At 33.7% G+C, this 112,480-nt stretch overlaps 8 protein-coding genes, 1 long non-coding RNA gene and 1 pseudogene across 13 annotated transcripts; 5 read left to right on the top strand and 5 right to left on the bottom strand.

The window, feature by feature from the left end:
• Window positions 1-2,621: 2,621 nt before the first annotated feature.
• LOC145587364 (beta-amylase-like) lies at window positions 2,622-7,439 on the top strand. Of its 2 annotated transcripts, XM_081644094.1 has the most exons (8): window positions 2,622-2,849; window positions 4,047-4,103; window positions 4,927-5,325; window positions 5,428-5,592; window positions 5,739-6,002; window positions 6,167-6,376; window positions 6,585-6,824; window positions 6,916-7,438. In XM_081644094.1, the coding sequence occupies exons 1-8, from the start codon at window positions 2,646-2,648 to the stop codon at window positions 7,123-7,125; spliced, it is 1,749 nt and encodes a 582-aa protein (XP_081500220.1). In that variant the 5' UTR covers window positions 2,622-2,645; the 3' UTR covers window positions 7,126-7,438. The 2 variants fall into 2 exon arrangements, with proteins under 2 accessions (XP_081500220.1, XP_081500221.1); XM_081644095.1 differs by lacking the exon at window positions 6,167-6,376 and having other exon boundaries at window positions 6,916-7,439.
• Window positions 7,440-8,054: 615 nt separating this feature from the next.
• Window positions 8,055-10,303, bottom strand: LOC145590213 (protein DETOXIFICATION 41-like). The gene is made up of 8 exons (XM_081646962.1): window positions 9,983-10,303; window positions 9,367-9,911; window positions 9,199-9,285; window positions 9,051-9,107; window positions 8,685-8,923; window positions 8,428-8,546; window positions 8,263-8,349; window positions 8,055-8,132 (listed from the first exon to the last, which is right to left on the bottom strand). The coding sequence occupies exons 1-8, from the start codon at window positions 10,301-10,303 to the stop codon at window positions 8,055-8,057; spliced, it is 1,533 nt and encodes a 510-aa protein (XP_081503088.1).
• Window positions 10,304-11,422: 1,119 nt separating this feature from the next.
• LOC145589363 (general transcription and DNA repair factor IIH subunit TFB1-1-like) lies at window positions 11,423-27,531 on the top strand. Its single transcript, XM_081645900.1, has 20 exons — window positions 11,423-11,739; window positions 11,835-11,913; window positions 13,676-13,734; window positions 14,295-14,367; window positions 15,981-16,089; window positions 16,251-16,326; window positions 16,491-16,589; window positions 17,866-17,910; window positions 19,014-19,070; window positions 19,173-19,328; window positions 19,424-19,489; window positions 19,700-19,829; window positions 19,952-20,008; window positions 20,101-20,228; window positions 20,305-20,496; window positions 20,600-20,713; window positions 22,943-23,020; window positions 23,662-23,709; window positions 26,122-26,190; window positions 26,836-27,531. The coding sequence occupies exons 1-20, from the start codon at window positions 11,653-11,655 to the stop codon at window positions 26,914-26,916; spliced, it is 1,803 nt and encodes a 600-aa protein (XP_081502026.1). The 5' UTR covers window positions 11,423-11,652; the 3' UTR covers window positions 26,917-27,531.
• Window positions 27,532-28,237: 706 nt separating this feature from the next.
• On the bottom strand, window positions 28,238-29,071 carry LOC145589365 (uncharacterized). Its single transcript, XR_014101662.1, has 2 exons — window positions 28,896-29,071; window positions 28,238-28,439 (listed from the first exon to the last, which is right to left on the bottom strand). It is a non-coding gene; the product is annotated as an uncharacterized LOC145589365 (long non-coding RNA).
• Window positions 29,072-30,611: 1,540 nt separating this feature from the next.
• Window positions 30,612-38,104, top strand: LOC145587365 (protein NPG1-like; annotated as a pseudogene). The gene is made up of 6 exons (XR_014101254.1): window positions 30,612-30,744; window positions 31,045-31,292; window positions 32,324-32,573; window positions 32,721-33,912; window positions 34,713-34,860; window positions 37,259-38,104. The product of XR_014101254.1 is annotated as a protein NPG1-like (transcript).
• A 15,264-nt stretch (window positions 38,105-53,368) lies between these two features.
• Window positions 53,369-59,750, bottom strand: LOC145587366 (polyamine oxidase 2-like). The gene is made up of 10 exons (XM_081644096.1): window positions 59,195-59,750; window positions 57,137-57,252; window positions 56,445-56,533; window positions 56,220-56,333; window positions 55,448-55,535; window positions 55,252-55,337; window positions 55,068-55,170; window positions 54,466-54,563; window positions 53,946-54,375; window positions 53,369-53,805 (listed from the first exon to the last, which is right to left on the bottom strand). Exons 1-10 carry the CDS (start codon window positions 59,232-59,234, stop codon window positions 53,500-53,502), a joined length of 1,470 nt encoding a protein of 489 aa, XP_081500222.1. The 5' UTR covers window positions 59,235-59,750; the 3' UTR covers window positions 53,369-53,499.
• A 9,835-nt stretch (window positions 59,751-69,585) lies between these two features.
• Window positions 69,586-73,149, bottom strand: LOC145590215 (uncharacterized). The gene is made up of 2 exons (XM_081646963.1): window positions 71,689-73,149; window positions 69,586-71,622 (listed from the first exon to the last, which is right to left on the bottom strand). Exons 1-2 carry the CDS (start codon window positions 73,147-73,149, stop codon window positions 69,586-69,588), a joined length of 3,498 nt encoding a protein of 1,165 aa, XP_081503089.1.
• Window positions 73,150-83,123: 9,974 nt separating this feature from the next.
• On the top strand, window positions 83,124-88,003 carry LOC145587367 (bifunctional bis(5'-adenosyl)-triphosphatase/adenylylsulfatase FHIT-like). Of its 3 annotated transcripts, XM_081644097.1 has the most exons (6): window positions 83,124-83,343; window positions 85,354-85,522; window positions 85,659-85,769; window positions 87,093-87,239; window positions 87,523-87,621; window positions 87,717-88,003. In XM_081644097.1, exons 2-6 carry the CDS (start codon window positions 85,370-85,372, stop codon window positions 87,831-87,833), a joined length of 627 nt encoding a protein of 208 aa, XP_081500223.1. In that variant the 5' UTR covers window positions 83,124-83,343; window positions 85,354-85,369; the 3' UTR covers window positions 87,834-88,003. The 3 variants fall into 3 exon arrangements, with proteins under 3 accessions (XP_081500223.1, XP_081500224.1, XP_081500225.1); XM_081644098.1 differs by lacking the exon at window positions 85,354-85,522 and having other exon boundaries at window positions 83,135-83,343; XM_081644099.1 differs by lacking the exons at window positions 83,124-83,343; window positions 85,354-85,522 and adding an exon at window positions 85,550-85,568.
• A 3,583-nt stretch (window positions 88,004-91,586) lies between these two features.
• On the top strand, window positions 91,587-94,889 carry LOC145589366 (putative oxidoreductase At1g06690, chloroplastic). Its single transcript, XM_081645901.1, has 10 exons — window positions 91,587-91,970; window positions 92,546-92,637; window positions 92,745-92,785; window positions 92,952-93,116; window positions 93,197-93,219; window positions 93,332-93,403; window positions 93,607-93,774; window positions 93,943-94,025; window positions 94,103-94,165; window positions 94,531-94,889. Exons 1-10 carry the CDS (start codon window positions 91,706-91,708, stop codon window positions 94,714-94,716), a joined length of 1,158 nt encoding a protein of 385 aa, XP_081502027.1. The 5' UTR covers window positions 91,587-91,705; the 3' UTR covers window positions 94,717-94,889.
• Window positions 94,890-97,126: 2,237 nt separating this feature from the next.
• Window positions 97,127-105,671, bottom strand: LOC145590216 (UDP-glycosyltransferase TURAN-like). The gene is made up of 16 exons (XM_081646964.1): window positions 105,548-105,671; window positions 105,311-105,418; window positions 105,007-105,040; window positions 104,165-104,220; window positions 103,946-104,086; window positions 102,346-102,494; window positions 102,158-102,247; window positions 102,002-102,068; window positions 101,857-101,920; window positions 101,671-101,785; window positions 99,289-99,455; window positions 99,090-99,200; window positions 98,910-98,971; window positions 98,718-98,770; window positions 98,039-98,114; window positions 97,127-97,315 (listed from the first exon to the last, which is right to left on the bottom strand). Exons 2-16 carry the CDS (start codon window positions 105,401-105,403, stop codon window positions 97,127-97,129), a joined length of 1,467 nt encoding a protein of 488 aa, XP_081503090.1. The 5' UTR covers window positions 105,404-105,418; window positions 105,548-105,671.
• Window positions 105,672-112,480: the final 6,809 nt, after the last annotated feature.

Below are 112,480 nucleotides of genomic sequence, written 5' to 3' on the forward strand. Positions count from 1 at the left end.
TCGATCCATGAGGACCATATCATTTTTTACATGATGTGAAAGTTGAACAAAACATTACTTTGTAGGTATAATTGATTGCAAGTCTTCGGTATCATTCCTATATATAATGACTATAAAGACACAAGTTTAACCGATTAATAAAGGTTTTGGAGCTAATTAATCCTTGCATTTCAGAACATCCAACTCACAAATTGTAGAGATTTAACTACAAAAACTTGAAAAAGTAACTAACATAAGTGAGTGGATGTAAGGAAAGGTCAAGTAAAATACACAATAAGGGGAACACTAATTGAAACTTCTTAATGATTGTTTCAAAAAAAAAAAAAAAAAAAACTTCTTAATGATTTGAAACTGAACCTTTTTTTTTTTTTTTTTTTTTTTGACGGGAAGAAAAAAGGTCATAAATGAAAGGTAACTTAACTGAACTTATTAGACTTTATTAAAATTTTATTTTAATTGTAATCTGAACATGAGTGACACTTAAATATCAAACCTCTTATATGAAATTATAAAAAATAAATTTGTGAAAATAAGGTGAACAAAACATCACCTAAATACTGAATAAAATGAGGGAGAATTAGCAAGTAGTGTGTAGTAAGATAATAGTTAATTAGATTAGTCCCGTGCGATGCACGAATTTCTTTGATATATAGAGTATATATTTTATGTATTTTTACCTTGTATCAGAAAAATTATAGAGACATAATCATTAGTTGTAAATGCCAATTTTATAAAATTAAATTTGAAGTAGAACAAACCGAATATGAAAATTAGAGCATATACAAAAAAGTTAGATTTGTACTATACGATTTTAATTAAGCAAATATGATTTTAGACTTGAAATATATAAAGGAAAATAGAAAAAATAAATATGTACAACAAAGTATTTTGTTCCATGAAGCATAGGGGAAAGATGCATTAGATATCAATAGTTGGTGATAGAAGAAAAATAAATAAATTAAAGAATATAGATAAATTGAGAGGAGGAGAAATTAAATTTGAAATTTAAATCCAAAGAAAATATATTGACATCAAGTTTTATTTTGGTGGGAAAAATTTTCTTATAAAGCTGCCACGTGAACAATATGATTTCAGCGGTTTCTACTTTAGTAATATTTATAGAAGTGATATATGTAAAACTTGAAATTATGTAAAAAGTGAGTTAAGATTTTTGAAATATCCTAAGATTTTTTTTTTTTAGACGAACTTTATGAAACACTTGATATGAAAAAGTTAAAATACTTAAAGAAAGTATTGCGTGAATTTGGACTCAAGATGAGATGATTTTAAATTTATAGGCATTTCATATAAGTGTAAGAACATTTTGACTTTTGAAATATTAGATATAAGTTTTAGGATATTTCATGTAAATTTTTTAAAAATTTCATATTTCGCATAAGTTATAGGACACATTAGTTTTGAAATTTTATGTATTGATTGAGTGAACTTATACGGTGGTAAGGCCAGGACTCACCCAATACGGCCAATACTACTCTTGACAAGGAGTATTAGGACTTTAAACTTCAACCTTCGCAGTTTATTTGGTTTACTATTTACATGCCAGGTTCTTGAGAAAGTTATTAGATATAAGTTTTAGGATATTTCATGTAAATTTTTTAAAAATTTCATATTTCGCATAAGTTATAGGACACATTAGTTTTGAAATTTTATGTATTGATTGAGTGAACTTATACGGTGGTAAAGCCAGGACTCACCCAATACGGCCAATACTACTCTTGACAAGGAGTATTAGGACTTTAAACTTCAACCTTCGCAGTTTATTTGGTTTACTATTTACATGTCAGGTTCTTGAGAAAGTTAAGAAAACTCCCACCATGAAGTGTTCTCACTTGGCAAGTTCGAACCTCGATCCTAAATCAAATATCAAAGATACCCACCATGAAGTGTCCTCACTTGGCAAGTTTGAACCTCGAACCTAATTAAAATATCAAAGATATAAGAAAAGAGTCTTATCAAGTGAGTCAAACCCTATTTGTTACTCCCTCCTTTTTTAAATACTTACTCCATTTCTTTATGCACAGAGTTTTACGAGAAATTGAAAAAAGTAATAAAATATGAAGGTAGTGGGGTAGATGAAAGAATAAAAATTGTTAAAAGCAAAAGTAGTTGAGAAATTGGAGGAGAGCGAATATGAAATTAATATGATTTATGTTGGGTCCAGTAATTGAGAAAAATGAATTAAATATTGTAAAACCTTTCCAAATAAGAAAATGAAACAAGTATTTAAAAACGACTGGAAATAAAAAGTGAAGCAAAATATTTAAAAACGAAAGGAGTATAGATTTCTTGCGATTATCCTTTCACACAACTTCAAAGTAGTACACTAATAATACATGAATACATGATACATTATCCTAGTCTTTTCAATTTTCATATATTTAATGAAATACAAACAAGATGCTTCAATTCCAACCACCCATACCTTAGCACAAAAAATCAATCAATTGGCGTGGCATATGGACGTATCGTTAATTGAATGTCACCAACTCACCATACAACTGTTGATAGGAATATCATTATTCATTTAAAGTTTTATAGCCCAATCATAATTGTATCACCTAACTTTTTTTTTTTTTTTTTTAAAAAAAAAAAAAAAAAAAAACCTAAATTTAATTAAATTAAAAATGAATTATTATGCACGTGCTGAAACTCGAACACTTCACGCTAATCTTGGCTCCATGGGTAGTATAAATAAGAAGCACATCTTGAAGAAGAAACCTCAACCTTCCAAGCTACAATTGTGCTCTATTTTATGCTCAAAGCTTGATTGGCAAAACAAAGTTCAAGCAAAAAACACAATCATGGATACGCCGAGTTTTGAGAACCAGGTATTTATTATATATATACATACTCTCGCTCTTCATATTATATTATCTGTCTATTTAGCTGACTTGTTTTATACTTGTATAATATATCAAACATATTTGTCAATTTAAGATAATTTCTCCCAATAATACTCAATAGTTTTAAATTTGAATGTCTGTCGATTTTGTGGTAAATAATGAATCTTTTAGCTTTGAGGTTAGAAGTTCAATCTCCATTAGTGATATTTCGAGGAAAGGGATCCCCTTATTCTTCTCCCTCGCTACTCAAAATGGTAACTAGCTTGAGTAAGTGGGTTAAAAAAATGGGTACTTTATAAGTACTCATGCATGTTGGTGAATTTACCACTGGACTATCTGGATTAGAAAATGCATTCATATTTGGACGTGCAACTCAAATAATAAGGATGAGGACATGCATATTCAATCTGACAATTTTAGTTTATTATTTTATATACAAAGTATATTCTTTTGTATATAAAGAGCCACAAATCAAATGATAATAATGATGTAAATGAGATTTAATCTCCTACAATCACTCCATATAACACTTAACCAACTACTATATATGCTCACTTTGCTCTATGTTAAGTTGACATCTACTATTTCCTTAAAAAAGCAAAAAAAAAAAAAAAAAAAAAGGTTGACATCTACTATCTTTAATTTCGAGAAAAAAAAAAGTTTACTACTACAATACTACACAGTCTACCATGCAAAGTGCAATTCACTTGTGAGAAAAAAAATCAAATTGTAAAAGAAACTATCAGGCTTATTGATCAAAACAATTTGCTTGTATTACCACCAAATACATTAGTGATGTCCTTTATTATAGAACATCATGCTATATACTTCTCTCGTTTCTTTTTTTAAGTAGTTGATCCATATTCATTTTTACCACGACTATTCACCCACTTTACTTTCTGACCATCATTTGATGATTATTTATAATAAAATCATAGTTATATTATGTTAAATCTTATTATTATAACCGTCTCAACATACATAATTATAATCATATGACACAATTAAAGTGCGACAATATATAGACATGTCAAGTAGACAAAATGGACAACTGGAAAAAAACAAATTAAACTTAGGAATTCTAATTTAGATTATCTTGTTAGTATATTTTATTTAATTTGCACTTGCATGTCATACTATATAATGTTTTTAACCTTGTTTTGTTGCACTTCTAACGTGCAGAAGCTGGGTTTTAACAAGATGCTCTTGAACTACGTTCCTGTCTATGTGATGCTACCAGTAAGTCCTAATATACCATCCAAGTTATTTTCAGTAAATGCATCTTTCGTTATACTGTAAATTTATAGTACCAATATCAGATTATTGTTATAGGCATGTAAAATGACACTCCTACATAGCAACTTACAATTAAGTATAATAAGACTGCGGATTGAGATATTGATAGTATAGGGACTGGCCTGGCGGACTGCAGTCTAGATGGCCGCGGTAGTTTTAAAAGTCTACAGTCCTAAAAACTGTGGTCATGCAATATATTGCAAAATACTGCAGTCTAGATGGCCGCGGTAGTTTTAAAAGACTACAGCCTTGAAAACTGTGGTAAAATACTGCAGTCTAGATGGCCGCGGTAGTTTTAAAAGACTACAGTCCTGAAAACTTTGGTCGTGCAATAAAATACTGCAATCTAGATAGCCGCGCTAGTTTTAAAAGGCTACAGTCTTGGAAACTATGGTAAAATACTACAGTCTAAATAGTCGCGCTAGTATTAAAAGACTACAGTCTTGGAAACTGTGGTAAAATACTGCAGTCTAGATAGCCGCGCTAGTTTTAAAAGACTACAGTCTTGAAAATTATGGTAAAATACTGCAGTCTAGATGGCCGTGGTAGTTTTAAAAGACTACGGTCCTGAAAACTGTGGTCGTGCAATATATTGCAAAAAGACCACAGTCCACAGGTATACTAAACCGCGGTCTTAATGATCAAATATGGTTCTAACTGCGCATCATGACTGAAAGAACTAACCGCCATCTTTAGGCATTTTTTTGTGTTAACTTTTTTACAACGTGATCTCTTACATCCCCTTGTTTTTTTACATTGTGTATAGTTGGGAGTGGTATCTCGTCGAAATTCATTCAAAGACGAAGAAGGTACTAGAAAGCAACTTAAGAAACTAAAAGAAGCCGGTGTAGATGGAATAATGGTGGACGTGTGGTGGGGAATAATAGAAGGCCAAGGTCCAAAGCAGTACGATTGGAGGGCTTATCGACGTTTGTTCCAAGTGGTGCAGGAATATGGCTTGAAAATCCAAGCTATTATGTCTTTCCATCAATGTGGAGGCAATGTAGGGGATGTTGTCACTATCCCCCTCCCTGAGTGGGTTCTCAACATTGGTAGATCCAACAACGATGTCTTTTACACCAATCTTGATGGTACTAGGAACGTCGAGTACCTTTCCCTTGGTGTCGATAATGAACCTCTTTTTGAAGGCCGAACACCCATCCAGGTAACATGTGTACATACAGAATTTGTTCTGTTTTTGTGTTTTTACATGATCAAGTAATAATGTGCTAGTACTGATGAAAATCATGTATGTATGTATGTACAGATGTACAGCGATTTCATGAAGAGTTTTAGAGAGAATATGTCGGACTTCTTTGAGGCCGGAACCATTGTGGACATCGAAGTAGGTGCAGGTCCAGCAGGGGAGCTACGATACCCTTCTTATCCCGAGTCTCAAGGATGGGTTTTTCCAGGAATCGGAGAATTTCAGGTAAATACATATGGAGTTCTTCAGTATGAAGTATGTTTATATGTACTCCCTTCAATTCGTCTCTAAAATGTGCCCATCTATGTTCAGATTCGGATTTTGTTTGATCAGACTTGTATTCTGACATGCCCTTTGTGTGTTTTTTACAGTGTTATGACAAATATATGGCAGCAGATTTCAAGAAGGCAGCAAAAGAAGCAGGACATCCTGAATGGGAGCTGCCAACTGATGCCGGAACATACAATGACAGACCTGAAGAAACAGGATTTTTCAGAAGGAATGGAACTTACAAATCTGATAAAGGAGTCTTCTTCTTGACTTGGTACTCCACCAAGTTAATTTACCACGGTGATCAGATCTTGGAAGAAGCTAACAAAGCATTCCGTGGTTGCACACTCAAGTTAGCGATTAAGGTGAGTACGTTACAAGTTTGGGAGTGTGATCTAAGTACATATGGTCTTCAAATCGTTCATTTAACTGACATACATATTTCATTTAATGATACTTGACACAAACTTTGACATGGATTTGATGTAATCTTGTACTAATTACGCTGTATTAATTAATTGGTATGAAGGTATCAGGGATTCATTGGTGGTTCAACTATCATTGTCACGCAGCTGAGCTTACTGCAGGGTACTATAACTTGTATAGTAGAGATGGCTATCGGCCAATTGCAAGGATGCTTACTAGGCATAACGCCATCTTGAATTTTACATGTCTTGAAATGAGGGACACTGAACAGCCTTCTGAAGCCTACAGTGGTCCTCAAGCACTTGTTCAACAGGTTAGGAAATCATCATAGCTTCAAAAAAAAAACATAACTAAGAACACACCAGAAGATGACACATGTTACAACAAACAATCTGGTCTTGGAGTGACTTGTTATACGTCTTAGGCATTACCTAATATAAAGAACGAAAATTAAACGAGTTAGAGCACCATTCACATGTTCTGAGAATAAATATTGACCTATAAAAGTGATTAATTTGCAGGTATTAAGTGATGGATGGAAAGAGAACGTCAAAGTTGCAGGTGAAAATGCACTTCCAAGATATGACAGCACAGCTTACAATCAAATCCTGTTAAATGCTCGCCCGAATGGTGTTAACAGCAATGGAGCACCAGCACTGAAGATGTTTGGGTTTACTTATCTTCGTCTGTCTAGCGATCTACTGGAAGATAACAACTTCAATCTGTTTAAGAAGTTTGTCAAGCGAATGCATGCTAACCAAGTAAGCACAATTAATTTTTTTCGGATACTGTCAATATAGGACAGTTTTCATGATGAGAGTTTTCTAAATTATATCTTCACTTTTGTTGCAGAATTACTGTCCAGACATAGAGAAGTATGGAAACTCCATTGAACCATTAGGACCATCAAAGCCGAAGATTCCTGTTGATGTTCTTCTAGACGCGACTAGACCAACAGAACCATTCCAATTTGATAAGAAGACTGATATGAGTGTTGATGGTTCACTTTATGCCTTTGGTGCCAAACTGAAAAACTTGATTTCTTGCCTATTCAAAAAATAAGTACAACTCAAGCCTACGTGAAAGTGAGCCAACACTCGCTATGTTACATTGTAACTGAGAGAAAAAAAAAATGTTTCTAAGTCTCAGATTAAGGAACTACTTAGTTCTTCTATGTCGCGTATTATCCATGTATCTGGTAAAATAAATAAGAAGAAGCTGTATCTGGTTTTTGCAGAAGGCTTATTTTCATGTATTAGCTGCTTAATAAATGAGAAGCTGTATTGAGAGTTTGTACAACGAACGTCGCTTTTCATGTACCTCTATGTATTAAACCCATCGTATAAAAGATATGGAAAAAATCGAATATCATGCATGCTGTAACACTAGTAGGTTAAGTACTATACTTGTGCTACTATGTAATCTGTATTTGTATACTCATTATTGCTGCAAAGGTCTCAATCATACAGATTTGACCTTGATTACGATATTATTTTGATGTTTTGTAGTAAAAAAAGGCAACTCGTGTCAATATCATGTTTCCTACTGTACAACAAAGGATGCAACATCAGGTTAATGTTGATGTGGATATCCTAGCAGAATATATTCTTCTTTGTGCGGACATAATTTATGTTCACATCTACAGACTTAGATAAAGGTTAAATCTTCTTGTATACACCAACCTCGATCGACAATGAAGCTATTAGTGATGCTGGATTAGAAATCATTACTAATGAGACAATGAAGCTACTGCTCAACTGGAATTAATCATATAAACGGTAAATGATATTGAAAATTGCCTTTGATATTTGGTTATATTGTTGATAGAGTAAAGTTGTCCGAAAATAAAAGTGTTGAAATTTTGTGAAATAGTCACTTTCACTCCATAAAGCCACTCAGTTGATTAGTTGAATATGGCATGAGAATGTGTGGACAAACAAACTAGACAAAACTGCTTATTTATTGTTCCGCGAAAGCCAAAATTGTGCTAATTATGTAGTGTTCTCCAAGATTAGAGCTGTCGTCTCTTCATTTGCTGAGTTCCGTAAACGTTCAATCGCCTTCTCAACCTATTTAATTATGCAAAAAGACTAGTTGTCATGATGTCAATGACAAATACACACTAAGATCAACTTATGATATATAATCACAAGAAATTAAATTTCAGAAATGTTTACTTGTTCTACATGTATATTGTACCTCAGTGTTCCAGTTGGTTCGAGCAGTCAGAATTATCAATGTTACAGTTTGTAACAGAACACCAATGATCATCCCCCACCATATCCCCTGAAATTTACGGAGTAGATTGTTTTAATGTAACTAATAGTCCTACAAAATGGGGGACAACGACAGATTGATACTTACTGCAACTCCTAAGCTCGTCTTGAAGCCCAGCACACAGCCAATTGGCAGACCGATAATGTAATATGTTGTTAGATTCACGTATGCCACAAGAGCTTGCCATCCACTCCCAATTGCCACCCCTGAAAAATATTTTCAAACACAAAGAAGTTAACAACTTAATAAAATTAATGTTACTTGTATTCTACATGCTTTGGACATCTTCAGGTAAGAAATTTGCTTTGGGGTGGAAATGGTTTATTTCATATGTTTTTCTTTACCAGAGAGGATAGGCTGAATGCCATTCAAGAGAACCGAGATGGCGAGCAAAGGAGTTAAGTCAGATACAGCTGCTATAACCTCAGAGTCAGTGGTAAAAGCCTTGCTTAATGCAACTTTGAATATCAACACAACAGCACTGAACACTATACTGATTAGTATACTAGTCCCATTCACTACCAGCACCGAGAATTTTGCTACTGATGGATGTGCTGCTCCTAGCTCGTTACTCACTCTTACACTGTATGATCATACAACCATATAGTAGTCAGACAAAAACATAAAAATAATACTAGTATAACAGTTTTCCTAAATTTTACTGAAAAGGTGTAAGAATAGATTTCGGCTAGACTAGTTCAGCTGATTACCTGGCTGCTGCAGCTAGTCCTAACATAAACTGCATGTCCCAGTTCAAGTAAGACATGCTGGAATACAGAGGAATATTAGGACATAAAACGAAAACCAGATGAAAATTTAATACTCAAGAATGTAATGTATATGTTATCAACTAAATACCATATAGAAATCGAGTCTAGTGATATTGTGGGATTAGATAAGAGCCCTGATATAAGCACCAATCCTTGGTTGTACCAAATCTCTAAGCTGTATGTCAGAAATCCAGCGACGAGTTAGACTAAAACTAAGCAAAAAAATCAAACATTTTGCAAGCAGATAATCACTTACCATAACATGACAGCAGAAGCAACTGTGAGCTTAAAGTAAGGCCAGATTCCTGTGAAAGCCTTGAAAGAGAGTCCAGTCCAACTCTCCTTACACTTTGGACTGAAAATTATGTAAAGCGCATTCACAATGACTAAAATCCACCAGGAGATACTCAGAGTAAGAGCAGCCCCAAGAAGTCCATAGTCCCAAACTTCGACAACCAACCAAGTGAAGAGTATATGCAATGAGAACACTCCAACTGACATGTATGCTAAAGGGTTGACAATATTTTGAGCTTGAAGGAACCTCTGCATCGGACAGCTTATAGCAAATGCATATAACTGGAGGATTATACCGCGAGCAAAAATCTGTCCTTGCTCCGCTATACTCTCTGATTGACCTATGGCTTTGAGGACAGAACCTGAGAACCAGTACAAGAAGGTCAAGAGTATGGCTGCTCCTAGATGAAGTATGATCGCCTTTTGGCATATGATCCCCATGGACGAGTATTTCTTTGCACCATAGGCTTGTCCACACACTGTTTGTACTGCACTGGCCATTCCCAACTGCGAAACATAGAATCAAAATTAGGAAAAGTTGTCTCAAACTAAAATTATTGATGCAGCATGATACATACCATGATTCCGTAAGCAAGGCCTTGGATCCCAACAGTAGCAACCGAGGCACCAGCAAGCTCTAAGGCACCCAAATGACCCGTAAACATGAGTGTGACAAACGTAAGCATGTAGTTAAAGATAGACACTACAATGGAAGCTCCAGAGAGGATCCACAAAAGCCTAGACTCCCAAGCAATGAGGCGAGTCCACCACCTCGCGGCCACTGGCTTGTGGGCCAAGAACTCCTCGATTACATCAGAAGACAGGTCCGGGATTCGTGAATGGGAGTCTAAACCAAGCAGCAACGTCTGGTACTCCTCACCTCTTGTTGATGAGCCCATGAAATGTAACTGATCACTATGAAGTGTGAAGTGATCAGTCAATGTTTGGTGGTGTACTAATATTTGTTTTACTTGTTTTTATCAAATTTAAAGAAGTGTGCATGAATTCTTATAAATAATGTCAAAAGGTGAAAATGTATCTTAGATCATTAGATGTAATAATGTGCGCAACTACCATTCTACGCATTTTCTTAACAAAGGGATACACCAACTACTGTTCTTCATCTTCCAAGTTAGTTATGCATTTTTCTTACCTTCGTTTCCTCATGCACTTTAATTTTATGAATGTAAAAGTTTTGTGGGCGGTACCTAAGACTTGGACAACTAGGATCATTCTCGTCTACATCATTGCGCTCTCTACACCCAAAAAAGTATAATCATAACCTGTATGCTTGTTATTCATTGGACTTACAAGTGTGAAGTAGTTCAAAAATCTATATTGGATTATGATTTATTCTTATGTTTTCCCTTCACAAATAACTAAAAATCAACCTAATTTTCACAAAAACATACACCGTTATAGTTAACTCACACTTTAAAGGGAACTAGAGAGGTACACCATTTCACGCTACACTTGTGCACTAAGAGGCATAGATTGAACACATATCTTCTTTCTAGCAAGATGACATAGGCATCGAAGAGGGTTACTTATGTCGATCACCTCCCAAAGCTAGCTTACGTGTCATTATAAGTAGGTAGCAAACAAAATCATCTAATCATGTTTAAATTCTTCCTAAAACAAATCATTTCTAATACATTAATACGAGTACTCGTAATTGACATTAAAAGATTACGTCGGTTTTTCTCTTAAAGAACCATTTTAAAATTTTCCCAAACGAGGAGTTCCATCCTATGAAAAATAACCAAAAATCTCCGATTATTTCTAGCCTTTTTGCAAGGAGGGAGGCCCAGTTAATTTTCGAGATTAACATTTCAAGTTAATTTTCTTTCACAACTTTATGTATTTGTTTTCGTGCCACTTTATTATTTCACTTTTATTATTTAAAAAATAAAAGTAAAATAATAGTAAAATAATGTATTGTGTCAAAGATTAACCTGAATTCTCCCTCTTGGAAACGCTAGCTTAAAACAACTGCTAAAATAAAACAACTGCTAAAATACACACACTCTCTTAAGAGGACTGTATTTTACACATGAAACTACTCAATTTAGAATAGATTACAGATATTCATGATTTCTGACCGAATTTTCCACCCAAATTCTCCATTTTCATTGTATTTTAATTCAAAATTTGATTTTTTTGATTTGATAAAACTATACATTACCCAATTGAAATTCGAAGGGTTTCAAACTAATTGAAATTTTTTTTTGATCGAATTGAATCAAAGATGGGGTCTGGTGGTGAGATGTTGGTGAAGCGTGCAAAGTATAAAGTTTCTCCGAAGGCCCCCGGAAACCCTGGTGTATTGAAGATGGTATTCAAATTCATAATTTTTCTGGGTTTTTTCCCAATTTAAGTTTTGTAATCGGTTGATTTTTGAATGTATAATGTTTTTGTTTCTTGCTGTAGACTATGGATGAATTTGTTTTTGCCCCCAATGATCCCACTTCTGGAACGAAGCTTCGAGTTCGTTTCAATTCCATTAAAGGTACTATAATTGGTTTTTGTTTGATTGAGTAATGAGTGGATGATTTATTGGTAGTTTTGTGATAGTATTCCTTTCATTATGTTATTGATTACGTCTAGAGTTAGGTGTACCAATGGTATTCTTGATGCTCAATTGGGGGATTGAGAATTGGGTTTTGGTTCTTATGAGTTGTAGTAATTAAATGAGAAGCAATATTGAGGTTAGTAGGGCTAATCTGTTAATCGCGCAAACTGAGTAGGGTGCAATGAAGATGAGGGTTTTTGATATGTACTATATTGCAGCTGATTTTTTGTTTGTCCTGATAGAGTGTGCAAGAAATGGCTGGCTGTATTTGGTGTCGTGAGGTTGTGGGAGATTGCGATGTGTATCAATTTATGTGATGTTTCATGGGTTAATGATTGAGTTCTTGATAACTTGAATTCTAGGGTTGCATTAGAGAGAGATCTGTAGATTTTCATTCTCAAAGGCCATGGGAGTTAGAATTGTTGGAATTGCTATGAAATCATGAAGGAATTATGGTTCATTAGTCAGGGACATAGATTGATTCAAATAGATATGAAAAAAAAATAAATAAAAAAAATTGTATTGAGGATACCCCCAATTCATTTTTACTGAATATTCATGTGATTTTTACATAACCCCATCAATTTCCATTGTTGGTTTGTGAGGGAGGCTGGAAATAGCACTTGATTTCTGCATTCCTTATATGTGGTCATCAAGTTAACAATCTGAATTATTTCAAGGTGGTGCTAAGTAAAGTGATTTGATTAGTAAGGAAGTCATAAAAGCACATTTAGTGAATCATGCTTTCAAGACAAGTTTTGGCTATATTTGTGCTTGTAACTAAGACCATTAGAGCTTGTTGAACTTTATTTTGGGCATATTTTTTTTGTAAGGGCTAAGAGAACCTATTTCCTAGTATTCCTATATATGCAACACTAAAAGCTCAATAGCTAATAGTAAGTGATCTTTCAACACATGGTTCCAACTGTCAAAGATATTAAAGCACAAAGCGTCAAACCCCTTCAATATTAAAAAGGCGATGAAATCTTTCAGACGTTCCTTTTTATCATTAAGGTAATATCTATAGTAACTATTAAGTCTTAATTTATGACCTCTCGATTTACCAGAAATACATGCTTGAATGTAGATACAGGTTAAAGAAGATGATTGTGGGTCTCTGGGGCGTCTGCTAAGATGGTGCTACTAGGGTCATCACTGACCCCTAGAGCAGCCAAATTAGCAGCATTTCTCAATCGTTCAAGGTTCCAAGCACCTCCAACCACTAATGAAGCTGTTCTTTTGCACATTTAAACATTTTCAAACCCACCTTTGCCTAGGAAATATTTCTTAAGGCCCATTAGCTATTCAAATTCACTCGGTGGAGCCCTTTTAGGGTCAGCATCCAAGAGCTATATACCAACTAATTTGGAGAAGATCTATTATCTATTTTATTAGCTAACCTGTTATCTATTTCTGAGCTCCTGTATCCTGGTTCTTTCATATGTTTGATGGTAAAGCATGTAAATAGACAGCACTACTGGATGGCTATTATCTGATACTGGTAATGTCATATTTGGCTCATGGCCTTGTGGGTTGGGAGGTTGGAACTTGATTTCATATTATCTTTTGGTCGACGTAAGAGATTGTAATAGTTATTTCAACGTGGTTCTAGCAATCAATCATCTTATATCTTTGATGACTTATGCTTTGTAAGGATCTCTCTTTGATTGACTAATTGTTTTCCTTCCTGTTTATTCAGCTCACAGAGTCACCAAAGAAGGATCAAGTAAACAGGCACTACTTAATTTGCTGAAGAAGGTTCTGTTTTTTCCATGTATTGTCTAAAGTAATTCGATCGGTGTTCTTGCTTCTTAGTGGGTGTTTGGTTTGTAGAGTGGTGTAGGGTTGGAATCAGGAATGAAACTCAGGTAGTATGGGTTTGGAATTCAATTCTTAATACCATGTTTTTGGTTCAATTCTAGAATTGATTTGATACTTGAAAGTGTTGGTATGAGCCAACCCCACACCCACACCCACACACACCCTAGATTTCTAAATCTCAAACCTTGGGGGTTTATAGTATGGGTTTAAAAGACTTAAAATCATCAATCAAACACTTGATATAGGCTTAAACCATTCTAAACCCCTACCTCACACCTAGAGTTTGTGAACCAAACACCTCCTTAATCTGAGTTTGAATTCAGTTATTACTACTCAATAATTAGCTAATACAATTAGCTTAAACTAGTAGTCATGCCTTCTTTCTATCAGCATAAAAATGGCTCTGTTGTTCTTGTAACTCAGAAACTTTATCGTTTGATGTACTCTTGGTAACTGAAAGTTGTTTATTTGATTCTTGTTGTTATCTTTGATTCTAGGGTGAAGGATCAGAAGGGTATATATTTGAATTTGAGAACTTCAGCGATAGAGATATGTGTCGGGATTTTGTGAGTAAGTTATAATTGAACTATGACATTAATTATATATTTTTTGGTGTCTGACATTATCTTTTGAGGAATTTTGCTGAAAATTGGTCTATAGCACCACTTAGGTTTGTTATTGCTTTGTGAATTCAACTATGTCATGCATGATTGGTGCAACATTGCAAAGAGTGACTTTCTGACTTATAAATCAGATGTGATGCAAGATCGATTTTTACATGTATTTGAATTTCTGCTATGTTATTATCTGGAACCTAGCTAATAGTCGCTAGTTGGTGTGCACATATCTATCTGCAAAGCAGCACAAGTGACAAATTAGGTTATGTTGTCTTTTCCCCGTTATTGAGCTATACTAATATTCAGGACAGTTTGCTGCTAGGTAGGACTTTGCTAGGTCTTCTGTTAATTAGATACTCTCAGATATCTTGTGCATACTAAATTGATGAAATACTGGTGTTAAACATAGTGCATTTTTCTCTTAGCTATCTTTGCTTAGTCTATGTTGATGTCCTGATGTTAGTGGGAGTAAAAGATTTTTATGAGAATATCTATGCTTGACACGGGTATAGGATATGGAGTTTAGTGGAAGGATTTGTTGTTTGGTCATTTGAGCCAATTTGATATCAATCATGTATGATAAAAAAGGAAGGCAGAGTTCTTGTTTCAGAATTGCATGGATCCAGAGGACCGAAGAAGCTGTTATGAGAATTTTATTTTATTATTATATATATATATATATATATATATATATATGTATATATATATATATTTTTTTTTTTTCTGATTATGCTCTTGTCACTGTGTTCCAGCCATTTGAAGTCTATATAATTGTGGGGTTTTTGCTATACCTGTATTCTAATTTTTAATTGTAGTCATGCTATGGATTGTAGAATGATTTTTTGCCTGATCAGTAGATTTTTTTATGTGATTTTGTTATAGATTATCTAGTTTTTCCAAAGTTATGGTTTATTATATAAATGTAACATATTCATACTAAGCCAATCAATGTCAACTTCATTAATTCCACCACTTCTTATGAGACATGGGTTTACACCCTGGTTGATAATTAGCTGGTAACAGGCCGACATATCTAGTTTGACTAGTTGGTCGCATTAGTTGCTTTAACTAGCTCTTTAAATAATCTATTTTACCAAACACCATAGACCAAAATAGCTTATTGCAGGAAATTACTAAAACAACTCTTACAAAAAGTTGGTTGAGCAGCCTTTTCAAATTAGATTATTGAACTCCAAAAACTCTTTAAAATTATCTATTTTTCAAACTCTAAAAGTAGCTGATTTGTGGTTAAATCATCTAATTGTTCTTAAAAAGCTAGAATCTCATCTATAATCACTTTACCAAACAAGGCCTTTGTATAACTATTACCCTGTTAAGATTGCCTTTTTATTTAGGGTGATTTCAATTTTTCTGCCAGAACTTTTTAGAGCATAATCAACTAGTGCAACATTATAATCAAATCAAGTTCCCAAGACCTAAATATTAATGATGTTGCTTGTAATTCTTCACTTTGTGACATGAAATTCCTATCCCTTTTTTTTAAATGTAGGGGTATGGTTAAAGTTTTTGGTCCTGATGATATTTAGCATGACACCTTGTGAACAGCCAAGGCCCTTGAGAAGCACCCAGATGTTCCCAAAAAGGATTCTGAAGGACCTGCTCAATTAAGTTCAGAAGAAATGGAGCGACGAATAAAACTTTTGCAAGAAGACAGGTAACTGACCAACAGTGTTTAAGGATTTCCATTTGTACTGATCGGAGCCTTGCAGGCCCGTTGGTTCAGGAAATTACCATGACAAGAGCAATGGAACCTCATTTTCTTATGTTTTGTTTCCACAAGGCTTATTGAATATGGATATTGGTTATTCTTTGCAGTGAGCTTATGAAACTTCATAAACAGTTGGTAATTGGTAAAATTTTGACAGAGGATGAGTTCTGGGCAACTAGAAAGGTAACTCTACAGAATTTGTCATTTTGACTATGTTCACCAGTTATTCTTGATATCACTAATAGCTAGTACTTTTTTTATATCTTCACTCTCTTAGTAAACATGATTATTTGGTAAAATCAAAAGTAATAACTTTTCTTTTTTCTCTTGTTGATGATACTCTGCAGAAATTGTTAGATGGTGGAAATAAAAGATCATCTTCGACCCAGCGAGTGGGATTTAAAAGTGCTATGATATCAGACATCAAGCCACTAACTGATGGTCGGGTACTGTATGAAATCTCTTTCTGAACTCACTCCCTAAAATAAGCTGTTGAATGTGTTGGATTTGTTGAATTGGTACAGAGAGTGTATGTGCACGCTATTTTGGGGGAGGGCGGGGGACTCTTTGCAACCTCTGTATTCACAAAGACAGCGAACCACATATCATTGATTTGAGGTTATGGACTCTATGCTGGGCTTTTCTAGAAGTACCTATATTTTTTTTTTCTCTGGTTTAGTAGGGTTTTGTGTGAGATATTCTCTTTAATTCTCATGTTTGAGCTTTCTCATGATCCTTTTTAGAAGATCTTAGCTGTATTCAGCTGAACTCATTTAATTTTCAAGTGGAGCTTTGGATGAATTTTGATCAAACTGAGTTCTTGTAGCTCATGACTAGGCCAACCACATCTTTACCCATAGAGATGATTTCTGAGCATCACAATCTATCTTTCTATCTCAATAGAAAAATCAATCATTCTTCACGGTTTCATTGTCTACAATATATTGCCATATTGGAGTTGCTGGAGACACATTGTTGTCCTTTTTTGAGTGAAGCAGATGTTCATTGTATTCCTAGTGCATCTTTTATGTGGCAGAGAACTTGAGTTTGGGAATTGAATGTTCGAGAATCATTTCTTTCCATGTTCAGGCAAATAATTATCATAAAAAATTGTACTTCTGGATGTCAAGAAATATGTTCTTAAACTTTTTTTTTACTGTAGAGAACTTCATAGGTGTTTATATCATGTGTATTTTAGACGGTCTTCTGTCGTGATGATGAAGGTGCAATTCCCTGCTCATTTTCTTATTTCTAAAGCCAAACTTAACTAGAATAGTTTGTAAGTATGGCACCATCCTGTTCCGAGATGCTAAATTACGGAAAGGCTTATACTTCAGAATTGGTCTTGATTACTATATGGTGACACCTGATCATGCTTTATGAGATGACTAGATTCTATTGCTGTGATTGTGGAATGAAAGTTGTTTAAACTAGTGAAGTAAATTATTACCTTGTTATCTGTCCATAATGCAGAAAGTATGATGCCAAAATTTTCTGAAATTCTATAAAACCTACAGAGTAGCTGCCTTCTTAATCTACTAGATCTGGGTTTTGCGAATAAAAGATTGTAAGTGGGAAGTTATAAAAAGTGCTTAGTGTTATAATACCTTTTACTGCTCATGCATGATGCATTGACTAGTTCTTCTGTTATCTTTTTTGTTGCTTGTTAAGACTATGGTTTTCAACAATGTATTAATTCTCTCTTCTTTTTTTGCCTCTCAGACAAATAAAGTTACCTTTAACTTGACACCAGAAATTATTCATCAGGTATTACCTCATTCGTCTTATTCTTTGCTTGATTCCACTTTGGAATACAAATTTCCAAGATTTCTGTACATTGGACTTTCCTGGCTTATTTTATTTCATATAAATGCAGTGAGATCTTTTCTTTTTTTGTTTTTTTTTTGTCGATATTCATTTTCCTTCTATCACGCAAGATTTACAATGGTACTTGAGTTTCTTGAAACCGTCCTAGAAGAAAACAAGAAATAAAAAAAGATAACCAGTTAAATTGCACATAGACGCTTATTAGGTTGATTACTCCAATTTATCTTGGTAGTTTAAGGCTAGTGTCTAGTAAAGGGTCCATATCTGTACTTTGTTCTTACCCCCTTCTAATTATTTAAAGTTCCCTTGAGCGAAATAATTATGTCGCTAAACAAACAATAGTACACTAGACAAAATCATTTATCGCTTCTAAAACTATAACCGAATATGACAATTTCTCAATAAAAAATAATCACCAAATCATTTTGAAGTTTGAACTATTATTTAATGAAAAGATTTTTTTTTATTTATGTAAAAATATCTTCTTTAAACTGAACAACTAATATAATCATTTTTTTATGCATAATATAATCATATTTGGTTCAAGTTTTGAATTAATTATGGATATTTTAAATACTAAATGTGCTAATTTATTCCCAAAAAAGACATTTTTTTTCCAAATAATTTTCCATGGCTTCATGATTAAGAAAAAATGATTTAGGGCAAGCCAACCTGAGATTGGACTTACTAGAATTAGGATTGGTTTCAATTAAATCAACCTTAGGCCAGGCTTTGACTGAGTTGAGCTCGAGAGAGGGGGGGGGGGGGGGGGGGTGTCAGGTTTCCACTGTTACAATATTAATGTCTATATAGGATTGGCGTTTGTCATATCTGTAACAATTTTGGCATATTTTGACCTTACCCCCTTCTGTATCTGTTGGAGGCGAGTTTATAATTATATAGTACTAGTCCAGCGAGCATCTCTTTTTCAACTGTTTTTCTTCTCATGACTGTTGTATAACCTTCATCTTTATTAGCTGTAACTTTTTTTCTTGGTGGATTTTTCTGTTAAGGTAATGAATATCTATTGTTAAATTTGTCAGATTTTTGCTGAGAAGCCAGCAGTTCATCAGGCTTTTCTGACTTATGTGCCAAAAAGGGTAGGTTTTCTTATTTTCCCGAAACTTTTTGTGCACTTTTTATTAGCTCTTTTCAATGTATAAATAAATTGAATTTGTACAATTTATTGTCCTAAATATCAGATGTCCGAGAAAGACTTTTGGACCAAATACTGCAGAGCAGAATATCTTCACAGCACCAAGAATGCCATAGCTGCTGCAGCAGAAGCTGCTGAAGATGAGCAGCTTGCTGTTTTTCTAAAGCAGGATTATATACTAGCAAGTGAAGCTCGTAGAAAGGTGGTCTTGAAAGGATGTATACTCTTTTGTTCGCTCCTTTATGCTTCCATAAATAAGCTCTGTTTCAACGTTAATTGTGGCAATGAAATGTGCAGATAAGAAAGGTTGATCCAACATTAGACATGGAAGCTGATCAAGGGGATGATTACACCCACCTTCCGGTATATTGAGTATTATTGTACACCTTAGTAGTTCTGCTCTTGTTCTTTAAGGCTTTAAGCTTCACATATATCCTAATTTGGACCCATTGCCTACATTTCCTGAATTCTGTATTTTTATGGAAGCACCTTAAGGCATCTTTCTTATTGTGCCACAAAATAAAGTTGTTTATACTAGAATTTCCTTACCCTTTTTCTCTTTTTATTAAATAGGATCATGGAAATCCTCGAGATGGAAATAAAGAAGTTGCAGAGTCCCAGACACATTATGACCAATACAAGAGGAACTTGTCACAAGATCTCAATCGACACGCTGCTGTTGTTCTTGAGGGAAGAGCTCTAGGTTAGTGGTTTCCAAATTTCTAAGATCTGACCAGCTAACTGTGAAAATCTACAGAACTCTAATTTTTCTCTAAAATTGAGGTGTATAACCTTTTTCCCGTTGTATTGTTGAACTTATGCTAGATGTGGTGATTGGGGACACTCGAATTGTAGCGGAGGCACTTGCTCGGATGAAAAAAGGTTATTGAGCTTTTCATCTTCCAATTTCAATGTATAAACTGTCCATTATATTCTTCTTCCCCTCAATCTGAGCTGGAAATGGATGTTTGCAGTAGAACTGGCCAATGATACATCCGAAATGAACGATAACCAAGAGCGACTGAATAGAGTTTGTAGAATGACAGAAATTGAGGATCTGCAAGCACCTCGTGAACCCCCTGTGGCTCCGCTTTGCATCAAGGTTTGCTTATTTGCATCATCTCCAACATCAGATGTATATATAAACTGAATCTCCATCATCTCTTATATTGTTTCAGGACCCTAGAGATTATTTCTATTCACAACAAGCCAATGCACTAAATTCCCTGGGAGACACTGCTGTTGGAGCTAGACATGTGAATTGCCACATTAACACGCAGGAAGCTTATACTTGTTTGAGGGAATCCATGTCTGATATCAAGTCTGTGGGACTTCAGACATCAATCATTAAAGCTGAAGTTGCTTTTAAGGTGCGTGTATTTACAGTAATTTTTCCTCATTGTTTCATCTGCTTTTGAAGGGATAGTTTTTCTGTTCACGTACGAACTTTGATGTGTTATTGCTCTTGCTCAGGTTTTAGCCAGTTTGACCCATAGTATATCTAGTACAAAGTATAATCTTGGGGGAAATAATCGGGAAACTGTTCTGGATAGATTGCCCAGCAAGACGAAGGAAGATTTGTTAAATGTAAGCAAATATCCTATTAATAATCTTTTGCTTGTTTATTGGTAAATTGCATGAGTTTTAGGCTATCAATCATGATGTATCTGCATTGTTCAATTCTCTTGTGATGTTATTATTAAACATCTTTAGTGCTGAATGACTTCTACCTTATACAAATTCAGAGATTCATATTGCTTTTTTTTTTAGGGAATTAATGGGGTTTCTAGGTTGAGAAAATTAGAACATTTCCAACTTAGTGCTCTGTGGAGATATGAATGTAAAGTCTTAATAGGAATCATTGGCAGTCAATGATTGTCTGGGAGACCCTAGATAGCAGGTCCCAAAAGGTTTATCCTCTACCTTCACTACTCATTTATATCCCCTTTTTTTATTTATATAAATTAAATCTATCTGTTTGGATTATTATTATTATTGGGCCCTCTATAGCTTTGTAGACCATTTACTAAGTTTCATATCTATGTTATGCTAAAAATGGTTGACCTTTGCAGGATTGTGTCATAAAACACCTTTTAAGGCATCAATTTTGTAAGTATACTTTACAAAAAATTTTGGGAAACACCTTAGTAAGATAAATCAAAATGTCTAGCTGCTCCTCATACCCAAATTTCAATGAGAGTCGGTATTCTGGCTAGTGGACCATCAGCTGTGTGACTCTCTTTTTCCCGCATCCTCTCTCTTCTTTCATTTTGCCTTCATTTTCTTGTTTCTTATCCACCAATCAAACACATTTATGCCGCCAAGTTTTGTCTTGGTTGCAAGGAAAGATAGGACACCAGAAGGGGACCGATATGGATATGTACTATTAAATGTGCAAGGAATCAATATTTGGGGGAAGGGCATGTTAGTCACAGTCTAGGGGAAAAAGCCAGAGGTTTGTTAGGAGGAGTTTTCTAGAAATAGGCCTCATTAGGAGGAATAAGCATGTGTTGAATATTGAGTGGGTTTGTCATTGGGATAGAGTGAGCCTCTCGAAAGCTCATATCAGGAGAGAATCCACCTCTCGAAAGTGGAATTACCATTTGGATTACTGTAATTCTCATCTTAATACTATAATCAACATTTTCTTCTTATTTTCCACCATTGTTAGTGCCTATGTTGCACGGATTCGTCAAATGGCTGCCGTCTCCCGTACCAGATACGTTTCGGGGACGGGTACGGCTGGGAAACATCCCCAACGCGTCCCCTTCGAAAGTGGTACAGCAAGCCAATTTGGGGACGGCTAGCCTCTTGCTTGGATACGTATCAGGGACGGCTTGGCCCATTTTTTGGCGTTTCCTTTGAAGCTCAACCCTTTTTTTTTAAAAAAAAAACCCAAATTAGTGAATTGCAAACCTAATTTTCGATTTCCCCAATTTTCACAAACCCTAACTATTGTGAACGGCAATACCCTAGGAGGTGCGACCTGATTTAGTCGTCTGCGGTGACCAGAGACCACCTGTGACCATCTCGACACCGGCGACCGGCGAGGCTTCGACCTGTAACTGTTTCTTTTCTTCTCTCTGTTCTGCTTCTAGTTCTCGTTTGTTCTCTTTCTTCGAGCTTGTTGTTTTCTTTTTTTTTCTTATTTTTATTTTTTTACTTGAAGATGGCAGACTGGCAGTCCAGTAGGTGTATAGAGAGCACTTTCTGCTTTTTTTTTTTTCCATTTTAAATGGTACTTTTTTTTTTTTTGAATGAAATTTTAAATGGTACTTACTAGTTACTATATTTATTATTTAATTTTTTTTTTATGAATTATTTTAAATTTTTCTTCACAGTTACGGATTTATATATATATTTTTTGCCGTACCCGTATTTTAAAATTTTGATTTTTCCGTATCCCGTTTCCGTGCCCGTACCCGTTTTTGTCCCCGTATCCGTTTCCGTGCAACATAGGTTAGTGCTGTAAGCCATGTCAGTTCCTAGCAAAATGTTAACTGTATATGGGTTTTTGCTTGGAGGAGAGTTAAGTCATGTGATTGTGATATACATCTATACTATGAGTAGTCATAAGAAATTAAGTGGGTAATGAGCTTGGTGGGTTGCTTTATTTGATAACATTTTTTAATGGTCAGGTAAAGCAAATATTCTAACTTGGCTGATTTCAATCAAAAAAGATAATTTGCATGTCAATCTTCATGTATCATTTATTGTAATTATAGTCATGGTCATTATGTGTTTATGTGGCATGTTTGGGTCTGGATTTTTTTTTTATTGGTGTTTATGCTACTAATTGCATCACATTCTTTTCAGCATTGGACATCCATTCAGGAGCTGCTAAAGCACTTCTGGTCATCATATCCAATTACAACGGAACATCTTTCTGTAAAGGTATACTATCTTGCAATTACTGATTTATGACTATTACCTACTTGAAACTCTTTTAACAATTTCTGAAGAACTCAAAGTCTAATTTATGTTAATGGAGATCATCTCTGCTTTTTCTTACTGGATTACTATGTCTGGCTGCCCTTAGCTTGCAGACACTTGTGGTGTATGAATTGCTTATAATACTGAGAGGATCAAGACATAATTGCACTTAGCAGTTGATACAATGTTGCACATGTTTGCAGCTTGTCATGTGTCATATAAGAATTGCTCTATTTCTAGATCCAGACCAAAATTATTGGTTTTAACCAGAAAAGATATTTTCAGAACTAAGGGAGCTTATCTTATTCTATTTTCTCTTACTACTGGATAAGGTGCTTTCTTTTCCTAGTCCTAGTTTGACATATATGCGAATTTTCCTCGTTGTATGGGCTTTTAATTGGTTATGAACAAGGCAGGATAGAACTTGATCTCTTGAAATCCAGGAATGGAACTGACAAACTGGAATTTGACAAGGATCATTGTTGTTGTATATGTACAGTTTTAAACTGAAATAATGAGTCCCTGTATGAGATTGGATTGGTGTTAAAAAGTGTCATTTTATTATGGTAAAGCTGAGATTGCTTCTCTTGTTTCTATTACAGGTTGATAGATTGAAAGACGCGATGGCTCAGATATATCCAAAGCTACAGGTGACAAATCCTTCTCACCTTTTGCTTTCTACCATCGCTTCTGATTTCCTGTTTACATTCAAACCACCTTTCTAGAGCTATAGTTATTTATGAACCAGATCAGGCTCAAAGTTTACGAGTTAGAGTTTAATGCTTATTATAGAACTCTGTATAAGTTTTATTAATGCTTTCAAAATAAATTGAGCTGAATTGAATAATGATTTCTATTGTTCATCAATACGATAATACTATCGTATTGTTAGATGACCTATGGTAATGCTAAGCTGAAGCGATGGAGACACAGTTTAGAGTCTTGATGATTTAAGGCTAGGTTAGGTCAGGGTAATACTAAGTACATGTAGTGTCATCTTTGTATTGGTGGGGTGAGGGTGAGGGTGGGGGGAGAACTGAGGTAAAGAGCTACCTCATTTGTGATGTTCTAAGTTCCTTGGATCGATTTCACACAAGTCTGGTTGACTCAAATGGAGAGTACCAACTGAATAATTGTGCGATAATGACACACCACTATGATTTAAGAGGAAAATTTAACAGGACAACCAACAATTAGACTGAGGCATTATTAGTTTGTTATACAAGTCAGATGTTGAACATTTAAGGAGCATTCTAAGAAGGGTGTAGCAGAGATGCATATGTTGAGATGGATGTGTGGGGGACACCTTTTGGGATAAAAATGAGGACTTTTGATGTTCGGAGGAAAGTTGATAAGAATATTATAAGGGAGAATAGACTACATGTCTACATTGGTTTGGGGATGTAAGATGTCATGTTGGAGGGTTGGGATGATTGGAGATTTCTAAGGAAGCAGAGGGAAACCAAAAATGACTTTGTGGGGGGGGGGGGGGATTAGAAAAGATATGAAGAAAGTGTATTCCCAAGAGCATGTAGAACTGCATAAAACTGAATGGAGGAAGAAGATCTATGTCAATGACCACATGAGAAGATGAGATAGATTCTTGGTTCATAGAGTGGACCCCATCCTTTTGGGAATAAAGCTTTGGTGTTGGTTTTTTTTTTTCCCCTTTTTTTTTCTTTTGGGGGGGGGGGGGGGGGGGGGAAACTGTTGATGCTAAAAATCCACATAGCTTAGACACCGTCAATGGCAGAATCTAAGTGAAGCAGAAGGTGTTATAATCTGGAAAATACAGGTTAAAAATATTGAAGATTTTATGAGGCTTGATTCTCTCTCAATCATTAATCTAAAAGCTAAAGAAATATTCAGCAGTCACCTGCCTTTACGCTCTCTTATTTGCTCTGCTGCCTCTACATATGATGCTTACCCTATGAGTATCTATCTTATTAATGCTACTACGGTACTATGTAAAGTGCCCCTGCCCCTTGTATTGATGCTTAGAAGCTGATGATTTTTCCTTATTATAACGACTGGTTTGTTGATTGGTTAGAAAAATGAGATTTTAGATTTTTTTTTTTATTTTTTTTTATCATTTCAATATACAGACAACAAATAAAGTACTCGTTTACATTTTGCTACTAAACAATAACATTTATGTATCTTTTGCTTACTAACAGGGTTTTTTTATTTTTTTTATTTTTTATTACTACACCAAACTAGTTATCCTTGTACTCTTAAGAGGGATATACAATTAGAATTTGGATGATTCTGATGTACACAACCTAAACCCATAGTTTCTGAAATGCCTGTGACTCCATGAGAAAATTTTTTGTATAAGAGAATAGTAGAATCGAGTAATCAAACAAATACATTAATAGGAAATATTTGAATCATTGTATATGTACCTAGCTAAGTTATGGTAAAAGTACCTAGCTAACTTGTAATACGAAATATAACTTATTAATATTAACCCTGTGTCCAATTATAACAAAATATGAGCCACAGACTCCAAATATTGGAAACATTGGTGGAAGGGGTAATAAACTTGAGATATAGTAGATATAATGTCTGCATTTTCAGTTGATTGAATTGGTACTGAGCTGTGGTTTTATGAAAAACTATATGGTGGTTGATTGAGCTATGGGCAATGTCATCTTGACATATGATCTTCTGTTGCCGTGAACCTTCATTTTAGTGCTTGAGGTCTCTTCCAATGGTGGTTACATAGTTGATGCATATCCCCATTATTGCTTACTACTTTGCAACAATAAAGTAAAGAGCGGCTCTGCTGTTTTGATTCAGGCCCTCATAACTAAAAAAATTGAAAGTTTTCAAGACTATTCTGCCCCCAGTGGAATTTGTCTGGATAGATTTGGACTCTTTCAGCCCAGTTGGAAATGAACTGAATTTCTTTTTTAATTGATGATGGGACCCCGTTGCCTGTTTGGGAAGACTGCTAGATTGAGCTATTATTTGCATGTGAATTGATCCCTGACTTTCGTTATTTAATTTCAAGCAAATAGTGGATTTAATTTTTACATAGCTTTTGCCGCTATTTGCAGCAAATTAAGGAGTCTGTGCCGTCGGACCTCAGACATCAAATCTCACTTCTGGTTCAGCCAATGGTCCAGGTTAGTTCAATTTGCTTGTCATACTCTTATTATTAGATGACATTGTTTCTGAGGACTGAGGAGAGACACATGCACACACATAATTTAGTCCAATTTGCTTGTCATACTCCTGTTATTGCATGATATAGTTTCTGTGGAGACACACACATGCCCGCACACACAGCATTCTAAGGAGGGAAACATGTCGCATGCAAACTATATTGCACATTATGATGCAGAATGGCAATGAATGGTTTAAGGCCAGATAGATCCATTTTGAAGTTCTGTAAATGATTATCCCTTTCTAAAACTATGTTCACATACTTCTATGCAAAGGAAACTTATACCTATTGTTTGGAGAAGTTGATAAAGGCTACAGTGAAACGATTGGCACCAAAGTACCAAACCATTGCCCATCAGGCTAGCACTGAGAATTCCTGAAATTTTACAGATTAATACTCTACATCCCATTAATACTTTACATCCAACAACCTGAACACATGCTGTACTACTCGTGGTCTTCTGATGATTACTATGTTTATATGATGTAAATCATATTCTATTATATGTTGAATATACTTTTTAAAAAAAGCTGGATGGAGAATTCTTGAATCTGAATAATTCTTGTAATTTGTTTTTTGATGGTGTCAACTTATTTGCATGCAGGCTTTGGATGCTGCTTTTGCACATTATGATGCAAACTTGCAAAAGAGGAGGGCAAAGAGTGGATTAAATGGTACCATCTAAAGATGTATTCCTTCATTCCTTGTTGCCATGGAAATTAAGTTCCAATTTACTGCATTCTTTTTACTGTAATCTCAATTTACATGTAACAATTTTGTCACAATGATTATATGCTGTAGATATGCGTTCAATCATTCCTGAAACTACAATTTTGGCTTGTGAGATAGTAGTTTCATAAGGTCCTAGAAAGAATTTTGTGTGAAGTATCATTAAATGTTTTTTTGGGTTGGGACTGTTGAAGAGTTAACATTGTTGAAGCGGAAAAAGTCACTGGGAGCTAACCTATGCTATAATTGTATTGGTTATGACCAAAAGTTTTATTGCTGCTGGTGTAATCATGTGAAGCTCAGGTGAAATTTTTCAAATGTACTGCTAAATGGAAGAAAAACTTCCAATATACAGAGTATTTTTCGACAGTTCATGTAGGATTGGCGTAGCTATTTCAAAAACTGCTCCGCTGTTTGGAGATTGTTAATCAAATCACCAATTCACCCTCCACGATGTCTGCAACAATCTGACGACAATGATACAGAGCTTGCAAAGCCTTCTCTTCCAACCTCCATCCCCTATCCCTTCTCTTTTCTTTGTAATCACCATTCATGAATCCCCATTATAATATCTATTTGTTATAGTTTTCACGTGTATTTAAGGTATTGATAGTTAGATTTACGTATTGATAAGGGTGATAAGTGAAATAATTTAAGTAAAAAAAAATAACGGAGAAAGTATGAATTTGTAGCATAATCGTGCAATTAAAGTAGTATTCACTATGAATTAGTTTTAATCAATCAGCAATTGTTATGATGTATGTTTTCATCACTTTTGAAATTTTCATTTCCTAATCTAAATTTTAGCCCATTTGTTTGAACATGCCAAAAGACTAAGGGGCCGTTTGGTTCCCACGGGATAATTGGAATGGAATGAACAAAGAGAATGAAATGAAAATACCTTATTTTTGCTTTGTTGTTTGTTTTAAAAACAAAGAGAAACAATCCCACCACCACAACCACCACATATTTCATTAATTCCACCTTTTCCAGCCAAGAAACCGATCGTCGCCCTTCGCCAGCCCTCCCCCACCCCTCGCTAGGGATGGCAATGGGTCGGATCTGGACCGGGTCTGGATGGACCCGGATCCAGATCCGTTTTTCAACCTTGGATCCAGATCCGCCCCGGATCCGTCGGGTCCATAAAATGAGGACCCAGATCCAGATCCGACGGATCCAACGGATCCGGGTCCAAATCCGGGTCCGAAACGGGTCTTGCACGTTTTGCCTAATGTTTTCAAACAAATGTAATAAAAACGCATTTCAACCAAGTTCAATGCATAAATTAGAGTTATACAACTAAAAATACAGTGTAACACACATATAGTCTTTGAAAAAAAAAATCCTAACATAAAAAAAAGTACGATGTTACAAATGACCAAACAAACAAAAAAAATAACAATGATGTATCCGATTTGAGCATCCAATATCCATATTCCGAAAGGACTAATCTTCATCACTAATAATATCATCAACATCCTAAAACAAAGAAACAAAACAAAAGAAAGAAAAGAATTAATAATTGGCAAAAACTAAACTCACAGTTGGACCTTACAAATAAATCAAACAAATACACAAATATTACATAAATTACACATATTGCAAGCATAAATACATACAAATATACAATTAAACAAACAAGATGGTAGCAAAAACATGTACAAATAACAAGTAAAAATAATCCCACGAATTTGCAGCAAACCCACCAAAAATACCCATCAAATCAAATGCACCCACCAAATCCACGAAATAAACCCACGAAATCAAATAAACCCACAAAATTGCTAAAACTAAACCCATCAAATCAAGTGCATGCAAACTTGAACAGAAACATCAAAGATAATATGAACTACTACCTTAATTTATTTGTTCATAAAAAGTAAACAAAAAAAAAAAAAAACTAAAAGAGAAGGGAGTACGGGTTGTACGACTTACAGATCTGGACGAGGTCTTTGATGCCGTTTTGTTTGCCGGCGATATGACTGGGAGTCCGGTGGTCGGTGGACATTATAGAGTAGGCTGAGTAGTGGTAGTGGATAATGGAAACTAGAGAGAGAAAGTTAGGGTTTGTAAATAGTTTTGATTTTTGTTTCTGAATTGATATGGGCCGAAAGTTGTGAGACTTGTGAGTTTTGTATTAAAATTTTTATTATTTTTAAAAAAATTAAAATTTTAAAACGGATCCACGGATCCGGGTCCGGGTCTGGAAGTTAGACCCGGACCCAGATCCGTTTTTTCAAGCAGGACCCGGATCCGACCCGGATCCGTCGGGTCCAAAATTTGAGGACTCAGATCCGTGAAAAACGGATCTGGATCCACGGATCCGGGTCGGGTCCAGATCCACTGCCATCCCTACCCCTCGCTGGCCCCACCACGGCTCATCCCTCCCTCGAAAAACCTCCCTTAGGCAAGAAAAACCCTAAAACTCCGCTCCCTCCCCGTTAAACCGCCAAACGACCCTCTCACCACCCTCGTAACCCTAGCGCCTAGAGTTTCGAGGGTGGTGGGAGGGTCGTCTGGCGGTTTTACGAGGAGGGAGGGGAGTTTTTAGGGTTTTGCGGGGGGGGGGGGGGCTGGGTGAAGTTTTACGAGGGAGGGGAAGGCAGTGGAGGTGCAACGAATAGCCGGCGGCGGTGCGGCAAACCGTTGGGGGTAGAGTAGCGGTGCGGTGGCTGATTTTTCGGTGGTGAGTGTAGTAAGAGGGTGGTGGTATGGTGGTGAGATAGTGGCCAAGGAATGGGAATGGAAAAGTCTAGGGGGTGGGTGGGGAATGAACTTAGAGGGATTTGGGGGAATGAAGAGGGTAAAGGGAATGGGAAAAATGGCCTAACAAACAACAACAACAAAGGGAATGAGGGCGGTTGATTCCCATTCCCTTTGATGATTAACCCCAACCAAACAATCCCTAATTGGACTAAGGATTTAGTTTAGTTACTGTAATAGAGGAGACGACTTTGCCTTTGCTAGCTTTGATCTTTAACCAATTGATTCAATTCCCCAAATTAAAGTTATTATACATAAAGTTAGTACGCTTGCCCATCTTGTTGCGAGGTGGGACACGCGTAATTGTTCGTAACTTGTATGTTTTAACTCTTTCTCGCAAGGTCTCTTAGATTTAGTGGAGGTTGACATGAAATAATATTCCTTCTAAGGTTTCCCCTAAAAAAAAAGAAGGTGAAACCATCTTTCCGGTCTAGATTTTCATCTTCCAATCTTCGCTTGCTGTTGCAAGGCTCACTGACTTCACTTGTTGCAGTGAAAAACTTGTTCGGTATAGTCTAATTGTTGATTACTCCATCTGTTCCATAATAACTTAACCACTCCTTAACATAAGTCGAGATTTAGTAGTACTTTAGTAGTGATCAGATTTAGTAGTACTTTAGTAGTGATCATAATAAAGTATTGGGCTCCATCCCAAGAGATATTTAAAGTGGGGTCCACCACTTTTTAGTACCAATATATAGCCTTGATAAAATGAAAGGCACGGACTTTCTTAATTACAGTCTTACAGAGATACAGAATCCAACCCAATTAATTAATTATTTTTTCAGAAATTAATTAATCCAACTTAATTAATTATTAATTAAAATTAATAATAAAATAAAGATGATTGTAATGAAGTGCATGTTGTTATTATTAGACAGAATTACAAACCCAATTTCTCCCATCTCGCCACCTTCAACGGTACCCCCACTTTCTTCCCATTTCCAGGAGAGAGAAAATTTCACCAATTTCTCTGAAACAATCACATTTTACACTATTATTTTGGCGGAATCGAATTTTAGTAAGTAAATTAATCACATTCTTTGATTTTCATCAATTTTTATTTTTTGTGATTTTGCCGAATTTTCTGATTTTAATTTTGCTACATTTTTCAATTGATCATATGTAATTGATAAAAATGAGAATTCAACTGTTAATCAAAACAGTGCCATTGTTATCATTGATTAGTTGAATTTCTACCTTAGCTTTGTTCTATATTGATGATCTGAATTTTGATCAACATTGCATTGAAATGATGTTAATTTTAGAGATATTGTTATGTATGATGTTTTAATTTTTGTGGGTTGGAATTTTGATTTAGATTGAATTGAATTGGAGGAAGAAAGAAGAAGAAAATTGGGTGGTTTTTAGGGCAGGGAATTGGAAGAAATACATATGCCAGGCAGCCAATCGGCAGTTTCGAGCGATCATGAAGAAGAAACGTGGGAAAGAGAATTCCGTGCAAATGGGAATTCCATGAAAACGGCGGAGCTTGAAGCTAAGCTTGATGAGGGTAACATTCAAGAAGCCGAATCGTCGTTACGTGAGGGTTTATCTCTCAATTTTGAAGTACATTTCCTTCCTTTTAATCATATATATATATATGATTTTGTACACTTAAAGATTTATTAAGTTAAGTGTTTTTTACATGGCATGTATACCTGCATTCTTGGTATAATGAAGGTGGATGTTGATTTGCTTGGAGGAATTGTTTGATCATATTGATTTGGAGATCATGTTATCAGCATAAATTGCATTCGAGTATCGATTTGTGTTTGTGAAGTTCAATTATTGCCTCCCTTTGGTAGGTCCTTTGTGTATCAACTTTTCCATCCCTGATTTTAGGGTGCAATTATATTCCACCTTTGTAACATGAATGTGAGATCTTGTAGGTTTAGTAACATGCAATTGAGAGCCTTTTTAATCAGAATTAGTGTGCTTGCTTATTTGTAAACAGAAATCGAGTGTCAATTTATGTGTGTGTGTGTGTGTGTGTGTGTGTAAAGCTTCCACAGGTGTATACTTCAGTTTGTGCATCCAGTTAAATCTCTTATTCTGACATAAGTGGCTCTCCCATAGGATAAAGGACTTGAATTACTGAACTCTCTGCTCCGTTCCTCTTTCTTAGAGAGACGGATTTCATTTTGTCCAATGAGGGAAATTAGAATCTTGTTTAGGCTGATTTAATTTATATTGAAAAACTCTTGTGTTTCCAATATAATGGTTGTTGAATTGGTAAGCCCATTGAGCTATTTTATTTAATTATAAAATAATGAAGTACTGGTTGCCAATGTTTTTTGGCATCAGTTTGTGTTTCAGGGAATGTTTTCAACTCTTGTTGATTGAAGTTCTTATCTTCATTTAGCTGGTCTGCTCCACTTATTAAGGACTAGTATATTCTTATTGGCCTAGGATGATTGTACCTTTGATATTCCTTTCTTATAAAATGTCTCTGTTGCAGTTTCTTTGTGATATAACTATTTATTGCCAATATTTGAGCTCTTAATACAGTGATGTAAGTTAGCATCAAATTAGCTTCCCTGCCATGTACACAAATGTGCATGTTATGGCTCGTTACTGATTGAATGACTTCTTTACAGGAAGCCAGGGCCCTTTTGGGAAGGTTGGAGTACCAGAGAGGTAATGTAGAAAGTGCGCTTCGTGTATTTGAAGGTATTGATCTTCAGTCTGCGATTCAGCGGTTTCAGCCATCACTTAGTGATAAGCCATCTAAAAAGGGTCGCCCTCGCACTGAATCTGTGCATAATGTCCCACAACATGCTGCTGGCCTAGTTCTTGAAGCCATATATCTGAAGGCCAAATCCCTTCAGAAGCTTGGGAGGTTAACTGGTATGGACCATTGTTGACAAGATTACATTCACTCATTATCTCATTTTACTCCATCTGGCATTTCATTTCTTTTGATTCCTTCTACAATTTTTCTTTTGCTCTGTAAAGAATACAATCAACAAAATTTTGTTGTTGACCGTTTTACAGAGGCTGCTGGTGAATGCAAGAGCGTTCTGGATACAGTGGAAAAGATATTCCAGCACGGTATACCTGATTTGCAAGTGGATGGACGGTTGCAAGAGACAGTTAGTCAAGCTGTGGAACTTCTTCCTGAACTCTGGAAACAAGCTGGATCTCATGATGAAGCCATTGCTGCATATAGGCGTGCCCTCCTTAGTCAGTGGAACCTTGATAATGACTGCTGTGCAAGGATTCAGAAAAAATTTGCAGTATTTCTGCTGTATAGTGGTGTAGATGCTGCAGCACCCAGTTTGTCAGTACAGATTGATGGATCTTATATTCCTAGGAACAATTTAGAGGAGGCAATTTTACTATTGATGATCCTAATACGGAAATGTGCCCTTGGCAAGACCAAATGGGATCCATCAGTCATGGAGCACCTTACGTTTGCATTATCTCTTTGCAGTCAAAATTCTGTCTTGGCAAGGCAACTTGAAGAGGTAATGCCTGGAACTTTTAATCGTATTGACCGCTGGGTTGCCTTGGCTCTTTGTCACAGTGGAGCAGGGGAAAATAAAGAAGCCTTAAATTTATTAAGGAAATCTTTACATGATAATGAGAGACCAGATGACCTTATGGCTTTGTTATTAGCAGCTAAGATTTGCAGTGAGGACCCGTTTCTGGCTGCTGAGGGTGTGGGATTTGCACAGAGAGCAATTACTAGTGCATCAGATGATCAAGAGCATTTTAAAGGTGTAGCTTTACGCATGCTAGGACATTGTTTGGGGAGGCAAGCTAAAGTATCCTCATCTGACTATGAAAGGTCTAGTTTGCAGTGCGAAGCTTTAAAATCATTGGAGGAGGCCCGTAGTTTTGATTCCAGCAACCCAGATCTTCTTTTAGAGTTGGCAATTCAATATGCAGAGTATCGCAATGTTAATGCTGCATTGAGATATGCAAAGCAGTTTATGTGTTGAAAGGTTGGCGGTTGCTTGCTTTGATCCTTTCTTCTCAAAAGAGATATTCCGAAGCTCAAGTGGTTATTGATGCCGCTTTAGACGAGACTGCAAAATGGGAGCAAGGACCACTTCTTAGAATGAAAGCAAAGCTCAAGATCTTTCAGTCGTTACCAATGGATGCAATAGAAACTTATCGTTACCTGCTGGCACTTGTTCAAGCCCAAAGGAAATCTTTTGGTCCTATCAAAGCCAATTATCAGGTTAGGATAATTCCCTGACATTTTATTCATAATACCTGATTGTCTACTAATGTTATCTGAAAAAATATCATTTTATCAATTTAGCCTTGCTGCATGTTAAAGATGATTTTGGAAATCTATAGTTTTCCTTAAAATTTTAACTTATACAGAGTATCCATTAGTCAGAATTGAATACTCATTGCTCTTTCTGCCTTATCTTTTCTCACAATTCTTGTTATGACTTCATAATGCATGCATTATGCATTATGCATTGATAGGCTTTGAAGTTTAGGAAGGCTCAAAATTGTTCTGATATGGGGTTACCTTTTATTTTGATCCAAAATGGTCTCATGACATGATGTCACCGCCTCCCAGGGAAAACGAATTTTCAAGTGGGTTACTTTTCGAAGATTGTAATTTAGCATTGTATAAAATTATCTACAAAGTTCTAAAGCTTTACTGGATGAACTTCTTACATATGTTATTACTAATGTTAAATTTAAGGTATTTGAACTCTAGTGAAATAAGAACGATGGGGAAAAAAAAAAAAAAAAAGGAGAAGAAGAAGAAGGAAATTGTACTGGATTTGACCCAGGAGTTTCACAACTCTGAACTCTTTCAGAAACAGAGGTAGCATAAATAACCTTATATCTAGTTAGAATGCCTACTTGCTGAAACACAATTCCATATTTAAGATAGAAATTCTAATATTCCTTTTATGTATAATGTTTTTTAGGGATTAAGAGTTGGTGTATTTCTTTCTCTCAAAATATAAATTTATTTATATAGCACTGCAAAGTGATCCTCTTACATTTTTATAGGCTGGTGATGATAAAGTCAATGAGTTTGAAGTTTGGCTTGGTCTTGCAAATTTATACTCAAGCCTTTCTCACTGGAAGGATGTCGAGGCCTGCTTGGAGAAAGCTCAGTCTCTGAGGCAATATTCTGCTGAAACATTACACACAGAAGGCAAGTTGTGATCTGTTTTCTCTGATTGGATGATGATTGAAATGAACTAACTTATTTTTTGAAAAAATGTTTAACTGATTCTAGAGTGAGATTATATATGTGTTAATTTATTCTCACCTAAATCTGTTTGGGACAAGTATTACGTAAAATAGACCTAACATTACAAGTAGAGTGAAATTTATGGGTTGTGGAGTGACTTTTACGAGTGATCTTGACATTATGTTTAATGGGAATTTTGCTGACTGTTACCAGAACATTGGATGGCTTTACTGTTTGGGGCTGTTTTATTCTTGTTTGAGCAATTATCTTATTTTAATTGTGAGGCTTGAGAATGCTGTTAAGCCATCATTCAAATTGATTCATTTTAAAAGTATTGGTACTTAACAATTGATATCACTTAACTTAGGTAGTCTGGTACCCTTCAGAATATTAACTCAGTAATGATGTGTTAGTCCCCCAGACCGAAGGTACGAATGCCATTTTCATTCCTGATTTTGTTTCTCAGTTTCTTGTCAACAGTCTGGATCAACATTTATTTCCTAGATTTTTCTAAGTAATTTTCATGAATATTTTCATTTTCTACATTGTATCAGCACCTTTCAAAAAGCGTTGTATCCCTAACTTAAAGATAGTTATATGTGACATCCCTGCAATTAACTTTACGTAGACAAGTGTTGCTAGGATGAGTTATAAGGATTTCTGATAATTATTAACGAATCTTGATGACTTGCGTTAATTAAGTTAAAAAGTCGGAAACTGCAATATAACTTTAATTAAGATCTTAGTATCAAAATACATAACTCAACGTATTACATTACCTTTATACATAAGCTTAAAAGTACTTTAAATGCATCTTAATTGAACTTTTAAGCATCCCGTTAACAACTGAGACATTGTGTATTACTTTCTAATTAAGGGGTACAATTTATAATCAGTAAAAGGGAGGATACAAATAGAAAATGAAATAATATAGGGAGTTAAGGACTTTAATTGGGAAAAACCCTAAATTTATTTTGTACCATAAGACAAGGACTTTGAGGGAGCATTGGTTTTTTGTGTCACACATAGATAAACGGCCTGAAAGTTGTCCTTGTCCATCACGGCTTTTTATAACGGATAAATGTTTTTTTTTTTTTTTTTTTGCGATTTACACTATGTTGAATAGGAATATTTAAAGAGGAGGGAGGGGGGGGGGGGGGGGGGGGGGGGGGGGGGGGAGGGAAAGGAAAGGAAATGGAGGGGGTACATTGACTTCACATTTTCATAATCCAAATCCCTCCATTGTTGGAGAGAACCGGAAGGAAAATGGAAGGTCACGCCCTCCCCTCACCTCCCTTTCTCTTCCCTTTTTTGTCTTCTCTCCCCCCCCCCCCCCCCCCCCCTCTCTTCCCTTCACTATTGTCATCCAAACATAATGTTAATCTGCTTGTCATGGATAATGTTTCTTAAGTCATGACTGAACCAGAAAGGGTTACTAGTGCCATTTCGATCCGGTCTTTTTGTCAAATTAATGGTTAAAAAATTCTTGTAGTTTATGACATTGCTTATTGGACTGCCAAAACAATAAATAGTTATGCAGCAATGTTATTGTGCCTAGTTGTGTACAAGGTAGCAGGCTATTAAACCTTGATATTGAACTAAATGAAAAAGGAACATAGAATTACGGATGTGAAACCCATCATTCTTCATTAAAAAAGAATATGGATTTTGAATTTTTTCAAGCATTTTGAAGTTTATGTTTAGGTGAAAAATATAACCTGCATTCCTCTTGGCAAGCTCACTTATAATATCTGACGTACTGCTGCATTTGTTATTTGATATTGCAATTTTCCTGAATTAGAATTTTAAACTCCCACCCCCTCCCCCACCCCCCCCCCCCCCCCCCCCCCCCCCCTCTTCTCTAAAATAAATTTTTTTTTAAAAAAAATATTTAAAAACAACCACTTTGCTGAAAGCATTTTCTGGTATAGTAAATCTATCACCATTTTCACATGCAAGTCAAATCTATCACTTCAAGTGGGTTTGGGTTTTCACTGTAAACAGAGAAAAATGGTTTAATTAATGTTTGAAGGAATTCAAAAAATGCTTCAAACAACAAGGACTATCTAGAGTAGATTAGACCATTTAAAAGGAGATTTCTGAAAATCATGGGAGTACTGTAGTGCATTTAGCTATGACTTGAGATATGTACTGTACTTAGATGGCCAGAAATTCTACCAATATAGACAATCGAAAGGACCTGTATCACGCAGTATTTCAGTAATTGGTTGCATAATTCCAGATTGATTTTTAAATAAAACTGAAGGTTTCAGAAACTTCTGTTTGATTGACTTCTGGGGTAAGAATTGTGTTTTTCTGAGGGTTTTTCATGATTTTTTTTTCTTTTCTATTTTTATAGGTGTCATGTATGAAGGGCGTGGGCTAGTTAAAGAAGCTTTGGCTGCTTATACCAATGCTATTTTGTTGGACCCAAATTACGTGCCCTGCAAGGTACTGCTCGGTGCATTGCTGTCAAAAATGGGACCTCAAGCATTGCCTGTAGCAAGAAACTTGTTGTCAGATGCATTGAGACTTGAACCTACAAGTCGTAAAGCTTGGTATTACCTTGGATTGGTACATAGAGATGATGGACGAAATGCTGATGCTGCAGAGTGTTTTCAAGCAGCTTCAATGCTTGAAGAATCTGATCCTATCGAAAGCTATACTTCTGTTCTTTAGATCTTACTCAGCTGTCGTCTGCACTCTGCTGAATACAATTTTCCTCTCCAAAAGAAAATATAGGTGGTATTCTTTCCTATTCATGTTCAAATTTTCCGTTTCTTTTCATTTTTTCTATTGGTTTGAGGGGTTCGTGAGAGTCATCAGTCATTGGTGGATATGCACAAACATGCATATCCTTGGTACTGCACGTCCAAATGGCTGAAATTTTGACAGAGTACTGCTATGATAGAAGACTTTGTATGATGTATGCATTTCAATAGTTTGTGAAAAGAAAAGCTTAGGAATTCTTTCTCTCGGCAACACCGGCCTGGTCGGAGAAGATGAGTGGTTGTTGAAGAACACAGAAGTGTTGTCTGTAACAAAGATAGACTGAAGGAGGTGATAAGTCATAAGATGGCTAGTTCTTACTTATGTATCTAACTGCTAAGGATGTGTCATGTGTAAATATTATTAACTTCCATTCAATTATTCAATATACAAAATAATTTATTTTAAGTTTTGCTTTACAGACCCTTTAAAATTGTTTCAATTTCAAACCCTATCAATGTATTTTGTCAAGATCTTACTGCTCCCTAATATATGTACGCCCTATAAAAGAAAGAAGCATTATGCCTGGTTTTTTTTTTTTTTTTTTTTTTTTTGAAAAATCAACTGAAGAATGATCTTAGAATGTATTTTTGAGACATACTATAATTGTACTTTGGGAGCTTTGATCATCATGAGAGAATGTGGAGCTACTCAAATTAAAACATAGAGGATTACCAACTGCAAATTTTATTTAGTTTTACAAAAGGCCTATAAAAGCAATAGGACCTAGAATGCCAAGTTGGAGATATAAACAAAGATCTTTTGTAGCTCTTCACTAACCCATACAATATAATTTCAAAACAGCCACATAGCTGAACTAAACTCATGATCGAGACTTTATAAACCTATTAATAGGAGGGCTGCCCAGTTAATCTTCATGATTAACGAACTTTGTCAATCTTTACAGCCACGTCAGCTTCTTGCATTTGAGGGAGTCCAGTCAGCAGCCTAGTCACATGTTGAAGAATACAACTTGGATGAAAATGGTTAGCGGCTCCGTCACTTGCTTTTTTGCTTTGTCATTAGATGCATTTATTGTTGGTAGGTGGTATTATATTGACCATGCAAATATAACTCTTTGACTCATATTTCTTCCCAACCAAGCAACATTTCTTGATTACAAAGATTCATTAACAAAAAACTTGAGTGAGCGATTGAGAAAGTAACAATGATGAGGACAATCAACATCTCAGGTCCGAACTAATGGTACAATCATATAAATTCATCTTGTAAGTCATGATTTAAATTTGTATTATTAAAAAAAGGTATTTTTGTTTGCATGTAATATGAATAAAAAAAACCTATACAAAATGATTATTTGAAATATTTTGTAATCAATTATAATTAAAATGGACTATGTTGAGAAATTGAGATCGATGAAGTTTGTAATATGTGAGAAAATGGATATTTATTTTATTGTGGGAAAACAATTTCGACGAATATAGTATTTAGATGAGATTAAAATAATCACAAAATCAAGGGTATATGTAGCTAGCCCAGATGAAATAATTTGTGTGATATTAAGTTCCAGTTAACTTAATAATTTGTTGAATTTTAATATTAATTGTTAATAATTTGTACACATATATAATTGATTTGGTGTTATTATAGCTAAAAATTGATTAATTTTTTTAATCAAAAGGAATTAAATCCTTTAAATTTATTAAATATATATAATTTTAATGAACACCAAAAATATATATAATTCTAATAAAAAAAATATATTATAATTTTCGGTGATGATGGGAAATGTACATGCAAATAAAAATTACCCGTTTTTATATATTGTAAGTAAATGGACGACTATTAAAAAAAAAATTAAAATGGACGAAATTGAGAAAGTGTGAACGATGAAGTTTCTAATATGTGAAAATTTTGATTTTATAATTTGCTGTTTGGAAAACAATTTTCGGAGGAGATAGTATTAGATGGTGCAAATCACAAAATGAAGGGTATATGTAATAGCCTAACTGTACTAAGCTCCGTGCTATTATGTTCGATTGTTAATATATATCTGTTGAATTTTAATATTAGTTGTAAATTGTTGTACATTTATATAATTGATTTGTTGATAGTATAGGTAACATGTGATTAATCTTTTTAATCAAGGACTGAAATTCTTCTAAGGTTTCCCCGTATGTTATTTCGGACAAAGTTGCTCTAAACTCTAATTAATAAAGCAATAACTTCACTTGTCTATGAACTAATGAATGGGGGAAGTGGGTAACGAATGGGTTTCAAGAATATTCTAACATGTTAAAATTTTAGAATGATTAATCTATGTGAAGATGTACTTTATGCTTAGACTAAATAACACAAATTTGTTTAAAGACGGTCTAATTCTTTGATACATTTCCAGCAGGTGTATGAATTGGTAGTAAGGAGTTGATTTAAAGGATGGTTGATAGTATGGATGATGGAAGTGAATATGAGGATGATCATCACACTGTTATTGATCTTGGCTTTGAGGAGGACCAGTTTGGTGATCAATATATGTCTCCCATCAACACAAACGAGACATTGGAAGATGGAAGTGAATATGATGATGAGCATGACATTATTTAATTTAATTACAAATATAAAATTACTATCATGCGATGAACAAATAAGCAAAAGTACAGTTCCTTAAATGGATTAATAATCTTGTTGTACACGTTTCCTAAGTGGTTTTGCATGTATCAATATAAACTAATGATATACATTTATTTAGAACCACGTTTTATAATTATTTAATTATTTTCTAATAACTTGTCATAGAAGACAAGATCATCCTTTAAAAAGTCAAAGGGTGCATGGTACCATGAGAGTACACTATGCAAGTCTTCATTTGTTACTCAAGTCTTCTTGTTGAAGTCATATTCTAATTAATGTTGAAGTCAAGAGCCAAAGTCATCATTGAGGTCATAGTCTTGCATGTTGAACACAAACTACTCTTGCATGTTGAATTGAAATCTTGCATGTCCAATACAAAGTTTTGCATGTTTGAGGTGTAGTATCCTTAAATGACCTACTCTATATTGCATACTAGCTTCTTATGCATCACTAGTTTACTACCTATAATTTTTTAGCAAATTAAACAATGTATTAAAAATAACTTTTGATTAGTTTACAAACATATAATTAACTTATGATTAATTTACAAAATCATGTATTGATATTAGTATTGAAATTAACTTTAGATATCATAATTGAAATTAATTTTGTTGATTGGATACTTTTGAAAATAAAATAGCATTCAATATTTTACAATTACATTCGTATTTCAATGAAATAATAAAATATAATTTAACTTATTGATTCAATATTATATATTATTACAAAGTCACAGTCACACAATAGTACAATACCATGTACGATTATATACATTTTAGGTGAAATTAGAGGATTGTTGAGTAAGGTAATAAGATGATGTGCAATGAAATAAAAGGATCTTTACCAAAATGACTATCTATGAATTTTACTTCCAAAACTAGCTACATTCTTATTTTGAATAGAAAATTACCCTCTTTGTTAATTTATTTTCCTTTGAATCGATTTGCTTTAGTTATTTTATTTTTTAACTTATTAATTTTTTTGGGTTTTAATTATTTGAAAAATTCTAAACCATACTTTATAATATCCCATTAATTTAGGAAAAGAACTTCAACATAAATAGTTGCAACAATATTTCATTTATTTTATGTAAAAAAAAAAAAAACTTTATTTTAATTATTTAAAGTCAACCAAAAAATCATCAGTATTTTTTTTCTGGAATTAATTTAGCTAGCTCAAAATCCAAAAAATAAAATTAAAAAATAAAATCCAAAAACCTGAACCAACAAGTTGTTTTTTTATAAAATTAATTTATCTAACTAGTTTTGGAATTAATATACATAAAAAGCCATTTTGGTAAATACTTTTGTTAAAATGACCATTTTGGTAAAAGATCGGAAATCATAAGTGTTGTTCAATAACACTGTATACACACATGAACCCACCATTATATATCAAGAATTCGCATTTTTGCAATTTATTATTACATCTAAAGACACACTCATTCAAAGATGAGTTCCTCAAGGTCAAGCCCTTCATACGGGACTCATCTGGCCTGCATGCATGGTGTGCACGCTAGAATCGCAACAGTTTGTAGAGGTCCTAATATTGGTAAACGTTTCTATAGTTTTCCCTTTTGGAAGGTAATACATGCTACGATTTTTCAAATTATGTAAGGTAATTATTATTTTCTGAATAATCGTTTGATTCATTATTGTTTTTATTTTCCAGGACAGATCTAAGGATTGTCGATTTTTTAAGTAGGAAGATGATTTACCAACAACCCTTATCGAAGCTCACGAACAAATTATCATGCTTCAAAGGGAAAACGATACTCTTACAAAGGAAAGTGAGGAACTCATAAGAGAATCACAAAGATTGGTAATTTTGGTTGAGAAGACTCAAATAAGGACCGTCAACTTGAGGGCAAGGAATAATTGTCTAATTATAGCAATAGTAATATTACTGTTTGTAATTTTTATTTTGTTTATGTAAGTTATCCCTAATCACTCATAAAATGTAGTTTGTTTGATTTGAAGTTTTCAAATTCAATAATGGTCTGTTTAGATATAGCAATTTCATCTTAAATGATGGATTGGCCCAAATCACTTGTTTGGGAATCCAATGAATTTGGAATTGGATTTGGGCCGAATTCCACCTTTATTTATAACTTAAATATTGAAATGACAAGGTAAAACAAGTCATTTCAAATTCCATGACTTCACGTTTTTAGTTTTTTTTCTCTACTTGATTTTCTCTTTTCTGGGTAATTGGGGTTCTTCAACTCATCAGAACCAAAAAAAAAAAAAAAAAAAAAAAAAAAAAAAAAAAAAAAAAATCCTTCAGTTCATCATCATCGTTGCAACGGCGATCTAAATTTTGCTTTCTCCGTCATTGAAGCAATGAAGCGTACTCTGAATTTTCGATTATAGTGGTTAAGCTTTTGAGCTTTCTCACCATTGATGCAGTATTGAAGATTTGAAAGGGTACTCTGCATTCTAACCCAACTGAATCGATAAATAAACAATGACGATCGAGCGATATTCAATAACAATATTTATTTGTGAATAAATTCGAAAAATAAAAGGAAAAAGGAAGAAATTAGGGTAATAAACTGCCGCCATTAAATACGGAGCTTTAATCTTCATCTTCTGAAATGCATTAGAGTAACTGAAGTTGCAATTCTTAGATTTGATTAATTATATCAATTTTCTCTCTCTTGTTTCTTTTTTAGGACCAAATTGAACTTTTTTTCCCACTGTTTTCCAAAAACATAGTGAATATTAAAATGATTAATTTGAAATCCCAAGTTTTTCCAAACAAAGAAATTGGAATTGAAAGTCTGTACTTGAAATTCCAAATTTGAAATGAAATGCTTGTATCTAAACACAATCTAAAGTCATTTCAATTTGATTTCCCCTAATTTTGAGATATTGTTAAATTTTTTATATTTATATAATACATATAATATGGTGTTATGTCTTTTCATCTATTTCAAACTCTTATTTTATCAGTTTATGTGACTTAATAAATTGTACACAAAGTAAATACATTGTACAAGAAATCTTGAAAGAAAATAGTGCAAATATACAAGTTAGTCTTAATCATGAAGTCCCAACTCATGAGTCATGAACATCAAAATGAAATACGATGTGAAGTTTGTAATTTAATAAAGTCATTTCAATTTGATTTTAATAATTCATTGTGAGAATCCACATTTTAAAAGCTTCATATAAAAAATAAATAAAAAAATTAAAAAAAAAAACTATTGTGGAATTAGGTCTTTTCGTGTTTCTCAAATATAAAACTTCATATTTGATCAGTTAAAGTGACTTAATCATTGTACATAAATAAATAGTACATGAAATCCATAATAACTTAAACAAAAATGCATGAAAAACACATTCATTAATAACTTTTTTTTTTTGAAAGAAAACATTCATTAATAACTAAAATAAAATACATGACGCAATTATAGAGTACTTTTTTAAGATTAAAAACATAACAACCCAAATCATAAAATGTTACATAACAAGACATATTTTGAAAATTCCGAAATTAAAACAACAATAACATCATTTTGTTAATTTCCACGATCTACTACAGCTTCATTCATCGACTTAAGCTTGATGTACCTTCTTTCAGACTTGCAATGCCATACCATTCAAAATATAGCACACTTACACTACTAGAATTCGGTGAAATTGCGACCGTTTTTTTATGACCGCCAAGGAAACGGTCGCAAAATATGAAAATTGCGACCAATTTTTCTACTTCTTTTTCTGCAACGTCTAGCCATTGCAAAAAGAGAAATAAACTAACAAGAAAAATAAGGTCAATTGAAAGATTAAAATAATATACAAAAGGGGAAAGGAGATTGATAATTTGATAGTATTGAAATCTTGCACCACTTACCTAGTATATATAGATGTAATTCTGCATGGGTCAACATATTTATTGGTCAAGAAGTTATCATTAAAGTCAAATACAAGTGTAAGGCATTTATTGATGGTAGGTACTTCATACCAATGTAGTAACATTTAGTAAAATATTAACTCCACCCATTTTTAAATAGTGTTACAGATAGAGCAAAAATAAATTATATCTTAATTATTGAGTGAATGAATTTAAAAATACTATGTGGTATAACCATGTTAGTAAAATTATTGTGAATAAAAAATAAATCAAATGGGTTTCATAGAAAATTTCATACATACATATTACTTTTCGATTACCATGGAGAGTATTGAGGAGGATAATGAGAATTGTTAAATTAACATTCAATGTAGGGTATTGGAAAAAAAGAGAAATGACATTGATTTTTACACGAGTGAAAATCCATTCCAAAATATATAGAAAAACCTGAGCATAAATTAATAGTTAGACTTGTTCATTTCCGTTTATCGAAATAGTTATATAATAAAGTTATTTTGTTCATATCCCTAATAATAAAAAATGCAAAAAAGCTTTGTTTAAATGTGTTTGACTTTCATTTGATTCAACTAGCTTTGTTAAATTGCATTTGAATTTCATTCGATTCAAAAAGCTTTGTTTGAATGTGTTTGACTTTCATTTCATTTAATTAGCTTTGTTGAATGCATTTGACTTTTACTTGATTCTAAAATCTTTGTTTGAATATGTTTGACTTTGATTTGATTCAATTAGCTTGGTTGAATGCATTAAACTTTCATTTGATTCAAAAAGCTTTGTTTGAATGTGTTTGAATTTCATTTGATTAAAAAACCTTTGTTTGAATGTGTTTGACTTCCATTTGATTCAATTAGCTTTGTTGAATGCATTTGACTTTCATTTGATTCAATTAGATTTGTTGAATGCATTTCACTTTCATTTGATTCGGTTAGCTTTGTTTGAATGTGTTTGACATTCATTTGATTCAACTAGCTTTATTGAATGCATTTGACTTTCATTCGATTCAAAAAGCTTTGTTAAACGCATTTGACTTTCATTTAATTCAATTAGCTTTGTTGAATGCATATGATTTTCATTTGATTCAAAAAGCTTTGTTTAAATGTGTTTGACGTTCATTTGATTCAACTAGCTTTGCATTTGACTTTCATTTGATTCAACTAGATTTGTTGAATGCATTTGAATTTCATTCGATTCAACTAGCTTTGCATAAGACTTTCATTTGAAATATTTTTTTTATTCGTATCAAAAATACAAAAATAAAAATATATTTGAGCCCGTTGTAAAAAATATATGTAATTACTTTTGAAAAATACTCGTATGTATTAAAAATATATTTGAGTACATGTCCCCATTTCCAAATACATGTGCATTGGTAACAAGTATAAATAAATTGTTTTAGGTCATTATATCATGGTCGAAGCACCGTCCCAATGGTCCACATACTTCACAACTCTCAACACACTACCAAGCATAATGGTCAAGGGTTCGATTCCTCCCAACCCCCCCCCCCAAATTTTTTTTTCGCTAGCATTATGTTATTTGTTTTAAATAATTTTTATTTTTTTTCATATCAAAAATATATAAATAAAATATATTTGAGCCCGTTGTAGAAATATATGTAATTACTTTTGAAAAAATACTCGTACGTATTAAAAATATATTTGAGTACGTGTCCCCATTTCCAAATACATGTGCATTGGTAACAATTATATATATATAAAAAAAAATTTGGACTATTATATCACGGTCGAAGCACCATCCCAATGGTCCACATACTTCACAACTCTCAACACACTACCAAGCATAATGGTCAAGGGTTCAATTCCTCCCCAAACCCCCCCCCCAAATTTTTATTTCGCTGACATACTGTTATTTTTTTCAAATAATTTTTTATTCGTATTAAAAATACAAAAATAAAAATATATTTGAGCACGTTGTAAAAATATATGTAATTACTTTTGCAAAAATACTTGTACGTATTAAAAATATATTTGAGTACGTGTCCCCATTTCCAAATACATGTGCATTGGTAGCAAGTATAAATAAATTTTTTTGGGCCATTATATCATGGTCAAAACACCGTCCCATAATGGTCCACATACTTCACAACTCTCAACACACTACCAAGCACAATGGTCAAGGGTTCGATTCCTCCCCAACCCCTCCCCCCAATTTTTTTTTTCACTGACATTATGTTATTTTTTTCAAATAATTTTTATTTTTTTTCATGTCAAAAATACATAAATAAAAATATATTTGATAGTGTTTGACTTTCATTTGGTTCAACTAGCTTTGTTTGATAGTGTTTGACATTCATTTGATTCAACTAGCTTTGCTGAATACATTTGACTTTCATTCAATTCAAAGCTTTGTTTGAATGTGTTTGACTTTCATTTGATTCAATTAGTTTTGTTGAATGCATTTGACTTTCATTTGATTCAAAAAGCTTTGTTTGAATGCATTTGAATTTTATTCGATTCAAAAAGCTTTGTTTGAGTGTGTTTGACTTTCATTTGATTCAATTAGCTTTGTTGAATGTATTTGACTTTTATTTGATTCTAAAATCTTTGTTTGAATATATTTGACTTTGATTTGATTCAATTAGCTTAGTTGAATGCATTAAACTTTCATTTGATTCAAAAAGCTTTGTTTGAATGTGTTTGAATTTCATTTGATTAAAAAACCTTTTTTTAAATGTGTTTGACTTTCATTTGATTCAATTTGCTTTGTTGAATGCATTTGACTTTGATTTGATTCAATTAGCTTAGTTAATGCATTAAACTTTCATTTGATTCAAAAATCTTTGTTTGAATTTCATTTGATTAAAAAACCTTTGTTTAAATATGTTTGACTTTCATTTGATTCAATTTGCTTTGTTGAATGCATTCGACTTTGATTTTATTCAATTAGCTTTGTTGAATGCATTTCATTTTCATTTGATTCAAAAAGCTTTGTTTGAATGTGTTTGACATTCATTTGATTCAACTAATGCATTTGACTTTCATTTAATTCAACTTGCTTTGTTGAATGCATTTGACTTTCATTTGATTCAAAAAGCTTTGTTTGAATGTGTTTGACTTTCATTTGATTCAATTAGCTTTGTTGAATGCATTTGACTTTCATTTGATTCGAAAAGCTTTGTTTGAATGTGTTTGACTTTCATTTGATTCAAAAAGGTTTGTTTGAAAAGTAATGTGTAACAAAACCTAAAAAGAAGTAAATGATTGTATATGATTGAACTTACATGATACTATATTGTGGACTGAGTGTAATATTCTCGTTGAAAGTTACACTGTTACAAGACCTAAAAAGAAGTACTTTAAAATTAGTACTTCTTCCGTCTCATAATATAAGTCGTTAAAAATCATATTACTTTATATTTAATGCTTGTTTGGGTTTTTACGACGGAACTAAGATAAATGAAAAAATTAAAAAGCATATGATTGGAAGTACATGTGTGCATTTTGGGTGAGAGAGATAGAGGGCAGGGAAGCATAAATTACATGGGAATCCAAAACATTAATGACCAGCACACAATAATTATTTCCCAAACAAAACATAATTTAATCCTTGTCAATTATATAAAAACCTACACTTTGTGTCATTGGGCATTTCACTAAATGCCCAACACACTTAATCTACATTGGTGTCTTCAGTGAGCCTGAACCTAACCATTTACCAAATGCCCAACAACTCAAAACAAAAACCAAAAAATTTTCATTTTCAGTTTCGTCATATATAAGTACAATTACATTGAACCGTAACATAAGGAAATAAGAAAATACCAAATTTATAAATAATATATATATATATATATATATATATATATATATATATATATATATATATATATATATATATATATATATATATATATATATATATATATATATCAGAGAAATGTAACACCTCACAAATTTAACTACAATATTAATTTACATGTTGATTTATAGAAATATTAATCTATTTTACCGAATTACAATATGAATTTACATGTTGATTTATACAAATAAAGAAAGTAAATATACTTTGGAAAGATGTTGATTTACAAATAAGAAAGTAAAAAGCTATTTTACCGAATTATAAGCAAAATGTACATGTTGATATATACAAATAAAGAAAGTAAATATACAAAGAACTAATGCCTCCTTCTTCCCAAATCATAATATGCCATTTGTGGGGCAATATAGTTTGAAACAATTTTGCAACAATAAATGAAGAGTTGTGGGGTAATCATCTTTGACTAACGGAAGTTAACGATTGCAAGTTCCATGTTGTAAGCTGTGAAGTCCAACAATGCATGGGTATGCACATATGGATGCTCAGTCAAGGGAATTAATCCCAGTCATCAGGTGGAATTGACAATCATATCCTCAACTAACTAAGATGAAATACCAAAAATACCCTTAGATTGACAAAGTTTGTCAATCATGAAGATTAACTTGGAATTCCCGTATTAATAGACCTCTTATGGTTCCAATTACAATATTATATGACCTCGAGATGCATCTCTTACCATCCCAAAAGTTTTCAACATCAAGTCGCGAAACCTCCAAAATTGGTCCAAAAATGTGGATTATAACCTTAAATTTTAGACAATATTTGACTTTTTTGGATCAAGAAAGAAAAACATGTTAGGGTGCTTTCCATGGACTCAACGAGGACTACAAAGCTACAGGAGGCTTTTTAGGTGGTTGTAGCCATCTACTTTGCTTCCAAACTATCAATTTAGTCATTTATGATTTATGTATACATCTTCTTCCATGGACTCAAGCCACCACGGGCCTTTATGTGACCAATTAATGGTCGCCTACAGTTCCAATTAACATTGTATGTCCCTAGGATGCGTCTCCAACGATCTTGTGAGCTTTCAACACCAAATCCTGAAATCTCCGAAATTGGTCTGATTTTATATACTTCATATAATTACTTTCAAATTTGGCTTCTACATAATATTTTTGGATTTAGGAAGATTATGCATTGAGGAGCTTCTCGGGGTGCCCAAAAGGCCCCCCAATTAAGAGGCCAACATGGTGCCCGTAATCATTCATATGCTTTAGTCCACCTCTTGTCATCGTGTTTGATCGTAAGATGACTTAGCTAGTCTTATCTTGACCGTTTTACCTTTTTCTTGGCCTTGTGTTGCCTTGTCTCTCTAGGCAGTGTCTTGTCATGCTTTGGCTATAAGACAAGCCAAGACGCTACCCTAAATTAGTAGATATTTTTTAAAGAATAAGATTAAGTCAATATCTTCCTAAATTTAATTCATTTTAATATTTTATTAGTTCAAGAACTATTTTCTAGTTGGGATTACCAACAAAAGAGTAAAAAATTGTTAAATATATACTCTCTCCGTCTCTAAAAGAACGACCCTTTGGGGAGTTTTCATGGGCATTAAGAAACTTAAGTTAGAAGTATAAATGTATGGGGAAGCTAATAAAAGTACATTGAAAAGATGAATTTATATAGGGTTTGCAAAAAAGTAAAGAGATAAAGTAATAGAAGTACATGGAAAAAGAATGTTAGAAAGGTAAATTTGCACAAATAATATTGCAAATAGGAGGGTATTTAATGCAAAAATGGGATGAACATTTTAGGACTAAAATTTGGCCAAAAGGGTAATTCTTTTAGACGGAGGGAGTAAAATGTATGAGAAAATTGCTAATCTTAACATTTATTGATCTTGTCTCAATAATAGAAATTGTTTGTTACTAAGGGTGTGCAAATCGAGTATCCAATTAAAATTTCAGAAATCGAACCCAAAATTGGTTGGGATCAGATCCTAAATTTGGAATTGAAATTGGAATTAAGCTATTTTTATACTTCCTTCGTTTTTAAATAGTTGACACGTTCAATTTAGACACACATATATATTAAGGAGAGGAGAGAGAGTGAGAGAGAGTGAGAGAGAATGATAAAACAAGTGGGGTAACTAGTAAATGCAAAGTATAAAACTTACCCAACAAGAAAATGTGTTAACTAAAAAAACTTAATTTCTAAAAAAGAATACATGTCAACTAATAAAAAATGGAGGTAATTATATAATATTAATAATATTTTTTTTTATATTACTAACAATATGCCTTCAACATATTTTTATTTTTTAAAAAAAAAAATTTAGTTTAATATATGTTGGGTAGGGTTGTTCATCGGTCCAAGATCGGACCAGACTGACCCGGATTGGACCGAAGACCGAAAATTAGAATTTTAAGAACCGAAGACTGGACCGATTAAGCTAGGATCGAACCGAAAGAATCGGTCCAAAACCTTGATCGGACCGCTTTGGACCAATTTAAGAATTTTTTAAAAAAGAATACTAAATTTTTAATAAAGTTATGGAAAACACGAAAAAAGTAAAGGAAAAACTATATTTTAACGTCATTTTTACGTCTTTTTTTGTATGTTTAGTACAAAAAAACTTATAAAGTTAAAGTTTTTTAAGCTTATTAAGGATAATTTTAACCATTATTTAAGGTTTCATGCATATTTTTTATTAAAAAAAAATTAGTCCAGTCCAAGACCAGTTTTTATAGGGTTTTGGACCGGACAGAAGATCGAGAAAATGAATTTGAAGACCCGAAGACCAGACCGATTAATTCGGTCCGGTCCATTTTTCTGTCCGGACCGGTTTATGAACACCCCTAATGTTGGGTAACCAGGTACCCAACCGGTTCCGGGTCCAAAATTTGAGAATTAGAATTGAAACCGGTTGCAACCAGTTCCATAATTTATTACCCGAAATTGAAACCACCGGGCCAATTCCGATTTTGGACCCACCGGTCCTAACCATTCCAACTCTAATTCGGGTATCTGGAATTTTTGCTCACCCCTAATTACAACCGATTCCTTAATTTATGACATGGAATTGGAACCACTATAACCAATTCTAATTTTGGATCCACTACTTCCTAACCATTCCGATTCCAATTCTGATTACCCGGAATTTTTGCTCACCCCTATTTGTTACGTCTTTCCCGCAAGGGGTAATAACATGTTCCTCCGAGGCCCATCATTCTCTATTTGACTCTCCTCTCATAAAAGGATGGCTTGGACTTGAATCACCACATGACATGCTTCTTGTAGTCCCACAAACCCAACAAAACGAAAAGGTTTAGCTATGAATTTACAATACATAGTCAAAAGGGCTTATAATTGGATTTCTCTCATTCTCTAAAAATATCAATCACTCTACAAAGATTATTATATTAGTTATTAAATCTGAAGAATAGTGGGGCACGATCAAATTAAGTCTGTATCATTTATAAAATTTTTTGTAAAAAAACAACCATAAATAGTCAATGAAAGGTTACATTCTTACATGAGAAAGCTACCTTAAGTATATGGCTAATGTGTTCGGTTAAAAACAAAATATATATATATATGGCTAACGTTATACTTTCCCAATTAAAAGATGAAAATAGGAAGAAAGGATGAGTTGTATTGGTAAAGGCTAGGACAACCACATGATGTGTTTTGTGTTAAACGTGTAGTCCCACAAGCCCAACGAAACCAAAAAGGCTACTTCGTAATTATGAATCTATGATCCAAAGCCAAAGGGCTAATTATTGTTCTCAAAAGTCAAAACACCGGTTATTCAAGTAATCATGTGTTCTTTCAAAAAACATAATCATGTGTATTTTTTCTTAGTTAGTGTTGGTAAAATACCTGTTGATTCCAATGACAAAATAGATAAGATGAAAAGGAAAAATATTTGATCGAAGATCTCAAACTCACAGTTGCGCCATGGAACATAATCCACTGCCTTAGAAGCGAAATACGCCACCACCGGTACAGGTTTCCTGATGACGCACGCCCCCCAAGTTTAACGCAACTCTCCTTCATAATTCATGTACCCGAACCCGAAGCGTGGAATTACTCAAGAACTGTTCAGATCTCAAAGGGTAGGTTTGTGTTTATGTGTTTAGGGTTCCAGAGATAACAAAACTGTGTATATCTCAATTTGAGGATTTAGGAGGGTATATATATGTACAAAAGAAAGGATATAAATGAAGCAAACATGGCCTCCACGATAAGCCCACAAGCGGCCGAGCTCTCGCTCTCATATGAGCGATCGCTCGGCCCTGCCGCAAGCAATGAACGTAGTGAGCTAGCACGCGAGCTATAGCTCGCACCTACCGCAAGCAACAAGCGCAGCGAGCTAGCACGCGAGCTATAGCTCGCACCTGCCATAAGCAGAGCGACCATACGAGCTACCATCCGAGCTATAGCTCGGACTTGCAGTAGCTCATATGCCATGTGAGCTATAGCTCTAACGCTAGCTCGACCTTGCGTAGTCTACTTGCCATGCCATCTATAGCTCTCTCGCTAGTTCCATGCACACAACGTTGCTAACGGGTAACAACACTCACTTAGCAACACTCCGATTTTGCATTACAAGTATTAAAACTCCAACAGTTAGAACATTGGGATAGTAATATTGATACATACCATTTGTGATCGAATTTCGTCTATAATAAATTTACAGCCTAAATTGATTTCCATCCTTCATAAGTGAGTTTTGACTCTTGTGAATGGACTAGAACTAGAAGCTATGGATATTTTTTCCTACATTCCCAATAAGACGTATTTGACTTGTGACATTATTTACAAATTATACTTTAACTAGCTTTCGTAATTTATAAATAAAAGATACAATCATGTGTGTTAGATTTCGTGTAACATGTATGTTCAAAATATCATTTTTCACATTTTATAGTTAGATATTTAATGAGAGTGAGAGATAGCAAAAGTGGTTAGAACCCCCTCCCCCCATGCCGGACATTTTTCCTCTCTACTTTATGTCAAATCGTTGCAAATAATAAGTAACGGACGTAGTATTAGGAGAGAGAAATAATTTTAAAAAATAGTGTACACTTTATTATTTGTTGGATCTTCGTTTATTTCATGGTCACCCCACAAAAAGAAAAGTCTTTTTACTAGGAGGAAAAGTCTCTAACCATCTTGTGGCTTCTTTGAACGCCATACATTGTGCAATGCGCATACGACTCGAGATTCGATCCGTGCCTATAACCAATTAACCATTCAATTTTGGATTTAACTCAGCTTTTTAAACACCGACGAAACTCTTACTTGTATCATTCTTGATTCAATCTACTTCAGACCCCCTGGATAGACAACTTCCCCACTATATTTCAAATGAGAAACACGTTTGCTTATTCAAAAGTAATTACTTCATATTTGACAAGCTATCACTGAAAATTAGTAAGAAGTATATACCTTTACACACAAGCAAAGTCCTTCGTTTATATATTGAGAAGTTTGTTTACAACATAAGATAATAAAGTACAAAGTATAGAACAGATTACATGCAATATTCCACTTTAGAGAAACAATATCATTCCTCCATGATCACATTCTAGAAATAAGGAGGGGGACGCTGAATGATTCATCACCCATGGCTGGCTGGAACAGATCTAACTCGCCATAGCGTTCCAGGACACGCATTCTGCAGTCCTCGGCTGCTTGCAGGCCAGTTGAATAAGCACCATGAACTGAACCAGGAAAACTAGCGCTTGTGGCCTCCCCCGCAAAAAATAAGTTATCTACTGGAACCCTAAGCCTCTCGTACAAATCATGACACTTCCCAACTGTATCATAACTGTAGGAACCAAGAGAGTTTATATCGGAGCCCCAGTGAGACACCAAATACTGAATCTGCATAAACAACATGCATAATTTCAAATTTCAGTTAATATTGTTCCTCAAGACTACCAAACCAAAAGAAGGATCTTGAAATTTTATCCATTTCCCACAAACTGGTAGATGGGACATCAACACAAGAGTAGAGAACTTACAGGCGCAGATGCATCTGGAAGAATTGTTTGCAGCTGCTTAAAAGCAAAACCTGCAGCGGCTTCATCGGACATTTTCTCAATGTCCTTGGCCAACTTTCCAGCAGGCATATATACAAGAACAGAGTGACCAGTAGCCTTGTGGAGATTGAGAAAGTAACTGCATCCATATGAAGTTTCTGCAACTACACCTAAGAACTCCACATTTGGCCAAAAAACCTTTTCAAAGTGCAAAATTATCTTATTCTCGATTCCCACTCCTAAATTGGAGATAGCATCCTCTTTCCAATTCGGAAGCTTTGGCTCAAAGCTAATTGTATTAGCCTTTAGGACACCGAGAGGAACAGCAATAACTGCAGCATCAGCTATAAATGTACCGCCATTTTCTACCATTACCCTCACCCCGTTATGATGTCTTGTGACCTTTGTGACTCTGGAGAACAATGACAGCATTAAGTCATGCATCTAGACAAAAGGTGTATGAAATATAGAAGGTTTTACAAAAAAAGTACCATGTTCTAACCTGTGGTTCAGACGTATATCTAGACCCTTGGCAAGTGTATTTAAAACAGGAAGGTATCCCCGCACCATAAGCCCATGTCCACCAGGGAGGAGCACTTCCTACAGATCAAGGAAGCGACAGAAATCCAGAGTAAATAACAAATGAAAAAGGCATTTTTAATGGAAAAAAGTGCCTAATTTGGGAGGTTAGATACATGGATGCCATCAAACTATGATGCATCAGAATTAGCAGCATAATACTTCGGTTTCCCAAAGTTCTCAACATTTACTATCTGGAATATAAAGAGCCAATTGGAGAGAGTTGATGTGGAGACTGGTGACAGGGTGTAAAAAGAGTGACAAAAGTAGGAGAGATGAGAGTGTGTAAAAAAAGTGGGTGGGTGTAAGAAAAAGGTAAGTAAAGTAAGAGACTGGAAAGGGGTACATATTTTGATAATAGGAGTAAGGTAGTAAAAGGATTTTGTCAAAGTATAAGTGTTAGAACTTTATGCAACGGACTAACAGAGTGTAACAACTTCCAGAACAGATGTATATATGTAATAATAATTAAATAATAATAATAATAATAACAAAGCAAAAAAAAGAAGAGAGAACAATATTTACCTCATCCCAGCACTTCAGAGATATGGTCTCAGCATCTGCGGCAAACCAACCCTCCATCCTACACAAGTACCACTGTAGTACCTTATGAGCAAGCCCTTCTAACCTGTAGTTATTATCACTTGCAATGAATCCTTTCCTAACAACAAAATAGGCATAACTTTTAATAGAGAGAAATACTACTCACCTCAAATCTGGTCTCCTTTCAAAGACAATTGAAAATGCCTCCTGTATAGAGATGTCCTCTTTGCATTCCTCTCGTACTTTTTCAGTCTAAATATCAAAAACCAACCAGAGTAAATATTGTGAGTTAGTGAGCCCCAAAATGACATTCTAAGGGGAAAACAGTATTCATGATAAACAATGTGAGAACTGCTACTTGCCTCTTTTAAAACATTTTCAAATGTTTCGCCAACTTTGACAACCAGCTCCTGAGGTACTTGACTCCCCTCCAAATCAAAAAGGGCATAGCTGCATCAAAGAAGTGACACAGCACTTGAGAACTCGTAAAAACATAAGGTATATTTCAACTATGACAAGTTTAGTAACTTTAGTTAATAGAACAAAATACAATCCTCTGACAGCCAAGTGACTGACAGTCAAACTATCAAAAGTCAGGGTAGCAGTGATACTTAATGAAACACATTAAACTAGACAAGAAAAACCCTACCATCACCCTCCCCTGCCCCCTATCATGATGTTCATGAGGTGAAAAAGATACACAAAAGCCTAAAAGCATCTCTAGAAATTGGAGATGCAATGATACATACAATTTTCTTTTTTCAAAACTAGTTATAAAACACCATTCCACCCCATCCATTTACACAGGTTTTAAGGTTCAGAATGAGGACTGCATCACTAGATTTATCCTGAGCTTTTTAAAGTCAAGACTCTTGAGCATGGGTGAACTTATAGTTCCATAATCTAGAAAATTGTCTGGCAGAAAGATTCTCAGACCAACCTTTTCAATGATGGAAATTAGATAAGAAACTCAGACTCAAATTAATCATCCAGCCAAAAGTGTAGATTTTGGCCCAGAAGCACCTGAAGAACAACTGATAGAACTTCATTCTTGAATAGACTTAAATTATTGTATCAACTGATAATAGAAATTAATACCATCATAACCAACAGAGTTGATCGTAGAAGAGTTACCTCTCTAAGTCATGGTCATACAAAACAGAGTTGTCTCCGCTAGTACGATAAAGGGGTAGGCCAAGTCTACCAATTAAAGGTGCCAAGGGATTCTCATTGCAGACACCATGCAACCTGAGGAATCATTAGTAGCTTGATGAGTTAATTATCAGTCAATGGGAGAGAAGGAACAACAAAAGCTACAAATACCAAAACATGTATCACTCAAGTCCTGGAGAAACTAACCATGATGCACCTAGGTCAACTGGAAAACCAAATGTGTAGTCTGTACATACCCGACCTCCAATTCTATCACGTGACTCCAGCACCGTAACCTAAAAGTTCAAGAACTGAATATCATTGAGAACTGAAATAGCCTTCAAAAAAATACATAATATTCAAGTTTTCATCACCAATTACAGCAACTATCACATAGAATAACATGATCAAAATACAGTGCAGGACTATGCAATCTCTAGCATCAATGCACCTAATTGAATATTAAAGAAGCTCCAGCAATCCTATTCTAACCAAAATAACGGGCTCAAAAAAGGCATTTCCTATTAAATTTATACAATAATACAAATAGCATTTTCTTCTTCATAACAAAAAAAAATATAGGCCAATGAGCCATTTATTAGTCAATTTCTCATTTGGTGATATGCTTTAAGTTTCCAAATTCCACAATAAATCTCTCTTACAAAAATGTTCTCTTTCCTATATTGAGCTAAAGACAAGAATAAAATTCTTGTGCAAGTAAAAAGAAGGCAAACAGATTCTAAATATCCCCTCTCCCAGCACTTCAAAAAATTGCTAAATCAAATAACTTAAAACATTCAAGCTTGAAGAAAATATACAATAGATCAACAGATCCCATCAAATAAAGTAGGAAGTAACATCAATTTGCAGGTTTGATCAAGAGTAATTTAAGTAAGCACCTGAATTGAATTGTCATAAAGAGCACGAGCAGCAGCAATACCAGCCATACCAGAACCTATTACTATGACAGATGGTGAGGCACCCTGCCTCCCCTCATTGCCAGAAGAGCATAGACCTGCAAGATACAAGTATGTTCAGAACATTTGCATAATCCATCAAAACTAAATTACAACAAGAAATCCAGTGAATTTAACCATGTATTTGATTTAGATTAAACCATGAAAGTTCAAAACTTAATACAACATGGTTGTTTACATTTTCATGTATAGTCACAACCATTGAAGAACTGTTAAAAACCCCCCAACAAGGCTCTAACCTAGAGCACTAAGTGCAGAGTGTGAGATTCAAAATCTTCAGACATACGGCAAACCTTCTCCTGTTCTCCAACAAGCCTTCAAAAGGTTTCCTTAAGAACATTCATCCAAAAAAATTATTTATATTCCACAACTACATGCTGTCACTTAGTTCAATTTATTTGTGCCTAGACCTTCATTCAATTAGACTAGAAAAGTTTCAGGTCCTTGTATAAACCACAAAAGGAGCAGATCATCTAAAATGATAAAGAAGTTACTCATTCTCAATCTCTTCTTCATTCAAGGCAGGATATACAATTTATATGAAAGTGAAAAGGCAGACACGATAACTGGCTTAAGCAACCTCACAACAGGTATCACACAAAAATAAAAAATAAAAATAAAAAATATTAAAAGGCACCTTCTTAGCTTTTTTTTACCATTCCCTTACTGTTTGACATGCACCTCCACATTGTCAAAGGCAATATGTGCCACTCATAAAAATGCTAAAAGACCATAATCATCACCTTTAGGACTTTTGGTAATAAACTATTCGACATCCACAAGCACCATCTCCCTCTTCCCAACATTAGGCGACTACATTTCAACAACTAAGATGACAACTATCCCACAAGTTTTTAACAGATAGCAGAGCTTTGCCAAAAGGTGTTAGTTACAAGATCCAACCCTCGTTAAAAGGGCACTTACAAATTCCAAATTACAATATCTCTTTTCCTTAAATACAAGCTTGCCTTTCAAAAATAATTAATTAACAGCCTAGAATGAATCCAAGTATCCAACCTTTAGATAAAAGAGACAAGTTGAGTTTGTAACTCCCCAAACCAAAAACTTATTACGATGAACTGGGTCAAACATACATCATCAATAAGTCAAACCCCAAATTGTATCTGTCTTTTTAAAACCTCCAAAGGTAAATCAGTAAGACAACAGAGCCCATACTCAACCTCCAAAAGTTCATAGTACAAGTGGTTTTCTAAAGCAATTAATAAACCCATATTACCCATTAGAAACTCCCCTAGTAAGGACTGAGGAAGGTTTCCTAATGTTTAATCTTGTTCGCAGTTTCTTACCTTCATAATAGAAATATAAATCAACATATATAATTCATCTTAAGATAAAGTTTAAAGAAGGCCGAAATCATTTACAAGACCGTATGTACCATTAGCATCACATATTCACATGTGACATTTTAATTTTCCTACTTCCTCTTCTTTTTGTGATTATAATGTATTTGGAAAAAAAAAAAATCATAGTTATATAGGGTCTTTTTAGATTCGTCTTAAGTAAACTTTTTGTATTTTTTCTTATTGAATTGATGATTACAAATATAAAGTAGATTTTTAAAATCATGTACAAAGTATTAGCAAACGTGCTTTAAAGCGATGTCAACTGAGATAAAACAGGATATCGATAATAAAGTTGGGTAATTTTACAATCAAACTGATTAATCAAACTTTTTTGTTGAAGGGTAACTCATAAATCAATCTTTAATCACTACATATAAAGTACACATTGAAAATAACGACATCATCATATAACAATAACGAGTGATTGATATTGTAAAGATTTCAGATTTCACATAACAACCCACCAAACCAACCACATAACAACAGCTGCGAAAAGTGGGACCCACCATCAGTAACCGACAAATAAACTCCTTCCAAAAATAAATTCACCCAGAAATAGTTAAAATATCCCAAAAAAGAAATTTATAAAATTAATAATAAAAAAAAAAAATTATACCTTGACGTAATTGGCGATTATTCTTGTTTCTGAGCTCCATTGAATGATGCTGATGATCTGGTGTTATTATTAGACTGAGGAATTAAGGTCGAATTCGACCAAAACGACGTGGTAGATGAAGATGATGAATTTGATGATGATAATAATAATGAAGAATTAAAATTATGTTGATTAATATTAAACAACAAAGTAGGACTTAATTTTGGTGAATAATGAAGAATAAAGATCAAAAGACAAGTAATGAAGTGATTTGAATTCGACGACAGACCCAGATTCAATACCGACCAGCTCATACGTATGATTGATTCTTCAAATAAGAGCACCACCAAAGAAGGAAATAAATTAGGGTTTTCAGATGACAACAATCGAAATTCTGGGCAATTTCAACATAAATTCGGCAATTAGGGTTCCGATTGATTCGAATTTACAGAATTTAGGGGATCAATTTGATTAAATTTGGGGAATCGGGAGGAATAATTGGGTAATGAGAGGAGAGAGAAAGAAGAAGACGTGAGTAAGGTGATGATGGATGTATTGATTTCGGGGAATGGGGAGGAAAGGGGAATCGGAATCGGATATTTATAGGCAAATTGACCAAATTGCCTAAACTCTTTTTTTGACTAATTAATTAATTTTTAATTTAAGCGTGTCTTTTTTTTTTTTTTTTAAAGAGCCATAAGGGCAGTTAAAAATCAATCTCAGGATCTTCTGAGATTAGGAGGAAAACTCTAACCACTTGACATAAGGCATTTTTAATGGAGTATAACATTGCATTTGCTGGTGCATAACAAGGAACATTTATGTAATTATGTATATGCATAAACATTTACATTTTCAAAATTTAGATTTGTAACATTGGATTAACAAATAATACCACTGAACATTCAGTGGTACTTTATATGCATATAGAAATATTATATATACATTTAATGGTACTAAATTTATGCATAAATAGTGTCACGGAAGATCTAATGGTATTACATAACATTCAGTGAACACAATTAGCATGTGATCACCATCATGTGATGGCAATCTGACAAAAAAATAGGTAAGGTCCACGACATACCTCTCTCTTCCTATCTCTCTCCTCTTTTTCTCTCTCTACCATGTGTTTGTAGAATATTTTAATCATTGTTATGTATTTACAAATACATAGCAATACTCTATTACCTTTACCTCCTCATTATATTGGTAATGTAATTGCGTAATATTATGTTGGTATGAAATTTTGATCACAATTTTTCATATATGGTTGGTCACGCTGTGTAGTCGAATTTACTTCCTTGACGGATTGAATAACCTTTGAATAAATAACCTTGGCAAAAAAAAAAGTAATTCCAGCCATACAAAAATGCGCTTAATTTTAATTTGATTTATGTCTTTTTTTATTGGGGTTGGGGTAGGGATGGGGATAGGGTAACTTGGGGTGGGGATGGGGTCAGGACTTATCCGCCTATGTTTGTGACTTATATTTGAGGGGTAAATTTGGTATTTTATGTTGATGAAATAGAAAGAAAGTAAAAGAAAAATTGAATAGAGGACGAAGGTACACTTTTTTTAAGTCACTCAAACATAATAAAAATATCATTTTCATTCTATCTAAATAAATGCATCTTTCACTAGCACACTTGTCAATAAACAACTTTGATATAATATATACTCCCCCTATTTTTTTTAAATGCCCCATAGTGACATTACATGTATGACAATGCAAAACTTTGACTAATAATATCTTTAATTATCATTAACTATAAATTATAACGGTTAAATATTAATTATCTACTCATTAAGACAATACTAACTAATATCCATAAGACTATATTTTTTCTTATATATAATTCACAAACATTAGTCAAAGTATGTTTAGTGAATAATGCCAAAATCCTCAATGGGGCACTTAAAAAAAAATACAGATGGAGTAAAAACTAGTGTGGCCCGGGCATTGCACAGAGTTGCTATTCAAATTTATTCAGTTTTTTTCAGGGTGCACAATTATTTATATATATTTTTTTGTGCTTAATTAAAGATGTGTTAATATATGTGTATTAAGAGAATATAAAATACTATTGGTTAATATGGTAAGAAATGTGATGCTATATTCATGAGGTTCATAAAAGTTATTGGAGGTATCCAAAAATTGCTCATTCATCTCAAATTGAGCAAATATATAGGTGTTGTTTGGTTGATGTGGGAAGTAATTTGTATTTCATGGGAATTAAATTCCTACATCAAATTTAAGGGAATTGCATAAACATATTTGGTTGGCACGAAGGAAGTTGTAATTCAGGGGAATTTTGACTTACCAGGGGATCAGGTAATTAACTTTCCATATTTTGTGAGAAGTCATAATTTCCATAAATTTGCAATTTTCCCTCATTTACACTTTTTGTTGTCAATCAAATAACTCATCCATTTTCAAATTCCCATGATTTTCCACTTCCCTCATTTTCTTTGTGTAACCAAACAATCCCCATAAAATATTAGTTTCACATAATTGTAAAATTACTAGCAGTTGTATCAAATAAGGTACAAATTGTACCTTAAAAATTGGTTTTTTTAAAAAAAAAAAAAGGTACAAATTGATTGTATAGTGTGAGCTAATGATTCCCTTTCATGTCAATTTTGATTTTTTATCCTAATCTACCTTTCTCTTTCATCTATTAGTCTTTCCTTTCACATCCTTTTGATGTCACTTTTTAAACCATGTCCCTTATTCATTCCCAATTACATTTTAATTTTTTTGCAAAGTAGAGAGAAAAAAATGATGAAATTACCCTCTTATAAAATCTCAAACAAATATGGCACATGCATCCAAAATAACTCAAAGGTGTAATATTTAACATTTTACAATAGAGAAAATTTAGATTTAATTAAGATGGAGATAAATTTGAAATTGCATAAAAGCTGGAAAAAAAAAAAATCAAAACCAAGTAGGAAAATGACGTTAAAACAAACACATTTTTAATACTTGGCAAAATATAGATGAAGGTTATGTGATCGTAGGACTGCCCCTGGACGGTCATCGAGACACCCGCGTAGGCGTAGGACCCCATCCCAATTACTCCTAGTAAAATGTTTGATGGCTACTCTGACATCCAACATACGTACTACAAATCTACAATTGTCTTAAAAAAAAAAAAAAAAAAAAAAAAAAAAAACGTACTACTAAAGTACTGTTCATAGTTGAGTACTTTCACATATTCAGGTGTAAAAATTAAACTCTAAATACTCCCTCCGGTTTTTTTTTTATTTGCATCACTTGTAAATGCGTGGAGTTTTAGAAGAATGAATTAATAATGTGAGTGGATGAATAATTTATTATGATAAAAGTAATGTGGGTATCATGAAAGTGAAAATATGTGATAGAGTAGTGGGCACCATGAGAGAGAGAAATGATAAATTAATGTGAGTGCGGTTTAAAGTAAGAGAGAGAAATAATAAAATATAGTGTAAAGTTACTATATATAGAAGTGATGCAAATAAAAATAAAAAAAACATCCATAAAAGGAAAGTAATGCAAATAAAAAAAAACGGAGGGAGTATTTATTTACGAGAATACATTTACTAGTACCTCCGTTTTATATTATTTGTTGTGATTACATTTTTCACTTATATTTTATATAACCAACGTCAACTCTGTTCCAATTTTTGAGAAAACAAATGGAGCTAGGGCTGGGAATGGGTCTAACGGCTCTATTATATCAAATCATTATAAATAATATGTTTACTACTTTTGTGCCCCGTGCAATATCTGGGTTATTTATTGAATTTTAAGATAAATTTTTAATCTATACATCAAATTTTAAAATATATCATCAATACAAAATTAATTAGGAATTTATATGCTTTTATGACGATTTGCTATCTAATAGGCATTTAATGACTAATAATGATGTTAGTGGAAATGTTCGATTTAATACATTAAAAAAATAAATAGCAAAAAATAAATTAAATAATATAAATGTCTAAAGCTCGTTGGGTTAACCCGAATCCAAAACTTTGGACAAGGGTTGAGCATTTATTGACTCATAACCTGAAATAACCCAATCCGAGATGACTCATGACCCGATCCTAATTGACAAGTCTACATAATAATAAAATTCTATTAGATTGTGAAGTATTCCCTCCGTTTTTTTTAAATGCATCACTTTCCTTTTATGGTGTTTTTTTAAAATGCATCACTTCCTTATTTGGTAACTTTATACTACTCCCTTTTTCCTCAAAACTTCGACCTTTTTGGGTTGATTTTGCGGTTATTAAGAAACCTAAATAAAAAGAAATAAAACATATTGGAAAGATAAATATATATTAGTTATTATATGATTTGAGAAAACTTCAAAATCTTTTTGGTTTATATTTTTCTTAATAAAAAAAGGGTTTTTCTAAGCTATACCCCTAAGATAGTCGAGTTTCTAAGGTGTACCAATGCTTTTTTAAATTTCTAAGTTGTGCCCCTCAACTCACTACCATTAATGAATGGTATCTCCTTGGGACTTTCATGTCACCTAAAGTTAACTATAAATTTAATAAAAAGATGATAAAAAGTAAGGAAATGATAGGAGAAAGAAATCTTAACCACAACAACCCAAATAACGAAAACTGAAGCCACAAAATCACACTCTCAATTAACTTTTAAACAACTAATAAGGGTACATTTTAGTATTGATAAGAAGTTGAAGAGCACGGCTTAGAAACTCGAAAAAGCATGGGTACACCTTAGAAACTCAATTACCTTAAGAGTATAGCTTAGAAAAGCCCAAAAAAATAAAATAAAAAGAGCTAAATAAATTAATAATTGATCAATCGCTCACCAAAAATCATTCAATTTGGTTTGTGTTATGAAATATTATGTGGATGCCCATTTTACTTCTTGTATCATTCTAGAATATTTTAGATAGATCTTAGGGTTTATATTCTTATCAAAGCAAACCCTAATTTTTTTTTTTTTTTTTTTTTTTTTGGTGTTCCACCCGGTTCACCCTTTGGGCTAATCCGAATTCGGGATCAGTTCTGGGTGGTTAGGTTCCAGTCCCCTCCTAATTATTGTTGCCGGGGATCGAACATATGTCCTCCTTACCAAGTGCAGTCCCAATTACCACTGCACCAACAACCAATTGGTACCCTAACACGTTATATATACCCTATCAATGGAATAGAAATATACTGATCGATTCTCTCCCCAATTTCTCTCTCGTTCTCTCTATTTCATAACACGTTATCAGCACCAGACCTCTACGCAAATTGTTTAATTTAGATCCGAATTAAAGAACTCCATTGCGAAAGCTAGTAATTATGGGTTTAGATGGAATGAAGCGAGGAAGAGGACCTGTTGTCATCACCAATGTTGGCGGCACCATTCTTGTTTTGCTCGTTACCAGCATCTCAAGCATTCTCACTTTTCAACAACGGAAATTGAGCCTGGTACTATTAATCCTACTGATCAGGTTTTGTTTACTCGCAGTCTTCTCGATACTTCTCTCGTGGGTACGATCTTCTTGAATTTTTTTTTTTTTTTTCGTATTTTATTTGTTCGTGAAATGATGAATATGGTTATTTGTTCTGTATTTTGGTCTGTAATTGAGTTGTTCGATTTTTTATTTTTGTTAATTGAATGATCAGAGATCTAATAAAAGGAACCATATGATGTTGTTAATGTTTAGGATTATTAGATTGATTCATTCACCTAAATAAATATATTGAATTTGTTCTATTAGTTTAATAGTTCAATTAATTTGTGTTTATTAGTAATTAGATTTAGATGAGGATATTTGGGCCGCTTTCTATTTGATGAGTTATATGTTCTCGCTTTGGTATGTAGATTCCTTTTATAAGTTTCGTGTCCATATTCGATGATTGAACTCGCATTATCTCTTAGTTTTGGGTTGTACTTAAATGATAAGTTATCATTATTTTTCTCTATAATTAACGTTACATATCCTAAGTTCACCTGTACGTGGTTACATAATTGTTGGTCTACAAATCTCTCACGATATTCCACTACCTTAAATTTTAAGAATTTTGATGGTTTTTGATGTGTGAATAGTATATTAATTAATCAATCTTATGAGAATTAATTAATAGATCAATTTCCTCTCAACCTCTTATTTTTCTCTTTATTTAGATCCAATAGCAATAAAGGTACGCATATATTATATACTATTTATATTAATTCATTGTCAAATTGATTTATGTAAAGAGTATGAGTATTTGGATTCATTAGCTACCAATGATTCAAATTAGGATGTACCACTATGAGGTCTATGGCTACACTATATTATGACGCAAATTAATAATGTTCAAGTAATTAAGTGGTTTAGTGGGTCTTATATTTTGTTGGAGATTGATATTGTTCAAGTAAGTGGGGTATTGATCAAACTGGTTAATTCGATGTTTTATGAATTTCATTTAATTTGTTGAATATGTTTTAATTTTGATACAGTTGTCAAGCAGTAATTACTCTTTACATGCTTATATTATTGATTGCATATAACTATATAAGCCTTCACTTTTGTTTGGTAATTTGCTAGCTATGGAATCAGTAGATACGTAACCAGTTACAACAAAAAGCTAGGAATTAGAACTCTTATCTTGGAGCTATACAAGATTGATATACATGCTTAACAATTTAATAAGATAACCGTTAAGCAGCAGTCTATGGCTTGAATAGTAATATCCTTATGAGTATCATCATTTATTCGAAATATATATATATATATATATATATATATATATATATATATATATATATATATATATATATATATATATATATATATATATATATTTACTTGTGTTTATTAATTTGAAACATTGATTTTGGTTCACTAAATAACAATTGTATTTGTAATGGTTTATATGTTGAAGAATAAACCTCTCAAGTGTCACCACATGTAAGTGTCCCACATTGGTTGAAGAAGAGAGAATTAAACACTTTATAAGGCTAAGGGGCTACTCCTCCTATTGCCATATGGTTTTGGGATGGAACCTCCTTGGACTTGTGAAGTGAACTCTCTCTCTTAGTTTGCGGGTGCAGCCCAGGCCCGCGTTTATCATTATATGATTAATCAAGCAACAGTATCTTGAGGAGTCTAGACATTAATTAATTATATCAAGTTATTATATAATGTTAATCTTTTTGGTAGTATATACTCAAGAAGTAAAAGGTATTATAATTACATATGACTTGCACATATGGAGCTGGTTTTTGAAGTGATCAATTTGCAAATTATATCTTCTGCACTAGTAAAGGTACGTCCAATATAATTACGGATTCAATAGTAATGCCAAATAATTATTTCCTATAATTTTTAATAGATTTGAGTTTGATAAATGATAAAATATTATTACTTTATTTTATTAATTTATCATGTGAATTTCTTTCAAACAAAGCATTAAGTTGATTGTTTATTGTATCTGACAATTGTTTGGCCTTGAATCCCACTTGGTCACTTGGCTTTAGTGAGCATAGTATGTAGTAGGCACTCTGTTACAATCGTGAAAGCAATTTTATATTTTGTTGATCAATTACCCTTCATATACATCAATACATCATATTTGGTTTTATGATTAAAGTTTATGATTTATTGATTAGCCAAGGGCAATTTGTTTCAAGTACATAACATATATTGCTTTAAAGTGCTAAACCGTTAGGGTACAACTCTCAATTCATTATACCTTATTGTATTAATGCATTATTTTGTATTGTATATAGTATGCATACATACATTTTTTTTATTGTGTCAAATCTCGATTAACTTGACATTGAAAGGGAATTTAGAATTATTAATCAATGTTAATTTTGTTTACTTAAGTTTCCAAAGCTTAATTTTGGCCAGTATAGTTGAGTGGATCGAATAAGGTATGTTTTGATTAAAGCTCGAACTGATTATGTCATGTCTTATTTTTACCTTCTCTTTAAAATTCTCGTACATATGGACTTGAAGTTCCTTAAATATATAGAAAAAAGTGTGTTATGAGTTCAAGTAATTAAACATGACATTGTGAGAAACTTGCTTGAAAAATGTATTTATTATGCCCATAGTTTTAAGAATTTTCAATATAAAGATTAATAAAATTGGGCAAGAGTTACGAGTAAGAGTTTATAAGAATAATTTTATTATGTTTGATACATGCATTGCTAAAAAAATTTATGGCTTAAAAGGAGGAAAGGATTTAAAGTTTGTTGGACTATTTTTATACTCCCATATACAAGGATTAGGGGGAGATAGTGTTTATTCCATTGTTTTTATGTAACCCTTGCACATGAATTATTAAATATGTTGATGGTTAGTTTGGTACATACACTAGCCTAAATATCAATGATTTATTCAATAGAGGTGGCCACATTATATAATTAAATATTAAGAATGATACCATCCTGAAGATGGATATGAATAAATGTTATTGATCATATACTAGTTGTAAATGCTCCTATTAAAAATTGATGTCTTAGAAGGATAACATCAATTGCTGATGAACCTATAGCACGCTTGAAGTGTGATAAATCAATAGGTTTTTAAGATAACTAAGTATCTTCGAAAAGGAAAGTAACTACTATTGACAATGACAAATTTGAGAAAGTGATAAATCCCATTACATTTGTAGAAGAAATCACTTTTGGTAAAATTCATATGTTTCATGATTATATAAAAGACTCCAGAAAAGTATGATATGTCCAACAAGATTAGCATGTATCAAGATTACAATCAACGCTCCACTAGAGTATGAGTATTAGTTAATTGTCTTGCCAATTGTAAAAAGAAACATATTGATGTACTTATATCACATCATACTCATGGCCATGCATAAAGTATCTCTAATAAGGTGATCACCAATATTATAAAACCGACCATAATTTAAATACTAAAGGAAAAGTAATTGGATGTGATAATTAAAAAAAAAATTTAAAATAAAAATATTAGGGCATCCGGGGTTTAATAAATTCTTGTTATGGAAATTTGAATTTTCATTTGATATGAAAGAAATAATGTGTTGACGCTCTCTCATGTTAAATATATGAAATAAATTGAATGTCAAGACATAACATTGAGATTGAGGTATATTTGGATAGTGATTTTTAATAGTTTGTGTTAAAAGAAAAGTTCAAGAGATAATATATTGATTTTTCTAAATAATTGGTGACCAGAAGTTCACTAGAATAATTTATATGTTGACAAATACTAGGTGACCAGAATCTCACCACGTACAAGTTATATGTGGAAATTTTAAGTAACTAGTATCATAATATCAATGTTTCTAGTGATACCGAAGATCACCACCTAGTGAAATTACAAGAAAGTTTTTATTTGTATTACAATTCTCTTGATTTGGGCTATTGTATGTCAGCACATAAGAAATAGAATAAAAAAGTAGACAACTGCACAATTTATTACCCCTATTAATATTGATCTCTAGAAGAGAACAAAATTTCATTATTCTCCAGAAGAGATAAATTTGTTGAATATATATGATTATCCTATGAGATGAAATTTGTTGCACATGAAATTATATTTTAAGTTGGTGAAGAATTGCTCTAATATTTGAAATATTTTACCAACTTAGGGGGGGGAGAATTGAAGTAAGTTGGCAAAATTATAAAATTATAATTAGTTGATCCCTATAATGATGCTTTGTAAAGTTACTTGCCAACTTTTATGTCAAGATAGGTTGCACATCTATTATTTGATTTGTATATCGTTATGACCCATTCAATCGCAAAAAGAGATATATTTTGGTCATAGGAGAATGTGCATACATTGAGATGGATCTTGCCTATTTTTGTTAAATCACTACACCTAAAGTGTAGATTGTAAAATCGGTTCCAATATATGTGATATATGGCAAGATAGTGCAGTTGATATTAATACCATAATGTATGAAATACCGACATAATGTATGAAATACCGTAGATAGAAGTGATATATATATAGATATATGAGAATTATAATAGATGGCCTATGATATGAAAAAACAAAGTTTTAATGGTACCAATTGGAGATGTATTCAAATATCATAGTAGATTAGCATGCGAACTTGTATCTTACTGAATTTTATAATGCCGGTATACTATGGAACCGATAAATAATATGCATATGTATTATAGAATGGACTAGTGAATAAAGGATCTGAAATATATATGCCCATTTTAATGTCGACATAATGATAATAATTAAAAGTTTATCATGGACCATAAGTCCAATGAAATATGGATTGTTAAACCCACACTGTACAGTGTCTTGCATTAATTTGAGTGTTTTATCTATGTGCACGCGTGAGTCATACGTTTATGGATTGCTTATTGCATGTTTAGGAAGTTTTTTTTTTTTTTTTTTTTTTTTTTTTTTTTTTTTTTTTTTGACAAAAGCAAACTGAAAAGACAGAAAAAGGAAAAACTAAACAACACTAAAGCTACTCAGATTGGTCCTGCACTCATTTGCCAATTCATGTGCCTGTCGGACCTGATCCCTGCTAACCTTCCATATCATACCGCTCTGTAATTGTTCCCCTTGTTGGCGAAGTTCCTGGATAGTCCAAAAATACCTCATATCAGCACGTTGCGGGTTCTGAATTAGGTTCACAACCTCGCTTGAGTCCGTGTAGACCCAAATTCTTCTGTAGCCTTTACCGATTGCCCATCGGATCCCTTCTAGACAAGCCATAAGCTCTGTAAATAGAGCTGAACTTGCCTTGCAAAAGCCACCCCCACCAGGCTCAAAATCCCTGCCCGGAAGAGCAAAAGCCCACCCAAAACCCCCATTCCCCGACTGTTTTTGCCACGACCCATCACACATGACTGTGACTTCCCTGTTGTTGTCAATATCGTTGGTTGGTTCTTCGACTGCGCCACCAAAACTTACCCTCTGAAAACCTGGCGGAGGTCCCCCATTGGCTTCCATCTCCTGTACCACACCTAGACTTCTCACATCTGGCTTCAAAAAGATAGTTAAGTCGTTGTTGCCCTTCTCCAAATGACGATCAAGCGCCGGAATATGATCAATTTCATGTCTAAAAACTCTTCCATTCCTAGCTGTCCACAGACCCCATAACACACTTATAAAGGTAGTGACACGGTCACTATCAATCCCATCCTCGCTATAAAACAGCAGGATATATCTCTGGATCCAACGTCGTAACGTAGTAGACCCATCATTTTCTGAGCTGATATGCAAAGAGCAATTGAGCCAAGCATACCTAGCCAGAGAGCAAAAACGAAAAAGGTGTTGCAAATCTTCCACATTGTCCTCACAAACCCCACAACCATCATCTACAGGTATCCCTCTACGAATTAAATTTGCTTTAACAGCTAACCCATTTAAAACCAGCTTCCATAGGAACATACTCCATTTAGGGGGAATCCTTAGCTTCCAAATAAGTTTGAAGAAGGTATCCTCCCTTATACCATTGGGCACCTCTCGATTCTGTTGACATAAGAACGCATAACCTGTCTTAACCGTATAGACCCCAGATTTGTGACCTTTCCAATACAAAAAGTCATCCTTGTTTGTCGAAGGAATCTCCAGTTCTAAAATCTGTCTTGCCAAATCCCATTCAAACTTTTGCCTAATTGCCCCAGCATCCCATCTTCTATCATGGGAAATGGTCATTAAATCTTTAACCTTCCCTGCACCAACCCCACCAAGCACCTGGTTAGACTTAAGAACAGGCACCTCACCATTCATCCAACTCATACTGGCATAGTTTATCTTTTCACCATTTCCAACTTTCCAGGCAAACCCAAACACCAACTTGTTTGCCACATTATGGAGACCCCTTCTTCCCCAGGAAGCGTTAGCCCGTAACGCGCCCGAGACCCTTCCATCACACATTGTGCAAGCATGAACCGGTGAATAAGAACGAGCTATTAGAAGTTGAGGATTACAGTGCATCCTAGCCACTTGTCTAAATAGAAGAGCATCATTCAAGTTCGCCATCGCCCGTATACCAAGACCTCCCATTCCCTTCGGGAGATGTAAGGTATCCTTTCCAATCCAATGCATACCCTTCTCTCCATTCTTAGCCCAAAAAAACCGCGTAATAAGCGAGTCAATTTTATTAACTATTGACCCTGGAAGCTTGAAACATTTCATAACATGAGAGGAGATGCTTATTAAAACTGAGTTGATCAAAATTAATTTTGTTGATTGAGACATCCTCAAACTGCCCCAACTCGTAATTTTCTGCACCACTTTATCCACTAAAAACTGAAAAGAGTCCTTTTTCTCACGAGCAAGATCAATTGGAGCCCCTAGATGGACCCCCGAGTTCTGAACCTGACCAAACTTTAGAGTCCTCTTAAACTCCTCTGCTTTGTGCACTGGAACCAACTTGCTGAACTTCACAAAAGATTTGCCTATGTTTAAACGCTGACCTGAGATATCACCAAACCTGTCAATAATATTCATTAGGTTTTTACATGAGTCTTCCGTAACCTAAAAAAATATCATAGCATCGTCAGCAAAAAATAAATGAGAAATAGGGGGCGACCGCCTAGTAACTTTGAGACCCTTAATTTGCCCTAGGTTTTCCCCCATCGTCATCATCCTTGAAAAAATATCCATGCAGAATAAGAACAAATAAGGAGACAGAGGATCCCCCTGTCGTAATCCACAGCTAGGCTTGAATAAATCTGAGACTTGCCCATTGACCAAAGTCCTGTACGATACAGTCGACACACATTGAGAGATCCAATGCACCCATTTTGGCGGGAAACCATAAGCTTGTAAGGCTTTTAGAAGAAAAAGCCAGTTGACTCTATCGTACGCCTTTGACATATCAATCTTTATAGCCGCTTTATACGAGTCGCCTTTATTAGTATTAATGACGTGAACCAATTCATGACTTAACGGAATATTATCCTCCATGTACCTTCCCGGTATAAAGGCATGCTGCGACTCCGAAATGAGGTTTTGAAGTAGGCTCTTCATTCTGTTCACCATGCACTTTGCTATGCATTTATAGACCGTATTGCATAAGCTAATCGGCCTAAAGTGAGCTGCAACCTCTGGGACTTCCACTTTCGGAATCATGACCAGTATCGAGGAATTAAATTCCTTTAATAAGTACCCTGTGTTAAAAAAGGATTGGACCGCCGTAATCACTGTTGGCCCCACTGTCTCCCAGTGTCGTTGGAAAAATTCCGCTATAAAACCATCTGGTCCTGGAGACTTTGACCTATGGATGGAGAACATCGCCTTCCTTATCTCCTGACCCGAGAAAGGCTGAATTAACCGTATCCCCTCCGATTCCTTCATTCGGGGAATATCCAGCTCCCGAAGGGCCAAATCAATCCTTTCACCTATCCCCTCTGGATCCTCGATAACAGGATGAAAAACCTCCAACAAAGAGGCCTTAATGAGTGACTGAATTTCCTTCTGTCCTGTTATCCAATCATCATTATTATCACGCAGAGTAAGAATTTCCCTTCTATTTTTCCTCTGTTTGACCCTATTGAACATCATGGAAGACGGCATATCACCACACTGTATCCATTTCTCTTTCATCCGCTGTTGCCAGTATCTAAAACCCAACTTGGCCCGATCTAAGGTATCATTCACCAAAGTCACAAAATTCGAGCCATGTTGAACCGTGCTAATATTAGCACTATTGGCAGCCAAAACTAGAGAGTTTTCTCTCCAATTAACACCCCACATTTTCTTATTATGTAAACACCACCGCTGCAACTTATCCCTCAGCCACCTCATCCGTCGCGTAAATCGGTACATGTCTGAACCCTCCCATGGCATATTAAAGGCTTCCTGAATCATAAGAATTACTTCTGGTAAGGAAAGACACCATGTTTCTAGTTGGTAGGGTCTATTTGATCGAATGATCGTCGAAGTTGTATCATACAAAATAGCAGCGTGGTTAGAAGCCATGATTGGCTCATGAGATACTCTCCCCTCCGGGAAATCTTGAAACCATTCCTGTGTAGTATATGCTCTATCCAGTCTCTCCATGATTAGTTAATCCCCTTGCCGTTTATTTGACCATGTGTATCTAGGCCCTGAAAAAGGTACTTCCCAAAGCTCGTTTTGTAAACGCCAATCTACAAAATCATCCAAACCCTTTATCCGTAGAGACCCCCCAAGTTTATCACTTAGACTCTCTATTTGGTTAATATCCCCAATAATCAAACAATTAGGGGTCAAAGCAAGTAGTAGAGAAACATCATCCCAAACACTATTTCTATCTTCTACTTTAGACGCACCGTACAAAAACATAACGTTCCTACTACTTCCATTAGCTTCAACGAGCTTACAAAAGATAAAGTTTTGAGAGGATACAATACAAGTAACATCCCCTTGATACCACCCAAACAAGGCTAAACCCCCCTTACTACCATCCGAGTCCACCCCACAAGAAAAATTTGGGGAGAACTTAGCTACATGACTACTAACATTACTAAAAGACATCTTTGTTTCCGACAAGAAAATAAAGTAGGAACTTTACTAGTAATCAACCACACTAAATAAGGATAAGTAGGGGTTAGTGGGTCATTTAGCCCCCTACAATTCCACGAGATGAACTTCATAAATCCATCGGGGGCTGATCCGGCGCAGCCGCCTCACCATCCGTAATCTCCATTGAATCAGCAAGTATCTGTTGAACCTCAAAGTCAAATTCATCCAAATCTGAAAAAATTCTTGAAGTAACTTCATCTCCACTCCTCTGTTTCTTTGTTGGGCCCGACGAACTTGAGGAGCTAATAGCAGCCCGTTTTTTCCCCACTCGACGAGTAAGAGAATCACTCGGACTCACACCCCACAAAAGAGCAGTGTCGACATCTGATAAAGCCTTTGAACGGAACTCAAATACATTGTTCTTGTCTCGGTGCCAAATACTAAAGCCTCCCTTCTCAGCCCATCTATTGAGAGTTTTCAATCTCTTCTTCTCCACCCAGCCCAAATCATAAGAGCTTGCACGCACATTATCATCATCACACGATCTAAGTGGAGTGTCTTCCACCGTTCTCTGCCTTTTCTTTCCCCAATTATTCATGTCAGATTGAAGCTGGTTTATTAAATCATCCACCCCTGTCTACGAAGCCGGCGAATTTGGGGGGTCAAACTCAGTGAATGGCAAATTCACAAATTCACTCCCAAAAGAATTTGGGAAATCAGGAACATAACGAGCCCTAGCTCCCTGATATGGCCTCCCAACTCGAGAGTTAGTCAAGGATTGCACAAAACGCCTCCCTGCTTCAACAAAATTCAGATGGTTAGCATCCAAAAATTCATCAAAAGCTTGATTGTTTACCATAGGTAGAGGCTCCGGCAGCATTAAGGCGGTGATTCCGCCTGTATTTTCGCCGCCGTTATCCGCCGAGAACCCTTGCTTTGTGATATCTTGCAGCAGACCCGACCTCTGACCCTCCGGAGTTTCTGAATTTCGAGCCCAATTATTGATACCAAGTACTTGGAACAGAGTGCGCGGTGTTGCTTCCCCTTCTTCCCTTTCTGCCGCCGCCGCCGACGACTCCCCAACCTCGAAAGTCGAGGATCCTAACCTGGGTAAGGATGGTGGGTTAAGATTCTCGAGGGGAGAGTAATAGGAGTTGATTGGATCTCTTCGAAACGCGCCATAGGGTCTGAACCCGCGACTTTGAGGTGTTTGGTTGGTTTGGTTCAAAGCAGGAAATTGAGTTTGGTTTGTGTTTGGAGATGGGTTCGAACCGAGTCCTAGTTGGAGGGGTGAAGCAGGTGTGTTTAAATTTGGCATTGTGTAAGCAGCATAGCGGTCTTGGTGAAGTCCTAGCCTTCTTCCAGGCGACAATCGTAGCGCCGCACCACCAATCCGTGCTTCCCTAGCGTTCCCATCCTCCACCTCACTTCCACTAGAGCTATCCGAGCCCGAAAAATACACCGTATCGTCGCTGTTGTCCGAGTTAAAATCGGAGTCAGACGCTTCTTGAAACTGCTGTTGTTCTGCCAAAGGTATATCCTCGGGTTCCTCCAACCTTGTAAGGTTGACAACCATGTTTCTGTACCTATAAACATCAGGCAATCCTTGCACATAATTAGTATAATAGGGATAATCTAAGGGTCCATGTAATACCCTTAGACCATCCCTTTCCACAGCCTCAAGACGTCGAGACAAACGCCTTGTGGCTACATTAATTCTCAAACTACAATTAGTGGAGTTGTGTCCCACACACCCACATCTCTTACAGAAACTGAAGACCCCCTCATACCTGAAATACACCCAGATAACACGCCCATCTGAAAGCGGAACGTAGCAGCCTGGTATGAGAGGCAGTGATACATCAATCAGCAGCCTCGCCCTCAGTTCAGCTCTCTCTGGAAGTCTGCCATTAGTGATTGGTTCTAACTGATCTAAGTAACCCAAATGACAAAAGATACGCCTTGCCCAAGCTTCAGTTAAAAACTGAAAAGGGAGGCCGTAAACTCGAACCCATAATCTCGAGGTTGAAAAGTTGATTTGTTGTGGAATGAGGTTGACATCATATCGCCTTATATTAATAAGGCGGCCTTCAAAAGTTGTCGTATATTGTCGCACGAGTCCGTCCAAATCACATTGATCGAGACACTCGAATATAAAAAAATTCCCAGTACGATGAACTCGGACATGTGCCCTTGTCACCCATCTTTGATTAATGATGTGATGTACGTATGAAACAGGTGGTGGGTTGGGACCAATGAATACCCCAATAGCACATCTATTGAAGTTTAAAATACCTAGAGCATTAAAATTTTGAGGAGGAGTGATAAGAAACCCCATTCTATGAGGTCTATTCTGATTTCCAATAGGAGGAGGATTATTATTCTCCATAAGTCAGAGAATATTCAGTGAGGAAGAAGAAGGAAACAAGAAGAAAACTAAAGACAAAGAGAAGAGATGAAGAGGTTGTGTAAGAAGAATGGAGTTATTACTCGATTTAAATAGCCAAGGTAATTGTCAGTGTTTGAAACAAACCAAGTGCATGGGGAACAAGTGTCTAAACATTAATGCTCCAACGGTTTCTTGCAAGGATTAAGAAGAGATTAAGATTGCTGGGCTCAAGACAATTGAAGCGCACTCCCTTAATTCTATTGGCCAAATTAAAAGCTGCTAGAAAGGGCAGGGATTTTATGGCAAGATATTTGGAGAAGACGAGTAGGAGATAGGCGTAGCATGCATTGGAATCTCGGAAAATCAAAAGGCAATCTCCTTTTGAAAGTGACAGAAGCAAAGAATTGGGATAGATTGAAGAGAAAACCAAGAACTAGGGTTAGGGTTTGAGAAAACCAAGAACTCCAAAGGGAGACTCACTTTAGTGAGAGAACCTCTCAAGTTTTAGAGAGAGCCATTTCCTTTATTTAGTTTCGTATATATGTTTAGGAAGTTGTTAGATGCATTACTCATTGTATATTTTATTCAATATCTTATCATGATTCTTATATCTCATATTGAATGCACTAGCTACTTTCTATATAATAATTGTGGTGTGTGTGAATATCTGTCCAACGTATAGTAAGGCGTATATAACTATATACAACATTGATGGGAACTTACAAAGAAATATTTATATTCCAATGGGCTTACACAAGTGATGAAATTATTAGTGACGTCGATTTAATAATACCCAGCCCAACATATTTTATATCTTGAATATTGCAATTATTATCAAACTCATGAAAAGTCAATGTGACTACATCATCGATATGTCAACCTGAATTTTGAGTATGTGAAATTCAACAAGTCTTTGTATTCATTGGCGAACTCTCATATAAAACATGAAATGTCTAATTAAAGAATAAAGCTGAGATACTATTGAGTGAGAATAATATTCTTATGGTCTAGAAGAGTCATGAGCAAAATAAGTAATTAGTTTAATTTCTTAATTCATACTTCCTCTGTTTTTTTTATACTTGCAACACACCTTTTATCACGCTTATCGATGAGGTGATTAAACTAGGTAAACGAATGAATTAAGCTATGAAATTTAAACTGTAGCAACTTATTCCTTTCTTTTTATAGGTGTTAAAATTTTGAAAATTAATTTATCTGTTTACCTAGTCTAATATCTTCCTTAACATGCGTGCCAAAGGGGTGTGTTGCAACTAAATAAAAACGGAGGAAGTATGATATTGGAAAATGAAATATATATGATGATATCAAGTGTTGTCATGAAATTATGTTTGGATAATGTGATCAATTATTGATCATTATTTTGTAGTATATATGACCTCCATAAGAAGACATACATCTAATTGTTATGATAATTAGAAACAAAACTACTGAATGAAATAGTGGTAAACACTTGTATTATTTTCACAAGTATGAAGAAATGAAGACGCGTTAATAAGTCCATGTGAAGATTTGAAGATTTAAGTTCAATTTGAAAGGATCAATCATCAAGAAATGGTATTCTGCTACATGGAAGAAGTTACCCAACCATATCGCGTTAGATTTATTGCACCGGAAGATTTCACGTTAATACGTTATGTATTCATCAGGGGGAGAAAATATGCACTGCACTTTTTTTCCCTTGACCATGATTTTGTCTCACATTGGGTTTTCTTGGTAAGGTTTTTAATGAGGCAGCATTGCAAGCGTATTACGAAAAATGATGTACTCTTTTTCCTTTACTATGTTTTTATCTCACAAGGTTTTTCGTAGTAAGGTTTAACGAGGCACAATTTTCGATAATGGACATCCAATAAGAAGTGTTATGAAATATTGTGTGGATTCCCATTTAACTCCTTGTATCCTTTAAGAATATTCTAGATAGATTTAGGGTTTATATTCTTATCCAAACAAACCCTAATTATATTGTGTGTGTGTGTGTGTGTGTGTGTGTGTGTGTGTGTGTGTGTGTGTGTGTGTGTGTGTGTGTGTGTGTGTGTATACCCTATCAATGGAGTAGAAATATACTGATCGATTTTCTCCCCAATTTCTCTCTCGTTCTCTCTATTTCACAACAGTTTGTTTTTATTTAGCTAAATTTTAGGATTATTTTTAATAATAAAAGTTTGAATATAAGTGAAACTCGAATTTTTTTTTTTTTTTTTTTTTGAACAGAAGTGAAACTCGAATATCTTTTAAAGACTTTTAAGGAGTTTTTTTTTGTTTTCCCAGTAGGAAAAATCTTCCCTATTTTTTCTTTTATTAAAAAGAAAATCTTCTCATAAGTCAATAAAACACTATAATCCTCTATTTAAGTTTTTTTTTTTTTTTTTTTTTTTTTTTTTTTTTTTTTTTTTTTTTTTTTTGTTTCACCCAATTCACCTTATGGGCTAATCCGGATTTGGGAATCTGTTCTGGGTGGTTAGGTTCCAGTCCCCTCCCAATTGTTGTTGCGGGGGATCGAACACGGATCCTCCCTATCAAGTGTAGTCAGAATCACCATTACACCGACAGTTAATTGGTATATTCTTCTATTTAAGTTCAATCTCTTGTTTTATCAAATATGAATTGATACATATTCTTTAATAAGCGCTATTTGCTACAGTTGTACTTTTGCGCTATTTGTATACCAATTGGACCACATTTTTCAATGTTATATTAATAAATAATTGTTATTATAGAGAATGAGGGATAACTCAAATGGTTATAGCTTCCCTCCCGATTTCAGGAGATCCTGAATTCCTGAGATCGATTCTCATCACCCGCCCTTGTGGCTCTCTAAACACCAAAAAATTAATAATTATTATTATGGTTGGTTCACTCTCAATGCTTATTTTCAAGACACCAACGTAATAAAACATTTGTTACTCGTAATAGAATGTTAACGATATATATGGTCAAAGTTGTGAATGACAAACAAAAAATCTCAATTGTACATACCAATTAAGGCCCAGAACAATATATATGGTCAAAGTTGTGTATGATAAATAACAAATCTCAATTGTACATACCAATTAAGGCCCAGTTCAGTTTACCTTATATTTGCTGAACTGAAATTATTTTTGCTGAACTTAAATGATTCTCTATTATATTTCTTCTTCAAAGTTATTGATTTTTATTAAATCGAAATTATTTTTATTGAACTGAACTTAATTTTACTAAATTGAATTTATTTTACTTAATTGAAATTATTTTTACTGAATTAAAATTATTTTTATTGAATGTTACTTTTTTGAGGTGATGTGAATAAGGCCTAATTATTTGTGATGGAGTCGTAACTCCTACAAATCACATAATTTTGGTTGATATGGTGACAAATAATAAAATATGATTGAAAAAGTCATTTTCTTAATACATATATGGTTTAGATTTTTTTTTTTTTGATAAAAGATAATTTTTTTTGATGAAAGATATTTTTTTTTTTGAAATATGATTTAGATAATTTATAGCAATTTATTATTAGTATAAAATCTATTTTATTATATACAAATTTTACACAAGTGTAGGTACAATAAATATTTCATATCCATCCTAACTTAAATAGTTGGGGAGGCAAGTATATTGAGTCATCATTTATAAATGTCAACTAGTGTTTGGCCCGGGCGTTGCTCCGAGTGTTACTTTGAGTATTTTTATCATTATTATTATTAAAGAGCTTGAAAGAATTTTTTTATTGTTGAAAATTATAATATTACAATAACAATAATAAATAGTTTTGAATAATTTTGCTTTTATTTCTAATATGTATTTTTATATTTATGTGCATAGATAGAACAACATTAGCTTATAAGTTGGATGGTAATAAGTTGGTCTTCAATCAATGAGGTCTTGTGTTCAAACCTTATTGGATGCATTTTTGGTTAACCATGACATGAAACTAAAATGTGGTAGAAGTACATGTGGCATATTAAATGATGACGTGGCATTATGCTGGTGTAAGAATGAGATACACGTGGCACAATGACATTTTTGGGTTCGTTTTTTAATATATAAAGTATAAATATAAATATAGATTACCTTATTAGGTTTTTTTTTTAATTAAAAAAAAAAATTCAATTACTTTAGTTGTTTAAACTTTGAAAATTTTCCATTGCATACGAGATCAAACCCTATTACATTACTAAGTTGATTACGTTTTGAAAATTTTATTGTTTGAGACCAAACCTTATGATATAGTAGTCTTAATAATTAATAATATTACGTATTATTAATATTAATATTAAATAAATAAATAAATAAATAAATGTGTATTTTTTTTTGCTATATCAAATCTAATTGAATGATATGAAGTGAGAGGTCATTCTTGATTATGGGCCCTTGATTGGGCTAACAGGCTAGGACATGAAAAAGAAGGTCTTCTTTCATGATTCCAATATATAATATACTTAATTGAAGATGATGTTAAAGGAGATAAAGTGTTAAATTAACTTATGGAATGATAAAGTGGTAACACACGGAAAAGAGATAGATGGAGGAATTAAATTTTATTCTCGTTGGTAATGGGTAATCGCCTTCACCCTAAGATAAATTTATGTTAAAATGAGGATAGCAATCCCCTTTTCTTCACCCATCACCACAAAATACTACATAATCACCCTAACAATTACACCATTACTAATCCCTTGCACTTTTTTTTCCCCCGAAAAGAATGACAAAAGGGGAAATCTTTCCATACGTCGAGATAACATTAAAATTCTCTATTTTAGATTGATCTCTTGCCTTGTTAACTTCGATATATTTATAGTATTTCTTTCATTCATTAATAATCCCAACAATTACCATCTTTTTTTTTATATAATATAATACATAAATGCTATCATTGTTGCTTTCATTTATTTATTTTTCTAGAATATTAGTTCTTTAATAAAAAGCCATAGGACATCTACAAAAGATATTTGAAAATGCATAACATAATGAATCAAATAAAGATTTATTTCTTAAAAACTACAACCATCAAGTAGATCTTGCATTGTGGAATCTTTTCTCCTTATATCGCTGGTGTTAGAAAGACAATCTAACAACTCCTTTATAGTCATCAGAATGTTTTTTCATCTAATTAATTGATTAATTTGTTCATCAATGAAGTTATTTCACAGCAATCCATTAATTAGTCTTGGATGTTAAAGTAAATTAAAGAAGTCTCCCTTGTCTTGTTAGGGTCAATCATGTTGGAACAAATAAAGTCTATCTTTTAAAGGAGATTGAAAACCTTACCTTTTGGAGAAGATGGGAAAAAAAAGGCTTGTCTTTCAAAAGAGATATAAACTCTATCTTTCGTGGAAGTGTTGATTTAATTTAACTATATATTTAAAACATCAAATTTTATAAATTTGTATTAATAGGATATTAGCTAGAGATATATACAATTGCATTGTATATTGACAAACGTGATATATCCGTCTCAATTATGTGAACCAATTATACAACTTTTTGGGATGGGGTCCTAATAACTCATATGAATCACATAAGTTTGATCAATATGGTGATAAATGATAATAATGTGATTGGAATTTGTAAATGTCATTTTCTTACTACGTGTATGTTTTTATTTTATTTTTAAAAAAAATATTAAGGTTACATATATTTTCATTTACGGTGATTTAATCCTAATCTATCATGTTTGGTTCACTTAATTTGTTTGAAATTATGTTATGCAAACTTATCTAAACTTATAATATTCTGTCTAAACTCCTGAATTTATATTTCTCGAATTTATATTATTTTGTCAAACCATATTTTACATGAACCAATTTGAAAATATTTGAAATTGTATCTAATGTTCTTTGAAAATCCTCATTTTATTTGAACTTATATTGCTATAATTTATTCTATATAATTAAGACAGATAAGAAAAACAAACAAACCCTTAATTGTTACATTTTCTTCTTACATTACAAATTTTAATGCTAATTTTCTCTTGCATCCATTATAATTTATTAAATTATTATCACTATGTATTTTCTAACATCAACCCTTTAATAATTTAAAGAGTAATATTTTTCTATGGCTTTTCACTTCTATAAGTTAGAGTCCCACTCCTCCTCTTTTTTTTTTTTTTTTTTTTTTTTTTTTTTTTTTTTTTTTTTTTTTTTTTTTTTTTTTTTCAAGAATGCAATGTTATTGACAAAATCTATCATGCAATATCTGTCGACCCGTTCTTACTCAATGTTTTTAATATATTTTGTCTTTGAATACTTTTAGGGTAACTATAACCCCTACCCGTCTTACAACAGGTTTATAAAAGTCCGTGTTAATCAAGAATTTGTATTAATGTTTTATTCCCTTCAATTCGTTGGAAGGCAATAGTTTACCAGCACTACATAATATGAAAACGCAAATACTAAATACAACTAGGTCTATATTATAGAAACGAATGCACAATGCTTGTTGTGCACCCAAAAAAAAAAAATGTATAAAAGACCATGCTATGATTAAACTTTATCCATTGTAGGCTAAATGCAACCGGTTGATTATCAACTTGTTAATTCACAACTTTGACTATTAATAACTTTAATTATATACCAATTATTAAATTATGTTATGAAAAGTTAAGATCGATATATTACATGTGTTTTCATACTAAAAAAATACGGTCAAAAGATGATAAATAGTGAAAAAATAACATGTTGTATCAAATGATTTATAAATAAGTAAAAATTATAAAAAATTGATAATATGTAAATATTTATCAAGACGTTTCTAAAGTTCTAACAATTTTTACAAGATCATACTCGGAAAATGATATGTCTAAATACTTCTTCCGTTTCTTTTTAATTACATCATTTTCCTAAAACGGAAATTTCAGATTAGTTGCATCACTTTCTTTTTTACTCGATAGGTAATAAACTTTTTTTATCTCTCCTATCATATGGATCTACGTAGTATTTTTTTTCATTCTCCCTATCTCTCATCTCTAAAAAATTGTCTAAGCTTTCACAAATTGCAAAATGATATAACGTGTAATGGTTATAGTTGTGTAATGACAAACGTGCTAGTAGATAGTTGTGTAATGACAAACGTACTAGTAGATACAATATCATAATCCCGAGTGTTTTTTGAGTCATCTTGCACTCGTGTCTATGATCAATGATTTTGTGTTAACTGTGTACATTAGATGCATAATAAAAGAAGAAAGGCAGATTCTTTCTTCCCTATTCTAAACCCAGAAAGAGTGGAACTTTGGAGCAAGATCTGCGCACAAGCCTTTTGCCAACAACATTCCCAGCAACAATCGTAAACTCCGCATTCCTCGAAGGCAGCTGATTCAACTAATTAACTCCCAATTAAGACAACACTATACCTCTGTTAGTACTTTACTCTCTCTTGCTTTTCTTTTGTTTTGTTTTATTTTATTAATTTTCTTCCCAAAATATCTTTGAATTTTATGATATTTCTCTATTTCATAAATGGGGTGAATTTAATAAGTTAATAATTGATGGGTTTACTTTAAATTGTTTATATATTGGCGCATTGGTTGTTTAATTGCTGGATTAATTGGTGCAATTTTTGGGTTGATCAAAATAATAAATAATGGGTTTGAACTTTGATTATTTTTAGGAATCAGGGCTTGCATTTTTTTTTTCATCATTTGGTTTTTTATATTGGTAATTAGTTGTGTTGTTCAGCTGATTTGTTTATTTGATCATTGAGTGGTTTGCTTCAATTGTATGAAATTTATGTTAAAGTTTAATTGTTGACATAATGGGTTTGAACTTTGATTATGTTTAGGAATTAGGGCTTGCATTTTTCTCATCATTTGGTTTTGATTATTGGTAATTAGCTGTGTTGTTCAGCTGATTTTGTTATTTGGTCATTGAGTTGATTTATTCGATTGTCGGATGAATACGTTTATGGTTAATTGTTGATATAATTGATTGATGACCAATTTCATGTTTGCGTCGATTGATCATCATCGAAGTTATGTACAAGTATATATTATCCGATTTTTAGTGTAAATGAAGATAGGGAGAGTTATAAACACTTTCTTGATTATTCAAACATTGGATATTTGGATGATAACTTATCAACTCTTTGTTGAATTTTCAAGGCCCCATTTTTATAATTAGACGGCCGTGTGTGCAAGAGTAGTTGACTTATAATTATTTGAACACAAGGTTATGAATCACAGACAACATTATTGAAGTTGCAGCCCTTGCAGGTCTATCAAGTTACAATTTTTATATTCAACAAATGGGTTCTTCATTAAGAGGCCCATAATTTTTTATTTCGCAAAGCATTCCAAGTGATTGCAGAGGAAAATCATTGTTAATAGTATTAAAGATTGTTGTAAAAGCAGCGCTGTACCCAAATGCGTTATGATGATATTTTGAGGGTTTGGTAGTGTGATATGAAAGGTTTAGTATTAAAGGTTGTGGTGTCACATTTGATCACTCTCACTAGGGTTGTCAATCAAAGGTTGGGTACTCAGATAGCTAGAATAACAAGCACATCTGCTTGATGAATCAGAAGAGGAACATGCTAATTTACCTGTGAAATGAGATGATGCTATTGCCTTGGTCTGGGTCTCAGGAACAGGACTGAAAGTGGAGCCAAATATAGAGTTATGCTAGGAATGCCAAAAGAGTTAATTGCATTGAATTGAATGTTTATGAGCTAGGATCCCGATCTTTTATGACTATCAGCTATCTGTGGGTGGGCAGGGTTTGGGGGTCATTACACAGACTGTAACTGAAGAATTTCTGTTTTCTTTTTAGGAACAGCTTTTGTTGTAAGGATGCGCACTTTCTATGCCCCATACCTTATATAGGAGATACACTTGGTAGTCATTGTTTTTTATTTGTGAAGTGTTCCTTTAGTTGCTTTGCTGGGATTTGAGCAATAATTGGGAATTCTTTGTTATCTTATAAGAAAATAGAGTGTGAGTGTTGCTGTAAAAAAGGTTGACTATGAGATTCTTGGAGTACTATTTGACTTCAGAAGCTAGAGCACTACATGAGTGCTGTCGATTCTTACGATCCTTGCTGGATGAAACAAAAGGTGTTCGACTCATCATTATACATTGGTGCAGTTTCGTAAAGTTTTTGGGGTTAGACTAGAGAACCTGTTCCCCTTATTTTTTTGGATAACTCCCCGAAATCTAACTAGCCGGTGTAGAATTCATTGGGTTATAACTCATGGAAATACTCCTTGATTCCAAATTTTCCCATGTCTATCCTAGAAAAAGCAATTTTTGTTGTAATATCTCTTGTCCGACTTTTGATTATATTATAAGCCTTTCTCAAGTACCTTATAGCAAAGGTCTTGATCATTTTGTGAGATTTTGCCTTCATTCTTAGATCATTATATCAATCCAGGTTGGGATTAGGGAAGATGATATTAAGGCAATTGGAGCACCCCACTATTACTGCCATTACCAGGAGTTCCACTCTTCAGAGCATGAGGTGTTCTTTCATCACCCCGCTCTTCACATCATCAAGAGGGCTTCGAACTTTGTCCATCATGATTACTAGATCCTGCAAGAAGGCGGGTTTCAGGCTTTTCTTCTCTGTCTGTCAAGTTTTCAGCACATGTATCTTTTCGTTCTTTTGTGACAGTAAAACTGTATTTGAATAATGAAGATATTTTGCAACCCCTAATCATTAGCACATTTAACATGCAGATGGAATCAGAGTCTTTTGTGTTTGGGCCTTACAAAATAGATCCAAAAGAAGTATTTTACTCTACCACTCTCTCTTATGCCATGGTGAATTTGCGCCCTCTTCTTCCTGGTAAACCTCTTCACTTTGTTTAATCTGTTTAATATAATTCAGCATCAGTTACCTGTTATATTGGTTGATTTTTTTTTTTTTTTTGATGTTTTATTTACTCATTTAGACAGATACATGATTGGTTCTTTTCTGAGTGTCCTAACATGCATTGTAATTATGGAATCAATTGACGGCTCAGTTCTTAGTTCTTACATGTCATGCATATAAAGGAAAACTTTTTCTTGCACAAGGGCTCAATTAGAGAGATTAGTTAAGAATGGAAGACATAAATATTCTGAATTTCTAGATACCTAGTCGCTTAGATCAACCCTAGTTTTCTTGCTTTAGTTGGTTGCGTTGAAAGGAAAATATTGTAATGTACTTATCTATTTAAAAGGACTATTGTGATTTGAAAAATATTTAATATATGGCGTGTACAAGTAGGTGAAAAGCGAACATGCACCTAATTAGTTAATAGTCAATGAAACAGAAAGTAGTGTCTTGGTGATGGGTTTCTATTTTTGTTGTTGTTGTCGACTTGCTGGGGATCTAGGGACTTTTTTCAAACTTAAGATTGACGTTTTTGCTACCCTTCACCATCAAGCTTATTTCCATTATCTAAGATACCTCTTTTATTTTTTTTTTGTTCTTTTGCAGGTCATATCCTTTGATTTTTTATGACATCAAGTTCCTTTTATAAATTCCATGTTATGTAAAATTTTGTACTATATAAGTTATTTTATGACAACAGAAAATGCTTGCACGACTGCAGTACGCCGCACACACTGCATGCAAGTATTAATAAATGCTATATACAAGTCAAACTTTATAACATATCTGATAGTGAGATAAAGTAAGATTAAACATCAGATTCTGCTCTTATTCATTTCAAGCATCAGGCATTGTGCTTTCTCTCATTGTCTTTCTCAGGCTCTATATTTAAACGTTGCCTTGTAGTTTACTCAAAGACAGAGAGCTTCCTCTGCTAACCTGATGCAGGTTTCCCTTCAAGGGTTTGCTGTTGTACTGGATTTTAAGGTTCTGCTTCAAATCAGTCAACTATATTGACCTTATGCCTGATCATCTCACCTTGGTATGTGGGGTGAGTTTGCTAGTAATTGGTGTACTTGCTGATGGTACCACTTTAAACTAAGTATTTTTCACTTGTGTGAGTTGTGTTAACAACTCAACATTAGACGGCAAAGTTCATGATTTTCATATGTATGATAATTTTAATGCATTGTTGCCGTACTTTAATCCAAACTTGTAACTGAACTTATGAATTTCTTTATCAACAAAGTCAATGTATGTGTTTTCTGTTTGCTTGGTTTACTTAACATCTCTTACATGTACTCGTCTGCCCAAGGCGTGAAGTAAAGCGCTTTGCCGATCTAACTGGTGATGAGACCTGTGATTTATGGCTCACAGCACAAAAAATTGGCAGCAAGTTGGAGCATTACCATAAAGCATCATCACTAACTCTTGCAATCCAAGTACGTACAGTAACATCACGATATCTTGTTGGCCTACTATGTACTCATCAATTCAGTTTTTGTTGGTTGATTATTGTAATTGGTACTGCTAAATACATTTTTTCTAATTTGTTTCGTAGTGAATGTGCTGCAGGAAGCAGCATCTTCCATTTCTATAGGATTATGTGGGAATGTATACATGATTAACTATCCTTGATCAGCTTTCCCTTAAAATTAGAAATTAATGCATGCCACCCTTTTTGACAAGTCAATTTAACTATGCAAGTATATTATGAAATATCAGGATGGACCTCAAGCAGGACAGACCGTACCACATGTCCACATTCATATAATTCCTCGGAAGACTGGTGACTTTGAGAAGAACGATGAAATCTATGATGCGGTAAGCTTAGTACGTTTACTATAGATTCTAATTCCTCTCTCAATGTGTAAGTGTGTAGCTTGCTCACTTAAGCCTTTCCTCGTTTGTGGTACCAGATTGATGTGAAGGAGAAGGAATTAGCTGAAAAGCTGGACTTGGACAAGGAAAGGAAGGATAGAACCCTTGAAGAAATGAATCAGGAGGCAGAGGAATACAGGGCTCTGTTCAAGTAACTATTAAGCGTTGGTGCCCATATTTGCTTCATATTTCGCCTTGATTTCACTTTCTTGCTCGTTCGGAACACTCTTGATTTTTCAGAAACTGGGTATTATGCACTAACTATTGATCATACAATATGATTGAAAATTTAATGCTAGGTCATGCAGTACTTGATGCTTTACTATTTTTAGCATCTTTCTTCACTCTTATTGAAAATCAATTGCTGATGCTCTCTGAAAATTATATCCTGACAAAAAGATCTGTTTATTCAAGCTTACTGTTCAATTTTTATAATTGTGGAGATTTGTGTTATGGTTACTTACTCTTATACAGTTTGAGTCTTCCAATGGAAGTAACATTATTAGTCTAAACTCGCTACTCTCCCATTGGTGGCTTCATTTGCGACTCTCATTAGCGCCTTTAGGTTTTAGTCTAAAATCCTAACGCGAGGGAAGCGTTTTTCGTCCAAGGCTTAGCATTATTCCCAATCTAAGTCAATATGTATCTTACTATCCCATTATTCCCATATTAATAATTAATTTTTTTTTTTCGAAAAAACATACTCGTATGATATATGTTATATTATGAATAAAAAAAATAGGTCAAAACTTTTTTTTTTTGGAAAGGTCAAACCTGTTAAAATCACAATAAATTTGAAAATTAAAATACAAACATCAGACATAGTATTATGACATGAAAGCCTAAAACATCGGAGATAGTATTTGTCAGTAAATTGAAACCAAATCAATATCAAACCATGGCCACAAACCACAATTTGGCTTAGCAATTTAATCATGCATGATCAATTAATTACGCGATAAGTTAGAATTAAACAGATCTCTGAAGCAAAACTATACTGCTATATTACGTTTGGTGAAATATTGTAAACAAGAAATAATACTATCCCGAAAAAAAAAAAAAAAAATCAAATATCAATAATAATAAACTCTACATTAATAATAACAATAACAACAAACACTTAATCCGTCCCTAAATAAATAATACGACCTCCCACGTCGTACCTTAATCATCATCTTGATCTTCACAACGATTTCGTCTCCAACTTTCGATCACCAAAGACCGTTGTTTGTTCCTCAAATTGGCCGGATTCTCACCAGTGATTTTTTTAGACGATATGGAATTCTTATTGATATCCAAAGACTTCAAAGTATCGTTCAATTCTTGTACTTGGTGTCTTGAATCTGCATCATTGCCCGCAATCTTTGCACAATCATTCGTTGGAATTTCTTTTTTTTTTTTTTAGTATCATCGATTCTTCAGAAAGAATGTTTTTCTTAGGATCACTCTCAATATTCTCACAACTCTTGCATTTAACCATTTTTTCGAATAAGTCACCCAAACTAGGTTATTGAAATTGAATTATATAGTGAACTATAGGTGTATTGAAATTGAATTATATAGTTTTACTATCCTGGTTCTCTAAGGAAATTACAAATTTTATTTGATTTCAAACTCCAACTCTTTATATTGATAGATATGGAATATTTCCTAATAATATCTTATATCTTTATTTATTTCTTCCAAGCCTTAATTCTATCTTATATCACAATTACGAAGTATACAAAAATTGATTTTTTTTTTATTTATTTTTTATTTTTATTTACTCCTAATATCACAATTATATCACGATAATATTATCTTATATGCGATTTTTTAAAAAAAAATAGAGCAATAGTACGTAGCCTCTTTCCTTGGTAAAAAAAAAAAAAAAAAAAAAAAAAAAAAAAAAATAATAATAATAATAATAATAATAATAAGCGGGTTCAGGCGTTCGCTAAGTCTCAGGATATTGGTGCTCGTGCAGCTGCTCACATCTTCAGTAGGATCGGGTTCGCTATAGCTAGAGGGGTGGGGGCCCAGATTGTATCTCGGCTCCCTACCAATTTCTTGTAAATTGATTGACTCTGTAGGTTTTGTTATAATAATAATAATAATAATAATAATAATAATAATAATAATAAAAAAAAAAAAAAGAAAACCAAGAAAACTAGTTTGCTAGAGAGTATAGTATTTCAATTAGGTTAGAACCTCTACGATGCATGATTTATATAAAATCTATTTTTATGAGTTGTACACTTGAAAAATGGATAGGTATAAATAAGAATTATGCACCCTGTACTACTTGTATTTTAAAATTTTAGATTTTTGTTAGAATTATGATAAGTCGATAGGTTGTAGTTGTAATGTAGAAGCTTTTAATATTCAAATTTCAAAATTGTTAAATATGTAGCTCCACCAATATATATATATATATATATATATATATATATATATATATATATATATATATATATATATATATATATATATATATATATATATATATATATATATATATATATATATATATATTAGGCATTTTTAGAGAGCATTCGGCGCAACACATAAGAAAAGATATTATTTAGAATTAAAAAATTCACTCGTCACCTAATCAAAAGTTAAGAATGAGATTTAAAAACAACAAATAGTGAATAATTAAAATTTAAATTATTTAAAAAACTAATAATTATCTTTTTTACATATATGATGAAAATCTTTGATCGCAAATATCTTTAATCTCTCCCTAGAAAATATTATAAAAATTAGATATTAATAATGTACTCATTGAGACGAATAAAATTTAATCTCATATGACTATGGTTGTCCTTACATATAGAGAGAAATTTAGAAATTCTCCCTAATTTAATTTTTAATAGTTAAAAGATTCTAAATGGGACTAACATTTTGAAATAGAGCGAGTATATAAAAAAAAAGGCATGTGCAAAGGACTTATTTTAACCAATAAAAAAAATTTATATTAAGCGCCACATAAAATTAATGAAACAATGAAAGATAATTTTAGTGTTTAAAAAAAAATTATCTTATGATACTAGGAATTTTATCCAAATATCTAATGAATGATATTCATAAATATACAAAATCTTGAATTAAATAAAATGATTTACTATGTGCATCGTACGGGTTTACATGATAAAGTAATGGCATCATCCTTGCGTTTAGACAAGAAAAAATTTATTATGAGAGTAACATGTGGACAGTAATGATGTCAGAAACATTCCGTTTTAGTAATGTACGTAGATTATTAAATAATTTCTATCAATTAAACGAAGTAATTATGTGAACGGTTCTTAAATTGCATAATTCATTTCTCGTACATCTTTTTAATTGACAACAATTAGTGAGTAGTCTAGGAATTGTCTCTAGGCGACTACTTTGGTAGTTATGCAACTATTTATATTTAAAGGCACCGCAATAATAGTATGTATGTAGTATGCATCTTCAATACTTTTGTAGTAGAACAATAATTTGTGTACTGGAGCATAATTGACAATTAACTTAGATAGTTAGATTGTTTCACAAATAAATAAATAAATAAATAACTTAGATAGTTAGATAGTAATGTTTCTTCTAAGAGGTTTAGCGTTTGAATCTTTTCATAGACCTTGGGTTATAACCTTTGAATAATTTGATTCGAGTCTTTCGCCTTACTTTTAAATAAAAAAATCAACCCATACCCACCTGATGGGCTGATACACATTTTTTTCCAAAAACACATTTTCTTCCAAAAAAAATTTGCGCGTAACAAAATGAGACTATGAGAAGAATGAAGGCCCACAAAGCTAGCTGTTGAATTCATGACCATATTTTTCTTGAGATTTTTTTTTATTTTTTTTCCCCAAAAACAAGAAAACAATGCAATTCATGTGGTATGGGTCCAAACACCAACAACCTCAATTTACCATAAATTACTACAGTTCATATTTGACTTACTACATACTCCATTCTTTAAGATTTGAACATAGAATTGTACTTGTATTATATTTGATCAAGTAAAAGTAAGATAAAAAAAAAGTGAGATTAGAAGATGGCTTTGCAGTTAAATGGTGCTGCTAATTGGTGTTTGTATGGTAAAAATGGTAGCAAAATCATGAAGCAAGAAAGCAGAAGTATGATTATAAGAGCAGTTACATCTTTTGAGGATAATAATGTGACTGCTACTTCTGTAAAGATGAACCCAATTGATGAAGGAAAGATCAAATTTGGAGGGTCTGATTTGGAAATCACTAGGTTGGGTGTTGGTGCTTGGTCTTGGGGTGATACCAGTTATTGGAACAACTTTGAATGGGATGGTAATCATCTTTCTTCCTTTTCAATCTCTTTGCTCAAGTGTTTATTGCTCGGGATTAATAGTCGCGTTGATAGTGTAATTTTAACTAGTATGGTGTACCCAGATGTCTTTTCATCATGACTCTTTGATTATATTGATACCATTTATGATTAGGAAACATATATTATGAATTTTGAGGGACCCTTGCAACTTCCCTGATGAATTTCTTCTTTAAATAATAATCCCCTTCTTCGGAATAAGTTGAATTATAAGTAAATAGTTATGTTAAATTTAGTCTCACCCCATCACTTGATTTAAGTAGTGACATATTAGAAAACTCGAATTGTAAACCATTTCTAGTTTTGTAAATGTGATAACTTTTTCCGGACATCCTAGAAGACACATACTGCATGTGACGATTAGTTACTGACGGAGGGAGGGGTATCATACAATCATGGATACTTGTAATTTATGGACATTGGCTAGCTTAATGATGTTGGGAAGAGACAGGAAAAAAAATACTGAATAGTCAACTGTACCTGCATGTTTTTCTTACATTGAAAAACCAACAGAATTGATATTGTTATGATATGACAGACAGGAAGTTGAAAGCAGCAAAGGCAGCATTTGACACTAGTCTTGATAACGGTATAACTTTCATTGACACTGCAGAGGTCTATGGCTCCAGGGTGAGATTCAATTTCATTATTCGACTATGTTTCGTTGTTCTAATTAACAGCATTATGTTTCTTGGCATCCAAAACCAGTTACTGAGATTCACTTGCCTTACCTGCAGTTTTCTCTGGGTGCAATCAATTCCGAGACTCTCCTTGGAAGGTATTACAAGAACTTTCATTTACAACATGCTATTCGTCTCTAAAATGCTAGAAAAGGCATTCTGTTTGCATTCTGCTCATCTGAAGTCTGAAGTGCAGAACTGTTAATTTTGGTCTGTTATATTAAAATTGAATTATTCTCCTTTTCGAAATTAATTCTTTGATAGGTTTATTAAGGAGCGGAAAGAGAAGGATCCAAAGATGGATGTTGCAGTTGCGACTAAGTTTGCTGCATTACCATGGAGATTAGGACGCGAAAGTGTTGTCAAAGCCTTAAAGGATTCTCTCAGTCGTCTAGAACTCTCCTCTGTGGAGCTGTATCAACTACACTGGTAAGCATGATCTTACAGAAATTGGCCAATATCTGTGTTATTCTCTTTGTGAAGTTAATTACTGTCTTGTGCTGATTCAGGCCTGGAATATGGGGAAATGAAGGTTGCTCATTATTAATATCTCTATCTAGTTCAATTTGATTTCTGAGCTGAAATTTTTACTTTCACATCTGGAGTTTAAGCAGTCTTACTTAATTGTAAGGATTACTTTCTAGGGTACATCGACGGCCTTGGTGATGCTGTTGAGAAAGGCCTCGTGAAGGCTGTTGGTGTTTCCAATTATAGCGGTATGTCTGTAAACATCAGACGACATATTCTGTTATCTTAAGTAAAAAAACTAGTGTAGAATCCATCATATAATCAATCCTTTCAACAAGATATTTTAATTAATGTGTGCATCCTTTATCTTGGTTAAGGTAACTCTTTTTTTTTGGAACCTTGGATTTGGTTATATTTTTGCTTTCATGATTTTTTGCCTAATCTATTGCAGAGAAGCGGCTACGTGATGCTTATCAGCAGCTAAAAAAGAGAGGCATTCCGCTGGCTTCAAACCAAGTCAACTACAGCCTTATCTACAGGAACCCAGAGGAGAACGGTGTCAAGGCTACCTGCGACGAGCTTGGGATCACTTTGATTGCTTATTCACCAATTGGTCAAGGTTTGTGTTTTTGGTAGCATGTAGTTATGCTTGTTACATAACCTGAATAACAAACATATATTCATGTGTTTTTTCCTCATATCTGAGCTTCTTGAACTGGATATTCAAAATATTTCCATAAACCATCATCAATAGAATGATGTGACACGAAACGATTCATATGTGCAGGTTCCTTGACTGGAAAGTACACACCAGAAAATCCACCTTCTGGTCCACGAGGCCGCATATATACTCGAGAATACCTGACCCAGGTATTGGTTCCTGTGAAACTGTGAATGTAATATTGGATCATAAGATCGCTGCTGAAATTTGTGTTTATGCAATGCAGCTGCAACCTCTGGTTAACAGAATCAAAGAGATAGGACAGAACTACGACAAAACTTCTACCCAGGTATATTACTTAACACTCGATTAGTTTCTTCTCCAATCATTAGTGTTAGATCCTAGAAAAATCTTCAAGTACTATGCAGTATACAACTTCACCAAGCATTTTACTTGGATTCGGGTACTTGAGTTAGACACATTTAAAGTGTTAAGCTCGACTGTTGCAATAAACTTCTTAATGCTTTGTCCAAATTGAAGTGTCAAGTAATAGGATCCATGAACATGTTTGATTTTCAAGAACCCGACACTGGGTAATTGAGGTGAAACGGAAATTTCTAATTGCACAGTAAAGCAATGCAACTGTGTTGAGTCAACACACTGCCTATATTGTGGCGTCCTTTACTTAACAAGATTATCACAACTCTCATGCAGGTAGTTCTCAACTGGTTAATAGCACAGGAGAATGTAGTTCCGATACCAGGAGCTAAAAATGGGGAACAAGCAGCAGAATTTGCAGGTGCACTCGGGTGGCGGCTTAGTGGCGAGGAAATAGAGGAGCTGCGTTCTTTAGCAAAAGAACTAAAGCCTATTGTTGGCTTCCCAGTTGAGAAGTTGTAAAAAACCTAGTGGTTTCATCATTTATTTGGTTTTGCAGCCAACCAACCGGTATATTTACAAAGTCCCATCAATTTATTGCTATCTTCTATGCCACAATACTATACATAAATATACTTTTTATATTATTGTAAATAAATTTGAATCATGTCGAATCACAGTTTTGTTGTTGCATACTCCTTATGTCTTACCATATTTGACGCACTTTTCATGAGTTAATTTTGTTCTATGCATCTCAAAAATAATATACATGACTAACTATGTCCAGACAAAAAAAAGGATTACATGAGCATTACTAAACTGACTGATACACATAAGCATGTAACTAACTCAAAATCAAGCTATTGTAAATAGTGCCGCAAAAGGCCTAGGCGCCTAGCATTTTTCTTTAAGAGCTTCACTGTACCAGGAGTCTGTTTCAACATAAATTCAAGTCTCATCTATGATTAGGTATTGTCTGAACGAATATAAACCTGGATTCATAGCAACAAATTCGCCTGTTACTTCACAACAAAATAAATACAGAGTATCTGTTTTCTTCAATGACAATGTTAAAATTAAAAAACAGAGAACCATTTCTACAATAAAATAACTGAACCTGACTATCATCTCAAAATAGTCATCAATGTTGTCATACATCATTAGTAATGACTGGTCTTTGAGAGAAAAAAAAAAAAAAAAAAAAAACAAACAAACAAAAAAAAAAGGGGGAGGGGAGAGAGAGAGGCTGATAACATACCATTGTAATCTGTATCATTACACAGAGATGAATGCCAGTCCACATAAGAGTATGCTATAAGATCAACTAGAATTTCGAGATATAACCTGCATGTTTTAGAAATTAATCTGTTTGTGAGGAACACTGATACCATAAGATTATGAATGCAATGACAGCAAAGATGAAGGAATACACCTAATAAAATCAGATATTATCAATCCAATAATAACTACATCAACTCCGAGTAACTGCCACACTAGGAGATCAATGGACTTTGTGAAGAAAGCATTTTCGGAGCAAATATTTTTCAACCAATGGTTTCCGACATGCAAGAAAAATCAACAAGTTGACTTGCGTTGCCCTCGTTTTCGTTTTTAGTTGTTTTTTGCGTGCTTCCCACTCTCCCTATTTCTATCCTTTTCACCCTCTCTGGATAATTATTCTAAACCAAATTCAATTCTTGATCTGCAATAATAATACCAAGCAAACAACACATGATTAAATCTCCCTTCCTTCCCTCCCCCACACCTCTTCATCCTTACCCCAGCTGGCCACCAGCACCTCTTCACTTCCTGCCACCCTTCACCCTTGACCCAGCCACCAACACCATTCAGCTTCCATTGTGTTTACTGAGATACAAAAGCAGCAATAGATAGTGAGGCAATAAATGTCACACATAGATGACGCCAACTTATATTAGACTCTCTAAGTCTCTCCGTCCAGCCTTCTAAAATCCAGTAAAGTTATAGCCGGCAGCTTGAAACATGCCACAAATAGGAATACTATGCACAGTCTGCAGGTCCAGGACAGCAACAAACAATTGAGCAACCAAAGGAGTAAGGTTAAGGGTACATCCAAAAGTTGACAAAAGAAGAGTTGAGTAACAATGACAAATTGGTTATTGAAGGTAAAAGAAGGTGCTGAGAGTTAGTTGAGAAACGGGGAATATAGAAGATGCAGAATTTGGCAGTTGGAGAGAGCTCAAAGATTTAAATGATGGATGCAAAATTCACGACTTGATTCTTATACATAGTTACTTAGAAGATAGTCTTTGTGATATAGGTGTTGCTCAAGTTGAATAGAAGAGAAGCCAAGAGGAAGCAATCACAGCCAATATCCATTGTGATTTTGGTAGAAAGTGATGAATAAATGCAGATCTTTGCAAAATAATGGCAGCTTTAAAAAATCAATTGAGTATTGTCAAGAAAAGGGTGAGATCCATGGCAGGACATATAAGCAAGGGAGGTAAGGTGGAGGAGGTGGGTTCCAGGGGAATAATGAAATCAGAAGAAGACATGAGTGAGAGAGTGAGAAGGACGTGAGACCCTGTTCTTTTATGTTCTACTCTCTTTCAACATTGTCTTAAATTGCGTATCTTAAGTAGAACATAAAAGAATAGAGCTATTACTTCATTCTACTGGAATATTGGATAATGGAGTGAAATGCAAATGTAACTCGCAAGAAGGTTGACTTCTTTGCCAAAAGTAGTGTTAAGCTGCAGGTGAAAAACTTTTAGTCTTAACCCACAAAAGATGAATGGTACTTCCTCACAAATTGGATATCGTGCTTGACAAAAAAAAACTTACTCTAATAATAGGAAGGTACAGTAAAACTACACAAAAAATTCCAACTTCTATTCATGTATGCCATATAAGTTTGATACCTTTTAGATTTTAATAAGGCTAGAATGCAAACTCAAAGAGAAATAAAACAATGAAGCAGACGGATAGAAGAAGGCAGAAGCAACAAACTTGCCTCTAGTAACAAGGGTTTTGCATGCTCCTCCCACTCAGTACCCCAAGCTACAGAAGATCTTGTTTCCAGGGCTCCATTTCTCAGCGATGTGAGCACAGTACACTCATTAGGGAAACCCTTGAAAAGCATCTAAAAAAAGAAAAAATAAATTTAAATCAGTAGTGAGCAAGGCATGTAGTCATAAGCAATATACCAAGATGGTAGACAGTACAGCCACAAATTTACAGATAAACAACTACAGTCTACAGGGCATAAAACCTGATTGTATGTCCAGAATGGTGTCATTTAGCCTAATTGTGACAGTCACTTTTGAATTTTTTTAACAGCATATATAGAATACTTCAAATTATATATTTTCTCCACCAATACGATCTTGAGGTGCAATCACTTTACAGACACATCATTCATCATGTACAATGCTAGTGTTTGTTCAAACCTAAAATTTGCTCCTCGTAATCCCAGATAAACAATTTACTTTTAGAAAATTATTCCTTACTGTAAGGCTATGCCTATACAAGTTTTAGCAAAAAGAAAAAGTTTTTTTTTTTTTTTTTTTTTTTTTGTGTGTGTGTGTGTGTGTGTTTGGGGGGGGGGGGGGGGGGGGAGGGATGGGGTTAGGGGAAGGATTGAGAGGGTAAAAGGGATTTGATCTTAGTTATTGGATACCATCCCAATACTTTAACCAGTTAAATTAGTTGATATTCAATATGGGAGTACAGGGTATGTATGTACGATTGCAAACAATGAAAGCGCTAAATTCTGGCTCTGCCATTGTCCACAACTCAGTCAATAAACCAAAGATTAAAAAGTTTAGAAGGCACAAAACATAATTTAAGACTCAAGAGGCCTTACCAAGAGCTGATCTGCAAGTTCAGAAGAAGATGAGAAAAGAAGACCATTCCTTTCAACTTTGACAAGCTCCTCAATGCTACACGATTCAACAAACCAGTGAGTAGTAATAAAATGGAGAAATTTGCATTTCAAAAGAATAAAGATGCTCCTTCATATACAAAAGAACAAAATATAGAGAAAGAAATAAAAAAAAACTATTTATTGATTGAGGTACCCAGCACTCTGAAGTTTGGTCTACTATCACTGATGTAGTCTCTAAATCGACCTATCCTGAACTTATTATATATTAAAGGATGTATGCTTTGTCTCACTAATGACATTTTTGCTTCATTTCCCAAAGTTCTGAACATGTTAAATTGATAACCATTTTACTCAAAAACTCAAAATTTAGGACAAATAATGACTAAACAAGTACATTATACGATGCCAATGTTATATCTGCTTCCAACGGAAAGAATATTCTCTGCTAATATAGAAGGTTAAAGCCTTGACAAAGTCTCACTGAATCTATACTGAAGACTGGGAACCTCAAATTTTGAAGTTAAAATTAAGATGCCTCATTGAGATATAACATGTCTAGCAGTTCCCCACCTAAAACATTTACTTAAAAGATATGGACGAGTATCTATTGCTGAAACATTGAAACAGCATTGCAAGAAACAAAAGCTATAGAGCTTACCATGAGTATGAAGCAGCACAAACTGGCAAACCACAACCAAACATGTCCACAACCTGGCAACAGAAATGTTAAACACATTAGATATAAATAATTCCATGCACTGCAGCTTCTTTCATATATCTAACCAGCAGGAAAAAAAAAAATTAAGTAAAACTTTGTTTCACCCCTATAGTTAAGATTAGAATCTAATACCTTCATTGGAAGATCCAATCCAGACGAGGAAGTATGCAAACAAACCCCCAGGTCAGCTGACCCTATAGACAACCAAAACTGTAATCACCAACTACACCTTTTGATAAATAAAAAGATTATGCACAGGAGAATTCAATCAACAGAAAAAAGGAAGCAAGCAGCCAATATAAATAATAGTACCAAGAAGTAGGGGATAATCTTCGGCAGACAACCACATTGTGCGGAAAGCAACGTGCTTAAGGTGTAAGTTCTTTATTTTTTGTTCATATTTTTCTTTTTCAGGGCCTTTTCCTGCAATATGAAGGGTGTCAAATTTCCATTCCCAAAGCTTATTTCGTAAGCAATAGAAAAATCATACATAAGTGAAGACAACAAGCACCTGTTATCACAAATAGCAATCTAGGGTATATATTTTGTTTCCCGTCATTCATTTCATCCCAAAGGACCTCTTCTTTAATTGAATCGTCCTCATTCAAGATTGCTGCAACACGTCTGTCATACATAACTGCTGCCTCCAGAAGGATACCAAAATCTTCATCTGGTGTCCTAGCAGTATGTATTGACAAATCAGCAGTAATACAAAATATCATAAGCTGATCAATTTCAAACTAAGGGGGTTTCTTTTTCCATCTGACCTACATTACATTCACACTCTGGTTTTGCATACCCACGATTACTCTCATGAGATGTAAAATGTAATATAGGCCAAAGGGAATAGCATTAAGCATATTAGTCAGCTTTTAGCATTCTTTCCTAGATGTTTTGTTAATAACAGGTTAGCACATTGGACTCAAAATTGTAATTTGCAGCATGCAGTGGAAAATAACATTTTGGATTACCCCTACGAAAACAATTTACAACATAATGTTTGATTTAAAAGCAGCTAGAAGCCTAGAACTAGTAAATTAAGCATACATCACTAATTTAAGAAAATTACTTTACTAGATTCAAACTTCGTATTAAAGTAAAACTCATTTAATCTAAAAAGTACTTGTGTCATTTTACATACGCAGAATGTTAATTACTAGACAACTTCTACAGAGTTTTTAAGTCAAACCTGTTATTACATCTGCTGATTGCCAATGCCAATCAAAACAATCCCTTAAGTATCCTCTCCAATCACTTCTAATATCAATATGACACATTGTTGTTTGTTTACGCATTCCTAGACCATGTACAGAACCCAATTACCAGGAAACAAAAAAACACTAAGTACTGAATTGTCAAACTAGTTAAATTTACTATCAGGTAATTACAGAACCAAATGTGAATTTAAGAACCTATGTGAGGATTGTAAAACACCAGTGACCCTCATGCCTTTATTTAGAGTTAAAACCCTTACAAACCCATATAGATCTTCCTCAATTTCCTTTTCCTTTTACATATTTAGGTGGGTTTTTTTTTTTTTTTTTTTTTGGGGGGGGGGGGGGGTCCCATGGTATTTTTATGGTATAGCAATAGTCCAATGCCTCCAATGTTCTCATTTTTTCTGAAAAAAACTTCAAATCACGATTTGTAACAATAGTGAGTGTTTTGATCCAAACTTGATACTTAATAGAGCCAATCTCTCTCTCATTTGCTCTTCCATATACGAAGTTTGGGTTTCTCTGTCACACATCTCCCAAATCCTTATCTATACTACACTAATACCATTTTTTTTTACTCAAGTTACAGTTATTCAGATAATCTCATAAAACAAAAGGATTACCCAAAGAAATTCCTCCATTCCAGTGAAGTGGGGATGGATGGAGCAAAAGATATGTTACTAAAACTCACAGCTGCAACATCATCCCTAGTTTCTCCAAAACAATCATCAAAAGCTCTGATGAAATCACACCAAACCCGGTTATAATGTTTACTAAAACAGAACTCCGTGAATCAAAAGCTCTGACATTCCCAAGAGATCCTTTAACTTGTATCAAAACAGGCCATTGGTTACTAAGGATATGTATAATAGAACTTGAGTTTGAAAATTCCAAAATTATACATGCAATCAACTTGAGAGTTCGTAGAGCAGCTCAAATACAAAAATCTCTCTGGAGATCATACATTATGAATTACATAAAAGACGATTATTAGATTCAAAGCTGTGCAGAAAACTCCTGATAATCACTCATATATCAAACTATTAACTTCTATATTGATATTACAAGGAACATTATAGGTTGCCCTTCCTCACTCTAAGGACAGATGAACAGATAAGCAAAGCAGCAGCTTATTGCCATTGTTGCTATCTATACTTAGTATTTAAAAACTCAAACCGGGAAAGACACGGGTCCCCATCCTATCACACTTCCCTATCATCTTTTCCAACCCAATGTGCCACATGTCTTCTTATGTTTTTAATTTTATATTACACTATCTCTCTTAACTCTTTCATTAAATACTTCATCTTCATCTCCCCTCTTCAATTCAACCTTTTCCTTTTCTCTCTTTGATGTCCCTCCACCTTTTTTTCAAGCCACATTTTGAATTAAAGTCCCAAAATTTTAATTTCTTTAATCATGTTTGGTTACACATTACACCCATAATGATTTATTGGTATTTCCTCAATCATCTCTCAATGTAATTTTCTATGAACAATCCGTGCATTGCACGGGCCACAAGGCTAGTTTTATTTAATTAAGTAGGCTAAGGCATCAGAATATAGAAAATTGATAATTTGACCTCAAACAGTAAACATGGGGAAAATGTAAAGTCTAGTTGTAGTATAGGCATATAGCACATCAACCAAGTATAAATTTGCAGATTCAGATCTCACCAGCTCGTGCTACTAACAACAAGTGCTGGCCGGGTTGACTTTTCAGTGACACCAACTCCAGAAACGTTAGTAAACAGAGTATCAAAGGGCTCATCTGTCCTCATATGTCTGCTTCCTGAAGAAGTAGAAAGCTTAATGGGCTGTTTATGTCACTTTATTTATTCAAAAACATTGTCTGCATCTTACCATGGTTGATACAATCTCGATTTCCCTCAGATTGTCTGAACTCTTTATCCAATTTGAGAAACAGCTGTAAATGATTCACAAAAAATTCAACTTCAAAATTAGAAGCAAAAGCATAAAGCTGAACTAAACAGGCAAGGTAGCTCACCCTGTGCTTCTCCTCTATTGAAGCAGGATGGAAAAAATCCGGAGGCTGATCATACAGCACAGTGGCTCTACATGCAATAGAGGTTATATATAACATCACTGAGGGGACACCAACATTTCAGCAAGAAAGCTGCAAAATTAAAACTAAAACGCTCACCTGATTCCCCAGTTCTGAGCCAATTCATGTTGCATGGCCTTTGTTACACAAAGAGAGCCATCTGCCAGCTGTCCATAATGCTTCTCAAACCTTTATTTAAAAAAAAAAAAAAAAAAAAAAACATAAATATATGGCATACAATGATTGCAAGAGCACACAGAAGAAAAGCTAACCAATCAGAAAGATACCAACGAGATACTGCAACAAAGCGACTTCCTCTACCAAGAGACAGCCCTAGCAAAGTGTATCCAAAATTGTGCCAATCCACTATGAATGCTGAATGCCTGATCCAGCTTGCCCATTTCACAGCCACCAAGGTTGGTACAGATGGCGGATTCTTTGCAAAACCAAAAATAAATATATATGAAGAATTTTCAGATATGAGAGGTACTGACAACATAACAAACACACTATCATTAATGTGGCCATGTAGGCCTCATTTCATAAGGATTAAGGTTTCTAGATTTACTTATCAATTTATATATCTATCATACATGTTTAAATAATTCACTATTCTTCTCTATTAATGGGAACGAGCATCAAACTTGAAACCCAAAGTAGCTTTCTTCAAACAACTTACTTTGTATTATTCTTACCAAAATATTGATATACAAAGCTAAAAAACTATGAATGAGTCATTCACTGTATTGATAAACTGTATATAAGTGTGATGCTTGATTATTGAAGGTGCAGACAATAAATAAAACATCATCTCCTCATGTATCTAAGTTTGGATTTCGCTAGTTATAAAACAAGAAATTACTTAACCTTGCATCGTAATCTGGAGACTAATTTTTGGCAAAAACTTGTGGAGGGGTTTAGAGTAGGTGGATTTTCCTGCCTATTCTATAAGAGCACTTGAAGGCTAGGTGGCTAGATATGATTGCTGATTCAGGTAAAATAATGACATGAAAATGACGGTTCCAAAATAGGATATGGACACAAGTTCTGTATAGAAATAACAATCATATAATTTATCACAAAATCATTTTGAAATTTAAAAATAAATAAAATAAATAAATAAATAAAAGAGAGAGAGAGAGAGTTTAATTTTAACTGTACATATATTTCCAAAACTAGTTTCTAGAATAATAATTTATGTGACTAAAAGGCTTTAAGTGTAGGAAAATATATAATAAAACACCTTTATTCAGCTGACTACTACAACGAAAAAATTAATATGGGTCTAAGAGACTAAGATGTATCCAAGCCATGTCGTTATAAGGACTTCATTCCAATAACATATAATTATCATTAAATGTTCAATATTAAAGCACTTTGCTGCTGAAAAGTCGCCCTATAGAGAACCTTATCCAAAATCTATACACAATTAGAGGCGAGGCTTTATAAAGTGCACGAAGAGAGTACCACGAGGAAAAAATGAACCTCAACAACCACCCAAACAATTCCTATCAAAATCATTTGACAACTAGACTCTAACACGCCTACCCCAACTCCACCTCTTGCAAGTGTCTCCTGAAATGAAAGTTCCGACAAAGATAAGCTTTTCTTCCACAGATCCACTATACTTTAAGATATTTTTCAAATATCATCCATGAGAAGGATTAATTTGATGACCACAACTCAGCAAAGTTCCTTAAGTTAAGTCACAAGAATATCTTAAACCCAGAAACTGTTATAAAGAGACCCATATTAAGTAAAGAATGCTCCACATTGATCCACAGAGCACAAAATTTATCTAAACTGACTTATGATAAGCTAAAAAAAATGTAATTCTATTTGCTTCAACCAACAATTTTAAACAAATAATTGTGTGTACTTGCTCACCTGAACTAAGAAAACATCTGGAGCTGGTACTTTAATGCACAAATGCCAAAGGAGTACAAGGAGCTGAAATAGTGGCTTGAGCAAAAGGACAAAATACCGAAGTACCCACGGTAATTTTTGTGTAAATTTAGGCCATTGTGCCTACAAAATCAAGATAAAACTAAGGAAAAGGGGAATGATATTGGATGATACAGCTATAAGCATAAACCAAAGCAGTACCATTTGATGTATACAAATGGAAGGGTGATTCAGAAGAGCAGCATGTGGATCAGAACCTACAAAAAGATGCAGGTTGGCTAGATAAGTACGATAACATCCTTAATTGTGTTGTACAAAATATGAAGCTTCTTGATGGAGAAAGTTGACGGCAGAAAGAAACTTTATGGTAAACTAAAAAATTATTCTGAAGACAACTTGTGAGAATCAGAAAATCAACGGCAGGATTTGCTATCCCATGTTTACTCGTTTTTACATATTAATATTGCCAATAGAAGAATAAGGAAGGGTGAGCCTTCCTTCTTCTCCTACGGCAAATAACAAGCTTTCTCCTAAGCATATAAAAGCGTAAAAGACACACCATTCTGATGATAATAAATAAATCAACAATAAAATACACAGCTTAAAAATTTTAACACAATCCTAAAATCACAAAGTCCCAAGGGCTGCGCACCATGAATTGGTAGCTCCCTGTCCTAAACTATATACTTACACGAATGAACCCTATTTCCATTTATTGAACCTTCTGAGAACTATCCTGGATTCCTAGTCTTTAAAAAACATAAGCAAGGAATACCAACTTAATAGCTTAAAAATTGGGTGAAAAAATCCCAACATAAGCAGCAAAATGTGTCAAACAGGTCAGTCAAGTTTGCTTTAGATCAAGCAATTTTGAGTTCAGTGGGTCAATTTCATTAGCAACCTGTAAAATTTTCTAGACAAAACTTCGTGTTTGGAACTCTATATCTTCGAGAAATTTTAAATATTATCAAAAAAAATCAGATGCAGGATTGTCAAAAACAAACATTAACCACACCAAACAACAATCAAAATGCCATACATACCTCCATATGCAATAATGTCTACCTCCAAAGATGCCTAAGACAGGAAATAAAATTGAGTCATTCTAATAGAATCTTAAATAAATATAGTACGGAAAAAATTATGGAAAAAAAAAAAAAGGAATGTGTTTAATATCTAGATCATAAATAGCTATCCTTCCTACTGTAAATAATTCCTGCCTTTACAGATTCAAATCAGGTTTTAGAGTAGAGCTGGCAATCTCTTACACGACACGACAAGACAACACAACCGAAACCGGCACCCCAACAAAACAGCCATCAAAAATTTGTACGAGTAATTGATTACCTGGGTAGCAAGTGAGAGGGCATGATATTGCATTCTTGGACTCCGGCCGATATCCCCTAGTACAACAACTGCTGCTCTACCTCGTTTACCCATCTTCAACTTGTTTTCCTACGAAATTGAAATGTAAAAATTAATCATGAATCGAGCTTAGAATAACCCTAAATTGAATTGAATTGACAATTAACACTAGATTATGAAAATGTTGATCGATGATTAAAATTAAAGAAGACATGTTACCTCTTAAAATGGAGGAGAGAAAGCTCAGGAGCTGATTCAATGGAGAATTCACAGTACAATTCAATGGAGGAGAGAGAGGGGGAGGATTGCAATGTCGCAGCGTAGCTTTCAAGGATGAAAACACTTGAGCAACAATGGAGTAACTCCGTTGTATAATTGTTTAACTAGTGGGTAGCCCGCGCGTTGCCCCGAGTTGCTACTGTTGTAGACGTGCAATTGATAAATTTTTTAAAAGACTTTTTAAAATTCTTGTAAAAAAAATAAAAAATAAAAGACTTTTTAAAATTGTAATTATCATTGTCAAACTAAAATTGAGTTTTTTTAATTATATTTTTTTAATAGAAACTTATGGTTTGCACTTATATGATTTTTTTTTTACGTATTAATAACACACTTGATAATTGGCTTAGATGGTGAAATAATTACTCTCCTTATAAAAGGTTGAGGGTTCGATTCTCCTTATCCTTACATTTTTATGTGGCATTGTTTGAGTGATGACGTGGCGTCATGAGATGTTGGGAAGATGACGTGGCGCAACAAAAAGGGATTAAGTGGCACATCGACGTTCTTAAGAACGCCTTTTAATATATAGTATAGATATAGATTTGTTTTAACTCTTAACTGAAAATTAGATTATTATCCCAGTTACATCTGGGTACACTTACATATTTACCCCTTACTAAATCATTGAAAAGACGAAATTACCCTTTAATTGACAAAGTTTGTAACTCAATCTGATTAACTTGTATTTCCAATATTATCAATATCCTCCATCTCAATTTGTGCAGGACATTATTATTTTTGGTTAAACCTTACCATCTTTAAGAGGCCTCCCTAGTTAATCTCCTTCGGAAATTTTTACCTCAAAAGTATTTGTAACACTTTTGCGGTTTTGCCTATGTAAAACTTGTATTTTTCTTCATTTTTAACCCCACAATAAGCCATATTCATTTCATCGTTTCTTTATCTCGAGAAGTTGGGAGTAGGGGGGGTTTCGTACCTCCTCAACTATTTATCAATCGTTGACCTTTGTAACTGGACTGATTTAGCGGGGTCCTTCATATTACCACATTTTTATACTGCCTTCGTCCCTTATTGACAATCCCTTAAGGCCAATTTTAAGTCTCAAAATGATAGTCTCATTTGCTTTTTTTCAAGTACCATTAATATTATTTTTTTATCAAAATTCTCTCCAATTTGCAACAATATTTGTGCAAATTTAACTTTCCCATTTAAATTTTACTTTTTCATGAACAAATTATTCCTTTCTCTCTCTACTTTTTTGCATACTCAATGTAAATTTACCTTTTCAATATACTTTTACTATTTCTTATTTATGTTTATTAATTTCCGTGCAAAATTTTGTTCATAAGGGGCGGAGGGAGTAGTATTTTAAGAGGGTTTTTTTCCTCTCCTTTTGAGTTATGTGTCACCAAAGTCTCGAAAAGTTTTCTATATTTGTATTGTTTCTTTTGTATAAAAAAAAGGAAAATTTAACACAAATAATCCAACCTTTTGTCGGTTCTCCCAAAATAATCCAACCTTTCAATTAACCCTGAATAATCTCACCTTTACACTTATTCTCCCATACCACCCCCTGCAGGTCACCATACCCCTTATGACCGGTTGCCAAGCCACGTGGCACTCTGTTATTGGTTAAAATTTTATTATTTTAAATTAATCTTTTAATTTTAATACTTAAAATAAAAATTAAAAAAAAAACTCCTTTCTTTTTCTCCCTCATCCCTTCCTTCTCCAATCTGGGCAATCTCTCTCCTCCCCTTTCATGGCCACCATTAAGCCCAGCCACCACTGCCACTTTTATGAACGTCGTTAACACTATCTTGCCAACTACCACACCCTACTTCCTCCACCTAGACAGAAAAAACACCACCCCACAACCATCGTGGTACTGGCGGCGATGGTAATCAGCCATTCTAGCAGCAGCTCCGGCGGAAGTTGCCTCTCCTCACCCACCGTTGAAATCTATCCACATCAACCAGAAAACCCTTAACCTTCAATCAAAAAATTGGATTGTGAGGGTGGGGTTTGGGGTTCGTGGTGGCGGGTTTGTCAAGAGAAAGTAAAGGATAAGGTGGTGGCGGGGTTAATGGTGGCCATGGATGGCTTGGGGTTCGTAGTGGGGTGGTGAGTGGGTGGGTAATAGTTCAATTCGTGGTGGGGTGGTGTAGGGGTTTAGGTGACGGTGGATTGAGGTCGTGAAGGTGGAGCTTAGTGGTGGTGGTTGTGGATCATGGTGAGGTGAAGTGCTAATGGCGAGTTGAACTCTTGAAGGAGGATGAAACAGGAAGGGGAGGAAGGAGAAAGAAGGGGTTTCGTTTTTTTAAAAATAAATTTATAATAATCTGTTAATTAAATAAAAATAATAACAAAAGGAAAAAGGAAAAAGGAAAAATAAAAAATTACCGATTGTATAGATTATAGGTAAAATAGGATTGATAAGGGAGAATCAATCAATTACATACTACTAAAAGCGAATCTAAGAGAACACTTGTCAATGTGTTATTAAAAAAATTCCCGCCAAAATTACTTTCTAAAAAAAATATTATTATATTAAAAAAAAGATTGCATTTAGATTATGACTTTTATTTTATATAAAATCTAAAGTAAACTTCCTAAAATATCGACTTGCACATTATAACTATCACATATTTAAATATTTTCTCTCTCATGTTTTTATTGTTTTAATACGAACTGTATTTCATTTTTAATACGAACTGTATTTCATACGGTTTAATACTGATCAATCGATTTAGTTTTTTAATATCTAATTATATTTTCATTATAATTAGTCAATATCCGTGCATTGCACGGGGTTTCACCTAGTAAGTAGTAAAGGTGGGATTATTCAAGATTAATTGAAAGGTTGGATTAATTTAGGAGAACCGACGAAATGATGGATTATTCTTGTTAAATTTTCCTAAAAAAATATTGAGCAAATGAATACTATGTATGAGACACATGAAATTATAATATGCGCAATGCGCGCGCATAGCTAGTCATGTCTAAGAATCTTAATCAATTTAGATTTATATATGTCACAACTTTAGTTGTTGGTAATGTTAACGAGGGAAAATATGTAAAACAAAAAATATTTAGGGGTAAAAATATTTGTAAACTATTTTTAAGAGTTTAATAAAAGAGTCCACAAAAGGAAAATAAGTAGATAAACATTTTAAAGGGTATAATTGTTTAAATATTGTTTACTAGTTTAGTTCCCGTACGATGCATGGTTTTAAACAAACACATTGTGAGATTTGTTTTAAATAAGGAGAAAGAAAGTTTTCTATTTTGTAAATTTTTTGTATACATGACAAGTAATTGTTAAAAAATAAATTTAAAAAAAAAAAAAAAGAAGAAGAAGAAGAAGTTTAGGAGGGAAAATTCCCTCCAAAAAAAATCCTACTTTAGTATGGGATATAGAAGATTCTTATATAATTTTAATTATCGTATTATTTAAAAGACTTGAAGTTAAAATTGTTTGTTGGCACTAGAAATGAAAAAAAGAGCTCTTACATAATATATATATATATATATATATATATATATATATATATATATATATATATATATATATATATATATATATATATATATATATATATATATATAAAAGATCAAATGAGAAGTTTCTTAAAATGAGAAGAATGAGAAGGATTTTATGTGCATTAATTTTGAATAAAATGTGCATACTTTTACTTCTAAATATGCTTAATATTTACTCCATTACTTCATTCATAAAGGGACCTTACTTTTGTCACTCTCTCACCCTCTCTACCTACACTAAGATACTACAAGTGTGTTCAATCGAAAGAAACCTACAGTTCATTGTGCATAATTTTTAAACTAAATATGCATAAATCTACTTCAAAATATGCATGATATCTACTCCATTTATTCCTTCATTTAAGAGAGTCTTTAGCTGCAGTTGTTCGAGTAGCATTACAATAAAAGTCAAATTATATATGCAAAGCCATGGCAAATATAGTCCAAATTATGAGTATAGTATGTGAAATCAATGACATTTTTGAAGAATATTAAGCAATTTGGAACTTAAGCTAGCATCAATGGCGAATTTCTTCCTTCGAGAGATTCATTACTCTAAAGCTTTCAATGAATATTTCCCAAAAAACCTTCTTATGTGCAGTAAACTGACTAATATCTACTATTAATTTGATATTAACGCTCACAAATTTTTTGTATTTGATTCATATAAAAGATACGACTACTTAAATTTGATTACCCCAATGTCGTAAAGTTGTACGAACTGTTTACTCCCAAATAATAGAAAGGAGGAGGAAAGAGTAGTACATAAAATTCCCTTCTTGAATCTCAAAACAATAGATACTTCCTTTGTTATCTTTAAAATAAAAGTTAGAACTTTAAATAAGCTTTAAGGGGAGAGAGATTGTTGCAGTTAAGAAGAAAATTGAAAGTAAAAATTGAATGTGCATAACTTTTGTATTAAATGTGCATGTTTTTTGTGCTAAATGTGCATTTCGCGAAGGTGAAATGTGTATCGTTGGATTTATATGTACGATCAAGATTCCTTTTCATCATTCTCATTATAAAGATCCTTCTCATTGGATCCCAGCCCTATATATATATTGTACACAACTAGTTATCAGTGAACAAAAGTGTGCGTTAAAACATGCATAATAAATATACATATTCGATCCATTTTAGTGAAACATGTGATATAATTGAAATCTAAACTAGTATATTGGCCCGAGCGATGCCCCGATGCATCGTAAATTTATAATTAAGTTTGATCAAAGTTAAGAAAAGGGTTAATGTTAAACAATACGGATTATTAATAAGTGAGTGAAAAATATAATAATCTATATAATCTTTTATTAATATATATTTAAAATAGGCATGTTAAATTTAAATATGGAGGTTATACATATGAAGAGTTTTTCATGAAAATTAAGCATTACTATAGAGAATTGAAGTTATAGAGGTTTTTTTTTTTAGTTACCTACACATTACTACAGTTCAATGCAATGAGCAAAGGATGATACACATAGGACGGATGACACACGACACACATGTGACACCAAATACTAAATCACAAAGTCTTATATGTGGCTGGCCATATGGTGTAGCCACATCACATAATTACATACAAGACAATTAATTAAGTAATAGGGGGTTATGATAATGAGCAAATGTGGTTAACTTAACACATCTGTAGGTTACTTAAATGAGAAATAGGGGTTACTCTCTTAAATAAGTGGAATTATTTTTTTATTTTTTAAAACAAAAGAATAGAGGTTACTCGATTGACAAATAGAGTTACTTATTTCTAAATTACTTGAATTCACTCGTATAATGAATTCGGTTACTTTTATGGACAATATGAGGTTACTCTTATAAAAAATTAAGGTTACTCATACATATAAATAAAGATTACTCTTATAAACTAATGTGGCCACACCATGTGGCTAGCCACATACAAGACTACTTCATACTAAATAAGAGTGACAGTGTGACACATAACGTTAGCATGTTGTTCCTATGAGTTTTAATAATAATAATAATATAGATTCACCACCAATTGGGTGCTTGAATCAGCAATCATTTTAATCATAGGTCCTAGTCTCTTAGATTCAATTTTTTGGAACACTACAACATCTTGACCTTTTATTAAATGGAAATCATCTATTGGTAAATTAATTTTAACTATTTCATCTTGTGACCATTACTTCCTATTTTCTCTTCTCAATAATTTTGTCCAACAAACTCCTGTCACTTTGATTTTCCGTACTTCTAGCACTTTGTGGCATTCAAACTGTTGCACTTCACCACTAAAATGGAAGGAGTATAATTTTCCTACAACTGAAATCGTAATCTCCTTCTTTTTGATTAATTACAACATTGTTTTTATTATATATGTTTTGATTAACAAGGAATCTCAACCGCCCACTAACCAAATTTTATACTATCCATATAATTCTATCATATTTTCCAATTTTGGTTTTATTACATATAACTAGTATTTAGCTCGTTGGATGCACGGGTTACATTATTCAATACATTTTTTTTTTCTTTAATTGAAAGCTTGTTATATTGCATATTCAGATTGGTCAATAGTAAAATGAAATTGTATTATACAAAAATGTGGTGGTAAAATAAAATAATAAAATGGCTTTTATTCTCCAAAAAACAATGTAAAGACACTCAATAGTAAAATGAAATAAAATGTACTGAGATACAAATTGCATGTAGAAGTTTATAAAACATGATCGAAACCGAAGGAACTTCATCATATCGCTATGAGAATCTTGATAAAGTGATTATAAAACATGGTATAATAAATGAACTTTAACAAATCGGTATATGATCTTGATTAACTCTTAGAAGTTCCTCTAGAGAAAAAATTACAAAACATGTTCTGGATTGCAGGAACTTCGACGACATATCTATCATGATAAATAAATTATGACTACAAAGATTGTTCGTAGCCCAACAATCACATGAACACCTATCGAGTATCAAGATTTATAACTTTCAATCATGGGAATACACATAAAACTCATTATTAATTTCACTATTGGCAATATAGATAAACTTATTAAAGCCCCTGTTGTTCTTCAAGTACACATAATCTTAATATTACACAATTGAGAATAAAAATAGGATTAACAATAAACTACTTAACACCCCAATTTTTCTAAAAGGTTATTAGTTTAATCGACGAAAACAAAAATATTGGGAGGGTTGCTTACCAATTATTCAGAATATTGATGCACACTTCACACTTCATCAGAAAACCTTTACAAAAAAATTAGTTAATCAAATGGACTAAACAGTACCAATTTGCGACGACAACGACGAAGAATACGACTTATAAAACTTCTAAAGGTATCATTATAGTTCTGGTGAAACATAAAACACAAACTTAGATTA

The sequence above is a fragment of the Chenopodium album genome, chromosome 17 (assembly GCF_948465745.1).
Source record: "Chenopodium album chromosome 17, dcCheAlbu1.1, whole genome shotgun sequence".
NCBI classification, from domain to species: domain Eukaryota; kingdom Viridiplantae; phylum Streptophyta; class Magnoliopsida; order Caryophyllales; family Amaranthaceae; genus Chenopodium; species Chenopodium album.

What these genes read in the sequence shown, in the direction of transcription:
- LOC145587364 (XM_081644094.1), top strand. Translation starts at nt 2,646, where the DNA reads ATGAATTATTATGCACGTGCTGAAACTCGAACACTTCACGCTAATCTT. An exon ending in CTGTCTATGTGATGCTACCA is followed by an intron (nt 4,104 to 4,926) that starts GTAAGTCCTAAT and finishes CATTGTGTATAG; the next exon opens with TTGGGAGTGGTATCTCGTCG. An exon ending in AGCGAATGCATGCTAACCAA is followed by an intron (nt 6,825 to 6,915) that starts GTAAGCACAATT and finishes CTTTTGTTGCAG; the next exon opens with AATTACTGTCCAGACATAGA.
- LOC145590213 (XM_081646962.1), bottom strand. Translation starts at nt 10,303, where the DNA reads ATGGGCTCATCAACAAGAGGTGAGGAGTACCAGACGTTGCTGCTTGGT. An exon ending in CTAGACTCGATTTCTATATG is followed by an intron (nt 9,108 to 9,198) that starts GTATTTAGTTGA and finishes TCTGTATTCCAG; the next exon opens with CATGTCTTACTTGAACTGGG. An exon ending in GAACCAACTGGAACACTGAG is followed by an intron (nt 8,133 to 8,262) that starts GTACAATATACA and finishes ATAATTAAATAG; the next exon opens with GTTGAGAAGGCGATTGAACG.
- LOC145589363 (XM_081645900.1), top strand. Translation starts at nt 11,653, where the DNA reads ATGGGGTCTGGTGGTGAGATGTTGGTGAAGCGTGCAAAGTATAAAGTT. An exon ending in AGCCACTAACTGATGGTCGG is followed by an intron (nt 16,590 to 17,865) that starts GTACTGTATGAA and finishes TTTGCCTCTCAG; the next exon opens with ACAAATAAAGTTACCTTTAA. An exon ending in TGGTTCAGCCAATGGTCCAG is followed by an intron (nt 26,191 to 26,835) that starts GTTAGTTCAATT and finishes ATTTGCATGCAG; the next exon opens with GCTTTGGATGCTGCTTTTGC.
- LOC145587366 (XM_081644096.1), bottom strand. Translation starts at nt 59,234, where the DNA reads ATGGAGCTCAGAAACAAGAATAATCGCCAATTACGTCAAG. An exon ending in GTTGACCTAGGTGCATCATG is followed by an intron (nt 56,334 to 56,444) that starts GTTAGTTTCTCC and finishes ATGATTCCTCAG; the next exon opens with GTTGCATGGTGTCTGCAATG. An exon ending in TTGAAAATGTTTTAAAAGAG is followed by an intron (nt 55,338 to 55,447) that starts GCAAGTAGCAGT and finishes TTTGATATTTAG; the next exon opens with ACTGAAAAAGTACGAGAGGA.
- LOC145590215 (XM_081646963.1), bottom strand. Translation starts at nt 73,149, where the DNA reads ATGGAGAGACTGGATAGAGCATATACTACACAGGAATGGTTTCAAGAT. An exon ending in GGCAAATTAAGGGTCTCAAA is followed by an intron (nt 71,623 to 71,688) that starts GTTACTAGGCGG and finishes ATATTTTTTTAG; the next exon opens with GTTACGGAAGACTCATGTAA.
- LOC145587367 (XM_081644097.1), top strand. Translation starts at nt 85,370, where the DNA reads ATGATATTAAGGCAATTGGAGCACCCCACTATTACTGCCATTACCAGG. An exon ending in TTACTAGATCCTGCAAGAAG is followed by an intron (nt 85,523 to 85,658) that starts GCGGGTTTCAGG and finishes TTTAACATGCAG; the next exon opens with ATGGAATCAGAGTCTTTTGT. An exon ending in ACGATGAAATCTATGATGCG is followed by an intron (nt 87,622 to 87,716) that starts GTAAGCTTAGTA and finishes TTGTGGTACCAG; the next exon opens with ATTGATGTGAAGGAGAAGGA.
- LOC145589366 (XM_081645901.1), top strand. Translation starts at nt 91,706, where the DNA reads ATGGCTTTGCAGTTAAATGGTGCTGCTAATTGGTGTTTGTATGGTAAA. An exon ending in GAACAACTTTGAATGGGATG is followed by an intron (nt 91,971 to 92,545) that starts GTAATCATCTTT and finishes ATGATATGACAG; the next exon opens with ACAGGAAGTTGAAAGCAGCA. An exon ending in ACGACAAAACTTCTACCCAG is followed by an intron (nt 94,166 to 94,530) that starts GTATATTACTTA and finishes ACTCTCATGCAG; the next exon opens with GTAGTTCTCAACTGGTTAAT.
- LOC145590216 (XM_081646964.1), bottom strand. Translation starts at nt 105,403, where the DNA reads ATGGGTAAACGAGGTAGAGCAGCAGTTGTTGTACTAGGGGATATCGGC. An exon ending in CCATTTGTATACATCAAATG is followed by an intron (nt 104,087 to 104,164) that starts GTACTGCTTTGG and finishes TTGATTTTGTAG; the next exon opens with GCACAATGGCCTAAATTTAC. An exon ending in CAATAGAGGAGAAGCACAGG is followed by an intron (nt 101,921 to 102,001) that starts GTGAGCTACCTT and finishes AATCATTTACAG; the next exon opens with CTGTTTCTCAAATTGGATAA.